The 144,179-nt window shown below is 33.3% G+C and overlaps 2 protein-coding genes and 1 long non-coding RNA gene across 7 annotated transcripts; 2 read left to right on the forward strand and 1 right to left on the reverse strand.

Moving 5' to 3' along the window:
* Positions 1-5,219: 5,219 nt before the first annotated feature.
* LOC143232632 (methyltransferase-like protein 25B) lies at positions 5,220-39,607 on the reverse strand. 5 transcript variants are annotated; one of them, XR_013017635.1, is made up of 12 exons: positions 39,265-39,607; positions 37,784-37,929; positions 33,970-34,035; positions 31,372-31,608; positions 26,158-26,260; positions 19,950-20,077; positions 19,074-19,221; positions 17,860-18,087; positions 15,294-15,367; positions 14,023-14,124; positions 10,302-10,387; positions 5,220-6,203 (listed from the first exon to the last, which is right to left on the reverse strand). XR_013017635.1 is itself a non-coding variant. In XM_076468291.1 (12 exons), the coding sequence occupies exons 3-12, from the start codon at positions 37,919-37,921 to the stop codon at positions 6,042-6,044; spliced, it is 1,401 nt and encodes a 466-aa protein (XP_076324406.1). In that variant the 5' UTR covers positions 37,922-37,929; positions 38,521-38,594; positions 39,265-39,558; the 3' UTR covers positions 5,220-6,041. The 5 variants fall into 5 exon arrangements, 3 of the variants coding, with proteins under 3 accessions (XP_076324406.1, XP_076324407.1, XP_076324405.1); XR_013017634.1 differs by having other exon boundaries at positions 14,023-14,127; XM_076468291.1 differs by lacking the exon at positions 15,294-15,367 and adding an exon at positions 38,521-38,594 and having other exon boundaries at positions 14,023-14,127; positions 39,265-39,558.
* LOC143232634 (uncharacterized) lies at positions 38,260-52,085 on the forward strand. The gene is made up of 2 exons (XR_013017636.1): positions 38,260-38,585; positions 51,829-52,085. It is a non-coding gene; the product is annotated as an uncharacterized LOC143232634 (long non-coding RNA).
* A 2,962-nt stretch (positions 52,086-55,047) lies between these two features.
* LOC143232633 (retinal guanylyl cyclase 2-like) lies at positions 55,048-63,051 on the forward strand. Its single transcript, XM_076468293.1, has 5 exons — positions 55,048-55,194; positions 56,371-56,462; positions 58,172-58,254; positions 61,836-61,853; positions 62,520-63,051. The coding sequence occupies exons 2-5, from the start codon at positions 56,379-56,381 to the stop codon at positions 62,716-62,718; spliced, it is 384 nt and encodes a 127-aa protein (XP_076324408.1). The 5' UTR covers positions 55,048-55,194; positions 56,371-56,378; the 3' UTR covers positions 62,719-63,051.
* Positions 63,052-144,179: the final 81,128 nt, after the last annotated feature.

Consider the following 144,179-nt stretch of genomic DNA (forward strand, 5'->3'; position numbering starts at 1 on the left):
AGAGTTAGGAATTGGGTTTTGATACTCATGGTGGGCAAAGCATGGGTAGCCCATTGTGCGTATCTGCAATCAAACAAATAAAATATTTTAGTACAAATTGTCCCTAAAACACACACATGCACTTAAATTATTTTGCAGTACTTAAGTCACCCAAGCTTCATCCTAGTTGTGATTCAACTGAACTTTTTTTTTTTTTTTTTTACATTATCAGTTGAATTGTAATGTTATTAAAAGCATAATCAGTTCTGTAGAAGTGGAGTAAGACTGATCTCCAGATGTCAGTTGTGAATAAATATGTATCAGTTAAACTGTAACATTTTATACAGATATTTCTCTTATCCTTTTTTTTCACATTGTAGTTGGAAAATTACTAATTTATGAAGAAAACTTTGGTTGTTTGCAAAAATGAATTGTACATTTTATCAGTTGTACTGAATATATAGTACAATAAAAAGACTAAATGTAAACTGTTTCTATAAATGTAAAAATTAAGTAAGCCACTGACACAATATCCGTAATACATAGAACTCTGGTCTGGTGTGAATTTGTCATTACATTTTTGTTGTTTAATATCACAGCCACTTAGTTTGAAATCATGTGTTCTGTATTAAAAAGAATTAAATTTGATGTAGTGATAGTATCTAACCTATTGCCCATTTGTAGCTGCGATGCCAACGGTTATTTTTCATGATTGGCTGCCAAAATGATTTTCAGAATGTGTAACTGTGTTGCTACAACTTCGTTTAGAATACATTAGGAAAGTGTACAAGTATTAGTTTCGTTTGTTTTCAGTGACGATGTTATATTAGCTGAGATGAAGGCATGTTGTTATGATAAAAAATTAATAATTTTTGCTAAAATCTATTATATGATTATATATATATATATATATATATATATATGAGCGATACATATAAAGAATTCTGTTGATATTACAACTTCTTGTAAGGGACCAACTAAACCAATTGTAATGAAATTTAGTACATAATTTCAGGTGAGCTCTTTAAAGTTTGGGTTTATATGAATAAGAAATTGGATGTAAACTTTGAGTTTGGCAAACATTTCAATTTCACTGCTATAGGTGATGTTTCAATTGAATGAGGAATCTCAGTAAATGAAGCCAACACTAATCAAAAGTAATTTTTAATTCTATGTATAGAAGAAGTACTTTTGAAGTAAGTGGATGGCAAGTCTGGCATATTGTAAGGTGCCTTTACTGGTAAGTTATAAAGGCTTACTGGTATTAACAAATATATTCTGTCAGAAGCAGGGGTAGACTTCTGCTTGTAATGAGTGCTGTAACCTATTTTTTAGGGCAGTATTTAATCAAGCTGCTTTGTTGTTTTTTATGTTTATACAGTTTTTTTTCTTTTTCAAAAATTTTCACCCAGCTGAGTACCTCTACGTTTTTTTCTTGATAATTTCAACCCTGGTCAGAAGAGAATCTTAAATAAATTTAGTCTAATAAGAGTTATGTCTCAGCTTACTTATAGTTTAACTACTGTATGCATCCATGAAGAAGCTACAAAATTTTGTCACAATGAAAAATTTAACTGTTTACTGGCAATCTGTTGGACCCTGAGACGTGTGGATTAATAAACAAGTAACAAACCATACAGTTTGGAACTCTTAGTTTCATTTGATAGGTTGTTAGCTCTATCTTCACTTATTTTAAATGCCTTGTTTCATGCTAAAAGTATTATTTCCATAAAAACGTTGTGGTGAACAATGAATTATGACCTGTATTTCATAATGAACGAAGGATTCTTTTTTCAACATTCTGTTGCAGACTTGGTGATTCTGAAGGAGATGTGGTGGTTCTTGAGCATGGTGAGTTTAAAGAAGAAATGTTTGAATCAGTCTGAAGTATGCAGTAGCACTTTTTCTAAAATACAATAAGAACTTTCATACAGAATCAGTTAATTCTTTGTGTGACTCTGCTTCAGCAAACCAAGAATGGCCTATTAAGCTGGACATTTTAGTTAACAAGATTAGCTTCAACTCTTGAACTCCCATTTCCATATACATGGGATTGAATGAAAGCAATTGGCTAATAATATCAGCAGTATTATATCATCTCAAGAACCAGGTGAAGGATGTTGAAAATATCTTTGGCAGAAATATGAGGATGTGCACTTTACAGTTGGGGCAATGATTGTATGGTGGAGAAGCAAATTCATTACTGAATTATTTGGAAGTAATTTACATTATTTATAAATGATTTTTTAAAAGTTCTGATTTTGAGATGTGGTAAACAAAGAACAAAACATCCATGGCCGTACTAATGTATATATAATTTAAACAATTAAAATAATTGGATTTTGTAGCTACAGGTATCTTGAAAGAAAAAAACACAAAGCCCTTTCTGTGTTGACTGTGGGAGATGAACTGTGTTGTCATCTATGATTTTACCAAAGATGGAAAAATACCAGTCCTTATGCAAATTTAAAGGTTTTATTAATGTTGATAGACACTTAAAACAATTTAGGAAGTACTAAAATTTTGCAATTTCTTAAGAAAGTAATGTATAAATATTCATCAGAACCTGAAAGAAAAGTAATTTTGTTCTATCAATTCACTTTTGAACTTCAGTCATGGAAGGATTCAAAACTGTGTTTTAAAATTAGCTAATTACACACTTGTACAAATTAATTGAAACAAGACAGAAAATTATGATTTTTCAATTTTTTGCATTTTATTTCTGAGAATCCAAAATTACTCACAAATTAATACATGATATGACTGCCTTTATTTTTCAGAAGATCATTAATCCGCTTTGGCATCGAGTCCACGAGTTGATTGCAATCTTTACTAATTTTTGGATCACGGTACCTCAATTAGCTTGTCTTTCATAGTACAGTCATTTCCCCGAAGTCTTTCTTCACAAATTGCTCAAAGATTTTCAATAGGATTTAAGTTTGGAGAGTTTCCAGGCCAGTCCAGAACCTTTATTTGCATTGTAGTCATAAAATTCTTCACAAGTTTTGATGTGTGGCATGGAGCCAGATCTTGCTGAAAAATGCCAGATCCATCTGGAAATCTCTTGTAATTCTGGAACGACTTTTCTCTGCAAAACTTCAATGTACTGTGGTCCTTGCATCATACCTTTTAGGATATGTAAGCCTCCGACGCCATAGTAGCTGAAAAAGCCCCAAAACATCTTCAAGGGATGTTTTACGAACTGATTGATGTGAGATTCTTGAAGTTTTTCACCTGGAGATCTGTGAACGTGCAGACCTCTTTGACCCTGTACGAAGAAATGAGTCTTGTCACTAAATAACACCTTCCTCCATTGTTCTTTCATCCAGTTCTTGTATTTCAGACCTTATTGATACCGTTTTTACTTCATTGAGTTGGTAAGAAGTTGTTTTTTGACTGGTCTTCTTGCCTTTCTAATGCAATTTCAAATGACGTAATATTCCTCAAAAGTTCGTCATGTATACCAAAAATAGGTCAACCATACTGCAAAACACAGCTAATGATGCCGTCTGTATGAAAAAATGACTATTAAAGGAAATCAGCAGGTCCAGGGAGCCTACACTGGCTGCCATGCTGAAAGTATTGTAAAATGACCATTTGTTTCAATTAATTTGGACAAGGATGTATATAAATAATATCAGTTAATTCCAAATCAAACTGTTCTATAGTCAATCAAATAATTATTAAGTAACTGATAGATCTCTAACTACCTTTGATTTTAAATTCTTACCTTTAGTACAAAAAAATTGAAAACGATTTGGCAGACAATAATGTATTTCTTTCACTTGACATCTATGCTTTGTGTTTTTAGGAGCCAAGGATAAATTTGTTGTATAATATTTCGTATGATACAGTTTCAGATAATACTTCTGTTCCTGAAAACTGTTAAATGCAGTAGTCTAACATATTTTTGGATACTTGCACAATTTTTTTTCTCCAGTATTTTATAGCCATTGGAAGAAAAAAAACATTTGACAGTTTTGTGCCTCTTTGAGGGCCATCCATAATCTTTTTGAAAGTTGAAAAGATCCTTGCTTTTTTTTTTTGTGGCATCTTTTGGAGAATGTTCCAGAATATAATTTGTAGGGAGCTTGGCCAATCACTTGACCTGTTTACTTTACAAATGCAAATAAATATAGTGTTTAAGAATTTTCATAAAATCAATAGTGTAGAATAATCAAGATAATGCATGATGATATAGTACAGAGCATCTTTACAATCATCTATAGAGAAGCTAGGTTAAAACTATAACTATTTTCTCAATGTCTCCATCCTTTATCATTCAAATGCTCATAGAACTGTAAGAGTTATTGAAAACATAAATAGGAATAACTGTACAAACTAATTCAAATTATTGAAATATTTCAAAAGCCTTGACACTTTCACATCAATGCTCTTTTTCTCTGCTATGTTTTTCATTACATGATAATTGGTAAAATACTTTTGCTTAGGAAAATAGGCTTTTTTCTTTTTCTTTTTAAATCCAGAATCTATGTTCTGTGAATAAACTTGGTGGTACAGAGACTATCACCATCTGTTTCATCACATTTTTTCACAATTCAGTCATATTATCAAGTGCAGATTTTCTTTCAGTTTTAGTGTAATTAGAATTAGAAGTGTCAAGGTCACAAAATATATGTGGCTGAATGCTGCAATTAAGTATATATGGTTCTTGAATAATTCATCATTTTGGGCTTTACAGACTAATACATCCATTTTATTTAGAAGCTTTGAGAAAAGAATTATTTTGTGCAGTTGTTTCACCTAAATTTCTTCACCCTTGCTTTTTGTCATTCCATTAATTGTTTTTAGTTATATGCTGCCAATATTTATTCATCTTATTATGCTTGAAAGGCTAATATTTTTGACTGATGTGGATAGTTACCTTAAAACTGTACTATTATTTTGATTTAACATGATTTATGCCAGAACTATTTAACAAGTTTTAAATATTCAGTCCTAAAGTTTTTGGTGACCTCACAGTAACAAATCCTTGTGCACATGAAATAAACATCCAGAACTAACTTAAACTGTCAATAAGGACTGCTGTCAATCTTACATGAAATCTGTCTATTCAGAACTTATGATGGAATCAAAAACATAACTACAGCTTCTTACAGAAACCTTCAGTTCAAGATAAGTATTTTATTTAGTCCTCTCTAAGTTCTCTTGTGTTATACACGTAAACACATGATGCATTGGTGTAGGCTGCACTAAATAATTAATTATCATTACAGATTTTAATGATTACTTATATTTATTCCATTTTCCTTACATTGTATAGATAAAATAAATTAAACTATTTGGTCATTCCTTTAAAAAAAGTTTTATTGTCCCATTTTAATAATCTTTTGGCTTCCTTTATTCTCTAGTTTGTACTATGTGGTTGTCTTGATGTATATTTCATGTAGGAAGTGTTTCAACTCAACTTTGCACTAGTGGCTTTGTCTTTCCCTCATATCAAACTCCTGCCACTTGTGTTGTAGTGGGTTTTGATCAGATGGTTGAGCAAGTCATTGAACTCTTCCAACAATCTTCTGAAATATCAATTCACAACCATAGAGTCAACACATGGAATTATTTGCTTTACTAAAATTACCCAACAAAATCACTGAACCACAATGTCATCTGCAAAATATGACTGACCAATGCTGGCCTCATAAGCACTTAGCCAAATTTTACCATCTCTATATTTTATGTTTGAGATAGTTGGTGGATGCAATACAATGCTTTTTTTTTTTTTTTGTCCGGCTTTTGAAAAACACAGATTATACCATCTGGGTAGCTGAAGCTCACTTCTGTCTCATCAATGAATAAATATTTTTGGCAATAGATAGCAGACTTATTAACATACAATTCTGCAAACTGACCATTTCTTCTTAATTCTTTGTGAGGTGAACAGCTTCTTCCTTGCAACACACCAATGTAATCCTTCCACATCCTTCTCTCGACACTCTGTGGATCATGTATGGTGAGTTTGGTAATTTCAGTGGCTGTAACATGCCTGCCTTTCACATTGCTCATAATTGTAGTCATTTTGGGTCTTCCATTGAGTTCACACTTCATGACACTTTCTTTTTTGCTATAATAGCTAAATTGCGAGGAGATATTGCTTCATCAAATACTGGTTGTACAAAAACTGCTACACCACTTTCTTCCAAAAAACAGACTCTATCATGAACCACCAGCCATTCCCATAAAGGTTGAAAGAGAACTTGAAACATCTGGAAATAAAATTTTGTTAGGAATATATATAATGGGGAAAAGTATTGTTAAACATTATAACACTGCTGCAAATTTGCATATACTTTGTTAAAGAAACTAGCCGCTGGTTAGATATATAGCAAGTACTTATAATTGTTGCCTAATTCCCTCTTGTAATAATAAAAAAAAAAAACCCAACAAAATGACATTTTGCCACTGTTCATGTGGAATCTTCAATTTCATTTTTAACTTTTTGTAGTGTGAGGAACACCTTAAATATTCATAAAGCAGATACTAAATTTTTAGAAGTAAAAATAAAACAACAACTAAAATGGCACAGAAAGAAATACATAATTTAAAAACAATGTTTTGCCACCTCATCAGGTTCTTGGCATAACTAAACACAACAATAAAATACATATGACTGCTGATCTTACAACCTTGTGCTCAGAATAAGTATAAACCTACTCCTTGCACTTTATTTATTAAAGGTTTGTATTCTTTTATTAAAATAACTAAAATAAAATTTATTTATTAAAATATTAAAATAAACCAAATAATCTGAATAGATTTTTTTCTCTGCCAACCTGTAATTCTGTAACTACTGTTTAACCACACTAACGGAAAGATTATTCCTCTTCACCAGTACAATTTCCAGATAATATATTTCCTTATCCACCTCTTCTTTTGAATTGTAATTAGTTTTTGCAGCAGCCAATAAAGTTGTATACTTATTTGTTTTGATTTGTGACGAGCTGCTGACCAATTCAAGTACAGATTAGTTTGTGTTTCCTTTCTAAATATCTTCATTTTAAAAGCATTGTTAACCATACTATCCATGGCAGTGGGAAAAGCTAACTCAACCTCATTCTCATGGCTAAATTTAATATTAGGGTGTAATGAATTTAAAAATACTAAACTGTTCAACCAGTTTGTTCGGATATAAAGCTATCAAATATGTCATCAACATATCTGACAAAAACCAACAACGTAATTCTAGAATAACCATATTTTTAACTGTAATCAAACACGTTAGATAAAATGTTAGCTATGACAGGCTCTAATTGACCATCTAAACTTATTACATCAGTCTGATTATAAAATTTCACATAAAATACAGTTTATGTTATTGTAAAGACTAACATTCATTTGAAAACTCCTGAAGAGAGTTGTGTTCTTGTATAAAGCAAGTAAGAGCACAATCAATAGATTCATTGATTGGTACTTGTGTTAATAATGAAACAACATCAGAACATTATTTAAAAAGCTAAAAGGATTGAGTGTACCCAATGATTTAGTAAAATGTTCTGTATTTTAATGTTATTTTTAGAGTTGTACTGAAAAGTTCAGAATAAAAACAACAACTTAAAACTGGTAATATGCAGAAAGAAACGTGAAACAATACACGTGTTTTAAGACTGACGCTTTGTTTATTTTGTTTTTGTTGTATTTACTGAAATACATTCTTGTGTTCCATAACACTACGACAGTAATGTTTCAGCTTTAATCTCTTAGGTGAAATTATCTTAAGAACATTTCCAACTCCTTATTAAAAATAAATGCTATGTTGATATGTTTTTTTTAAATGTTTTAGAATTTTCAGAAATGATTTAAGGTTTCATATAAATTCAGTGTACAATGAGAAACTGATGTTGATAATAGCATTTAAGTAACTACTCATTTTAGTTGTTTTTGTTATTTAGTGTGTTGTAAGGGGATTAATCTAACATGCTTAAAATTAAAACTATACAAAACTTGCTTTGATCTTGTCTATACTAAAGAATTATTTGAAGTTTTTATGCACAGACATCATATATATGGTACAAATCCGTAAGGACTGGTCTGTGATTAAGAGTTGGTCAGATATGGTCCTCCCATATTGTTTACCGCATAAAAATAAAACATACAGTTGTAACAACAAATATCAATAAGTCGTACAAGTGAGCAAAATACCACCTACCATTCCAGTGATAAAATATAACAAGGACACTAGCGTTGAAATAATCAAAATATAAAACTACTCCTGAAAATGATGAACTGACTTTTTGTAACACTGTGTCTATATATTTTTTACATTTAATTATTAGTGGTTCTGAAAACTAAAAAATACTTCTCTTTAAGTCAGTGCTTCAATAGGCTGACAACTTATAAAGGTACAAACCTTCTGCAGTTAGACATATACTTTCAGTGAAATTGGGATTGCAATTACCAGAGGGATCATAAAAAAATGTAAATTTATTCATGTCATACCTGACACCAATAATATAACAGACACAAAACTAATTATATTCAAACTAAAACTTAACACAACTGCATTGTATCAAACTGTTTATAACATTTTTTAATACTTAAAGCTTGCAATATTCAAAAAGTAAAAACACCCTCCTTTTTAATGTAAACAAAAGGCTGTTTTGAATTTTAAAAAACTTCTATTTTTAGTTAGTATTTGCTTGTAGTATTACTCTGTTCTAAGACTTTTATATTTGGAATTAATCACAGTAATTTCATTGAACTTTATAAATTTGTATTTTCGTCCTTAGGTGAGAAGGAACATGTTAAGTACCTTAACATAACACAGTAGTAAGAATATAAAAAATTACATGTTACTAGAAAATTTAAAATGATTGAACGTGCTTTGCGACTAAACTGACAGTATATTAAAGTAATTTTTTGTACTATATACCGTATGTACAGTTCATCTGTTTCTTTATGACTGGGAAGAATATTATCTAGTATTAACACTTGATGTTCTATTTAAGTAAAATGGGTCGTGCACAGTAATTATGCTAAACTTGTTTGTATTTATTTTTAAAATATGAATACTTTAAAATTCTTTCAAATTGCTTTTTCATTTGGAGATTATTTTTTTAACCTAAGAAACATACGAATGAATATAATGTATCTTGATTGAATAATTCTTTGCTGATATTTTACATAACATAATATTAAAGCACAACAAAGAACCTTTTGGTTTTTCTGGAACAAAGGCATTTTGGGCTATCTGCTGTGTCCACAACAGGAAATCAGACCAAAAACTTTAACGTTGTAAATCAATAAAATTACTGCTGTCACACCTGGAGATTGAACCTTTTCATCCACCAGGGCTCTCCTATCTTAAACCTTAAAAATAATTCAAACCCACTCCTTATTTTTCAAATATTTATCAAGTTTTCTTTTAATTAAGTACTCTTAACTAACTGCATCCACAATATCTGAATGCAATCCATTCTAAAAGTCAACCACCCTCTTGGGAAAATGAAGCTGTATTAGTTGAGAAATGACTCATACTCTGAATATCTACACTTGTGTTCCTTACAATTAAATGTGAAGAAAGATGATGTACCAGTGCTATCAATTCCTTAAACAAATTTAAGCACATCAATCAGATGTTTGTTGTTGGCTAAGCACAAAATTGAACAATGGTCTGTCTGTGTTCTTACCACCCAATTTTTAACATCATGAGCTCTCAAGACTTAGTAGCAAGCAACCAAGAGTATTAAAAAGTATAAAAACATATTTTGTTGATTTGACATAATAAGATGAACAATAAAGTTTTATATTTGGTAAGTAATTAAAAAAAGAGAAAAGAAAAATCTGGTTCACCCCATAAACTCTTTCAGGATCACATTGGTTAGTGGGATAGTAACAGCATAAGTTCCTTAACATTTTCTTTTGTTATGACAATGCTTTGTTGCACTAAACATTACCTATCGACAGCTAAGCTGAACATTGGACACACAGTGATATGGATTATTTACAAGAAGACACAAACCCATAAAAGTATATCCCTAAATGAAAGTGTATTATTAATTATTTCCATCTGTGGTTCCAGAGCTCCCTTCAGGTGGTTTGTTAAATAAAAAAATTACATTATTTCAGAAAGGAAGTGGCAGCATGCTGTATGAATCTCATTTTGGACCACTGAAAGGAAAAGATTTGGGTATTCCATAAACAGCAAATGACAGGTAAAGATACTGGACAGTTCAGAAAAACATGTTGAATTACTTGCCATCTGAATGTATACAGAATCTCAGCAAAATTGCTATTAAGTATTTTTCAAAATGCTTCTCACTTGTAGTAAGGATTGAAATAAAAACATAATAATTATGAATACTTACTGTGAAAGCTTCAACCAAAGGGAATTTAGAACTATATAAATCATATGAAAGTACTAACTTCTCCACTAGAAGTTGTCTTTCTTGGTCTGAAAAAGAAAACAAATTTATCATTATTGTCATAAGAACATTTCCTGTGTGATATCAGTGTTTAGTAATGTCACTTACAGAAACTTTCCTCTTCTGAAGTTGTGATGACATTTTATTCTGATAACGATCATATGCCTTGTGGTAAGTTATTTGAAATGGTGAAATGTTCTTCATCTCATACACAGGATACTATTTGAATCTTATGCAACTTATTTATAGAAACTCATTTTCCCTTAATTTTTTCTGCATAACCTTGGTCCCTAAGACTGACCTCATAACCATTTTGTAATTGTTATAGCTTTCATACTATAACTGTCAAATTAGTAAGTGTAGGATTATGAAATTAGGAAAATTATCAGTAAACACTGCATGGCTTTCACACACAGAATATCGGATTTTCTAATTAAATTTTAATAGTTTTTAAGCAAAGTTTTTCTCATGCTTCTTTTAGTTTCACAAGTTAACTATCAAATATGCAAAGTAATTTTCATTTTAAGGTTGAAAATACTTTTATGTATCAGAAAATTTCAAATTTTAGATGTGAAATCTTTATAACCTTCAGGTAATTATCAAACTTTTTTAAACAAAACATTACATTTTATTCTGTTATTTCCCTATAAAATCTCTGTATAGGTTCAGTAGATTTAACCAACCTCATAACCATCATACAAAATTAGGAAATTAATATAAATTATGCTTTTTTTTTGTTGTTTTAGAATGACGATCAAAACACAAATGGTAAGTCTAAATAGTTTAACTCTCGTTATTATTATTCATATTATTTTTATTATGCTGACCTTTCAACCACGCCTAGCTAACATTACAAAAGTTACAATGATGCAGCACAGATGTACTCATGTTACTTTATCAAAGAATATAAAACTGACCTTTACAATGTGACCTGTCATGGCTGTACTTTAGTTCACTATTATTTTGTAAAATACAGTCACATATCAGATGTAATACATTACATATACACACATTATTTTTAATCTACAAAAAGTTCTTAAACTTATTTTTTTCAAAACATAGAACATTAAATAAAGAATTATTTATAGGGTTACAGGTATGATCTGTTTTTAACCAGATGATACATGCACATTTCTTTTTCTTTCTATAGGTTTCACATGGGAGGAGTAGAATGCATCTTTTTTTTACCTCAATCCAGATACTTTAGGTTGTTTTATTTACTTTTGAAAACAAATAAAATATTTCCATGATAAAACTATTTTTAACTTTCTTCAGAATAGGCCAACGAGTTATTATAATGGTAGCCAGGTTTTTTAAAACATTATTAATAAAAGGGGTGATTTATTAATAAGAAATAAAAAATACAAATTCAAGTTCTTTCTTAGAACCAGCACAGACAAACAACACAAAAAAGTGGTGTTCTAATATTAACTAAAGATCTTCTTAACAAGCAACTTTATAATTTCTTTGGTTCATTACTTTCTCATGATTTCCTTGACTGACTGGTTGTATTGAATAGCCATTTGCATGCCACTGTCTTGTGTTCACAACACATTGTAACTGTTTTAGGCACTAGTGATTTAAAATCTTTAAAAACAATTACTTATTAATATACATTTGAATACTTTTCAAATAGAATGTTTCATATTTTTATACTCGTATTACCAAAAGAACTTTAGCCACATATACTCTTCAAAACAAGAAACACAAAAGGGATATTTTTTTTATTTTAAAGAGAAATATATGTATTAACGTTTCAAGCTCAGAGTATGTGATGTTACATGTGTTAAGGCACTGATTGTCAGACCAAAATGACAATAAAAGTTGTGCACTTTGAAAAAGGAGGAAAACATTAGATTTTTTGCCAAAACACATTCGTGTCCAATAAATTTGTTTGAGAGATCTGCATGTTCTGCACGTGCAACATGTGCAAAATCCCTATAAAAGTGATGGGTTCTCAGTTTCCATAGCTCAGTGTTAAGCCACCGACATGCAATACAGTTACGCCAAGACTGACAAAAGCACAATGCAACAACGCCATTGGTCGCTTGGAAGCAGGCGAATCTCGATCAGATGTTGCCAGAGCTGTGAATGTCCACCCAAGCACCATCACAAGGCTATGGAATCATCACCAACAACATGGATCAACTCGTGACTGTCCACGATCTGGCAGACCTCGTGTGACCACGCCCGCACAAGATCGCTACATCCAGTTACGTCATCTTTGGGATAGGACCACCACTGCGACGTCTACTGCTTCAACCGTACCAGGGCTGCGTAGGATTTCCGATCAGACCGTAGATACGACCACCACTGCGACGTCTACTGCCTCAACCGTACCAGGGCTGCGTAGGATTTCCGATCAGACCGTACGCAACCGTCTACGAGATTTTTAGGCCCCATGTGCAACCCATCATGGTGAACGTCAACGATGTTTTTCAACATGACAACGCCCGTCCTCACACAGCCCGACTCACCACTGTCTTCTTGAGACACCACAACATCAACATTCTTCTCTGGCCCTCCAATCACCAGATTTAAACCTCATCGAACATCTTTGGGACGAGTTGGACCAACGTCTGTGACGGCGACAACCTCAACCGCAGACTCTACCTCAGCTTGCAGCAGCTTTGCAGGCTGAGTGGACAGCCATTCCACAGGATGTGATTCGTCATCTCATCGCTTCCATGGGCAGGAGATGCCAAGCAGTTATTGATGCTCACGGGGGCATACTTGTTATTGATGTTGAGTGACGTTAAACTTCACCTAGTGAGCGTGGACTTCGCCTTTGCAGACTTTGGATGTTCAGCAGTAAATGTGCAAAGTTTCACACGTCATACAGAACTACCCGAAATAAACTTGTTAACAATTTGTCTCAAATTTTGCCTTTTTTTTTTTGAAGAGTTTATCATGGAACTTTTAATAAAATGTTAACTATACCAGCAGAAGAGAAGTATATTTCATTCTGTTTAATAATTGTATATATATTATGAACATTATTCTTCTTGTTAAGTGTTACATACAAAACTTCAAAATAATGCAGAACACTATATGCTAATAGCTCATTAAGTACTACACGAAATGCTAATTACACATTAAAGTAAAGAAGCATTTTTCTAGTTTTATTTTCTGATCACTATTTAAAATAATGTGTAAAATAAAATGGCACAGAAAGTAGTAGAGTTAAGGTGTAATTTAAACAAATTTATACCTTTTGGGTCTATTATTCTAACTCAATTCTAATCCAATATCAGAATAAAACTGTGATGGTGTTATTAAGCATTTTTTTTTATTTGATTTGTTTTAACTACACTTCCAATCAGTTTGTCTCATGTACATCATTAACATCTTTAGATTATTAAGTTTCCAAAATTATCCCTGGGTATTACTACCAAAGATGTTTGTATGCTTAATCTACTTGCCATGGTATATTTTTAATTTGATTTTAACTAATTAAGCACCTATATGTTATACAATAACTAATCAAATAATGTGGATTGTTTTTAAAACTCCATATTTTGCTCAGTTTTAATTTGTTCTAATTTGAACTCAAAAACAAAATGCATTTTAATGTTTAATATATTTAAAAAAAAACAAAATTATTATAAATAACCAAGATAAGATCCTAATGAAATATAATCATATTAATATTTGTTATACTTACCTGAACAAGAAAAGCCATCAGCTATAGCAAAGGCATAATCTCTAAAAGTTGAAAATTGGTTTTTTCTTGCCACACGTCTTCTTTTCTTTTTCCACACAATACCTTCTTTAGAGCAGACGTTGAAATAAGTGAGAATACAAAAACCACATAAATACACTGCAATATTAAAACCTAAAAGTGGAATATAGTTTATATTATTATATATAATGACTTACAATTTGTTAAACTTGTGAAGAGACAAAATTGCTTGTAGCTTTTGAGAATGATGAGAGCTTTAATAAACTGTAGTATGTTTTTTCCCAATATCTCATTCACAGTTATTTTCTCATGAAAAATGCTCAAAACTTATCAATAAAATTATTAAGTACTTCTAACTACACATTATCAGAAATATAGTACATCCTTGTTATGTGAGAATGATGTTTTTCTGTTTACAGTTTATTTAAGGTTTATTTTTGATATGAATTGTAATGATTTGATAACTATAATTATTGGTGCTTAAAGTGTTGACACTAGTAACCAAGTTTACACACTGATAAAATACAGTTTATTATATACAATTCTTGTAGCTGTTATGTATATAATCATATCAATGGTCTACTATACTGTTGTAAGCATGGTAATTTGGTACATTACATATAAATGTAACTGTTAAGTTTATAGCATGGTCTTTGATACCAGTTTTATGTAAGGTAATTTTGTATATTTTACTTAAGTGAAGGTTTAGTTCTTTACTGATAGAATTACTCTCTGTAAGAGAAATTATTCTAACAGCTTTTCGAAAAAAGTGTAATTTAAATAAAATGTGTCATAATGAACAAGCATTGGATAAAGAAGCAATGGTTATGCAGTGTCAGCCTGATAATAGGATAAAAAAACATTGAACGTGAAAAGCTTGGTTGACGAAGAGAAAGTCCACTTCACCCTAAAACTGGGCTTGATGAAGCAGTTTGTAAAGGCTTCAGTCAAATATGGCAACTGTTTCAAGTATCTGTGTGGGTAATTCGCAGCTCTTTTAGAAGTGAAACTTAGAGGGGAATGAGAAAAGTTGAAAAAGAAGTGTGGATTGCCTTTAACTCTTTCAATCTGGGTATTCTTTACTATGCATGATATAGTTTTAGTGTGTAATATTTTATTAAACTAATTTTTGTGTTATATCAATTGGTGTAGCATAAAATATCAGCTAACAACCCATATTTTAATATTATACAAGTTTTATGTTCCTAATTCTGCAATGGAATACTAAAAAACAACAACAACAGAAAAAACACCTGAATTTCCCTTAGTGTGACATGTGACATATTTTCTGTGGGAATCTTTTCTTCTGTATCTTTTCCCACCACCCCTTAAAGAAGTAAGAAATTAAATGTAAATTACTCGCTATAAAGTTCTTATTGCTAAGACAAACCATAATTTACAGAGTTATCAATATAAAATCAGACCCTACCTGCCACACCCACCTATCACATCCTCTCTTATGTTTAATTATGTATTACATATAACCAATAGAAAATCAAGGGTTTCACCTATCAAATGATGCACTTCATAACTCTGTATTCTGAACATATAATAGCAATTTCACTCAGAGTACAAGGAATGTTTTAGTGAGCAAGTTGAAAGATAATTTCTCACACTAACATTCTGACTATTTCCTGAAAATCTTGGTGCTGTCAGTGAAGAACAAGAGAAAAGGTTTCATCAAAATATCAGGGGTGGTGAAACATCAGCATGATGACTGATCAGTGCTAGTCGGATGTGATACATAAAACAAAAACCACAAGATGTAGTTTTCAGACTAAGAGACACAGATTTCACAAAAAAAACCAGGATGAACTGGGAATGCATATTTATTTGATATCAATGTTCTTCCCTTTTCTTCAGTTTGTTTGTATTTTTTATTAACTAACATAATAATAAAAAATGTTATTGTGGTAAACAAAATAATAAGTTCATCTAAATAAGAGTTTTTCTTCCCAATTTGTAAAAGATCCATATACAATAGAGAAAAATGAATATTATGTTCAAAAGCTGCAGAGCTGAACCTTGGAAAATCCATTATGAAAACCACAACAACTTTTATGAAGTTTAAATTCACAGGCATGTGTAACTGTCTTGCCAATCAGAAGACAGAAAGAAAAAATATATTTTAAATTATTTTCATTGTTATTAAATCAACTAGATAACATTCAAACATTTGTCAAGAAAAAGTGATAATATTATCTGAATGAGATGCTTATATACAGTACCAGATAAAGAATGTACTGACACAGGTGGAGAGTATCACAAAATAATTATCTCTTAGGGCAGTTGAGTAGGGTATAAAAGATTGAAGCAAGCAAGAAAAAAAAGCACTATTGCTTATATAGGCAAAGAAGAAACCCTAGCAGTCAAGTAACAGTTGTAAGTGGAAGTGGAGGTTCTTAACCTGAAGATGACCTAGGAAGGTCGAAACGTTGTTCTCTCCTTATCAATAAAAGTATTAATACCCATACCAGCCATTCTGAGATACATTTTTAGTAGAGGTACGTTTCGAAGCATATCTTAAATGGATGATCATAAAAACATACTTGATTACAATGAAAATGAATACAACATTTCACAAAATATAACATTAATAGCAAAAAAAGTAGGTGATGGTTTACAATAACCATATACAGTGCTGACAAAAAGTCTTCCAGAGTTATGCAAGAAAAAACATAATACCAAAAGCCACATTAATTTCATAACAGCAGTTACACCTTGTTAGTGTTAGGTAAAATCCATAGTTCATAATAATTAATACAAATTATTTACACTAACTGATTTCTAAAAATGCTATAGTACAACATTAAACTGACAAGATGACCACATCACCTTCCAGAGGAACATAATCTCATATAACTTCATACCCTCTCCTTTAATCAGTGCAAAATGTGAGCTTTTTAGGTTTCATAATGTCTCTGCAACCATGGGCATTAGTTTAAATTACTTGCTGGTCAAAATACGTAATACATGAGCAAATCTTAGTCATACACAGTCATATGTACAACTAAAGTACCAGAAAATACTGAAACCACAGTTGGAAGCAATTTAAAGAAAAAGTATCACACTAAATCTAAAAAAGATGTCCATAAGGCAAAAGTTAAAGAATACCACAGTTTTTTTTTGTTCATCTGTTATTCCATGTTTATTGTGCAGTACTAACTTGATGCACCTCTTAGACATTAAGTTTAAGCTTTCTTATACACATGAACAATTAACCATTGTTTTTCAACTTGAAGTACAAGGATAGGTTTTTGCAACACTGGAAAATACTCTTTAGCCTCAAACCTAGTATCTGAAAGCTATATATTTGCTTTCTTTATGAATGTAGTTGTGACAGCTCCTACCTGTTTAGTATATTTAAAAAATACCAGAGCTATTATAAAATAAGCAATGAATGAACCAATATTTAAAATAAGTGGATTTTGCTACTACAACCTGACATACAGTTGACAAACATATAGAAAATGTCTTTATTTTCTTTTATTTACCCTCTATATTCATAATGTTGAATGTTGTAATGACATCACAGCCTGTACTGATACCATTAACCTGGTTATGTTCTATTTAAGTATTTGTGAAAAACAGAAATGTAGCCAGTCACTTGCCTGAAAGGAACCAAGTGAATGTGCAAAAGTGCACAATGTAAAAATGGGCAAGTTGTGTTGATTAATAACTTATTTCTGTTCTAAAAGTTCTGGAAGTCAGCCCACTGATGTAAATAGTTAAATATAAAAAACCTGCCACACACACACATATATACAACTTTGATGTTACCTTACTTTCCATTATTTAGATGTGGACATAACAACTAACCATTCTCAATGAAAGCTTCAAGAATAGCTCTATAAGCCAGGTGTTTGGTATGTCCATGATGATCTTCTTCTGTTTCATTGAACCACCGAGCACGTGTTTCTTGGGCTCCTAACCTCAGTCCGTATTGTGAAGGTTCCCAGTCAGGATGATGTTTTTTGGCAATCTGAAAAATCTTCTTATATTTCTGACTTAAGGGAAAATTCTTAAAGCAACTCTTACCACTGCTTTCTGTCACAAGAAATAATGAGAGTGAAAATTTAACTGCAACTTGGCAGAGGCTTCTACATTACTAATTACCCTATTTTAAACTTGAAGAACATTATTATTAATTATAGATGTCAGTTTTCAAAAACTTCTGTTGTTTACAGTTTTAAATGGAGTAGTTTTGAAATCAGATGGTTTACTTTACAAACTTTAATGTAATTAAACAAAAGCAGTATTATATACTTATTAAAAAATATGTTAAATTTCATATTTCCTGAAGGGCTGATGAATAATTTAGGGAAGAGCAAAGACTTTTGAGAAAAAAATGTCACAATTCTCATACTAGAGGAGACTAAGAATTTTTTAAAAATATTTCCTTATAAAATTAATAACTTAAAACTTATTAAATATTAATAACTAGTTTAGTAGCTATGTTCTGACATCAAGTTTATTTGTGCACAATGATAATAAAATAGTTTAATTAAATTCTGAATTTAACTCAGTAAAACCTGATGATACACACAGAAACGGGTTCTTCACACGGAAAGAGTTAATGCATTCAGAATAAACATGATGGTATTTGATAGCAAAATGGTCAGCCTAACATTATATATATAAAAACAAACTAACCTATCTCTACCCAAGCTTTCTTGAGAATTTCACAAAAACAGAGAAAATAAGAGGTCAAAATAAAAAGTATGGCTTTTGCTTGAAATACACTAAAAAGTATATAAACCACATTACCAGACAGATTGCATTGATAAAAAGTGTAATAGATACCAAAATAAAATATGTTATATCATAATGGTAAAAGCTTCACTGTACATCAGAAGTTCAAATTTCTGCATAACTTTGCAACAGGTACTAAAAGCATATATATAAATTATGCTTCACATTTAGCAGATTAACCAAGTAAATGTAACATTTATATTACAAAAAATTACAAGTGTTCACTAACTTAGATATAGTCTTAAAAGTACCCTACAGATATTACTATTACAAGTACTCACCATCTGAGGACATCAAATGGTAACAGCAGCCTACACATATTACTGCAATGATTTGGCGATGCTGAAGAAATTCTTTCATAAGATTAGGCCCCAAATCACCACAGCAGTGTAAACCACAAAGCACCACCCCATTACTGTCATCTGAAAGCTGTACATAACATTTACTTGAAATTGTTCAATATAAAATTAGGCACTCATCTGAAAAATTTCAATGAAAACATTATGTTTATTGTGGTTTTCTCTTAAAAGTCATTATAATGCCACCAACAACAAAAAACAGAATAAAACAAACTTTGAGGTTCACCTCAAATAAAGAAACAGGTAACAACTGGATCACCTTATTTGTTTTTTGACTTGTATTTTATCTTCTTTCTATTTCAATCTTCACCTGTATCTAAATTTCATTTAATTACCTTTCATTCATCAAGTTATTATTTTGTAAAGTGATAAGTATTCCAAACAGTAAAGATACAAAAACAAAATCTGCACACAGGCAATAGCCACAAATTTTTTCTAAAAAAAAAATAGTAAAATTAACTCTGAAACCTTCAAAGGAATTGTTGTTTTGGTTTTCAACAATCACCTCAAAATTTAAGCTTCTGTAGAAGTTGGTGAAATTCAATTCTACCAAGTAAAATATCTTATCACATCTTAATTTTTTCTAAGAATATTGAAAACTTACCAAATCCTATCAGTACATAAAGTAGTCCACATACCTTCAAATACTACTCTTCACAGATACACACGTATAAGGTTATGAATGTGTTTACACTCTCCTATCAAGTACATGTTAGACCTATTTTGAAACTTAAGAGATGTATCATAATGAACTGACAGTGATCTGTAGCACAATTACTGAAATGCTGAGTTTCTCACCTTGCTGAATGATTTTCTCCTACACTCACAATCAACTTGAGGCGGTAAGTTTCCTAATAACTTTCCAAACTCTTCTTTGTTGTCTGTTAATTTCATTGTTATGTGATGCATGTTGGAACTGCACTCACCTAATGATCAGGTATGTGTATGTATAAATATAGATCTATAAAAAAACAAACTGAATTGGTATACTACATAAAAAATGTAATTTGTACAACTGGCACATCATATTTTTATGCAAAATCCTCTAAACTTTAAATATGGTCAGACTAAATGACAACAATGCAAGTTATCACAAAAAGATAATGTTTTCATACACATAATATCAACTATGTCATTTATGCATCAGAAAGAGGAGACCTTAAGAAATGCACACTTCTGATTTAAAAAATACAGTTCCATACATAAAAATGAGGTAAACACAGCAGAGTTAATAGAAAATTGTTTTTTATTCCATTTATTATAACTTATTTTTTAACCAGTTTCTGAAAAAGCTCATATAAATTATTCAAGCAGTAAGAGATAAGGTTACTTTGTTATTTATGCTTACAGATTTCATAGAAACACAAAAATGTTCAACTTTCACAGAAGTTATATTTTTCCTATGCTGAAAATGCATTTCCAATAGACATTTACCTTCTCTAACAAGATTAGCTATTCTCATTCAATTCTGCCTCCTATACAAGAACTTTTTCTTCATGCATACCACAAGCCTGTGACAAATTGCAAAATTCCAACAAGTCTTTCATGCAAACCATCAAGAGGAGCATGACATGCTCACATGTCTCCCTCTACATTCCTCTACCAAAGAATCACTTCAAAGTTTAACAGAAGAGAGCAGCATGGAAGAAGTGTGAGGAGGAAGAGTGGGAAGTGTGAAAGGAGAGAAGTACTTATAAGATACACAATTTCAGTTTAAAAAAGTATAACTTCCAATATGGTACTTCCCTACTCTCACAAGAATCTGATTAGAATTCCACACTGAAAAGGAGGAGGGACTGGTGCAAGAGAAAAGCATACGTACCCCTCCAAAGTATCCTAAGGATATTCCTAGAAATGAGAAATTCAGATTCAAAGAAGGGGAAAACACCACCACTCCTGAGCTATGTATACTCTTTGCCCAACTGTGGAATGAGTAAGATATAAGGGTGGAAATGAGAAGAGTTCACCTGAGTGGGAGAGAATGTGGCAAGAAAGTAATCATTACCTTACAAATATATTGTAACTCATTCTTACAACAAGGAAGGTGGGTAAATAAAGAATGTATCTCTAGCTGTAGAGTAGCTAGGGCATGGTGGACTGTACTTGGTAAGTCAGCTACCTCCAAAACCTGCCTGCAGGGTACCAACAATGATGTGAGGGTAGGATGAAGATCATACTGTCTTCATCTCAAACTGAATAACCAGAGAATTGACAACCATTCTAATTCTGAAATACAACAGGAAATTTGCCCTGAGCTATCAATCTGGGAACTTGACATCCAGTATCAAAAAGATGTTTATCTCATGCAGTGAACTTCCCCAACTATGCAGCAGGCCAGAACCATTCATATGGCAATGACATCCCCATAAAAATAGAGGATAAGGAATAGCAATGAACAAAACAGGAACAATTCCACACACCACTGCTGTGACCCAAAACATAGGCAAAAGAAATCGAGAGAAGAAAGTAGACAACCCAAAACTGTGTGAAGATGTATGTTAACCTGCCTGTGGGGTACTGACATCCATGTGATGGTAGGAAAAGGGCTCCAAACTGAAAAGTTAAAGTGCATTCTGATGTTTCAATCCATTTTCATTAGTTATTGCAAATAGGAGGCTATCATATCACCTCCACCCACAGGTCATCACTGCTCTACTCTTAACTGTATGGTTATTGTGTAGAGCTTCTTCAGCAGAGTGCTTTCATGGCCAATCACCCCAGTGACTTGGAAATGGAAAGTGGTGAGGACTCCTGCACTCTACTTGAAAAAGAGAAGGTGACAATGAGGTGGACAGCCCAGAGGAACGTTATCACCTAATACAGGTAACTACAAAACCTATTTTATAAAGCAGATCATACTGAGTTCTTCACTCCAGACATGGCAGGGATGAGTAGCAATCCCCTTCTGCTTTACCCATGCAGTTCATGAGTGGTACTGTCTGAGACAGTTGTGTTATGGAACAAAATATCACAAAGTCATGAACCTACAAGGAATCTTGTGGAACACCCAATCTCAACGATGAGGGTATGAAGCCATAGAAAAGAAAGTGTGGGTTACCATGGCTGGAAAGTGCAGATTTCGAGTTGAAGAATACATAACCAGGTATCACTTGCCACAGAGGGGGATAAAAAATCCACAGAAAGGTCCCTGAAAAGAAAGTATGAATTAAAACCTTCTTGTTGAAGTTGCACCAAAGCCTGAAAAATGGTCACAGATGGTAGACAAAACTACAATGAAAAGAAAAGCGGGATATAAAGGAAATAATGGGAGATGAACATACTAAGTGTGGTCCACATGCCAGATTGCAGAATCTCCCCCATTGAATAACAAAGATGAGAAGCAAGGGAAAAAGAAAGGTGTTGAATCTGATGGAAGGACACTTGTTAGAAATTCCAGGAGGAAGAAGAAACTGAAGAACAAGTTAATTGAACCAAAAAACAGAACCAACTGGTCAAGCTAGAAGGTAAAAATTCATGAAGGGAGGATGACTGCTAGGAAATAAAATATTGGGAATGTGTACCCTGTGAGGAAGCAGTTCAAACAATATAATGATAAAAAGCCTTGACCAGACAGAGAGGCCTGTCCAAATCTGGTCAAGGGTAAAGATGGGAAATAGAAGGAAACAAAACAGGAGAAAAGAAGCTGTTGAGGTCTTTGGGAAAAAGAAACGATCTGGATGAAGGAGAAGATAGGTAGAGTGATAGACGGTAGATGAAATGTAAATGGCAAATACATCTGACTATCAAAATTCACAGGGCAATAAAAGAAAATATGTTTTAAGTGAAAGATGAAACATGGAACACAAGGAAAGCAGTTCAGATGGCGATAAAGTAAGGGAATGGAAGACCAAGTTAACATCCCAATCTGGAAGTGTAGGTCACCTGTGAGGGCAACGTATCCAAAAAGAATGTATGAGCATGGTAAGGACAGGGGAAGTTAAAATAAAAATAAAAGGTATGGGATAAGGCCACTAAATATCTCAAAAGCAAGGAAACTGAAGACCCATGGTTGAAGAGCCAGGTGAGAAATTCTGATACACAAGCCACAGTAGCCCAGTCAGCAGGAAAACCCTAACTGTAGACTAATGATGGAATACCTTCCAACTGCACTGTTACAACTACATGGAACCAGCTAACAAGGAACTGACTCACCACATGAAACTGGAGGTTGTTCCATGTAACATTTGATCTCCTAGCATATAAAAGCACATAAATCCACTGTTGGGTTGATCACACCTGAGGTCTCAGAAAAAATGCTAGTTGCTGGTTTATCCCCTATGAAGTGGTAACATCAATTTTGAAATTCATTGCACAGTGGGGTTTACTAAATTTGAGTGCAGAAAATACGGTGACTAGAAATAACTGATACTAACAGAGGAAAGGAAATTAATTTAAAAACAACCTCTTTGTGAGAAAAAGTCAAACATGAAGCATTAAACAAACAAAACAGTACATCTAAATCCAACCACTGAATCCAAACGAGAAGTGATAGTTTAGTAGAGAAGTGAGTATACTATGCTCCTACTGGTGAGGAGGTAACACATGATTATTTTCATGAGATGCATGTTGGAATCTTGCAATTCCAATAGGGGGGAATGGAAGGCTTGTGGCATGTATAAAAGAAAGTGTTTGCATACAGAAGACAGAACTGAATGAGAATACCTAATCTTGTGAGAGAGATAAGTACTGCATCTGAACTTTTAACCCTTTCCATATGGATGAGGGGTCAAAGATGAAATAATCAAGTTTGTCAACTTGCATTAAAAATTTTATTGAACCACTATTTTATGAATTTATGACATTAATTTTGCTATCAAATTGTATATTATAATTCAAATCTCCACATTATACATTACTCAGTTTTAAATTTTAAAGCAAATATTAAAAAAAAACCCACTGAAACATTGATTTTTGTGTGTTTCATGGTATGTTGAATGCAGTACTGGTTCAAATTAGATGTTTTGATGTCAAAATACAAAGTCTGTACTTTTGTTCTAGCTATGAACTCAAATTACCAATACTGAAAAGCTAGAATATAAAATAATAACCTGTTATATTTTTCTATTTGCTGAGATATCACTCATGTACTGAATCAAACTCAGTGGACTTACTCAAATCTTTCTATTTTTGAAAATAGTTCTTTATACACACTTAATTCTATATATGACATTTGAATAACCAACTGAAAGTTCAGAATATCCACCAAGTGTTTTCTCAATCATTTTCCAAGATAACAGTTGTGTCTCTTTCTTTCAAGACCAGTAAGTTGTGTCTTTAGCCTGTTCAAAATTTCATATTTTTTTTTTTAGACACAAATACAGTTTAGTTACTAAATTTGATAACTTATAATGGAATTTTAAGGTAACGATATAGTGATTTATTCATTTTTTCTGTTATTCAAATCTATATATATATAACCTAAAAATAATTTTGTTTCTCATCCTTCACATGCAAAATTTCTTAAGGCTTAGCAACCAAGTACAAAGGTCATAACTAAAAGAGAAAAATGTTTGCTTTAATTCTTTACTTACCATTCTTTATTTTAAGAAAAGTAAATTTAAAAAAAATTTGTTTGTAAATAGCAATAATGTACGTACATATATAATTTATTATAACTGAAATGTGACTTTACAAAATACTTATACACTAAAACACAGTCAAAACAGGTCACTTTCTAACGGTCAGTTTTATATTATCAGATACAGTAATATGAATGCACATGTGCCACATGTTAGCCAGTGTTGGTCAGTGTAATAAAAACAATAAATATACATAAGTTTATAATGTTATGGCATTTAAACTATTTAGACTAAACACTTGTGTTTGAGTTGTAATTTGTAGTCATCCTAGAAAGAAAAAGGCATAATTTATATTTGTTTCCTAATTTTTTACGGTGGTTATGAGATTGGTCAAATCTATTGAACATATACAGGTACTCTAATTCAATTGTGAAAATAACAGATAAATGTTGTAGATAGCAGCATCAGTTGATGATGGCTGCCATTTAAGGACTAAAACATGTTTGATAATTAACTGGAGGTTAAAAAGATTTCACATTTTCTCATGTATAAAAGTATTTTAATCTTAAATCTCTGCAAGTTAAACAGTCAACATTCTAAAGAAAAAAGATTTATGATAAAACCTTAATTAAAATATCTTAATACATAATTCAAAAACCTCATAATTTTTGTACAAAAGCCTTGTAATGTTTACTAACAACCCAAAAAAATCATGGTATGGTTACTCTCATGGATACTTTTGTAGTTACAAGCTGGTTGGATTCCACCCAACCTGTAATGAAAGGGTTAAATATATTTCTTTATTTGCATTTGTTTTTGAATTTCACACAAAACCATATGAGGGCTATCTGTGCTAGCCATCCCTAATTTAGTGTAAGACTAGAGGGAAGGCAGCTAGTCATCACCACCTGCTGCCAACTCTTGGGCTACTCTTTTATCAATGAATAGTGGGGTTGACCATCACATTGTAACACGCCTATGAATGAAAGGGCGAGCATGTTTGGTGTGATGTGGATTCAAACCTACAACCCTCAGATTATGAATTGAGCACTTTAACCACCTGGCCACGTTGGGTCCACGTTAAACATGTAAGGTTTTGAAACACAGGCTTGCTATCAGAAGGTTGCAAGTATGTAATAAAAGGAAATTTACAGAATATTATTAATTTATCATTAAAACATAACTAACAGTAAAGTGCAAGACTTTATTAGTCAGCAATATATTTCCCTTACTCTTAGCTTGAATACAATGCTATACACACACACATTATATATATATGAGAGAGAGGGAATGTGTTATAAAAATCTGGCTCCAGGGAGAATGAGAAAATATGTTAGAAGTGAAGGGTTAAAAACAACTTCAATATTCCTTTATAAATCTTGCTACATTCATAATTTATTGAAACAGATAGCTCAAAATTTATTATGGTGAAAGAACAAATAGGCAATGTGCATTGTATAATACAATGTCTTGAAAGTTTGCTTTACCTTTCAAAGATCTTTCTTTGGCTGAAAGACACAGAGCTTTCTCACGCTCTATACCAATAACCTGAATACCAAAGTTGTTATGAAGAACTTGGCCTAGATAGCCCTGAAATATATAGAAATATTTATATTTAACACCAGAAATATATTTTTAAATAAATTCAAAATCAATAAATGATCCATTTTTATTCAAATATTTGAGACAATAAACTGTCATTTAGAAAAACCTTTATATCAAAATATTAATACTCTGAAATTTTACCTAACAAATGTTTTAAATTAAAACTGTCTTCCGACTTTGGTATTGCTAAATTATTAAAAAAAAATCTTCATCAATACACAGGATCTAATCAAAGTACTGTCACAAATTAGATGTATAAAATGCATTAAAACTCAGTGTGAGAGAGTAAGGTCTCTTTTTTTTTTAAGCACACAAATTTTTAGAGTGACCTCTTATCAAGTATGTTTAACATACATAACATTTATCAAACAGATGGCCTCATATGTTTGGCTTATTGTTAGTCAATAATTTTGCATGTTCTTTTCTGCAAGTTTTAAGCCATCTAGTGATTGAAGTTACATACCTAGAATTACATAAAAGACGTTTAAACTAATCTTTTTAAACATGAAATTTATCTTTATATCTGAAAATAATGTTTGAATCTATTCTGAGGTTTAAAAACTATTCTTAAAAAAATAAGTTTGTGGATAAGTTATATAAAAGAGTAAGCCATGGGGATGAACTGTACTACATGGACAGAACACCTTCTTTTACTAAATGGAACCAGTCATGCTCAAGAGGCAGCCTCAACAGCTGGAAACTGGTAAGTGGCAATTATTCCCCATGCTCCACTAGAAGAAAAAGGGGTGGGAAAGTGCACTGCATTACCATAAAACTTTGTAATGGGTAGCCATAAAAACCTTAATTTTTGAAGCAGGTTAGTGCTATATTCTAAACTAGGTATGGAGGATACCTAGATATCCCATGAGTGGATACAATCTGAATCAGGCCTTATTTAAGAGAATGAGCATAATGAGGATACCTCAAGCAGTCCAGTGGAATATCCTGTCTGATGAGTGAGTGCTATATCAGGCCTTGATAGTCCTCCACTGTGTAGATTTCTGAAAAGCAAGTCTTGTTAAGCACCATTTGCTACAGACTGGGATCCTGTGAGGTATGAGAGGGTCCATCAAAAGTAAGAATGGCAACCAGAGGTAGTATATAGCTTGTTGAAGCTAAAGCCACATGACAGACAAAGTGTGTGACAAAAGATGAAGGACTACGCACCTGCAAGCCCAAAAAACCTCCTTCAACAGTTAATGGAAGGGAGCAGCCAAAGATTGTGTACTGTGAGGATGCATCGACAAGCATCCCTATCCAAAGAAGAATTTACTAAATGGATGAGGTGATGAAGTTGTTCAGTAAGAGTAAGAGGAGAAAGGTCATGGGTAGAAGAAGGATTCCAAGAAATAGAGATGAGATCAGGAACCATGAAAGGGAGCAGTGCAGGTCAAATAACCATGGGCCAGACAGATGGGACAAGGCAGGTGTTCAAAATCTGGAGAAAATAAAAATAGATGGAAGAGACATAGTAGGGGTGAATGTGCTGCAGAAGTTTTAGAGAGAAAAGCATGATCAGAATAGAGAAGAGCACATGAGTGATGAAAAAAAATGCAGGAAGAATCAAGAGTATACATATCAAAATGATGATAAATACAGGTGAAAAGGAGAAGGAAACAGGTTTTAAGGAAAAGATGATACAGGAAGTACCAGGAACGAATAACTCAATGGTAATGGAAAAATAGTAGAAAGAGCTATATACAATATCAGTAATCCGTGGTCAAAAAACCATATGAAGAATTCAGATATGGGGGAACAAAAGGATGACAAGGGTAGAAAGAACAACATAGTGACTTTGAAGTAAAGTATACCAATTTTACCGGTAAACAAAAAATGAGGATTGTTGAACAGAATGGGAAAGAAGGTAGTCAACATATGCAGAGAGTATGAAACATATAACAAGGTACTGGACAAATCTGATGCATGAGGTCTGAATTACCATACATCTGGATAGAAAAGAGAAGAAGAAGGTTGAAGAAGAGAAGAGTGGGAGAGAAGGAGAGGACTGCAGAAGCTGTAATAGAGGAAATCATGTTTGAACTGTCCAACAGAGTGTCACAAGAAGGACTATGAGGGGTAGCCAAATGAGAGGGAGGACATGAGGTGAGAGACAAATAGGAAGTAAACACATAGAAGCGATGGACCAGTCCTGACTGAAATGTATTCACTGCCAAAGCCTTTAGATGCCAAACATGAGACCAGAAAAGGGAAAGTTTGTTATTGTTGTCAGTGGCAAAAGCATCTTTGAGAGGGGTGCCCAGACAAAAGCACAGCCATTTGAGAACCCAAGAATTAAAGAACCATAAAATAGGGAAAATCTAGCTGGACCTCACAACAAAATTCAGAATACCCAAAACATGACAAGTCACAAGTTAGATTTGTAGGAAATGGGCTCAAGAAATAAGGTTGAGTGTTTTGAGACAGAGTGAGGGAAATTGATTATTCCCTTGTAACTGATATAGGAAACTGTAGTTCAGTTGCCCATGTGGTTCACAACCAAACTAGAAAATGATCCACAGCTCAGTGAACCCCTAAGAGTCCTAAGAGATTGAAATGAAGATTCAATTCTTCTGGGGACCATCAACCTGAAATTTCCAAAGAGTTGAAACAAGTGCCCCACTCCATGAGAGAACTTTTAAAAAGAGATCCTTAGAGAGGTTCCATTTATTATGCAGTCCACTTCATGTGAGCATGACTAAAGGGGCTAAGAGATTCCATGGAAGCCCAAGTCCCTAAAAGTGAGAGAACTACCCATACAGAAAAGAATAAGCAGATAGAGCAGTAGAAATCAATTGCTCTGTGTCCTTCAAATGAAACAGAGAAGGTCAGGTCCAGCTGAGATACAAATTACAGAACATACACAAATTAACCATATATTAAGTGAGTGTAAGATGACACTCCTCCACTTTGACCAACCAACCACCCAAACAAGAGGGGCTTGCTTTCTGAAGTAGGAGAAGAATAGAATTATTGGAAGCCTGTTGGAACAGAGCTTAAATGATGTCATTCATCCATTTCATTCATGAATTTCATGAGCAAAATAAAATGTATGGTGCCAGTGCATGACCAAAAGGGGAGAGGGTTGAACTGATAAACCTAACCCCCATGAACACACCAAAGCTAGAATCTGGATGCAGGGAAGATGGGAATATGAAAATAAGCATATAAGCTGCTCATCTCGATTATCCAAAGTTACAGAACAAATAACCATTGCAGGGTGAGAAAACTCTCCAAGAAACCAATTAAAATGTGAAAGATCTATGATGATATTCCAACCTTCAATTTTCTTGGGAATGAAAAACAGGTGGGAATAAAATCCTGGAAAAGGATGAGAAGTTCATTCAATAGCTTCCTTAGCCAACAAGTTTAAGATTGCCTCTAACATATGCTGTCAAGAAACAGGATATCCTGGAGAAGAGAAGGAAAGGGAACAGGAGATAAAAGAGGAGTGTAAAATGAAGAGTCAATCTCTCTGACAAAACATCTAGCATCTAACAGTCAGCCATAAATGGAAGCCAAGAATCCTCAAGCTGAGCTAAATGGACCCCTATTGTCCCTGTGCCAAGAGGATATTCACCACAGAGACTGATGACACCAAAGTCTGTGAACAGAAAAATGGATAGAAGTAGCAATTTGGTAACAAAGGAGCTTGAGAGAAATGGGAAAGAAATGAGGATAAGGAAAACTATTGGCACATGGCCTCAACAAGTGGATCAGGAACTCCATCAAAAATACATTCCCAGAGGAAAGGGGCCAGATGAAGATTTCTGAGATAAGAGAAAAGTAAACAAACATGAGCAAGAAGAGCATCCCTCTCCAACAGATCCAAGCAACAGGGCAAACAAATAACAAGTGAAAAAAGAAAGGAAGATGATATCTCTAAAGTAAAGAAAATAAGGGAAACCCTTAAGAGAACTGTAGGTTGCCTCAGAATGAAGGTGAATCCTGAAAACAAAGCATAAGATGGTAGTAAGGGTAAGTACAAGGCAATAAAATTAGGCCTGAGAAAGGAAAATAGAGGATCTGAGCCTCAAGCCTGAAGAAAGAATTTCAGATTGTGGGTGATAAAGAAAGCTAAGGCACATGTATCAATCAGGCAAGGAATATAATACATGCTAGTATCAGAAAAAGCTGTTGGGGTAAAAAGAGTTTAGCACGAACCTGAATATTTGCAGGAGAAGGAAGAACACAATAGTGAGAAGAGGAGATCAAGTGTGAAAGGAAAAAGAAGAACCATATGCCACAGGAGAAAAAGAAAGTATATAAAAAACTTTAGAAATAATATCCAAGAAAGAAGAAAGCCTGTACACATCACTGACAGTAGTAGTTGAATTATTGACAGAGGCAGGACATGGGACAAAGCTGCCAAAATCCTCATTTTCATGAACTAGATTCACAAGTAGAGGAGTATCTGTTTTAGGCCTAGAAGAATATTTAGACCACATGAAGAACTTAATCTCCCATTGAAAAATAGCTATCATGTCCTTGACTTATAAAGAGGAACCAGACTTCATTGTTGTTATTTATTCAGAATAACTAATTGTCCTGTACTATGGCAAAGTGGAAGTGACAAAAAGTTATAAATTCATAATTCAGAAAGAAAAAGGCTCCCAAAAAGCTGAACATACATAATTATTTGAAAATTAAATTGTAAAATTAAAGTTGTAAAATAAACATCCCATAAGAATGGTTTTGATTTGAGTAGATAATATTACAAGAAAAAATACCATTTTCAGTTAAAACTCACAAACTGTATTATTGTAAGAATCTAAATATTGGAATCACAGTTATAAAAGAACCACTATGTGGTTTTACTGAGATGGATATATGGATCTGTCTATCTATATTTTATATATATATATTAGTAATTACACAATTAATTAAGATTTAATGAAAACTTAAAATTAAGATAAAGTATCTTCAGCATTTAAGTATGTAAAAACAACATTTTTTCTAAAAACTTTTACATCTAAAATTAATGGTGTTTGTTAAGTATTACATCCTGTGATTGACATTTAGCCTAATTTTTATTAGAAAAAACAACACATGCATACCCACAATGATCAATGATTGATGGATATTTTCAATTTCCTTACCAGGCCTGAGCCAACATCCACAACTCTGTTGCAACACACCTCCTTACAAATTATGCCTAACAACTCTGCCAGTTGGTTTACTTCATGTATTTTTTTGGGAGCCATTCCTCGTTGGATGGATGGTGGTATTGTGACATTTACACTGGGATTGATGTTGACCCTATGAGTCATAAATCTTGCCTCTGCCATAGTGAGACAAGTCTTAACAAACGACTGCAAACTCTGTGGCCAATCACTCTAGAAATGAAAAATTAACTCACCATAAAAGTGCAAGCGTATACAGTATGCAAGAAATAGACAAGCATGTAATTTTTTTGTCAGCTGATTTGTCATTTTAATAATTTATGTGCTTTTTTTTAACATTATTTATTAAAAGAAAAAGTAAATAAAGCTTAAAAACATGTGTAGTTAAAAACTAAATATCAACAGACAAGCTATAAGTTAAGTCTGAAACAACTCTATGTACAGGAAACATTATTATGCATACCTTTATAATTAACAAGTCAGCACTCCCTGGGTTTTGAGAAAAAAAAAACAACAAAAAAACTATGTTGTTTCCCCATTCCATATTTTGATAGGAACTTAATTCAAGATTCCTTTTGGCTTTGATGCCCAACTTGCTGAGCTGATAAAGGATATGGTTACAAAGAGAGGGATACCATTGGAAGGCATCCCTGGCATGTTTCTAAGCCTTCCATACCTCCCAGCAAGCAGAACTCCACCATGGGTGAGGAAAGTGTGTTGAGGTCTTAGGAATAGATTGAGCAAGTATCTCAACAACACATTCAGTCCCTGTTCCCATGCAGACAGATGACAGCAGGATCAAGTTCTAAAAGAGCACTGAAAGAGGATCAGTTGGCCTGGTCCAGCTTCCATCAAGGCAAATGTATCAGGTGGCACTGACCACTGACAATTTCCCTCATAATGATAGATATATTGTCACTGGCCTGTGGGTTACTGTCAACTCTCCAAGTAAAGTGAGAGAAAAATGAAAAAGCAGATATAAATCAATGGCAGTAAAAGGCTGACTAGATGCAGGAAAATAAGGAAAATATGTATAAGACCCAGGAAGGTTGTGATTTGAGAGCACATGCTCTGTGGAACAACCCTTCCCATCAATATTAGTACCACCCCAATTATTACAATCAGTACTAATGGCTTTAAATATGATGCATTATGTCAACAACACTTAAAAGTAATTTCAACAACAATAACAGAAGAAGGAAGGCTTTTCAAACTTTCATAAAGTATTTGTAATGATCATTCTTTTGTAACTATTCTAAAACCATTTTCATTTATTTTGCTAAGTGCTTGTTATTACAATGTTACACAGGTTTATGTAATTTTGCATTTAATAAAAAACAAAAGGAGCTTTTATACCAAAATAAAATAGCTTACATTTCAGATACAGTAAGATGGCCATGTAAATACAACACATGCATGACAATTGTTTAATTTTACTGTAAAACCACAAATGAGAATCTCTGACAAAACTGATAATTTGACTCAAAAAGTAGTAGTTACCGATTTGCCAAACAACAACAGAAATCAAACCTCCCTGAGCAAATATTGACAAAGTCTTAAACATTTCATTGGGATTTTATGGCTAATGAAGCTCTTAAAACTGATGACATATCTATGGTTTCAGTTTGCCATCTGACACTGCGAGTACTGACAGCCATTAGAACTAGGATCCTCGTAACAAATATCTACAAAAACCTATAGCTAATACAATGGCTGACCACTTAGCATGAAGTTAGCTGCATACATTCCAATTCGATAGATGTGAATGCATGTTAAGTTTCACTATGACAGCTGTTCAGATGTTTTAATTTTACATTAAAATGTCTACAGAAGGATAAATATAGCAGCAAGATTACTTTTCTTTCTTTATGATCCTAGGACCAATTGCAGTATAAAGTTTTTTCACTTTTCACAAATTTGATTTTTATTATATTGAAGAACACTTAACACCAGTAATTTTGAGTTAAAATCAGAAGTGCTCAGAAAATGATGTTCTATTCTACCCTTGTTAAATTAATATATTTATTTCCTTCTTAAAAACAAATTAATGTACATAGGTAGTATTACACCATATTAACCATGTTCACTATAGTGTTGTGTTCTAACAAAGCTAAACTCCATGGTAACAAACTTCATATCAAATTAACATAAAAAACATCATATACAGTATATACATATCTTTAATAAACCCAAAGGTTTAATGTTATAGACTAAACATTCTCAAGTTGTTATATATGTGCAGAATGTTTTATAATTTTCCCATCATGCAACCTTTTGGTTATACATTTCCAAGACCTTATACATTGGTTTATATGAAAAAATGTGCAAATTTATCATTTATACACTGATGACAAGTTCACTGGCAATTTCATTAATTACATCAAATCTGATAAGAAAACAAATTGACAGATTTTTTAAAAATGCAAACCAACATAGACTGAAAGTAATTTATCTTATATTAAACATATACTGTACTACCTGAATCACTGGAACAATAGGCTTCTTTGGCATAACAGTGTGTGTTTAAGTACAAATTATGTAGTTTATGTATATATGCTTACACAAAAGCCTTACCTTAATAAAACCAAATGGAACTTTGTTCATTTCTTCAAACCTGAGATCCTGAAGATGAGCCTTCCACTATATTAAGAAAGAGAATATATAAAACACAATAAAATACTGAATACATTGTGTAGTTCTGTTGAATACAATACAAAATATAGTTTTATTACTCTATTACCCTTTAATCATCAAATGCTGATGTTCATGTGAGGGTGTCACACTTGTCTTAGTCACTTTTATAATCATTAGTATTACTTTTGCTCCTCACAAGGCCACTTCATGTCCTTCATGAAAGAACAGAGAATTATTATCATTATTTTTTTACAATAACTTGAATTCACCTTCATGCTTGTTAACCCTGTACACCCAGGTTAATATTCTGGTAACTTAATATATATATTAAACTCTATATCTGTTTAACAAGTTTTTTTCATTATGTGACTTTTACGTGTTATACAGAAGTTTCACACATACAAAGTACATTTTAAGCTTCTGTGATAAGCTTATCTTGGTGATCAGTAAAGTCCTTTATATGATAAGAAAACCTTTTTGAACATGTTTCAGCTGTTGTTTAAACAAAAGAAAATATTCTAAGACTTTTCTATTACCTAAAGAATTAAAATGCATGTACAACTTCTGCAAGTTCCATTCTATTAAGTGTTACCAAAAAAGAAAATATATCAGATATTATCTTTTGTTCATTATTCCAAATTCCAATCAGTTAAAAAACAAACAAACATCAAATTTATATTTTGTTATTTAAAAGCCATTGGTAACAGCATCACTTGCTTATTGAATTTTTTTACATACAGAAGTATTAAATCATTTTCTTAGGAATGAATCTAAAATTCTGCTTGATAATTACACAGGGTAGTTCAAAATTATCTCTCGTATTGTAAAATTTAATAATTAACTGACAAAAGAAGTACAAACACACAATTTTCAACATCTTGTAGCCCAATTCAAGCACGTTTTATTGTCATATTTTTTTGTTTTTTACTTCAGTGAGCAATGTTACCCTATAAAATGGCTATTATGCAAGAAAAGGCTTAATAACACATCTGGATTGCAGACACAAAGTCAGTGACTGTGGTGCAACATAATTACAAATATCAATACAGAATATAACTGCTATTGAAACCAACCACAAGGGAATGGGGAAAAAAGTTTTTAGAGGCAGGCAGTGTGTTACATTAACTAGAGAATAAAAAGTCCTCTCTTAGTAATGAACTTATTGAACAGATAGACAAATTATTTAAGCACAGCTCACAAAAACTGTTTTGGTCAGCTTCACAAGAACTTAACATGACAAACACATCTATGTTCCACATCATCCATAAGCAACATCCACATGCCTCCAAACTTAAATTGGTACAGACACTGCAACTGTCTTGCACTCCAATTGCAGTGAACCTTCTTGATCACAGGTATGAAGACAACACATTTCCAGTTTATTTATTATTTAGTGATGAGGTTATGTTCCATACCTTGGATAAAGTGATTCATCATAATGTCCATATCTGGGGCTCACAAAACTCTCGTAACACCATCAGAATTGCACATGATAGCCCAAAGGCATGTGTGGTATTTTGTAATGTATGACAGGATTGCTGGTCCTCTCTTTTTTTACTGAGAGTACAGTTACCAGAAGCATGTATCTTGACACGCTGGAACAATTTTTAGTCACAAAAAAACAGGAAACGTAACTATGGATAATCTTTCAACAGAATAGTGCTCCACTTCACTGGAGTTTGTTAGTCAGATGCTTCCTAGATCAGATATTTAAAGTGATGGATTAGTCAGGATATGCTAATTCTGTGGTCTCCACATTCCCAGACTTCTTTCTTTGGGGATATGTTAAGGATATCATGTATCACATGCCTATAACAAATATCACGTAGCTAAAGAAGAAGATAATGAATGCCATCACTAGTGTAACTGTGGGTATGTTGCAGTGAACGTAAACCGAAGTATAATATTGGTTAGTGTTTGAGTTGGGTTGCATGATGTTAAAAGATGCATTATTGTAGTTTTCATTTAATATTTAAAAGGAAAGATAAATCTGTACCAAACTATATTTTTGGTAAAGCTTAAAAAGTTTATTACAACTACTGCAGTGGTAAAATAGTTTTTGCTGAAAATGCTATCTTTAATGTCACATCTCTCTACAATCTTAATTTACACTGACTGAAAATACAAGAAATTATTGTATGTTACATTTACTTTACACACTGCTGTTACAATTTTCTGTGCATTCTATATGCCTTGAACAAAACCCTTATCACTATGTTATTGAAAAGTGCACCAGTCTAAGATGTAACCATCATTAAACTATAGCCTTTCATATCCTCAAGCTCAGTAACTCTTGTGGGCACTAGCATTTCAACAAAGGATCATTCACGACAAAGCAAGCTGAGTTCATCAGACATAAGGAAGAGAGATGGGATGTTGTGTAAAGTGAGTATCTAAATGAAATACTTTTTCAGGTAAGGAAAATGGTAATTTCAGAAATGCTATTAACATCTCTGTATAACAAACAACTAGAATTCCACAATGAAAATCATGGAGAAGCCAGAGCAAATAAAAAAAATTACAGAGAAACTTCTTTCTGAAAACATAGTCAAAGAGAAAATCCATGAAGCACAACATTCACTAGTGGGGCAGTGCTTAGTGCAAGATCACATCCATGCTAAGCCTGGGAAACTCTTCACTCAGCAGAGGTGGTAGAGAAAACATTATTCTTAAATGAATCTTTTGTTTGGTGCTAAAGTGTCACTAAAGTGGGCAGAGTGCAAGTCTGCTCAACCAGCAATCACCCTATAAGCTGTCCGTTGTACATAAAGGTGTACCACTGAATAAATCCTTTAATAATGCTCGAGTCTTTTCATTAATAGCATAAACTATGCTACATACCTTTAACTTAAAGACAAAACAAGTATCTACACTTCTGTTAGGTGTAAATAAAAAGAAAGAATTATTTCTAAAATTATTACAGAGAAAAATAACTGAGTAAACTAAAAAAGTAATTACTTCATAACAAAGTATTGTATGCATATTTTAAGAACTGAGAGAAATAAATTTTAAATTTAACCTTCTATTATTTTCCATCATACTGCATATTTCTCTGTTCTTAAAATATGCAGTATGATGGAAAATAATACAAGGTTAAATTTAAAATTACCTGAATCTGCAAAACCTATTAATGTAGTTTACAATGAGTGTTGTAACACATAAAAAACATAAAAAAGTATATTTGGACACCACTGTTAGTGAATGGTATAAAAACAAGTAAGTAATTTGGGGATTAATAGCAATGTAAAATGAGAAATACATTGTAGTTTATATATCTGTACATATAAACAAACAAAATATTCACTTATTATACAAGTTATAGCTGAAATGCTTTTGAGTTTAAATCTGCAGTGCACATAGAAGAAGTATGGAAGAAAACACATCTGAAACTTATATTATTTTCATAATGCTTTAAACCTGTTGTTCAACAAGTTGTTAATGAAATATGTTGTGGAAGAGTCATAAGTGGTCTTACCTATTGGGCAATTATCTAGGATGCCAGTGCTAGATTTTTTAATCTAATTTTGAGCTTTCTTACCATTATTGAATCCCATTTACTGATTTCTGCCTAAGGCTCCAGAATGATTAAGGCCACCCCTAAAAGGTGTAAATTACAAATTGAGGAAGTATTTCTTCTTTTATTTAGGAGATACACTTTGAAATATTTTACGTTTCTTCAAGGTTTTTAAATAAATACCTAGAAGTAAACTAACTGTAAACAGTACATCAATAAATTTCAGTTTTATGTTCCTACCTCATATGGAATGTTTTCAAGAACATTTGAAGTAAATATTTTTGTTACACAGAAGTTATAAACCCATGAATATTCTGCTAAGAGTCTGACAGTTTCGTAGATTTTCAAGTCATCTGAAATAACTTCATCTTGAGCCATCCTGTTTCCTGAAACAAATACAACATAAAGTTCCTCTCAAACATAATTGTGAAGTGTACAAACCATTTTGAACTCAACATAAAACACAGAAACCATGACATAATTTGTAAGTCACTATAAATTATACATTCTTTGATGTGCAACAATCCCATTTTAACTGCAAATCACTTTGGTTGAAATAAAATCCCATAAAAAGTTTATGTGACTCTGTCACACAAAAACTATATGAGTACCCCCTTTAACTGCCACTTCCCAAAGTGTTCAAAGAAAGGCCCATAAACATCAACAGAACAGTTAGCACAGGAACATGTAATTATCCCTGTGGAGTGACATGGGATAAAACCTGAACGTAAAGCTGGCTGCATCACTTCCCAAGGGCCATTAAAGGAGCATGACAGGTGTGGCTGAAACTGATAAAAAGTGGAGATTCTATTGTCAGTTCTAGTTGTCACTTTAAAGTCAAAGCAGAAAATGCCTGTGGTAACAGCTACCAAATGCATTGGGGATGCCCCATCTATTAGACAAAAACCAAACACTTATGTTAAGCTGACAAGTAAACATAGAAAATCAATTACAGGCATGGAACTGACCACTTATACCTTCAACATCTCATATGCTACTGCCCTCAACTGTCTGCAGCTAGTTGTGGGAAGGTGCCCAAAAGGTAAGAGATCTGAAATGATATTGTTGTAAGTTGTTCTTTCATTGAGTAGAGTTCTTTTTAAATGACCTGGTGAAAATAACTCAATGTTCAATCCACATAATAATAACAGATTAATTTTATTTTCTTCTTAAAAGCTTTTTAAACTGTAGGGTTGTAGACTTTGAAAGGCCTATGTTTACAGCAACATGATATAAAATAAGCATCAACAAGATTTTGTCAGTTCTACAGGGTGGCCCTAAGTCCCTACCCATCCATATGTTGTTTTGTTATATTCAATTACGCATGTATTACAAATTTGTTTATTTTTTCACAGACATATGGCCGATGTTGAGGAAAATGTCTCACAGAACATGGCGTCGCATAATATTATGCAGCGAGAATGAGGGGCAGCACACAGATACATAAGATATATGGATGGGTGGGGGCTTACGGGCCACCCTGTAGTTATAACCTTAAAATCATAGCAGATAATGCCTGTGATAACAGTTCCTGAATGCACTGGGAATATCCTAACTATATATACACCCAACTGCTTATAATTATACTATAATCAATAGTATTACTGTTATACAGATGTAATAATCAACTTCTTGTACATAGTAACTCAATTCGCAGTCAGTATGCGCGATAATTAACACATATCCATAAACTGTAAACACAACGATTTATTCACTTTTACCTCATAGACAACTCTAACCCTACGCTTCCCTACAAGTTTCTTTAACCCGTGGACTAACTCATCGGTATTTCTAATCCTATCATTGTTCCCAATTTTTCATATATATCCCCACACACTCTACAACCAACTTGACTTTAACGTGATACGTTCTTTAACGAACATTAAATAACAACATTACAAAATATTGTGTATAACAATATTTTCACCCATACTATATTTGAAACACATAAATACATAATTAGGAAAATTATACAAGAAAAAACAACAAAAAGAAACAATCGGTGTTAAGCGCAATAATAATATAATGTTGCTAACTTTCCCAATCCCCTCTATAAAAGTGAATGTTGTTAAATTTAAAATATGATTTATCAATTACATACATATAGTAAATTTTTATGTGATTTAAATTTGTCAAAAGCTACAGTCTAATTAAAAATTTGGCCCGGTATGGCCAGGTGGGTTAAAACGTTCGACTCGTAATCTGAGGGTCGCGGGTTCGCGCCCGAGTCGCGCCAAACATGCTCGCCCTCCCAGCCGTGGGGGCGTTATAACGTGACGGTCAATCCCACTATTCGTTGGTAAAAGAGTAGCCCAAGAGTTGGCGGTGGGTGGTGATGACAAGCTGTCTTCCCTCTAGTCTTACACTGCAAAATTAGGGACGGCTAGCACAGATAGCCCTCGAGTAGCTTTGTGCGAAATTCCAAAACCAAAAACTTTGAAATTTTATGAAAATTTAAGTCTGTAAATCTCTGTGAAAAATCTATTGTCCCAAATTCAGAATTTGGTATTAATTTGGATTTAAAATATTTGACCCTAAATTCTTAGTTTAGTTTCAAACGCAACTTGGGGCACTCTAAAATATATTTTCTTCATCCCAGTCGTGGTGACAAATTGTTTGAAATAGCTATGTGAGAAAAAAAGTACTGATAAGTTTGAAGAACAGAGCGACAAGGAGATGATTTCAAGCAAAAATCGGCGAGAAAACCTCGGACGTCACATTTTATAAGTAAACATAAATCAAAAGCCGATGTCGGACTTATGGTCCTTCAGGAGACTAGGACCTATAGGCTTGATGCCAAGATTTAAATGCGTGTCTGTGTGTGTGTGTGTGGGGGGGGGATAAACCCGATTTTCACTGGCTAGCGTCGAGATAATTATCAGGCCATTTCTCACTTAAGAATGAATAGTATTAAAACCCACTGATGAAGAAGAAGGAAGAAATCCCTCTTGTCAAACAAGCAACTGAAGGCGGTGTGTTGTTTTCGAGATGGCCTGTCGTGAGGTGAATATTTGTCTTCACTGGCCGATATGTGGCGGAAAAAAGACTGGGTGCAGAATTCATCTCGTTTTGTGGTAATGATTGAGAGTTGGCGGTAGTATTTATCAGAAACATGTTTGAAGGGTTGGATGATGGGAATTCGGGCTAGAAAAGAGAGGGAAGGCAATGTTGTTGTACGTTTTTGTGGAGGGTTGGGGTGGGATGGGGGTTAAATAGTCGGGAACGTCTATGTGACTTTCTTCCACTTGTATGGTTTGGGCAAACCGAATGGCTGTATTAATGCTATCTGTCATGGTTTGAGGCATTTCGTGTATTATCGAAGGTCATTGATTATCCTGATCGATGATTAGAGCTGTACTCTAGATTTTAGTCAACTGGTGAACGAGGCAGGGGGTGGTGTGTGGTGAAGGACATTGGGAAGGATCATCTATTGAGTGATGAAATTGTTTTAAATGTAGAGGCGTTTGTGTGTAAGCTATATAGCTCTGAAACTGATCAACCGCTTCATTAATCAGAATGTCTAAGCAAAGTCTTGAAAATTTGTCACTAAGAAGAGATGCTTTCATATTTCACATTAGGTAGTGGGTCACTTTATCAGGTCTTTATTTTGTATAATCCCCTCATAGCACAAACATATCTCCTAGACCTTCTTACGACAAGTTAGCAAAATGTCAACGGCGTGATGCAACTTATTCTCATGGAAATCACTCGTCCCAGCTGCAGCTAGTCACACATGTTTGCAGTAGTACAAACAATGCATGAGCTCAGAGAACCTTCTGAAGTGCACTGTAGCTTGTTCCTGTTCTAGCAACTGGCACAAAAAACATATATATTTGTATAACCCGAGTAGCCCTCCTCTGACAATTTCCAATACTTCAGTGTCCTTCTTAAGCTAACAAACCCAAGATTGAATACAGAATACTCACTTCTTACTTTGATCGTAACCTTACAATTTTGGTAGGTAAGACACTTTTGCAACCAATGACCGTCAATTAATTAACAACATGAAACAGTTTGGAAGGATATTATGAGATAGTGTTGAAAGTGGGTAGTAAAAATACCTCTTCCTAGAAAGTCACCCTGATCATCGCACAGTATATACCACGTTTTAAGTATATACATAGTGAATTCTAAAACCTTATATAAAATTGTAGGTAAGGTAATAACAAATACTGTAATAATATCTTATGTTGTAAATAAATTGTGTGAAAATTTGGACTTTTGTGTTATCATAGTATCTCCTCCACGTTTTTAAGTTATTAACCTGAACAAATAATTTTGTATTTTTGTTTGTTTGTTTTGAAATTCGCACAAAGCTACTCGAGGGCTATCTGTGCTATCCGTCCCTAATTTAGTAGTATAAGACTAGAGGGAAGGCAGCTAGTCATCACCACCCACCGCCAACTCTTGGGCTACTCTTTTACCAACAAAAAGTGGGACTGACCGTCACCTTATAAGGCCCCCACGGCTGAAAGGGCGAGCATATTTGGCGCGACGGGGATGCGAACTCGCGACCCTCGGATTACAAGTCGCACGCCTTAACACGCTTGGCCATGCCGGGCCTGAATCCTTGTAAAAATGTTTATATTTAAATTTTTTACATTTAACAGTGTCTTCAAATAATCCAGCTGTCCAATTCATAACAGATAATTCTTGTCGCATTTTTTTCAGATTTGTATTTGAAATTTGTAACCAGAATCTTATTATTCATAATACCTACATGCAGTAAAACATCGAGTCTCATAGAGTAATGATTACTCGTACCCAGATATTCTCCATTTCCTACCATATCAACTATTTCTATATCAGAAGTTAACAATAGATCTAAAATAGCATTGTTTCTAGAAGTTCCCTGACGAATTAACAGAAAAACCCATCTTGAACAGTTTCCAAAAACATTTCTCCTACATGGTTTGACTTTATCATTTCCCAGTCTACAGTCATGTGAAAAAGTTAGGACACTGTATGAAAGCCTGTATATTTTTGTAACATTTTTGGATATATAGATATTTAATCTCAATTTTAACAATACTGAGAGATTATAGGAATATAACTAAACAATTGAAACTGAAGAAACGACTTTTCAAGATCTTCTGTAAATGTAATGCTACAAAAATGCATATTCGAACTAAGGAAAAAGTTAGGACACCCTATCCCCTAATAGCTAGTGTTACCCCCTTTGGCTGAAATAACTGCAGTGAGACGCTTCTTGTAACCATCTACCAGTCTCTGACATCGGTCTGAAGAAAGTTTGCCCTACTCCTCAATGCAGAATTCTGTCAATTGTGAGATGTTTGAGGGTTTTCTTGCATGTACAGTCCGCTTCAAGTCACCCCACAGCATCTCAATGGGATTAAGATCTGGGCTTTGACTCGGCCATTCCAGGACTCTCCATTTCTTAGTTTTCAGCCAGTCCTTGGTGGGTTTACTGGTATATTTTGGGTCTTTGTCATGTTGCAGGGTCCAGTTCTGATTCAGCTTTAATTTTCTTACAGGTGGATTCACATGTTCTTCAAGCACCCTCTGATACACAGTTGAATGCATGGTGGATTCTATGATTGTGAGCTGTTCAGGTCCTGCTGCAGCAAAACACCCCCAAACCATGACACTTCCACCTTCTTGCTTCACGGTTGGTATGAGGTTCTTTTCCTGGAATGTCCTCTGTTCTGGTGTCCAAATAATTCAGTTTTGGACTAATCTGTTCAAAGAACACTATTCCAGAAGTCCTGGTCTTTGTCTACATTCTCTCTGGCAAACTTCAATCTGGCCTTCATGTTTCTCTTAGAGAGCAAAGGTTTCCTCCTTGCATATCTCCCATGCAAGTTAAACTTGTGCAGTCTCTTTCTATTGTAGAGGCATGCACTTTCACATCAATAATAGCCAGAGCTTGTTGTAGGTCCCGTGATGACAAGTTAGGGTGTTTGGAGACCACTTTTAGCGTCTTGCGGACTGCTCTCGGGGTGAACTTGCTTGGACAACCAGACCTGGGCATGTTGGCAGTTGTTTTGAAAGCCCTCCACTTGTTGAGTATTTTCCGGACAGTGGAATGGTTGATTTCAAAATCTTTTTAAATCCCTTACCAGATTCATAAGCTGCTACAATTTTCTTTCAAAAGACCTCAGACAGCTCTTTTGCTCTCACCATGGTGCTCACTCTCACTTCAACAGTCAGGAGCACACCAAACTAAATGTCTAAGGTTTAAATAGGGCAAGCCTCATTCAAAATGCTGAGTAACGATCTTCTAATCATGTGCACCTGGTGTGATACATCTCTGCGTTAGTTGAGCCATTTCAAGTGAGAATAAATGTGAGGGTGTCCTAACTTTTTCCTCAGTTAGAATATGCATTTTTGTAGCATTACATTTACAGAAGATCTTGAAAAGTCGTTTCTTCAGTTTTAATTGTTTAGTTATATTCCTATAATCTCCCAGTATTGTTGAAATTGAGATTAAATATCTATATATCCAAAAATGTTACAAAAATAAATACACAGGCTTTCATAGGGTGTCCTACCTTTCTCACATGACTGTATATGCCTGAAATTAAAAGAACTCATAATTATAACCTCAGTATCAGCTGAAATCTTAATATCATTGTGAAGTTTCTTTCTCATTGATTTCCTCAGTGCCATCTGGCGGTGTATAAAAATTCCCACTAAAAGCCTTCTCTTTATATCCGATAATAAAATCCGAAATGGGTTCAATATTCTTGCTTTATTTTTAATATTCTAAACTTCAACAGGATGTAGCTTATATTTGACATATAAAGACACTCCTCCCCTTCTCTTTTGGACTCTATCTCTACAAAACAACCTATATGAGCGTATTTCAAATAAATTTCTGCCATCAAAATCATCTACATTTAATCATGTTACAGTTTTTCCCATTATATCAAAATCCTCCATTGCTACCACCAGTATAAAGCCATCAGTTTTATTTATCACGTTTCTCACATTTCCTGCGTTACAACAACAAGTAAGGCTACCTTTAAAACGTCTATACTCACTTCCTATGCCGAACTTTTTTCTGCATCTTAATTTTTTTTTTTTTTTTTGCATTTAGTTTATCCTGGACCTCACCATTGTTGGTGTTAACAGCCTTTGGAAACAAGCCCCTACCATATATAAATGTAAACCATCGGTTTCAAAAATCTCCTTTTCCCAACTAAGCTGATCCCACAAATCTAGCCAACCAAGTTGCTCATTCTAACATATTAATTTAAACCTATCATTCAGCCCTAGTGACCGACTGATAATTTCTTACTCACAACTAATTAACGGCAGTATACGTGACACGACTTAGATGCGGCCTTTATCAGTATCTTGTACTTATCAATCAACTCCTCTGACTTTCCTTTACCTACTTCATTAGTTCTTATGTGCACAACAAAAACTGCATCATTGATATTTACTACAACTCTTGCTCTTTCAATTATATCCTTTACTGGTGCCTTTGGGTAGCATATGTTGGCTCTTACTTTACCCAACAGACTAACTTATCTACTTGCTTTGTCTAAGAATCACTTGTAACTATAATTTGTAGTTTATCATTCACTGCCTTCTCTGCCCCTGTTGTTTTCCTTCCTTTCAAAAGTTCCTCGTCCCCAAAAAAAGCTGAAATTTATTGCTCAACAGAATATGCTTATTACAACTAGATCCACTACTTATAGCACTAATCGTACTATTTCTAATTTCATAAGTTATTGCTAGCTGATGCATCCCTTGCATGTAAAAGCTTAAGTTTCTATTATTAGTACTACATCATAATGCTACTGTAAACCAATAAATATATTCATTTTAGTTTGACCTTAAACATTTATTAATTGAATGGTCACTATTTTTACAAAACAATACACACTCGCAAAAATCTGGTTTACTATCTCTCCATTTGTTGTGGTGTCAACGCTGTTTACAAGCTAGTAAAACATGAGACATTATGTTAGGCTTATTATATTTTTAACACCACATTCGTAATTTAGTCCTTTGGAGAGTTTCAAAAATTATAAGCGTATAATAATAGTATTTCAACAGCAATCACAAGTATTGACAACGACACGTTTCACTTTATCGAGTCCTTCTCAGGCCAGCTCTGGCACAATTAACACAATAGTATAAGCCAACAATACAAAATACACGGATTTCTTTATAAGGTGTTTCAAGGTCGTTGCTAGAATGACGCTAAATATTTTGGCGAGTAAACAAAGCAGATTCTCTTTATTCATTCCACCTCTAACTACTACTACATAAGTCACCAGGCGGTTAAATGCTATTAATACGCACACTTCTCATTCGTCAAATTCTCTAAGGGCCCAAATCAACCAGATAGTTTTAAAAAATACATGGTTTGCTCAATATCTTTATTTACTTTCCTAGAAAAAAGCTTCATGTTTGTAGAAGTTGAAAAATCTTTATTTTATCATATTTTTTATTGTATGGAGTAAATCTTAAAGTATTCAACCTTAAACCAAGAAAATTTAAGCATAGAGCTTGTCTTGTTAAAAGTATGTATTGTGTAAGACGAAATTCATATACTTTGATAGATTATTATAAATTTCAATGGATGATTTATGGCAGTCACATAATTAAACAAAATATACACAAAACCCTTCACTCACAACAAATTTATTACTTATAGAAGGCGATCAAATTTACAAATTATATGTGTGTTGGAAACTGAATGACGTAAAAAGTCTGATATTTTACAGAAAACATTTTCAAATCGCGAATCAATCTGTATTAAACAATGTGTCATAAAACACTATTAACCATGTACACTTTCAATAATGTAAATTTGCTAGAGGCTAACTACTGTTTTGAAAAAAAGGCTTAAGTTTTGCTTACTTTTTAATTTGCACATGAATTATAAAATGCATGCATATTCCAATCTTCCATTCAGTAAAATATATTTAATAGCAAAAAGGCTGTAGCAAAAGTTAATGTAGACTGGTCATTGGAAAAACCAAACAAAAACATAAATAAATAAAAACATAAATAAAAAAAGGTTTTTAATAAGCAAACTGCCTTAAAAGCTCTTTATTAAAAACAGACAAGTGAATTTTTAGAATTCATCACCCATTATTTAATTAATTCTAGTATATAGTCCTCTAGTGAGAAAATTTTATAAATTTGAAGCTAGTGCATCAATATAAAAAACAAGACAACATTATCTGATGCTCTACTATAACAAAAAAGTAAAATTATTGTACTATTACTTTTTTAAAGTTTCAACACTGCTTTGCTGTATAAACTTTACAGATGTTTTAAGTTTCAGTACCATAATGACAATGATTAATAATATTTTTCTCACACTTTCTTTTTGCAAAGTTTACATAATTCACCACAACAGCTACGAAGCATTCCTTTCAACATAATTGCAAATAATTCAGTCATAACTACAAACACATATACAGAACACACAAACACAAGTGGGGAATTTTAAATATTGCTGAGAATTAAATTTTTTCCAATAAATTACCAGATTTCAATATGATATCTGTGCATATCATGTACATAACTATTAAAGCCAGGAGTAATGTTTTTAAATAAACCAGTTATTAATCTTTGTTAAAGTCCCCAAAACCACTTACACTTTATTAACTAAACAACAAAATAAAATATTGTTTATTCATTACTAGGATTTCAAAGTTTTCAAGTCTTTCTGAAATGCAACTAGTTTTAGCTTTGCTTTTAATTTTAAATAGAGTAAAGTTTGTTTTCATGATTTTTTATCTTAGTTTTTCAAAACAGAAACCAACAATGAACTGTAAAAATAATTGCAAACATGCAAATTTTTAAGTCTTTGTTGCAAGTGATTTCCAATAAACAATGAAATCTAAATTCTTAACAATTCATAATACATTAATATGTTATAACTAAGGAGTCTCTACCCAATACTTATCTTTAAGAACTTCAAGCTAAAACATTAAAACATAATAAGAAAATAAAACAAATGAGAATTAAAAACCAACATTTCTTAATTACAAATAATAAACATGTTGAAAAATGAATTGTCAAAAAAAGATAAACTTTGAACTTCACAAAATGCTTCCAAGACATATAATTAAAAACATTTTGGATCAGTTTATCACTCACACAGCCAAAATAATTTAAAAATCAAACACGTAAACTAGCAGTTCAATTCTTATATTAATCACCAAACATTCCTCAATATCTATGTGTTAATAACATAAACAGAAAAATAACCATTTCAATAATGAGATCTTGGTGATAGTTATTAAGCCTAGCAATATTATCCACACAAAGAGTAACAACAACAAAGTGGCAACACAATGAAAATAACAAATTGTCTTAAACACTCACTACTACTCAAATCATGTCTTTTGTTTTCCTTGTAGCACCAACTATAATAAATACTATATTATATTTAACCAGTACAAATATTAGAGTAAAAACAATAATAATCTATAATAATGAAACACTAATCTATCTATGATGAAGGAATGATGAATTAAAAATAGCATACAAATGATGAATTTTCCAATAAATGCATGTTATGTTGTTGTAAAGTTCTGCTAATAATACTAAAAACACACTATAATATAATACAATAATGTTACACTGTTTATGTTCTCACATATTATATGAATCAAACAAATATGTAATGAAAGGTTGATGTCATAATCTTATTTACACAATGTCATCTTTACCTTATTTAAAAAAAACAACAACATGAAAATGAAAACTCCCAGGTGTTTTTGTTTGAATCACAGTTTTAACTTTAATTTGATATCACTGATGGTGTTAATTAATCAACATATTATGATAAAGGCACAAGTATACAGTGTGTGCTTATAATGATGAAAACAAAGACGACTAAGGAAAATTGGAGCTTATTCAATGCAGAGGAGACATCTTGTTTTAAACAAAAATTATTTCATGTGTAAGACAGTCATAAGAAAATTAGTTGTTTATTCACAAGCTGAAATGACTTAGCTCCTCTTTGAATTCACTATAAGGTTCATATTAAACATGCTGTTGAGAAAACGTAGAGGTTGGTTAGCAGTATCAGTGACTCAGACTAGAGTATTCCTTAGTAGTACATGAAGGGGTAGAGGTACTAAGGGTGAGATACTGGTGGAAGTTGGTTATGTCAGTGAATGTGACAGGAGTGCACCTTAATGACATACATATAAATAAAATGATTATCTACTACTTGAATTATGTAGATAGAAGTGACACAGTTATATATTTGGTTGAAGGTATATATGTATAGTTGAAGGGATATGTTACAAACCTTTGAGAAATAATAGGCTTATAACAAAATCAGCAAATGACATTTTGGACAACAGAAAGTTAAATGCTCTCTATTAAGTAAGATAAACTAAAACATAAGAGTATTTAGAACAGTCGTGGTTTCCAAAATCATACCCCAAACAATTTGAAGCAACAACCTTATCTGCAAAGTGAAGACCAACAAATCCACTGGAATGAAGAGAGTCATATGTGCTGGTACCATTAACAAGATAATAAACAATGATTTTAAGCTGACAAGCCAAATCAATGGCTGTTTTCAAGAGAAAGACTGTTAAAAAATTAGAACAGCAATCCTATTCAATCACATATCCACTCACAAGTAAAGACCCTTGATATGCTTAAATAAGTTCTTGGAAATCAACATTCATGTAGAGATGATGGTGTTGAAATGTGTGGTTTAAGACTGACTATCCCATTCTTTAAAGCTTGTTACAATGGAAATGTTTAGCAACAAGCCATCAGACTGAGTATGATTATGTTACTCTTATAATATAAATTTAAATTATTCCCAGTATTAGTCAATAAGGTAAAAGTGTACCCAATGACATATAATACCTAAAAAAGGGATATTTATTACAAGTAGGGATATAAGCCACCACTATAGAATGGATGTGTGTGTACGGGGAGGGTATTTTCCAAAAACAATGTGATTCTTTTTTTTTTTTTTTCTACACAAAGAATTTTAGTGATTTACCTTAGTTCAAACAAAATTCATAAAATTCATGAAAATATTCAAAAGTTAAAATAATGAAAACAAAGAGGAACTTGGTTTACCTCACAGTAATGAGCTGATGGGTTATAACTGTTTTAGGTAAGCCTTTTCAAATAAAAAAATAATCAGAAAATAGTGCACCTTTTACAACACTGGGGTAGTTATTCAACTCATTTTACTACATCCACAGTTGATGGTTATTTTAAAGAATGAAATAGTATAGATAGATGCAATAAAAACAAATAGGGCTATGTACTACTAGCAGGACAGATGCAGGAGGAAATTGGATATAGGAAAGCCACATCAAGCTATCCACTCTGTCCACTAAGGGAAACCAAACCCTTGATTATAGCATTGCAAATCCATAGAACTACTGCTTTCTTACCAGGGAATAGAATGCATAAGTGAGAGAAATTATAGTGGAGTGTATCTTAGTTAAATAAACATACATGAGAGTAACTGTCTACTAGTAAGAGGTCAGTTGTATCAGAGAATGAGACAGGTGTGCACCATATCACACAAGTATGTGGTGTATTCATACTTTGTTATTTTTACATTGCTGCAAAGTATGAAAATTAATATATATATATACACAAAATTTATACAGATAACAACAGCAAATTAAATGTTAAAATCTTGACTTCATTCTGTGACCCTTTTTTTGAAATAATATACCTTTACATACTAATTGCAATTCTACATTTCATCAAAAATGTAAAAAATGACCATATTCAGTTTGTGAATGCTTCCAATGCAACTGAGAAACTAAAATTAAACGTAAAAATTAGTTATACCAACTTGATTTCTTTAGGGTTCAAAAATTCTTTGCACTAGCTGAAGATTGATCAACCAATATTTTAAAAGTCTGAATCATTTTCCTGCATGTATTCCATCAGTGCATTTCTCTCCAAGTCACGAATACTTACCTCCTCACTGTCTAATTGCTTTAAAAGAGGACTACCACTTTCAGATACACAAGTACTTCCAAGTCCAATTAGACCCAAATCCCTATCATCATAATTTCTTCTTAAAAAATTATGAAGTTTAAATTTTGTCCAAGGAAAACATTTTTCATCCTCTGACTTTTCTGGTTCATCACTTGCTGATTCTAAATGAGGTTTTTTTTATTTTTTCAAATTCATATCCTTTTCATCAAAATGACATTTAACTGTCTGTTAGCTGGATTCACAATGTAATTCTAAATCAGTGTTGTTGGCTGAATTAACTGAAACTACAGGAATCTTTAACTGTGTGTTGTCATCAAATCCTAAATTATCATCACAATCACTAATACTGAACACAGAAGTTAATAGATGTATATCAGAAGAAGACAATGTAATGCTTTCTAATTTCATCTTCATTAACAAACTAAAATTACCTGGTTTGGAAGTTACTGAATCAGGATTTTCACTAAATGTTACATAATGTTTTCTAAACAACTCATCTGTTTTCTGATTACCATCACATAAATCTTCAATCTCAGAAGTATTTGATTTGTATAACACACCACCTTTTTTACACCATGAGGCTTTTGACAACAAATTAAAGGCACATCTTGTTTTTTATGGCCTTCAAATTTGTTTTGCACGTTATATTTAAGTATTGAGAAATTTGTTTTAAACTGTAATTTTGTTTCTCTAGACACTGGTTTAGGTTGAATTTTTTTATACTTCAATGCACTCAACTTTTCAGAAAGCTCAGCAGGATACTGTGACTGAACCTGAAAATAATGTCAAAGTGTAGAAGGCACAATAAATATACTGGGCATTGCTTGAGTTATAGAAACATTTTGTCTTGTTAATTTGTCTTGAATATTCATTTGGACAATGCATACTCCCAAAGCAATCTCTACTAGAATTTACAAATATGCTTTTGGGTTGTTCCTCACCAGAATTTTCAGAAGTTCCTGCAACAGACAATGCTCCTTCCCATGCCATACCACTGGCACTAGTAGATTTAGTGCATGGTTCCAACTTGTGTCTTTCTCGCTTTTTATCATTTGCATTGTAAACGTATTCAGGACTTGATGCTTTTAACTGTTCTGTCTTTAAGTTTCTAGAATCCAAAACATCATCAGTAAATGTATTTAGTATGCAGTGTTTCTCTAAAATGTTTGAAAGTAACTTGGATTTTAACTTTGTGTTAATTTCTGGTGTTTTCTTGCCTAATAAGTTCTTCAAAAATTGTGTTTTGAAAATAACAGCCTGTTGCTTATCAAGTTTTCTTTTCTGTTCTTTAATCACTTTTTTTTTGTGCAGCTTCCTCTGAAGATGCATTTGTATTTCTTTTTTATGACTTTCAGGCACATGTTTCAGTATCCCAATTTGACCTATGAGAAGAAAATGAAAAGGGATGAAGAGACAGAGAATGTTTCCAAGTTTAACAGTTCAAAGCTCAAATTTTACTTCTTATATTATTTTGCACTCATTCTGAAATAAGTGGAATTACTGAATATTTTTCTTCTTGTACAGTATATTATGCATTGTACCTTGTACTTTCCTTATTTTTCAATTAGATCATCCATTTATACATACACATTACATTAAAGTAATTCTGAGTTTAAACACATTTTCATGAAAAAACAAATAAAACAAGTTTTACTATCTATTACTTTGTCAATCATGCTACTAGATATATTTAGATGAACATATTTATCAGCTATTTAATATTAAAAACAACTCCAGGTAATAACTTTTTTTTATCTTAATTTCTTATCATCTGTAATATGAAATCAATGGGATTGCATTAATGTTGTTAGAATAATACCCTCACCTTGCCATTTAGCTTTTATATTTTTACAATATTGGAATTAAGTCAAATACGTTATGCCCATTACAAAATAACCAAATAGAAGATATTTACTTACAGCTAAGAAAGATCACCAAAACACTAGAAGATGATTAAGAGTACTACATCAGATATGAAAGTTTAGAAGATTAAAAAACAAAAACAAATAGTCAAAAACAACAAATTAGAAATGAAAACATTTACCTTTCTCAGAGTCAATTTCAAAGCCTGAAGACAGAATGGTAAATGCTGCAACTCACTGGTTCTCTACATACATATTTTCCACAAGAAAGTAAGCCAATTCTTTAAGAGACGTGAATTTTCTGTTTAATAGATTTTCTGCCCATTCAAAAAGGAGATGACATTCTGCCATACTACAGTGATCATTCTCACTGTTAATGTTAAGAATCTACCAGAAGATAAAAAAAAAAAAAATCCTTCAATATTTGTTGTTTGGTTGAGATACTTAAACCAAACACAGATATAAAGGAAAAACTCATGTAAATTAACAAGACTTGATCATGTCTTATCCTTTGTTCTATCCAATATGCACACCATTATTATCCATTTCTTTAAAATTAGAAATATGTACCTAGGAAAACTTGATAATAAATCATACAAGTAAAATTTTGTACAAAGAAAACTATTTTTTTTTTTTCAATTACTAAGAGGTTTGGAAGATAGATTTTGATATTGAAAACTGTTAATTTCTTAATCATTGTATCTACATGGTAACAACTGGCCACTTGTCCAGAGTAATAGCCTAAAAGTATGGTACAATAAACTCCAGCTTTGAATATACTGAGAGAACAGCAACATTGTTATATGGCAAAATGATTACCTTGATTGTTAGATTTCATTGTAATACTAACAAAATCATATTAATAAAGAAACTCAAAACACTATGGTAAATTACAACACAAATGATTTGTAAAAATTTATTCTATTCATGTACAAGAAAATTGAATGTTCTGAACCCAGATTTTTTGGTTGCTTCTAAGTGAAGCTATCACCTATTTTGTTACTACGATTACTAACAGTCACAAGAAATTGCTTTTAAAGGTTCTAATAACTTTAAATTAACAGAATCTAATTAATGATAATGAAAGGTAGTTCAATCTTCAAACACAACTGAAAACTTTTGATTTCTGTTAAAGAGAAACAATGAGCACTCTTGATACATATATAGTTATCTGACAAGTTTTCAACATTTCAATAATCTGTTAATATGTCAGTGCTTCAAACATTGTTTAATCTTTAATTTTATGAGCAAGAAAAATAGTTTTATCAACTACATCTCACAGTAAAGGTCCATCTGCATTTGATGTGAGCAACGTCAACAAATTGGAAACATTCCAAAACACAGGAAACAAATACATTACCCAGCTCATTCATTCCTTTTGGACAAACTTTGAATGGCCTGTCCCTTTACAAAACAAGTTATGCTTTGATAACAGTTATCTCTGTAATAGTAGCAGATTTTAAACGGTATTTTCAAAAAATTCAAACCAAAATAACAATATAGTTACACATATTCAACTGAGTGAAATTTCAAGTGTTGTAAAAATTCCTTCTTTGCTACTTTTTTGTTTATTGTCATTTTAAAGTATTTTAAAATGTAACAGTATTATTACCATTGAAAAAAAAATCTCAGAATGACATTGCTCATTGTTGGTTTCAATACACCCACTTGACTGCTTTACTTCAGCGTGGATGAACCAAAAGTATTTTGTAGCAACATGCTTTTGTTTTAAAATAAAAGTAAATCTTTGTTTTTATGTTTGAAATTTCATGCTCATACAGTGAAAAACTATAATCTTGATAGTTCAATAACCATTTCTATTAAAATATATACGAATTCAATTTCTAACATTTGTTAGATATAAATACTATTTCAAGAGCAGATTTTGTGGTATAAATCTTTACTTGCTGTGAATACCACCAGGGGCTTTGATATCACATTCAGAACCAAATATAAAAATTAAACTTTAACTTAAAAATCTAAATATTTCATGTATTTAGCTTTGTTGGACCTCACTAGACTATTTTTACAGTAATAATTGAGGCATGGGTAATGATTTGAAATAAGTACAAGTTAGAATAGGTCCTTATTTTTGATTTTCTATATTACATCATTTGCTGAAATATCAGTTGAGGTAAAAACACACGTACTATTTTTGCTTTTAATGCACTGCATTTCATACTAGCAGAATACCTCTTGTCAAAAGCTCCCACCTCCAAAATAGTAGTAGACTATACCAGAACAGACATTTAAAAATAACTAAAACTGAATTACCTTTACTGATTTACGTATATCTAAACAACTTATTGCAAACACAGTTGTGTTTCTCTACTAATTAATTCTTTAATCCTTTTTATTAACTTTTTTAAAGTATTTTAAAGAATATCATTAATAATAATATTTTTATCTTGTTTTTGTTAAATGATACCCAATTGCAAATTTTATAATTATTATAGTCCACATTATTTTGATTGGTCAGTTTCCTTTATGTTGTGCAACAAGAACAAAAAAAGATTCTATTTTAGCAAATTGGTATTTCACTTTTGAAAGTTAAAATTTTCCTAAACTTAAAATGTATTGCTGATAAATACCTCCTCTCACAAAAAGATTTTCTCAACTTATACTGCCGTATTTCAGTGAACATTTTTCTCACCAGTAACCTTGATACTCCCACTTACCCACATATTTTGTCAACATGAGATACTAACATGTAGCAACCACCCATAAAGAGGAGTGCAATACCACCTTCTATTGTGACTAACACTCTCTAAACTTGCAGCTGTGAACCACTTTCTGAGTGGTCAGATCAAAATAAATGACACTAGAAGTGGGGAGAATGGGTGGAAAATGTGAGAGGAGGTAAGTATATATTGAAAATACCTTTTCAGTTTAAGAAAACATTAATCTCCAATGTGATTTTTACTTGAATATTTTGTAATTGTTAGTTGGTTTGTTTGGGATATGAAACATAAACGTTAGTTGAACAATACTTTTGTTTGTTGGTAAGGGCGAGCTACATTATGAGTAAACTTTCTTGCTGTGCCCACCACATGTATCGAAACTCGATTTTAAGCATTATAAATCCTTCAACTCACCGCCAAGCCACAAGAGACGTTTAGCAATGGGCCACGGAAAACTCCATATGCTTGATAAATATAAGTCGATTTATTGTAAAAATTAAATGGTCTCGAAAAAGTTGGTTTTGTTTGTTTTTTTGGAATTTCGCACAAAGCTACACGAGGACTTTCATCGCTAGCCGTCCCTATTTTAGCAGTGTAAGACAAGAGGGAAGGCAGCTAGTTATCACCACTCACCGCCAACTCTTGGGCTACTCTTTTATTGACGAATAATGTGATTGGCCGTCACATTATAACGCCCCATGGCTGTAATGGCAAGCACGTTTGGTGTGACGGAGATTCGAATCCGCGACCCTTTGATTACGAGTCGAGTGTCTCAACTACCTGGCCATGCCGGGCCTTGCAATTGTGAGTTTATTTGTTTGTTGCGTGAGTCACAACAGAACTTGTACTTCAGAAATATGTTGGGCCTGGCATAGCCAAGCGCGTAAGGCGTACGACTCGTAATTCGCGGGTTCGCGCCCGCGTCGCGCTAAACATGCTCGCCCTTCCAGCCGTGGGGGCGTATAATGTGACGATCAATCCCACTATTCGTTGGTAAAAGAGTAGCCCAAGAGTTGGCGGTGGGTGGTGATGACTAGCTGCCTTCCCTCTAGTCTTACACTGCAAAATTAGGGACTGCTAGCACAGATAGCCCTCGAGTAGCTTTGTGCGAAATTCCAAAAACAAAACAAGAAATATGTTTATTTGTTTTATGCATAAGTCACACAATAGGAGTGGGTTATACAAAAGCTTGCGACTTTAGAAATACTAAATGATTTGTCAAGATACACAAAAATATGTATATTGCAGCATTATCAGTCGATTTTTATTTATTTTTGGTCTCGATTTTGATTAGCTGTTGTGTGTTCACAATTTGGAATACATTCAGACTATTAATAAATTTGTCTTTCTTCAGCTTATCGTATGCACATTAGCAAAACGACAGAGAAGAAGCTGCGCCGAGCGGGAGGTTATTTTATACAACACAGAGGAGAAATCATCTTGAAGGTAAAGAAAGCTCTTATTTTGAAAAATGTTAACAAAGGAGGAAGGCATATTCTTCTTGTCAGCACAGTAAGCAACCTTGCAGTATTCTGAGTAATCCTTTAATATGCAAGAACATTATTTTAGTAGCTAGATTTCTAACAAAATTAATACAGCAGGCTTACGAAACTCATCACTTTATGACACAAATGTCATATATTATCAAATAAAAGTTGTAATAGTGAAGTAACAACAAAACCATCTAACTGATCTTGTTTTTTAATCTGGATTTAAATTTTCCAATCTTAAAAATATCGAAATTTGTTTCAAATTTAGAGTAAAGATGCACAAGGAATTCCTGCGCATAGTCCTATCTAGTTTTGAACTAATAGTTTAAAAGGAAAACAGCTACACAACAGCAGTAATTGCCAATTCGACAGTTTGAGGTGTTGGTCAAATCCCACTATTCGGTTCCACAAGAGTAGCGCAAAATTTGGCTGTTGTACTGCTGTTTAGTTGTCTTCCTTCTGGTCAATCATTCAAAATCAAGAAGACTTTGAGCAAATATCAGTTTGGGTTATTTTACGCCTGACGACTGTAGGTTTAAAAATGTCGCCAGTAATAAATATATAATTCAAAACTGTCTTCTTTTAGGATCTTTAATCTTAGATATGTTTTTTATTAATATATTCCTACAAAATGGTAATAGGTCTTTTAGTTCTACACTTTGAACTCAATTTGTAATTTTGCCGAAACTAGAAAAAAACACACAACAACACGTGTAATTTGTCCATGAGTAATTTTCCTGTTTACTCTGAATAAATGTTTATCGAAGTTACGAATAGGATTATCGTCGATCGAAAGATACTTTTAATGACGGGACACATTTATTAAGCTTATAACTATAAGAGTGGCAATATCTGAATTCGGATTATTTCGATTCAGAACTTTATCGAACGTAGAAAGTTTATAAAGTTGAAACTCACTTTTGGTGTGAAAAAATATATTACTTTCTCAATAGTGTATCCAAAGAGCCTATTATATATTCGTGATATAAATTCAAAAAAAAAGAAAGAGAGAGAGTATAGAAAGCAAACTCACTCGTCTTCTTCTCCCAGCAGCTAGTCATCACCACCTGAAGCACCAATTTAGTAGAGAAATTTGCAACTCTTGCTGTCGTGTATTTCTTATGCTACTATTTTACCAAATTAAAAAAAGAAGAATAGTGGGATTGACCGTAACATTATAACTTGTTTGTTTTTTTTGAATTTCCCCACGGCTGAAAGGCGAGCATGTTCGGTGCGACCGGGATTCGAACCCGCGTCCCTCAGATTACGAGTCGAACACCTTAACTCTCCTGGCCATGTCGTGCCTATTTACGTAGAATGTTAAGCTTAAGAAAATTTTGAAATGAATAATTTACTGAGATAACAACGTTACATGCAGCAGAGTAGGAAATTACGTGGAGAAATACAGGAGTAATACGTATGTAGAATACTTATTACATTATTGTTTTCATTGTAAAAACTAAGTTGAACTTTGAATTTTTGAAAGAATTAGTACGATCAAAGTTACCATTTCGTATAAATGTGAGTTGTTTCATTTTTCCGTACATAAATACCTCCGCGGATAGCAGTCGTAGCATAAACTGTATTTTAATATTGTTGTAAAAACGAATTTGATCAAAATATGTAAAGTTTGATTTGTCTTTGTTTTTGTAATGGTCATTTCAGGGCAAAGGAAAACAGCCCACGTATTGGTTGTGTGGAAAGACAGGATTTAATAAAGACCTACCACCACCTCCACAAGATGATGGGTTAGTTACCATATTATTTCTTCATATGCAATGATTAATTTAATGTCAAACTCATCTTGGTGAAAAAAGAAATGGAACTGTAGGTCATTGAACATTATTCTGTTCATCCTAAAATTATGTTTGTGATCTTTAATTATTTTGACCCCACGGTTACTCAGCAGGAAGTCATAAAAGCCAATAAGGCTGAGAATAGGTTTTTAATACCGCAGCGAGCATAGAACCTTGTTCAGCTTTTCGGTTTAACAGTAAATAAATAATTTAATTATTTCAAAGGAAAAAGAAAAGTAAAATCATTTCATTATTTATACATGAAAGTTATTTAAGCTAATGAACAATAATGATTGTAAAAACGTTATTAATTAAACTTGTGGTTAAATTTTTTTGTTTTTAATTTTCATTGATTGTTATTTGAATTGTTGATAAATAGGTGTCAAAGTGTGATTGTCTAAAAGTAAGATTTTATCAGATCTGATTTTCTATGATTTCCAAATTTTATAAATTATATAAAAAAGCAATGTATTTGCAATTAATTATTAATTCATTAAATAACGATGATTATATTCGAGACTGAAGTAAAAATATTAAAATTACTATGCGTTAACAGAAGTATTTTACTGAAAATTAAGGTTCATCCAAGTTAAAAATCATAAAACAGTTCCCCGCTAGTATAGTGGTGAGTTTACGGATTTACAAGGCTAAAATCAGGGACTCGATTCAGCAGATTCTCCCATGTGGCTTTGCGATAAGAAAAACACACACATCATAAAACAGTTGCACATAAGTGGTAGGTGGCGAGGGGTTTAGAATGAAGCTGTATTTCAAAGTTTAAATGATATTGTATTTTAAAGGATTTTAATTGGCAGTGTTTACATAAATTAAATTACTTGTTTTTATTTGTAGCACAGTGTTTTTATTTGATTTCTAAGGCATTTTAAAAAAAATTAATTGAATGACAATCTATTAATACCTTGTTATTGTTTTTCATTCGTCTGTTTCTTTGTTTCTTTTTGAATTTCGCACAAAGCTACTCGAGGGCTATCTGGGCTAGCCCCTCCATTTCACCATAAAACATTTAAAGTGTTCCCTTAAAGTTTAGCAGTGTAATACTAGAAGGAACTCGAGGGCTATCTGGCAGCTAGACATCACCACCCACCACCAACTCTTGGGCTACTCTTTTACCAACGAATAGTGGGATTGACCGTAATATTATAATGCTCCCACGGCTGATAGGGCGAGCATGTTTGGCGTGATGGAGATGCGAACTCGCGACCCTCGGATTACGAATGGCTCTACTGAAGCCACCTGACCATGTTAGTTTTGTCGTAAAATTAAAGATAAATATATACGTAATCTATTTCCTCTTTGTTGAAATTAAAACTAAAATTGTGGATAAAAATGAAAGTTTAGTAACGACTATTTTTATAGTTAAAATTTGTGTAATTTAGATTATTTAAACTTATCTACTATATTTAACTTTTATAATGGTGATTACTAGTTGCTGAGGTTTCTTTTATAGGAGTAGTGTTACTTTTTTGAGTTTCTCTTCTGATTCGTCTCTACACTGCACAAATGAAACGAGTTTATCTGGTAATTCATCAAAGGTTTTACTTTTAGTCGTAATAGAAAATGTAATCTGTTTTTTTTTCTTTCTCCTTGTTGCAGCTAATTGCCATCCAAGTAATTTCCAATAGAATTCTTACTGGAATCAGTGTATTCTTACTCAGCTTATAACTGCCAATAGTTATTTTTGTTACGTGTGTTTATTGTAATTTTAGTTCTGTGAAAACGTGTTTGTTTTACTTGGCCAGATGACGGAAATTATTTCGCACATGTGAAAAAAGATGCGTTGTGCCGAGGATTCGGGTTTTTACTCCTTAAAACCGTTAGTAGGAAGTTTAAAAGAAGCCTTAAAATGCAAAGTTATAATATTTCTTTGTTTATAAAGCTAAGCACAAAGCTACATCATGGGCCACCTGTGCTTTGCACACTACGGGTATCGAAAACCGGTTTCTAGCATTGTAAGTCTACAGAAGTACCATTATGCTATTCGGGTTGGATGCACGATGTTTATTTGTTTGTATGTTTTGTAAACAAGCACATTGGCTGAGGCCACCGAGCAGAGACAAGTATTTAATACATTGTAAAAATGAAAAAAAAAAAAAAATAGTTTGTTAAATATGAAATTCTAAAAACAGAATAGAACATTTTTTCTAGAAGGCTGTTTCAGCTAGGAACTAAATCCTAAGAATATAATTTGAATGTTTAATACTTTTATTAAAGAACCAGCAAGAAAAACCTTATTACATAAAAGAGAACATTTTTAATAAACTTGTTAATTTCTTTAAGTGTTCATTAAGTTGTTGGTACAAGCACATTAAAGGGAATTATTGAAGTAAAAACTACATTTGATGAATCAGCACTTAATGTTTTTAGTTGAAGCCAGAAAAAAGTTTTAAAATGAAGAGGTCTAGTTCTAGTATATGAAACCAATTTTTATTTTGATAAAGATAACACTGAGTATACTTGAAATATGGTAAATAAAATTACAACACATGAGCTACAAAAAATATATCATGTAAAGCAATTTGGATTTCAGAATTACAAAAACACAAGAAAAATACGATGGCTTTTTTTGTTTATGAAATAATGAACAAAGAAATAAGAACTGATGTATGTATTACAGGAAGAAAAACGTATTTTATTTTGCATTATAGAATATTTTTATTTTACCTGCACTAAATATTGCCTATTCACATTAGTCAAATCTTGAGTTCGAATTTTTCAGATCATTTCATCCTAATTAAAAAAAAAAACAACGAAAAACGAACATTGTCGATTTAGTGTAAAAAATCTTATTTTGTTGTTTTAACGGTTACATTTGATTTACATAAGTAGAATATATAACAATGAACTTTGCTGCACTAAACAGTTTAGTACGCGTGTACTATGAAAGCCTTGAGAAAGTCAAACATCTGACTTAACTATTGGGTCACTCAGTAAAGTGCATACCTCTGATACATAGCGTTGGTCATATTCAGCTCCCAAAAAATACGAAAATATGTTCGTATGTTCGTCGTTGTCAAGGGACACGATCTATTTTTGGCAGGACAATGAAGAATAATGTTCTACATATGCCCACCATGTAAATAGATAGGGATTGTTTGAATATCCATGTCCTTGCTGTCACCTTGATCCCCCAAAAAATAATAAACTTCAAAGTTGGGTCCTAACCCAAATGTTTACCAATATTTTTCCAAATCCATTCACCCATTTTCGAGAAATTTTGCTAACAAATATACACAGAGAGAGCATACATAAACTCCATCTGTCTTCGATGACTGATGTTATTTAATAATCTGATACGTCATTTGATGCATAACTGAATGTGTTACATTGTTAACATTGTTACATTATTAAATGTTATTTAATAATCTGATACGTCATTTGATGCATAACTGAATGTGTTGAATCAGCACACATTGATTTTACTCATATTTTACTATAATAACGTGGATATACTTCTAAAATTCTAATAGTTATTTAAAGAGTAATTAACTATAATCCTTTCTTTACGATTGCAGCAATGAGGACAACCATGGGTAAGTTATTTCTTACTTTAATTTATTGAAATAAGGAAATAAAGTAAAACATAATTAAAACACACCAAAAAGTTTTACATTTTTAAAGTGTTGACTGTCGACATATAATTTTATTCTTTTATTCTCTCGAAAACAATGATATACGTAAATATAACCTTTAGCTGCACAGTGTTTGATTTTAATGTATGGGAGAGTGCATCTCTTTGTCAGCCATGTCCTGAAATAGCTAGACACTGGAATTTTTGATTGAAAAAATTAATATTTAGATAACATACAAACACTCAATGTTGTACAGTTCATATAATTTTCGTATCCATGGCAATATATCCTCAGGCAACTTAGGAAAATAAATTGTTGCATAGGAAAACACCATTCCAATGCCGAATAATCTATTTTTTAGTAATTGTCAAAAGACATTAACCAACTATTTTACATTATTTTAATGATTTAATTACAAGAATTAGTGTTATAAAATGGCGATGTGGTACTTCATATCTGAAACTTTCAGTTTGTCACTTGAGAAAGGTTTTTTTTTTTCAATTCTATTACTTGCACGGTTACAAAGTATAACGATAAACACATTCTCGAAAGACGATAAATGTCATGATGTTGATTTGAAGCATAAATAGTCTTCACAAAAGCAGTAATTACTTTCTGATTTTATAGATTTAAAAGCGAAAATATTTTTAAGGCCATGGGTAGAAAGAAGGTAGATGGAACTGAAACTGACAATACTCGGAACCAGGGAAGTGGCACCTGTATCTCTTCCTACACCTCATCAGCAGAGATTAACATTGATGCCGAGCCTCATAACGATTCTAAACATTTCCTTTCACCAACACAGACCTCTATCCACAATCATTAAATGAATAAATAAAACGAAAATTGGGACGTTTTCTTTCGCCTGAAAACGATCAAAAGACGTAATAAAAACATGAGAAAAATTAAAGATGGCGAACTGAATGTACAGTCTTCGAATTTTAGTAGCAGTAGTATATTCAACATGACAAGCATTGTGGGTAATAATTCTAAGTTTTAAAACACTTGTCACTTTGTTGACATTATGTAACTAAACAATGTTAATCATATCAGTAGCACTCAGTTTGAAAACGCCAGTCACTTTCTCAATGTTATGAAACAAAACAGTGTCGGTTATGGCTAAACGTTCTCGGTTTGAAAATTATAGTCACTTTCTAGATGTTATCCAACAAAGTTTTGTCAATCTCTCGAATAAAGAAGATGGAGGCTTCAAGGAAAAGTTAAAAATAGTTTATATTTGATTTGAAGGTTACAAAACTTATATAAAAAAGTGAATTATTTGAATGGCACTCAATCATATGCCTAGACTTAGGTTCTGTATTAAGCAAAACAACTTCCAATTTTGTTAAATTTCATATATATCAACCGTTTGTCTGCACTTTTAACATTATTCACACAATATTTTTTATCTGTAAATCAAACATTTTAGGATACACGGGTATTTTACGTGTAAGCACTTTCGTTTATATGAATTATGATTCTAAGTAATTGGTGAATCAGAGGTATGTTTTCTGACTTACAAAGCAAAAATCCGAGGTACGATTTCCTCGGGTGCAAATAGACCATTGTGTAACTTTGCACTAGGAAACACAACAAAGTCCATTTGGGTAATGTTCAGAAAGTATTCATTACTTAACATACTCCACACAGAACATATACTATCTGAAATAATCGAAAAGGAAAACACAAATATAATACAAATACTAAGTTAAACTACATAGAGCAAACGTCAATGCAATCTTCACTGAGCAGACGCTTTTGCAACCCACGTACAGAGCAAACACCTGACATGACCCGCACATGTAAACACTAACATAATCCATAGACAGCAAAACACTAGCTGATACTACCAACACAGAACAAATACTAACAGTACTCATCATGAACAAAATACTGACACTATTCATCCAGAGGAAAGCACATTTAATAAAATTCAGTGAAAAGAAAGACAGCGTACTTTAACAACATAAACACAGAAAAAATGTTACGAAATGTATACAATATATTTCAAATAACCAGAAATTTGAATCTAGAAGTTCATTTGTTTTTGAATTTCGCACAAAGCTACATGAAAGCTATCTGCGCTAGCCGACCCTAATTTTGCAGTGTAACTCTAGAGAGAAGGCAGCTAGTCATCACCACCAACCGCCAACTCTTGGGCTACTCTTCTACCAACGAATAGTGGGTTTGACTGTCACATTACAACATCCTCACGGGTGAAAGAGCAAGCATTTTTGGTGTGACTGGGATTCGAACCTACGACTCTTAGATTGGGAGTCAAGCACCTAAATCACCTGACCGAACAAACATTGTAAAGCATAGTTCAACATAAAACCATCAATAACAAAATTTTAGCATACAATATTGCTCTCACAGTCTAGTCATTATGCTACATTCTCAACAAAAAATAACTATAACCCATTTTAAACATAAAAGTCATGGAGTTTACGATTTCATCATGAAAATCAGATGATAAATGATGCTGTAAGAGCGAGACATATTCCTAGGAGGAGGCTTCGTGAACGATGAAAATTTGTTGTTCTGCTCAATGTCTCCGCAATTATCGTTCACCTTTCTGTTCATAGGTTGAAATATGGAAGTAATACCACCAAGTCTTGACTAAAGGAGAGTGACCTATGACGTACATATTCCAATAATGCCAGTTACTAATTGTAAGATGTACGGTACCGAACATATTCGGTAATCATATGGCTTAATACTCTGAATCAATAAATAAAAAGTTACGACAATTAAAGTATATTACCTTTGATTATAACAGTGCACAATAAAAGATTTATTGTAGTCAAAACACTGTAATAATTTCAATGTCATGGATAGCATGACTATAAATTTTGGCAACTACTTGTAGAGTAATTTTCATGGTTCAGCTTTCAAGTCCAATAACAACACAGATGACTAGTGTAACACAGAAATACTGGATATGATTTTTACATTCTACTCTGCTCTATTCCATATTAACAATGAAAAACGTTTTTCACAGAAGACAGTAAAATAAATGATAAAACAAATAAAAGAAACACAATTTCTTTATATAGATGTAATTTTTATTGGAAAAAAAAGGCCAATACCATGTTTGTCAAATTAATACTGACACTCTAGTCTGGGACACAATAAACATGAGGATGGACCATGTTATATACCATTTGAAGTGGTGGTTTAAAGAGCCAATACAATTTTTATGTCAATACCTCCCTACAATTATTCAAAACAAGTAAATTCTAAAGTGTAGATATTTACAGATAACTGTCTGCCTCCATGCCAAAACTTAATAACTAACAATATGTTATAAAAATGTCCACTATAAATTACACTACAAAATATTCTTCATTTCGTAAACTTTTCAGCTGAAAGAAATCATGTTTCCTGTTTGTTAAATTGTACAAAACTCACCTTCAAATACATTTAGTAAAATTATACATTTTTTCAGAAACTATGAATAACAGTACTGTTCTTGGAATAAATATAAAACTGTAACTGTGTTGACAGGGTAAGTTAGATTACCTAATGTAAACAGGTTCATATTAACTACTAGTTATACATTTACTAGAAATACAGACTAGTTTGAAAAACTAATTCCTTTTGCCACCATTTTTTGTGTCTGTTGAACATTATACTTGTATAAAATGTTTCTTTCTATATTTATCTTAAAAAAACAAAGTCATTAAATTATCATTATAATTTTTTCCATTTATCTGAAACAAGATAGCTGTCACCTAGTGTACATTAATAAATACAATGGATTCTTATTAGGTCTCTTCCGTTAATTTTGAAATTGATGTATTTTAAATATTCAGAAAGATGTGGTAATTCTGATGATAGCTGTAAATGAGTAAAAATAATCTGTGGAAAATATTAAAGCTCAACTTAAATTCATGAGAAAAAAAACAACACTTAAAACTACAAAGGTAGACACCTTAAACCATGATATAACTACACCTCCTGTGACACCTTAAGCCATGATATAACTACTCCTCCTATGACACCTTAAGCCATGATATAACTACTCCTCCTATTCAGTTATCTTTCAAATTTTCTATGTAGAACTACAGAAATTTCAAATGTATTGTTTCTGCTTTATTAGAAGTAGAAATACCACATTAAAATATCTTAAAGTTCTTTCCAAGATTTTACAGAAGAATAATGTTACACAAGATATGAAGCAGAAATTGAAATTAACACTTCCATAACTGGTTTGTGTATTTAACATGAACTTGTAACCACCATGCACCATAACAGTAACTGTTGGCATACAATACACAAGTCATTTGTAGACAAAAAGAATCAGAATTTTCAATTAAGTATTCTTATTATAATTTTTCCATAAATATATGGAGTAAGAGGGTTGACTAGTCCAAAGTCAATGTGGTTTTCATGTTAAAATAAAAAATGTATTTTTATAACTGAAATGTTATAATGTTAAAAATTATTATAATTTTTCCATAAATATATGGAGTAAGACAGTTGACTGGTCCAAAGTCAATGTGGTTTTCATGTTAAAATAAAAAATCTTTTCTTTATCTGAAACTTTTCAAACTTCATTTGCATAATCTCTGAAAGTTTCTAAATAAATATGAAATGTTTTGTTTTCAGACACATTTTGTATCGTTTTTGTTGTTTTCTCTACCATAACACTATACTGGGTTGGTAGACCTATATGACCTTGTTACCATCATATAATGTTGAGAAATAAACCTAAATTACCCTTTTTCTTTCTATAATGATATAAAGTTGTAACAAGGTACTACAACTGTTTTTTTCAAATGCCTTGCAGCTTGTAACAGTACAGAGATACTTATACTAAATTTTATTGTATATTATTGTCCCTTGAATGGAATCTAACTAATAATACTGCCACTCAACTTGTAACTCACTTAACAAATACACAACTAACATTAACATATCAGTTATATAATCCATGAGCTGCTCACAAGCATACCCTATTAAAGAATTTTTTTTGTTCATTACTTTACTTTTATCTGATAAGTTTTTATTTTCGACATTTTACTCACTGATATAAATAATAAATAAAACACGCACATAAAAAACAATAATTTTCACTTGGGCCTTCTCTTTTTTTCCTGTCAATTATTATGAAATTTAACATCACTTTTTTATGTACTAAACATATTGATAAAGTTAATAGTGTTTTTATGTAATTAAATAATACAACTAAGAACACAGAATACTAACACACAGAAAACACTGACCTATAAATATGATAATTTTCTCTCTTTCTTTATCAATAAATTATGTCTGATAGAGAGCCACGATAATGTAATGGTAAATAATGCTGTAAATTTCTCTTCAGTTTTGTTTCCATCTGAATTATTTTACATATAAAAACAGAATCCAATAAAGAAAGCTAGTATCTGACATGTGACAATGGAGAAAAGGCTGTACAAGTAATTATTTGATACGTAACAAAGGAAATGAGGCCATACAAGTTGGTTTCTTACACTTGACAATTAAATGTAATTACAAACAGATGTTTAACGTTTAGAGCTTTAAATTATTTAGTGTAAGCAAGTGTGGTTTACTGCTATAATTTAAAGTTATTATAGAAAGAAAACAGACGGATAATTTTTATTTATTCTGTATGGTGGTTACGTGGGTGGTGAGACTTATTGATTTCACATAAAATTAGGGTAGTTAATGAAGCAGATAATAGATGAAACTTTCTCGATAAAAGTTAGAAATTTATTTCAGATGTTTTACGGATTTACGCAAAAAAGAAATTTAATTTTCGAATGTAGAAAAGTACTTTAAATCTTAGTTTGAAAAATCACTTTACACTCGGAGCAGTGACTACTTTGACTACATATATTAAAACATTAATGTTTAGAACAAATATTTTATCAGAAATTGTAATGTTTTATGTACATAAGACTAATAATGTTTACTGAAAGTTTGCCAAGTTCGTGAAGATACATAAATCGTATCGATGTGTCGACGTAGTCGTATTACGGCTTCACCATACAATACTCGCCACATCCCCAGTAAATTCCACCGTTGTCAAAGTCATTTATAAAATGTTAAATTCAAATATGATTTAGCAAAATAATTAACAACTCTAGACTGAAATGCTTCTAGAACAATGCAATATATAATTCAACGTAAGAGATATATTTTGTTTGTTCTTGGACAACTATGCTCTACGAATTAGGTATTTAATATACAATACCACGTAACTGTATTATTTTATCATCCTCACAGCTAAGATTTCTGAATACAATGTTGTTGCACAGTTTTAAACTTTATATTAACCGTTGATTATTCTTAGCCTGCCAACACGATCGACACGATGTTGATGTTAGGGCTTAAGGTTTTTATTTATTTCACTTTATTATTCTGCCCCGTGATAAAAAAATAAAATAAATGTAACTGCTACAAAGGCACCTGTAGATATTATTTATAATATTCTCTTATTTTTAAGTGTAACTGCACCTCCCACCTTAGATCTAAAAATTATTGATATTTTAATGATTATTTCCATCCAAATATTCACATATTTCAAAACTAGTAAAATATTAGAACATTATTATTTTTTTGTGCAGAAGCAACTCGTATTCTCTGTAATTAGCTATTATTTATGGTACTTAAATATATCATTCGCGAGAACTACTCTATCTGTTCTCTAAATGGGTGGAAGTTCAAGCGTAAGAATTCTGCGTATGTTTATAAACTTCATTTTATAAAAAGCAATTCTTAAGCCTTATACTGCTTCAGTGAAACTTTAAATTCTATATTTAAAAAAAATTAACTGGCTATAGAAATAGCAGTGCGTAGGAAGAAAACCTGATTGGTGGTGCAAGTTAAATATTTCTAAATAAAAGTTATACTTGTTTTTGATAGTCGAAGATCATTACGAACCTCTCACAGATTTAAAATAACATTTCGACCACTTACTAAAGTTTGCTATCTAGCAGCAACATATTAAAATGACTATTTTTATTTTAAATAAACCAAAATCAGATATTTTATAATTTATTTTTATTATTGTAAAATTTATGACCTTACGAAATGCTCCTATGTTTTAAAATTTGAGACAATTTTTCAAAGTATAGTCAAATTTATTGTTCCTTATTAGTAACAATAAACATATATAAACTATTAGTAATGGAAATATACAATTTTGTCATATAAATATCAAGTATAAGGTTCTTGTTTAGTTTTTATAACCTAAGTATAGTAGTACACATTTTCTTGACAGAATAAATCATTTCCTAGGTAGCCCTTCAAACAGCGGCAGTAACCGTTACCTGTTTTTGATTGGATGATGTACATTGCATTGTTATAACACACAAGATCGTTAGTGCACCTACTGATCATACGACCTTTATTAGATAACGAGAATGTTGACCTTCGTTGGTAACTAGAATGGATAGAAAACAAATCGCCTCTTAATTTTTTCTTGGATAAAGAAGTGAATCGTTTTCCATTGTATTTATTTAAAGCCTTAACTACTTGATCATTTGGAAATAATGTGACATAAGGAGATTTGCGTCTTAATCCATCTGCAGCATTGAAAAGATTTCTGGCGAACTTATGATGTAGAAAAAAAAATCCAGTTTTTAGAGTAGTGACGCCACGTTTCACTCATATATTCTTAAATAGATTATCACCATCAGCAGAGAGGTGTCGGGTAAATGTTGCTATATTACACTGGTCAACAAAGTTTTTGTTGCATTTATATCAAACACTTGGTATTACATAATTTCTTGCCCTGATTTCAGATCTGAAGTTAGTTTTTTCTTCAGTGCTCTACTTTTTTTGCAATCAAGGTATTTGAAAATCTCAAAATTTCGTCATCATCACATTGACGTCGTAGTCTATCATGAAAAATATGTGATAAAATATGTTATAAAACTCTTTAATATAGCTGGGTAATAAAAAAGAAAATGCAAGATAGTATAAATGTATTCAAGTTATTTATATAAATTCAATTTTATATAAAGTTATAATTCAATTTATTTATATAAAACTGATTAGTAGATAAGACATTTGCTACTATGAGGAGGCAAAGCTCAATTGCAGTCTACTCAGGCATGAATTTCCGCTTGTAGCTCTTGCGTTTGTGGACTGTCTCAGGGCATTCTCGTTTAATGCTCCAGCAGTAATCTGCCATCATATGTTTGTCCCATCTCCCTTGGTGACGCTCTTCCATGGTCTTGAGGTCCTGATGGAACCGCTCGCCTTGCTCGTCACTTACAGCTCCTGGGTTCTCAGGGAATCTATCAAGATGACTGTACAGGTAATGGAGTTTGACACTCATGTTACATCCAAGATCGCGAAAAGCTGACAACATATTCGCTACAAGGGTTTCATAGTTGTCAGCTTTTTTTATTACCGAGAAAGTTTGCCATCACCGCCACAAATGAAAGCCATGCAGTCCTTTCCTTGTCGTTCATCTTTCTGGCAAATTCTTGATCATGCACAAGTGCACGAATCTGTGGTCCATCAAAACACCTGCCTTGATCTTCTCGAAGGACAAACCAGGGAGCACAGAAAATATGTGTTGGAAGCATTCACCGTCAGTATTCAACGCCTTCATAAACTGTTTCATCAAGCCCAGCTTGATATGGAGAGGAGGAAATATGATCTTTTCTCGACTGACAATTGGATCGTTGACAATATTTGGCATACCTGCCTTCAGAGTCTCACGTATGGGCCACTCCTTCTGGTTCCAGTGCTTTTCTCGAGCTCGGCTGTCCCACATGCAAAGATAGCAGGGATACTTTGTAAATCCTCTTTGTTGACCTAAGAGGAAAGTAACCATTTTGAGGTCCACACAAATTGTCCAGTTGTGCTCGTGGTATTTTAGTAGGTCAATCACAGTCTTAATGTCATTATATTCCTCTCGTAAATACACAGAGTGTCCAATTGGAACAGCTGCATAGACATTGCCATTATGAAGTAGAACACACTTCAAACTTTGCTTAGAACAATCTAGAAATAATCGCCAGTCATTTGGATGGTATTCTGGCATCCCTAATTCCTGGAGAAGACCTGAGATATTATGACAATAAACAAACATATTCTCCTCTGTAAAAAATGGCACAAAAGTCTGCTCCCGATTTCGGAAGTATGACACTTTAGTTGTATGGCTCATCTGATTCTTTTCTTGCATCCTGGAAGCTAACACTTCAGCTGCATTTTTGGAGAGACCCAAATCACGTACAAGGTCATTCAACTCTGGCTGGCTAAACTGTTGAGGAGTTAATGACTGTGGGGTCTCATAAGAAGGATCGCCAGATTCTGAAAGTATTTCTTGAGTTTCATCAGCAGTCTCTTGCTCTTGGTCACTACCCACATCTTCAGATGGAAGAAATCCTTTAAAACTGGGATTGGGAGCTCATCAGAGTGCAGAGTAGATCGGATTGCTGAGGGATACTAGGATATGAGATTTTGTGTCTGTTTTCTTGCCAATGCCCTTTGTATTGACCAGACAAAAATAGCAGTCAGTTGTGTGGTCCATCGGTTCTCGCCAGGTCATGGAAATCCCGAAAGGTAAACCCTTACGTTTCCCTTTTGTCCAGTCACGCAGCATTTTCTCGCAGTTATGACACACAATATGTGGGCCCATTTCTTGTCTTGGTCACCAAGAGCAAGTCCAAAGTACGCTTTATAAGCACGCCTCAGAAACGATGTTATATTACGCCTTTGACGTATAAGCGTGAAGCATCCACAAATATAACAGAAAGCGTCCGGCTTGTTCTCACATTGACGTCTCCTTGTAGCCATGATCAGATCTGAAACAAAATCTAAACAATTTTAATATCTCTGTTGATAACATAAACGTGTAAGTAATTAACACGTTTCCTGCGATGGGACCCACCGGTGTCCCACTATTGTCTTACCTTTAACTAAGTTGCAGGCTAGAGACAAGTGTAACGACAACCTCACGTTATCATAGCTCATGCAGCACTGAAGCTGTCAGATGTACAAGAGCATCGCAGCAGTTGCCGGTTTGCCAATATAGGCATTGCAGGAAACGTGTTAATTTGACCACAAAAAGGCTAGAATGAAAAACTTAAAATTGCATTAAAACTAGAGCATGTAGAGCTGAACCGTTTTCATATTTGAATTTAGCAGGTCACAAAGGGTAAGAATGAGTAAAAAAATCTTATGCAACTGAGATTTCGAAAAAATTTGTTGACCTGTGTTATCAGTAGATGCTTTTTTATCGACTGGATATGATGAAATCAGCGCCGTTTTTCTTGAAGGAACGAACTTTCACCAGGAATATTCGTATAAAGTCAGTTACAGTTTCTCTTCGTTGTCGGTAGTTTCAGTAAAAGTGTGTTCTTAAACTATATCAATATATAGATAGATATATATATGTTGAGACGTGCAATATTAAACGAGTATATTCTTATAAAGACAGTTCCTTGTTTTAAGGTACTTTAAATGATTTAGTATGTTTTGTTTACACTTTCACTGAAGAGATAAATACACTAAGTATATTAATGAAATAATGAATTTTCTAGATGTACCTAATCCGCTATTATTATTACAATTAGTATAAACACGAAATAACAATATTTAAAAACACGATGGCGCTGTGGTAGATAAATATATGATTCTTTCAAACAAAAATGCAGTTAATTGTTTTATTGTTGTTTTTTTTTCTGTTGAAGATTTTACTCAAATTGAATTATCCTAAACCAAAATTAACATAATAATTCAATAAAATTCGCCATGTTTTTTGCAAATAGACGTTTTCAATATAATGATATTTAAAATGTATTCTGATCGTTCTGTCTAGGCCTGGCATGGCCAAGCGCGTAAGGCGTGCGACTCGTAATCCGAGGGTTGCGGGTTTGCGCCCGCGTCGCGCCAAATATGCTCGCCCTCCCAGCCGTGGGGGCGTTATAATGTTACGGTCAATCTCACTATTCGTTGGTAAAAAAGTAGCCCAAGAGGTGGTGGTGGGTGGTGATGACTAGCTGTTTTCCCTCTAGTCTTACACTGCTAAATTAGGGACGGCTAGCACAGATAGCCCTTGAGTAGCTTTATGCGAAATTCCAAAACAAACAAACATCGTTCTGTCTAAACAGTTGGTCCGATAACGGCAACCTACTGGGCACTTTGTTGGCAGGATATTCTTGTATTTATTAAACATCAAGAAGTGAAAAACTAAAAAATGACGATTTTTCCACTTTTCTTAATAAAATGTAATAGCACAAATATATACTGTAAAACACTATTAGCTTCCTAGTGAGAAAGTATGTTTGTTTTTTTAATTTCGCGCAAAGATACTCAAGGGCTATCTGCGCTAGCCGCCCCTAATTTAGCAGTGCAAGACTAGATAGAAGGCAGCTAGTCATCACCACCCACCGCCAACTCTTGGGCTACTATTTTACTAACGAATAGTGGGATTCACCGTCACTTTATAACGCCCCCACTGAAAATGCGAGCATGTTTGGTGCTACGGGGATTCAAACTCGCGACCCGCAGACTACGAGTCGAACGCCTTAACCCACCTTGCCATGCCGGACTAAACTTTGATGTAACAAAAGATTATAAATCTTGAAATGTTAGAAGTATGTTTCCACAACAGATATAAAGAAGTAAGCGAGTGAGTTGCAAATCAATATTGTTTCAGAATCAGATTAATATTATTTTTGTTTGTTTACTTTAAGCGCAAAACTACGCAATGGGTTTTACACACCATGGGAGCGTAGATTGCCCTCGTGCAGCTTTGCGCGAAATTCAAACCAAACCAAACCAAACAAACCACGGGTATTGAAACTGCTTTTAGGGTTTAAGCTCTTTTCTGCTTAGCTACTTGAGGGGAGGTGGGGTGAAAGAACTTTAAAAATATCAAATTTTGGGGGCAGCAATGCCATGCTTCTAAAGTTTGAAAAATAACTAGTAATCTAGAATCTAAAAATCTAAGGCACTCGACTCTTAATCTGAGGGTCACGGGTTCGAGTCTCATTTATACCAAACATGCTTACCCTTTCAGCCGTGGAGTCATTATAAAGTGACGGTCAATCCCTCTCGTCCTACACTGCTAAATTAGGGACGGCTAGCGCAAATAACCCTCGAGTAGCTTTGCGCAAAATTAAAAACATAACACCCATTCTTTGCATTGTTCAAAGTCTTCAATGAGTTAATTTTCGTCATGTTGTCTCTTCATTTTGATTTGACCCTCGCTAGTACAGCGGTATGTCCAGATTTACAACGCTAAAATCAGGGGTTCGGTTCCCCTCGATGGGTTCAGCAGATAGCTTGATGTAGCTTTGCAATAAGAAAATACACTCTTTTGACTTACGATAAGTGAAGGACGACCACTATTCTGAAATGGTTAACATTGTGGTCTTGATAGTTGAAAAGTTTCGCTACAGGTCTGTGTGGATCACAAATTCAAATTTTATGAATGTATTCACATATTTGTTATGACACCATTCAACCTATTTCTGTATATGATTGTACATAATATATTTATATACAAAATGATGCAATAAATTATGCGTTTGAAAGTGGAGGTAAACCAGTGCTTGTATCTAAGTAATGCTGTTTGTGTAAAGACATACAAGTAATTTCTTCTGGTGTTTTCAATGGTGCATGAATCAACATATCTCGAGGTTGTTTTTTGTTGATACCAAGTCAATGGTTTATCCTTAAATTTCTTTAAATACTTTGAAATATCTGTTTTTTAAACATTGTTTTTCATTTTGATGCACTTTATATTAACTACCATAGAATGATTTATTTATTTCTCTTTTTAGCTATCTGTATCCCCTCGCGTAAGACTTTAAAAAATCAGTCTTTATTGCATTGCCGAAAAAGTCTGGAACAACTGACTGTTAACAGCACAGGATAATTAGTCTAATGAGTCATCTTACCAAGGTTCTTTTAAGAGTACTCATGTCTAGAATGAGGAATAAGATAAGACCAGAGATTTCTGATACTCAGTTTGGATTTATAGCCGATAAAGGCAGTAGAAATGCAATTTTCGCTCTAAACATGCTCATGGAAAGATCACTGGAAGTACAAAAGGATTTATATCTATGTTTTATCGATTATTCTAAAGCCTTTGACAAAGTGAGACATAATAACCTATTCAACATGTTGTCAGACCTGAACATCGATGCTAAAGATCTAAGAATCCTTAGAAACCTTTACTGGTAGCAAATGGCAGCTATCAAAATTGAAAATGAATTGAGTGAATATAGACCAATTGAAAGAGGGGTGAGGCAGAGATGTGTATTTTCACCAGGTCTTTTTAACTTATACAGCGAAATAATCTTACGAAACATCAATGAACATCAGGGAGTCAAAGTAGGCGGATGCAATATCAACAACTTCCGCTACGCTGATGATACAGTCCCCATTGCGGACTCTGAACGAAATCTACAGGCTCTCCTCACAACAACAGTAGACGAGAGTGAAGAAAAAGGCTTGCAGTTAAATGCAAAGAAAACAGAGTGCATGGTTATCTCAAAACAATCAATTACACTCACATGCAGCATAACCGGCAAGGACGTGAGAATAAAACAAGTCGAAAGCTTCAAATATCTTGGATATACTATAACATCAAATGCAAAGAGTGACACAGAAATAAAGAAAAGATTTGCAATGTCCAAGGATACTTTCAATAAAATTAAGTCCATATTCACAACCAGAAACATAACAAATGTCACTAAAATTAACACCTTAAAATCATATGTATGGTCTGTTCTCTTATATGGCTGTTAGAGCTGGACACTGAACAAAGATACAGAGAAGAGATTAGAAGCTGCTGAAATGTGGTTCTTTAGAAGGATGCTAAACATATCATGGACTGAAAGAAAAACAAATGTGGAAGTCATGGAACTGGCAGGATACAAAAGGTCCCTCATGAAAACTATAAGAAAGAGACAAATGGAATTTCTAGGACACATCTGTAGGAAGAATGGGACAGAGAAACAGATGCTATGTGGAAAAATAGAAGGGAGGAAAAGCAGAGGGTGTCAAAGAACTAAATATATCGACAGCCTCAATAACTATGTCACCAAGAACTCAATGAGCAACATCGAGTTGATAAGGAGGATTGACAACAGAGAAGTCTGGCATGCCATGGTCGTCGATGTCTGCCGCAGATTTGACACATGAAGAAGAAAAAGATCCCCTAGCGTGTCTTTGTATCTATCAGTAACAAACACATATTGTTTGTAACTTTCCAAGACCTTAGCTTCATACAACAGAAAAAGAAAATCAGAAAAAAACAATATCATAAATGGATAAATACATCGTGTAGGTATTAAGAAAAGAGTTATTCCATGTCAAATATTCCAGATTTTGGAAAACTTTCCAGGTTACCCCCTCAGAATGCCTTGAAAAAATTCACATGTGTTCATCTACCCATATAATGAAAAACTGCCAAAGATTAGATTAATATCTCTAATAGTTTCTGATTTACAGCCATGTAAAATTTAATTAATTTTTTTTTTATTTTTGGCGAATTCATTTTCGGGCAACTTTGGCTGCTTAAAGCTGCAAGAATAATGGTGGTAAAAGGCTGACATTTGCTACACTGACTGAATTAATCTCACAGAATTCAAAATTGGTCTCAAACCAAGTTTATCACTCTTAAGATTTGCATCGTGAGACTGTAAAATCACCTGAAAACCCAAAATCGTAAAAAAACATTGGTTTATTTAATAAGCCACAGTTCTAAGACTTAATACGATACAAAGCTGATTTTTTTTTCAAATTTCCTATAACATATCAGTTGATAAATCAGCAATTGTTGTAATTAAAAGTCTATTAGATCTCCTGTAAAAAATTTAGTTGTCAGCAACGTTTTATGATTTCGCTAAAAATAGCCCTACTTCAGGCCACAGTTTGACCATTTCACCAGTTATTAAGCCTTTTCAGATTTTTACCATATATTCTTACGTCTCTGAATATGATCTACAACAAAAATAAAGATGGTGTTCAACCTACTTTTTAAGTTATAATTTTTTAAATTATCCTCTGACCATACGTTTTTTACTTGAAAAAACAAACAAACTTCAATTCAGGTGTGTTACTGTGTACAAATATGTCCATACAATTTTGAAAAAAATTATGAATCCCATTGAAAAATTCTAATCAGCCTTTACCATATATTCTTACATCTCTGACTATGATCTTCATAAAAATCAAGATTGTGAAAAATAATGTTTTAACAGACAGCCTAAGTAAAATAATTTAGTTATTTGAATTACATATTTGTAAAAAAAAATTGGTTGTTTGGGAATGTTGAGATCTTATTTCTGGAGTCAGTGTAGGAAACTATGGTCCTATTAATTGCTTCAGTATTACTCAATTAATGTTTTACACAAATATTCACTTCTGGTAAAAACTTTCACTTCAACTAAATATATAAATGCAATAAAGCTCAATGGGGAAAAGTACCAAAAGTATTTGTCTATTCCTCAGCAAGCTGATATTAGTTTAACTTCAGATAAACAATACATCTGCAATATTTATTTAATTAATTATCATGTACTGTATGACCAGTGACTTTTTTCCTTACATCATCCTGAAACATTAGAAATCTGTCCAACACGTTTGGTTACATTGCACAAGAATGACTAGATTCTTTTAATAATTGAAGAAATTTTGATGATGACATAATCCTAATTTATTTGCAATAATGGATCAGTATAAAAGCCAGTAACGCAATCTCAGGGGTCATAATCCGCTTTTAGCGATTTAAACTCAGTAGATTTCGACACACAACACCAACACCATGTCAACAACTACATAAATGCAAACCAAGCTTCATTCTCACCAGGATTTCCCGGAGAGACACTAGAAGCATACTCAAATTCAATCAATAGAAAAATAACCATAACCGAACTAAAGATTAATATCAAAAACTTGAAGAACACTTCCCCCGGACATGACCAAATACCAAATATTATTCTCAAAAAAAGTTCCACTCTCCTACTACAACACCTCACAAACATCATGAACATTTCATTAGCGACAGGGTATTACCTGACACGTGGAAAAAAGCCATCATAACAACGATCCCCAAGAAACAAACTAACAGAACAAATCCAGATAATTTCCGCCCCATCAGTCTGTTAAGCTGCCTTGGCAAACTGATGGAGAGAATTATCTCCAACCGTCTCCTCCATTTTTGCGAATCAAACAACATCCTTCCAGAATCTCAAAATGCCTCCAGAAAAATAGACAAACAACAGATCACCTCACACGACTCACCGAATCAATATACAAAGCTTACAACAACAATCAAGTAACCATCGGGGTATTCCTAGATGTCAAAAAGCATTCGACAGCGTTTGGCACAATGCCATCATATACAAACTAAACCACCTACAAATAAATCCTACGATAGTCAAATGGATTTCAAATTTTTTAACCAATAGAACAGCACAAGTAAAGTCAATAAAACCATATCCAAATTGTTTAATATAACGGCAGGAGTGCCCCAAGGATCAGTCCTCTCCACTTCTTTACATAATTTTCGTCAGTGACATTCCTTTTCCAAATCTAACATACACACACAATTCACAATACGCAGATGACATCGCAATCTGGAGCACCTCCAGAAACCCAGTAATGGCCATGTCTCGCGTACAAGAATCACTAAACAACGTCTCAACATGGAGCAACAAGTGGAGGGTCGTGTTAAATCCGACAAAAACACAAGCAATCACCTTCTATAGAAAACTAAAGAAGCAAAGAAAAATCTAGAAAAAATAAATCTATCACTTGGAAACACAACCATCAACATGAGCAAAAACATCACATTCCTTGGCGTCACTTTCGACACAAAACTAACATGGAAAAACACATAAACAATATACACTCATCAATAAGAAAAAGGATTTCATATCTAAAGACTATAACTGGTAAACAATCAAAATGCGCACCGAACACCATTATACAAATATACAAGGCTTACATCCGTCCACTAATAGAGTACGGATGTCAAGTAACATACAACATGTCAAACAACACACTCCAAAATCCAAGTGCAACAAAACAAAATATTAAAATCCGCATTCAGTTTACCATCTTTTACACCAACAAATTATCTACACCAAATTAGTAATTTACCAACTATAAGAGATAGAATAACAGAACTTTCTATGAAATATTATCGAAAAGCAGAAAACAGAAACAAACTAACGGCATCACTACACAAACTATCAAGTGCACCAACAAAATACATATCACCATACAACATATTTCAAGAATCACAATCCACTCAACAAAGAGTTTAAATACATAAAAACTATGTTATTAACATGAATTCCTTTTTTTTCAGGTACAGGGCACGACAGGCAAAACTTTCGGCGCCTGTCGTGTGAAAGTGGGTTTTCTCGGGGTACTCCCGTTTCTCCCCACATCAAAGTCTTCAGGCATTGGATTTCTAGATCCCAGCCCAGGCAACCTTTTTGCCAGACCCAGAATCGGGCCGTTTGATTTGATCTGAACTTGAATGAATTATATTCATGTTCACATCTACTCAAACTTTTTCTTTTCGAGACAGGTCCCGACCTTTCCTTCTTTCCACTGCTACCTTTGCCTCCACCCAAAAGACCATTTAGTGAGACATTCCCCACCCAAAAAGTCAAGAATAATAACGATAATTAATTTATTAAAATAATAATAAAAAAAAAATCACCACTTAATCCTAATAACAATCCACGAAAGGGGACGAAGAGGAACTACAAAGTTCCTGAACACCCCAGTTGGAGAGAGAACTCTTCGGATTTCTCTCTCTCTAAACTGAACCCCTGCCACGTTAGTTTAGTTTAGTTTAGTCAGGGGTCATCAGACCATTAAGACCACTGAGATGGAGGGTGTGCATGATTTACCTGAGTGCAGTATAGGAACTCATTTAGCTGATCCATGTCACTTAAAGACGTATTACCATAAAACTAAACTAAAAAGACTGGATTCATTTTCCACTGAAGAAATAACACTTTTAACCTAGAGATCAGATGTTCAACAGAATAATATTGATTTAGTGTGTTTTCATCATGAGAAGATGGTCCTCACTTACTATGTAAATGAGCAAAGAATTTGTGCTGACCCTCAGCTCATCCATGCAAAACAAATATCAAGTAAGTAAATTGTAATATTTCTATATGTGTAAGCTGCAAATGCCCGGCATGGCCGAGCGCGTTAGGCATGCGACTCGTAATCCGAGGGTCACGGGTTCGTATCCCAGTTGTGCTAAACATGCTCGCCCTTTCAGCCATTGGGGCGTTCTAATGTGACAGTCAATCCCACTATTCGTTGATACAAGAGTAGCCCAAGAGTCGGCGGTGGGTGGTGATGACTAGCTGCCTTCCCTCTAGTCTTACACTGCAAGCGATTGCGGCCCTATGTTCCTTCATGAAATCGAGTGGTAATAATAAATAAGGTGGAAATATAATTTTTTGAAGTCAGATTATTGAGTCCCAGTTTTATGAATTGAGCATTTATTCTTTCTGTTATATTATTCAATTGTATGTGTCAAAATTTTATTTAGGCTGCTTGTTAATTTATTATTTTTCACAATAAATTAATTCTGAATTTTTGCTTGCTGCAGGATCCATTTGCATAGTGGATCAGGACACTGCCAAAATGAGTAGTAAAACCAGGACAAAAGCTGTGCATCAGCCGTCGAAAGCATTTGGCACAACATCCACTAGAGGATGAACCAGGTTCTTCCGAAATGGAAACAGCTGAATCTGACTCAGAGACATTTACACCTAAGGAAAATTTTCGTGAAGAGCTAAACACTGGTGCCATTACTCTTGTATGGATATATTTGCACACAGTAACACACCTGAACTGAATTTTTTTTTAAATAAAAAACGTATGGTCAGAAGATACTTTAAAAAATTATAACTCAAAAAGTAGGTGAAATACCATCTTGATTTGTTTTGTAGATAATATTCAGAGATGTAAGAATATATGGTAAAAATCTGAAAAGGCTAAATAACTGGTGACATGGTCAAACTGTGGCCTGAAGTACGGCTATATTTAGCTAAATCATAAAAAGTTGCAGACAACTAAATTTTTTCACAGGAAATCTAATAGACTTTTAATTACAACAATTGCTGATTTATCAACTGATATGTTACAGGAAATTAGAATAAAATCAGCTTTATATCATATTAAGTCTTAGAGCTATGGCTTATTACATAAATCAATGTTTTATACGATTTTGGGTTTTCAGGTGATTTTACAGCCTCACTATGCAAATCTTAAGAGTGATAAACTTGGTTTGAGACCATTTTTGAATTATGTGGGATTAATTCAGTCAGTGAGCAAATTGCAGCCTTCTACCACCATTATTCTTGCAGCGTTAGGCAGCCAAAGTTGTTCAAAAATGAATTCGCCAAAAATGAAAAAAAACAAATTAATTAAATTTTACAGGGCTGTAAATCAGAAACTAAAAGATATTGATCTAATCTTTGGCAATTTTTCATGATATTAGATGAGCACATGTGAATTTTTTCAAGGCATTCTGTGGGGGTCACTTGCAGCCCCCTGGATGATTTGACATGGAACAACTCTATAGAAGTGGCATTATTAGATAACTTAGATTCAGGGAAACACAAGTAACATTGGTAGATATTTAAATCTAGCAATATACAAGTAAAATTATACTATGTAACACAAATTTTGTTCATGATTAATATGTGTTATTTTTTAATTGCTTATGTTGTAAAAGTACATTAAATGGCCATTATTCCCTTCAAACTTTGCTTTTGTGACCTGGATAATGAAATTTAGAAATTAATTTATTTTCTATGTAAAAACGGGCAAATTTACACATTTTCATTTATATAAGGTCTGAATAAAACAACATATAAATCAAGATTTACATGAATATGTAAAAACACTCAGTTACACAACCCCCTTCAAACATGTGGTCAGCTATCGGTCATTTACCTCTTTCTTTCTTTGTGAACCTGACGATGACTGAAAAAGGTCAAAACGTTGTTTGCTCCTCAACATAAAAAAGTTTCTCAACTCAAACCAGCCGTTTTTACGTATATATTTTTCTCTACAAGTGAGTTTTCTCATCGTCACTGAAGATTTACATGTATTTATACTAAAGTTACACAAAAATGTTTAGAAGTGAGTAGTTTTTCGAGATTTGCGACTGTAATGTAAGTCAATTTCACGTATCAGCCTCCAAATATAGTCTTCCATCATGTTTTCGTTACAGTAGCGGCGTTCAAAATCCAGTATATCTTGGTAGAAGCGCTCGCCTTGCTCCTCTAAGTATGCTCCCATGTTCTTCTCGAATTTATCAAGATGAGAGTCAAGAATATGGAATTTTGGAGGGATCTTGCAGCCCATTTTGCCGTAGTTCTATACCAGAGCCTCAACCAGTTTTTGGCCTTGTGATTGCCCAAGAAGCCCCGAACCACTGCAACAAAGCTGCCCCAAGCTTTTTATCTCTATTCCTATGGAGCTTCTTGGGGAATTCTGTGCACTCCAAGATCTTTTTTCATTTGTGGTCCAACGAAGACACCAGCTTTGACCTTTGTCTCAGACAGCTTAAGGAAGAAATTTCAAAGGTACATGAAAGCTGCAGACTCCTTATCAAGAGTTGTGACAAATTGCTTCATAAGACCCAATTTTATGTGCAATGGTGGGAACAGCATCTTCTGGAGGTCCACTAGTGGCTCACACTTGACATTATGCTTCCCCACAGAGAACTCGGTCCATTGTGGCCAGTGCTTCCTGTTGTAGTGCACTGCAGTATACCTGCTGTCCCAGAGGCAGAGATAACAGGGAAACTTGGTAAAGTATCCTTGGAGACCCATCAGGAATGCTACCATTTTGAAGTCTCCAACAATCTTCCAGCCATACTCCTCATACTTCAAGACAGATGTCACAGAGTACTGTTTTGCTCTTGTTTTGATAAATTGGTCACATACATAGCAATATGCATCTGGAGAATGACTGCAACTTCTTGATGCCATCTCTGATAAAACCAGTTAAGTCTATGTGTTCACTTAGACAGCTAGAACTAAACTAAAGTGGTGAGCCCCTGCATATATATTACTATGGAAAGTTCTAGAAAATTCTCATAAGTTCTACAACATTCTAGAAAGTTCTTGAAAAATCTTGTAAGTTCGAGAAAATTCTCTATGAGCAACTCAGCACTAAATCTACCTGGAATGTTTTGAAAAATGGGTAAATTTGAAAATTTTATTACCCATGTCACAAAAGCAAAGTTTGAAAAAAAAAAAGGTCTTTTCCATCTACCTCAGACATAAGCAATTGGGAGTAACACTTTCTGCCCAGGAACAAGAAAGAGTAAAACTTTTGCTACATAGTGTTATTAGATACTTATTTGTTTGGTTTTATTTAATGCTAAGCTACACAAAGTATATCCATCCCTAATTTAGCAGTGTAAGGCAAGAAGGAGGTTAACTTTTAATTAATTAAATATTAACTTTTAATCTCAGTAAGAATCTGTTTGAAAGAAGCGTGTTGTTAAGACGTGAAAAATGCAACAACAGTTTTTAACATGACTTTTGGACAATCGACATTTTCTAATTTAAAAATACATTTTATAGTAAACTTTAAATTGTATGGAGTTTGTAGATCGTATAGGTTCGTGGGACTTCTAGTGATTTTTATGTTTTTTACAATCATTTGCGTTGCATGACAATAATTAAATGTCTTAAGTTTTCAATCTGTATTCATTTAAAAGAGAAGCAACAATCTCTACTTTAACTACATTTTTTCTCCCACGTGACGTATCAAACCACACTCCAGTCACAATAATAATGAGGATGCTGACATAAATAACCAACCTATCCTTGATTACACGTGTGGTCGACTGACTGATCTTCAACAGATGGAGCACAGGTTGTGGAGGTGATAAAACCTCTTTACAAACCATATTGATTGTTTATAGCTAAGTGGAGGATGAGAAACAGCAAAGGTAAGCAGCTTGTTGTTTGTATCAGAACAGTGCTTCTTTTATTATTATTATTACCGTAAAAGAGAACCAAGGTCGCCTGTTTTAACCATTTACACCACTATACAGTTGTGTGTTCTCTGTCTAACAGTTACTTAGTAGATACTAAAATGATGTCACATAAGAGATACTTGACATTACAATTTGCATATGTCATGAATCACGAGAATAATTATACAATCTGTAGGATACAACACAGCATGGCATATGAACTTGAAAAGCAAGAAATAAAAATATTTGTTGCTATCTGTTCTTGAAACAAAACACGTTAGAGGATCCTTCACCAAACATTTAGTTTATTAATATATTTCGTGAGTGCAAATCTAACCAAAGATGGAAGTATTATATGTTCAATTTATTATTTTCAGGTTAATTCATTACAGGAAAAACAAAGTTATCGTGGCTATTTTCATAGCATAATCCTGCAGAAAATAAGGTAACTGTTAATTTTAAATTACAATAACTAAAATTTTGAACTGATGATGATGCCATACCAAAGGTCGCAACAATGTAATTATTAAAAGTCAGAATTTACCTAGTGTAGAAGTTGTTGTTATTGTGTTTTGAATTTAATTATTTAGTCTAGTAGATTTCTTACTAGATGTTAAGGTAAAGCAAGTTCAGACGCTATTTAATCTTGTAAAAATCAGCATTTTTATTATATTTTATTTTAGGGGAAAGTAAGAATTACCTAAATAATTGATTTATTTTGAAATCATATATAGAATAAAAGTTTTCCATAGTAACTGAAACAATTTTATCTTAACGTTTTTAAATTTCACTTTATTAGTTTTACACTTTTGAGGTTTGAAAAAAAAACTTTATATAATAGTTATGGTGGCCATAATGCTGACAAACGTTTATGAAGACTAAACACACAGGCACACACATAGAGATTTACACCAAATTGTCGTAACAGACTGATTAATTTATGTTTAGCATATATTTTCATCAAAGCTACGAATAGGATATCTGCGCATAGTGGCTTCAGATTTTAAACTGATAAACTATGTGGAAGTTAGTTACTGAATATCAACCACCAACAACTAACTGTTTCCTGAAAGAGTAAGTAGGATTTGACTGTCACTCTTAAAGCGTAACTGGACTGGGAAATCCTCACTTATAGAAAATGATAAAGAGTATTAAGAAAAATAATCAGTTCAACCAACCGTAACTGTTGAATCATTAACGAGGATAAGATAATTTGATGGAAGAAGGATTTTAATTTGTTAATGCGATCTAAATCTTCAAGCATTTTGTTCCCTCATATAGACAATATTTTTTTCAAGCTGTTTCGTATTCCTGTGTAACCTCACTAACATCGTCAAACAAACCAAGTTAGATATTCTTAGATAACTGTTAATCGGGTAGATAGACGCACTAACAAAGAAACATCACTACAAATATCTTACAACTAATGTATATGTATTATTTTGATAGTTTCAGGAGTGTTCGTAACACGGATACAAGGTTATCAAACATTAATTTCACTCATTGAGATAACTGATCTAGGTGATGAAAGTTCACAGATAGATGAAGCCAGTGTCAAAGAAAAACATCATGGAAATAAACAAAATAATAAAAAAGAATAAAATACGCTTGACAACTCTACTTCGTTTCAATTCGAAAGGTACGTGAAAATATACATAAGAACGCTTGATGACAAGAAACTCAACTGAAATAAAAATGTATATCAGAACGACTGTTATGGTTATTGACATTTTATTGATAAACAGAGAATAACGTTTCGACCTTCCTAGGTCATCTTCAAGTTAATAAAGAGAGTTTTCAACTGGCCGTTGCCGTGCAAATATCTTCGGGACGACAGTATAAATGGGTACGGGATTGATACACATCTCCAGCAACCAATTAGCAACCCCTATAGAATTCACTACCACTAAAACTAACTTTATGTTCAATAATCAAAACTACCTACAAATAAATAGCCTAAATATGGGGAATCCCGTGTCACCAGCTCTAGCCTACATTTTTGTAACACAGACTGAATCTCAAGCGATCATTTCAGCCTTACACCCCACATAATACTGGTACAAGTATGTATGTTGATGATACAAATGCTGGATTAACATCCATAAATCAGACACTAAGTTTCTCAATTACGTTAACTCGATACACCACAACATTAAGTTCACTTGTGAACAGGAAAAACTAATCAAATAGCATTTCTTAACCTCAAGATCACTAGAACTGATGCAGAATTCAAAACAGAAATTCACAGAAAAATCACCCATACTGGATTATACATATCCTGAGACTCAGCACATGAAACAAAACAAAAACTCAACGTATTAAGAAACCAAATAAAAACAACCACAAAACTATGTTCACCCGATAAAATTAACGATGAAATCAACAAAACAAAACAACACTTCATCAACATCAACAAATTTCCTCAAAAAACGGTGGAAAAAATTATACACACACACCTAGACCAACAACAAACTACAAAATCCTTATACTACTGAATGCCATAATGTTGTCGACATCAGCGAAAAAATAACCAACATTTGGAAAAAAAGTTATAACAAAATACAACATTCCAGTAAACACCAAATTTATTCAAAAACCAGGTACAAATCTAAAGTCCATAATAAGTAAAAACTACAATGACAAACATAACACTTACATCATTTATAAAACACAATGCAACAACTGCCATGACTTCTATATTGGAGAAACAAGCAGAAAAGTAGAAACTAGAGATTCAAAGAAAAAACAACACGCCTTCACACGTTTTTGAACACTGCAAATCAAATACACACAACATAACCATAGAAAACACCCAGATATTAAGAAGGGAAACAAATATAAACAAACGCAAAATCAAAGAAGCCCTTCTTATATGGCAACTAAAACCAAAATTAAACCAGTATAAAGGAACACCTTTATACATATACTAATTAATAACCTAACATCCACCTGCAACCCATCCTACAATCCTATACCTGTTTATACTCTCGTCCCTAAGACATGTCCGGCAACGGTCACTTGCAGATCCTCTTTCTTAAACCTGAAGATGACCCAGGAAAGTCAAAACGTTGTTCTCTCTTTATCAATAAAAGTGTTAATACCCACACCAGTCGTTCTCAGACACAAAGTATATTATTCAACAGAATGTCACCGTATTATAGATCATATTTTTTGTTTTACTTTATTTTGTTTAGTTTCTTACAATGATAAATTAGACAGAAGTAAAAAAACTAACGTTTTTATGTTGTTTATAACTTACAATGATGACACAGAAGCACATCATTTGAAATAGTTCACGTTGTCATTCAACAGGAGGACCACAAGCAACATGTTACTCCTTGGAAAGATTAAAACAACCATAAACACTACTACATCATGATCTTCATAACGCTGTTAAAGGTAGTCCTCTCTAAATGTGTGTTTTGATTTGTTCTAAAACGAGTCATTAATAAGTTCACGTTGTTCCAAAGAATAACTAAAGAGATTTATTTAGTATTTTATATCGAATATCGGTGTTAGAGATTGTTTGTGTAGTGAATTGTTTTATATCATGAAAGGCATCATTTAATGACATTCAGAAACGTGTGTTTTGACTTAGTTTGGTTTGTTTAGAATTTCGTTATACAAAATAGTTATACAAGTGATCGCGAGGAACAGTCCTTCATTTATAATCTAGGTATAATATGTTAACTAGCTTTAAAGGAGAAACTTTTTCATAACTCAACTTTGAACATCTTCTGTCTTTCTCCACTACTATCCTTCACTTATCTGTTTTTTATTTCTCTCTTCATTCTCTTTTTCTTTCGGTTCTCCGCTGATATAAGGGAGAGACTACGGATTTATAATGCTAAAATCAGGGGTTCCATTCCCCTCTGTGGACTCAACAGACGGTTTGGTGCGGCTTTGCACACACGTTTTATTTCAGTTACGTCACATATTTACACCAGTTGATTGACGAGTATTGTTACGCTTTTAACCAATACAAACATTTAAATATGACAATAAAATGGAACCATAATATTATTGAATATTTGCATATAGTAACTAAGGTGATAAGATATTAAAGTAGGAGCCGAACTGTGCGAAGAAAGAACAAAATTTTACAGTCGAAAGTTTCTCATCTTGTATTTCACGGGTAGTTCGGCCAGTGCAATTTGTAGGTATAAAGTTTGTATAAATATTTTAGTTTTATATTCACGTGAGGTCTTTCATAAATGCGAATTAAACTCTTGAAATAAAAAACAAAAGTTAGACAATTAGTAAGCAACATTCACATTACTCAACAACTTGTGAGAGGCTTAGTAATTAGGGTTAGCAAACACTGGGCTGTTTTAGATAGCGTCGTACTGAAAGATTTAGGAAAAGAGAACATTTTCTTACAAAAAAAGATTCTTTGTATGGTATCTACTGCAGGGGAAAAGTGTTCGGATTGTGCTAATAAAAACAGTCATTTCTTATCTATTAAATGTGCTACCGTTTATTGAATAAACAAGTTTTTTTTATTCCATTTCTTAAAATTACATTTATAAATTATATCAGTAAAGATATAACCAAACCTTCAGGTTTAGTCCTAGTAAAAGTCGGGTTTTGATACAAGAAGAGTTCTTAAAATTCTGTTCTATGATAAACCAATGTTTGTTGTACGTATTGTAGTATTTTTTGATAATTGTCTGAATCTAGAATACCAAAGTGAGACTTTTGTTTAAAGTTAAAACAAATTGATGACAAAGACCATTATGAAGTAATCTATATAGTTTCTTAAAGTTAGAAGAAATTGATGACAAAGAGTGTCATTAAGACCATCTCTATTGTCTCTTTAAAGTTAGCCCCCCAGTGACTCAGCGGTATGTCTGCGGACTTACAACGCTAAAAACCGGGTTTCGATATTCGTGGTGGGCCGAGCACAGATAGCCCATTGTGTAGCTTTGTGTTTAATTCAAAAACAACTTTAAAGTTAAAACAAATCGACGAGAGATGAGCGTTTGTTTGATTTATATTTCGCGCAAAGCTACTCAAGGGCTATCTGCGATAGCCGTCCCTAATTTAGCAGTGTAAGACTAGAGGGAAAACAGCTAGTCATCACCACCCACCACCACCTCTTGGGCTACTTTTTTACCAACGAATAGCGGGATTGACCGTAACATTATAACGCCCCCACTGCTGAAGTGGCGAGCATGTTTGATGCGACTCGGATTTGAACCCGTGAATCACGAGTCGAAAGCCTTAACCCACCTGGTCATGCCGGGCAAGGAGATGAGTGTTTGTAACATCCCTATTATCTCTCTAAATCATAATTGCAGTTAACGACACACATCTTTTATCAGTAAACTTCTGCTTCTAATCTTTACTTTGCCCACAGATTTATTTGATAATACTGCTACCCTAATCTGAAAGTAAAGGAAGTAAAGTAATTGTCGCCACCACCAACCGTGTTCATAAAACATCCTTTGTATTGGATATTTTTTATGATTGTAAAGCAATTTTAATTCAGAGAAAGTAACAAGAAACTACAGCGTGAGTTATCACTTTTAAAACACCAGAATAAAAGAAACAACTCATTCATCAAAAGTATATCAAATAAATTATTACCACAGGCCAGTCTTTCAAAACGACATTAACTGGTAGAAAATCAGGTGATTTAAGTTAATTACTACTGACCATAATAAAGATAAAAACATCATTTCTCTAATCCCTCCATATGTTCTTTAATGCTACTAAATGTATTAAAATCTTGAATAGCGTAGATAGAAACGTGATGAACATTAAACACAAACACAGATAAATAAAGTGTTCCTTTCTTTTCAACAGACCTCAACATTAAACATGAAGAACAAAAATAAATTATTCGCTTCTTGTCAGCAGATCCCAACATTACAAGCAAATATGTTTTATCTATTCAGTAGTTTTTAATAACAAAAATGTCATAATCGTATAAATGTAACTGTTTTTATCTTTTAAACTTATGTTAACAATAAAACGACGTAGATTTAATTAAGAGACATTAAAAAGTCTTAATTAATAGGTTTTACATAGTGATGAAACACTAGAAAACAATTATATATTTTAATAAGGTTTTTAAATATAAGTTCTTTGTTCAGGATAAAATAATGAACTGAAATGTTTGGTTTAGTATTTGATAAACATGAATCATTTTACTTGAACTATGTGTATATTCATATGTAAGTGTAGGAACAGAAACTTCTTTTATTGGAATAACCTATGTTCTTTTACTTTAATAACTGTACTTTAATGACGGGCCTGGCGTGGCCAAGCGCGTAAGGCGTGCGACTTGTAATCCGAGGGTCGCGGGTTCGCGACCGCGTTGCGCTAAACATGCTCGCCCTCCCAGCCGTGGGGGCGTATAATGTGACTTATTATAATACTTACATTTTAAGTAAATATAACACCTAACACAACATTTAAGTGTTACCTAATGGTTATGTTGGTCATGTAAGTTCAAATATTACGTAACGGTATTTCTGGTCATACAAATTATTTACTGTATTTGAAATTTTTATGAACTGCACCTTCCTGGAGTTTAGGTTTATATGAGATTTTATTCATATATTCCAAACGTGTCGTAAAAATTTGGTAAAACGGAGACAGTGCCCAAAGGCTAGTATGTTTGGTGTTCCACAGATAACGTGTCTACTATAGTTTCTTCACTGGTACTCTCGTTAACGATATTGGCTAATATATGTAATTATATTAATTTTTAAATATTTATTTATCAGTAAATTTTGGTTATGGATTTTATTTTGCATTACCAATTAATATATGTATTTAGGACTAATCTAAATCTCATAAGCTGGTCTAGCCTTGTGAAATGTTATTGGGATTAAGGCCGAAAATCCTAATGCTTATAAAAAAGAACGTTAGAAAAATATATTTAATTATCTATACTTATTAAAAGTTTTTTTTTTTTTAGATTCACTCTAAGTAGGTAGCTTGCTTTGACCTTAAATTAATATTAATGTAATTTGTACAATCAAGCTATATTATATGTATCGATTACATATTATATGTAATCGATTATATTACATTTATATGTATCGATTAATAACTTCGCTTCTGTGTACCCTTGATGTACTTTTTAAAGTTAAATTTCATGTGCGACATATTATTGCTTCGTTTAATTAATCCCTTACGTCTAGACTATTTAAGTGGTTTAATTGCTCGTGTGTAACTTATTTACAATGATTTTGTGTAATTTATAATAATTTAATCACTTACGTGTACCTTACAAGTTGAAGAACAGAGATCTGGATGTCAAGTGATCAGTAAGACAATAAAAAAAAGAGAGAGATTTTCTTGATAACAAGTAATTGGTGAGACAACGAAGAATAGAGATCTGGACGTCATGTGGTCTGTAAAATAATGAAGAATAGACATATGGATGTCAAATAGTTAGAAAGAAGGTAAAGAATAACGATCTGGATGTCAAATAGAAAGACGATGATGAATAGAGATATTGGGCTGAAGTGGTCGGTAAGACAATGAAGAATAGAGATCCGGATTACAAGTGGTCGGCAAGACAATAAAGAGTAAAAATCTGGCTGTCAAGTGGTCGGTAAGATAATGATGAATAGAGATCTGGATGTCACGTGGTTGGTAAGACAATGCAAAATAAAGATCTGGGTCTCACGTGATGGGTAATACAATGAAGAAGAGAGATTTGGTGTTAAGTAGTCAGAAAGATGGTGAAGAATGGAGATTTGGATGTTAGATAGTTGGCAAGACGATAAAGAATAGAGATCTGAGTGTCAAATAGTTAGTAATACAATGAAGAATAGACATCTGGGTGTCAAGTAGTCGGTAAAACAATGAAGAATAGAGATATGGATGATAAATAATCAGCAAGAAGATGAAGAATAGAGATCTGGGTGTCAAGTGGTCGGTAACACAATGAAAAAGAGAGATCTAGATAACAAGTGGTCGTTGATACAAGGAAAAATATAGATGTCTGGATGTTATGTGGTCGGTAAGACAAAGAAGAATAGAAAGATCTGGATGTCATATAGTTATCAAGAAGATGAAGATTAGATATCTGGGTGTAAATAGTGAGAAAAAGTGAGGACTAAGGATCTGGATGTGAAATACTTATATAGAAGATGAAGAATAGAGATATGGGTGTCAAATAGTTAGCAAGACGATGAACAATTTCAATCTGGATGTGAAGTGGTCGTAAGACAATAAAGAATAAGGATCTGGATAACAAGTGGTCGGTAATACAATGAAGACAGAGATCTGGATGTCAAATAATGAGCAAGAAGATGAACAATAGAAATTTATGTATTACGTGGTCGGAAATACAATAAAGAATTAAGAGTTGGGTGCTAAATACTTAGAAAGAAGGTAAAAAATAGAGATTTGGATGTCAAATAGCTAGCAAGACGATAATAGAATAGAGATGTGGATGTTAAACAGTTAAAATTAGATGAAAAATAAGGAAATAGAAGCCAGATAATTATAAAATTTGAAAAATAGATATATGAATTTAAAAAGCAAGACAAAGAAGAATAGAGATTTTGGTGCTAAATAGATAGAAGAACAAGAATAGAGATTTCAGTATCAAATAGTTAGCAAGACGATGAAGAATAGACACCTGGATTTCAAGCAGCCAGTAAGATAATGCAAAATGGAGTTCTGAGGGTTAAATACTTAGAAAAAAGGTGATGAACAGAGATTTGGATGTCAAATAGTTAGCAAGACGATGCAGAATACAGATATGCATATCAAATAGTTAAAAGGTAGGTGAAGAATAAAGATACGGAAGTAAGATAGTTATAAAATTATGAAGAATAGATGTATGAAGTTCATATTGCAAGATAACGAAAATAGACTTCCTTATGGAAAGTTCTCGGTAAGAATTTGAAGAATACAAATCTGGATGACAAGTTCTCGGAAATACGTGGATGAATAGATATTTGGGTGTTAAATAGAAAGAAGGACAAGAAAATATATTTGGATGTCAAACAGTTTGCAAGACGATGAAGAAGAGAGACCTGGACGACAAGCAGATGTTAAGATAACGCAAAATAGAGGGCTATATACATAGAAGAAAGGTGATCAACAGAGATTTGGATGTGAAATAGTTAGCAAGACGATGAAGAATAGAGATGTGGATGTGAAACAGTAAAAAAGTAGGTGAAAAATAAAGATATGGAAGCCAGATAGTTATAAAAATATGAAGAATAAAAAAAATGAATTTCAAATAGCAAGAGGAAGAAGAATAGAGATCTGGGTGAGAAGTGGTAGGTAACACAACGAAGAAGAGAGATTTGGGTGTTAAGTAGATAGAACGACAAGAATAGAGGTTTGAGTGTCAAATAGTTAGCAAGGAGACGGAGAATTGAGATATGCATATCAAGTAGTTAAAACGTAGGTGAAGAATAAAGATATAGTAGTAGACAGATGGTTATAAAAATATAAATAATATATAAATGAAGTTCAAATAGCAAGACGATCAAGAATAGAAAACTGGGTAGCAAGTGGTCGGTAATACAATGAAGAATACATACCTGCATAATAAGTGGTCGAAAATACAATGATGTTGTTTTTTTTTTGTTTTTGAATTTCGCACAAAGCAACTCGAGGGCTATCTGTGCTAGCCGTCCCTAATTTAGCAGTGTAAGACTAGAGGGAAAGCAGCTAGTCATCACCACCCACCGCCAACTCTTGGGCTACTCTTTTACCAACGAATAGTGGGATTGACCGTCACATTATAACGCCCCCACGGCTGGGAGGGTGAGCATGTTTGGCGTGACTCGGGCGCGAACCCGCGACCCTCGGATTACGAAGCACACGCCTTAACGCGCTTGGCCATGCCGGGCCAAAATACAATGAAAAATAGACATTTTGGTGTTAAATAGAAAGAAGGACAAAATAGATATTTGGATATCGAACAGTTAGGAAGACGATGAAGAATAGAGAACTGGGTGGGAAGAGGTCATCAATAAAAGGAAGAATAGATATTTGGGTGTTAAGTTAATAGATATATGAAGTTCAAATAGAAAGACGAAGAAGAACACAGATCTGGGTGGGAAGTGGTCGGTATGACAATAAAGAATAGATATCCGAATAATAAGTGGTTGGGAATATAATGAAGAATAGAGATTAGGGTATTAAATATAAAGAAGGACAAGAATAGATATTTGGATGTCAAATAGCAATACGATGAAGAATAGAGATCTGGGTGTCAAATAGTTAGCAAGAAGATGAATAATAGGCATTTTAGTGTTAAATAGATTGCAAAGAGATGAAGAATAGAGATGTGGGTGTTGAATACTTAGTAAAAAGTGAAGAATAAAATATTAGATGTCAAATAGCAAGACGATGAAGAATAGAGAGCTGTGTGAAAAGTGGTGTGTAAGACAATATAGAATAAGGACCTGGAAAACAAGTGGTCAGTAAAACAATAAATAATACAGAACTGGATAAGCAGTGGTCGGTAAGACAATGAAGAATAGCAGTCTGGTGTCACTTGATGGGTAGTACAATGAATAATAGTGATTTGGTGTTAAGTCGTTTGAAAGACGGTGAAGAATAGATATTTACATATCAAATGGTTGGCAAGAGGATGAACAATAGAAATATGAGTTTTAAACAATGAAGAATAGAGATCTGAGTGTCAAATAATCAGCAAGAAGATGAAGAATTGACATTGGGTGTCACGTGGACGGTAATACTATGAAGAATAGAGATATAGATAACTAGTGGACAGTAAGACAATGTTGAATAAAAATCAATAAAACAAGTGGTCGGTAAAACAATCAAGAATACATATCTGGATAACAAGTGGTCGTTAAGACAATGAAGAATAGAGATCTGGTTGTCACTTTATGAGCAATACAATAAAGAATAGAGATTTGGGTGTTAATTCGTTAGAAAGAAGGTGAATAGTAGAGATCTGGGTGTGAGATATTTAGCAAGACAACGAAGAATAGTCAGATAGTTAGGAAGAGGATGAATAATAGAGATTTGGATGTGAAGTGGTTGGGAGGACAATGAAGAATAGAGATCTTTATGTCAAATAATCGACAAGAAGATGAAAAATAGAGATTTATGTTCCATGTGGTTAGTCATACAATAGAAAATAAAGATTTGAGTGTTAAATAATTAGGAAGAAGGTAAAGAATAGAGATCTGGATGTCAAATAGTTGTCAAGGCGATGAAGAATAGAGATACGGGTGTCAAGTACCAAGTAGATAAAAAATATAGATGTCATTGTCAAATAGTTAGCAAGAAGATGAAGAATAGAGATCTGGGTGCCAGGTGGTCGGTAATACAATGAAGAAGAGGGATCTTGGCAACAAGTATTTGGTTAAACAACGAAGAATAGAAATCTGGATTTCAAGTGGTCGGTAAGACAATGAAGGATAGACATCTGTATATCAGAGAGATAGAAAGAAGGAGAAGAATTACGATATGTATGTGAAATAGTTGGAAAGAAAGTGACAAATAAGGTTATGGATTTCAAAGAGTTATTTAGAAGATGACGAATAGAGATCTGGGTGTCAAATAGAAAGAAAATGAAGAATAAAGATATGGATGTCAAATAATTAGGAAGAATATGAAGTATAGAAATTTGTTTGTCAAATAGTTAGAAAGATGATGAAGAACACAGATCTGGATTACAAGTTGTCTGTAAAACAATGAACAATAGAGATCTGGATAACAAGTGGTCAGTAAAACAATGAATAATAGAGATATGGGTTTCACGTAATTGATAATACAATGAAGAATATGTATATGAATGTTAAATAGTTAACAAGATAATGAAGAAAAGAGATTTGGGTGTTAAATAGAAATAAGGACAAGAATAATGATCTAGGTGTCAAACAGGTAGCTAAAAGATAACAAGATGTTAGGGTCAAATAGTTAGCAAGAAGATGAAGAATAGAGATCTGGGTGCCAGGTGGTCGGTAATACAATGAAGAAGAGGGATCTTGGCAACAAGTGGTCGGTGAGACAATGAAAAATAGAGATCTCTCATTTCAAGTGGTCGGTATGGCAATGAAAAACAGAGATATGAATGTGAAAGAGTTGGAAAGAAAGTAAAGAATTACGATCTGGATGTCAAATAGTTAGCAAGATGATAAAGAATAGAGATGTGGGTGTTAAATAGTTATCAAGAACATAAAGAATATAGATATCAGTGTTAGAGAGTCAGCAAGATGATGAAGAATTGAGATTTGGGTTTCAAATGGTCGGTAATACAACGAAGAAGAGAGATCTTGATAACAAGTGGTCGGTGAGACAACGAATAAGAGACAACTGGATATCAAGTGGTCGGTAAGACAGTGAAGAATAGAGATCAAGAAACGAAGCGTTCAGAAAAACAATCAAGAATACAGATGCAGATTACAAGTTGTCAGTAAGGCAATGAAGAATACAGATCTTGGTGTCACTTGATGGGTAATACAATGAAGTACAGAGATTTGGGTGTTAAGTAGTTAGAAAGAAGATGAAAAATAGAGATATGCATGTCAAATAGTTGGCAAGTATAGCGATCTGGGTGTGAGATATTTCGCATATGGTCGGTATTACAATGAAGAAGAGAGATCTTAATAACAGACAACGGTGAGGAACGAAGAATAGACATATGGATATCAAGTGGTGGGTAAGACAATGAAGAATAATGATCTGGATGTCAAATAGTTAGAAAGAAGGTGAAGTATAATGTTCTGGATTTCAAAGAGTTATTTAAAAGATGGAGAATAGGGTTGTGGGTGTGAAATAGTTAGAAAGAAAGTGAAGAATAAGGTACTCGATGTCAAATAGCAAGAAGATGAAGAACAGAGATCTGCGTGAAAAGTGATAGGTAAGACACTGAAGAATAGAGATCTGGATATCAAGTGGACGTTAAGGTAATGATGAACAAAAAGACCTGGATGTCAAATAATTAGCAAGAAGATTAAGAATAGAGATCTGGGTGTCAAATAATTAGTAGAAAAGTGAAGAATATAGATTTGGACATCAAATAGCAAGACAATGAAGAACAGAGAACTGGAAGTGAAATTGTTAGCAAGACAATGAGGAATAGAGATGTCAAATAGTAATCAAGAAGATGAATAATAGAGACCTCAATGTCAAATATATAGAAAGACGATGAAGAGTATGGATCTTGGGGTGAAGTGGTCGGTAAGACAATAAAGAATAGAGATTTGGATTACAAGAAGTCGGTACGAAAATGAAGAGTAGAAATCTTGATGGCAAGTGATTGGTAAGATAATGATGAATAGAGATCTGGATGTCAGGTGGTAGGTAAGACAATGTAGATTATAGATCTGTGTGTCACATGATGGGTACTACAATGAATATTAGAGATTTGTGTTTTAAATAGTTAGAAAGAAGGTGAAGAATGGAGATTTGGACGTGAAATGGTTGTTGGGACGACGATGAAGAATAAAGATCTGGGTATGAAATATTTCGCAAAACGCTTACCAATAGAGATCTGAGTGTCAAATAGTTAGTTAGCAAGACAATGAAGAATACAGATTTGGGTGTTAAGAGGTCGGTAAGACAATGAATAATAGAGATCTGGATAACGAATGGTTGTTAAGAAAATGAAGAATAGATGTCTAAATGTCAAGTGATTGTTAATACAATGAAAAATAGAGCTTGGATATCACATTATCTGCAAGAAAATGAAGAATAGAGATCTGGGTGTCTCATGGTTGGTAATATAATGAAGAATAGACATCTGGGTGTCAAATAGGTAGCAAGAGAATGAAGAATAGACATCTGGGTGTCAAATAGGTAGCAAGAGAATGAAGAATAGATATTTATGGTGTTAAGAGGTAGGTAAAACAATGAAGAATAAAGAACCCTAGATACAATGTGTTCGGTAAGACAATGAAGAACAGAGATCTGGATGTCAAATTCTCGGTAAAACAGTGGTGAATTGAGATCTGGATGTCAAATAATCAACAAGAAAATGAGGAAAAGACATGTGGGAACCACGTGATGGGTAAAACAATGGAAATTAGACACTTGGCAATCAAATTGTTAGCAAGACGAAGAAGATAAATGTGTATGCCAAAGAGTTATTAAGAAGATAAAGAACAGAAATCTTGGTGTCAAATAGTTTGCAAGAAGATGAATAATTGAGATCTGGGTGTTAAAAAGTTAGCAAGACGATGAAGAATTGAGATCTGGGTGTCAAGAGGTCGGTAAATCAATGAAGAATAGAGATCTGGATGTTACATAATTAGCAAGAAGATGAAGAATAGAGATCTGGATGTTACATAATTAGCAAGAAGATGAAGAATGGAGACTTGGATGTCAAGTGGATTTATTAAAGAAGGTGCTATGAAGAAAACAAACAAAACACACATCCAAGACATCTCTCAGGTGAAACACATGAGTTCAATTTATTTTTATTTTGCTCTCTACTGAGTCAGCATTAAGTTTGTGAGGGTACTGTGCTAAAACATAAGGTTTGATTCCTGTGGTGGACATTATAACGTCCCCAAGATTGAAAGAGTAAACATGTGTTGGTGTGACGAGGATTCGAACCCGCGACCGTAAAATTGCAAGTTAAGCGCCCTTACCACGTGGCTAATGCATAAAACTACGCAACCCTATTTGCTCTATTTGTTCTTGTTTTTCAAGTGACAGACTAGAGGAAAGGCAGTTCTTAGTCAACAACATCCTCATGGATACATACTCTTATCTATCAGTTAGATGTGACTGTCATTATTATAATTCACCCACGGCTCTAAAGTGCAGTGTAACATTTATTTTTTTTAGAGGTAACAAAAAATTAATCTTTTGGTCTGAACAGTAAGGAATTTGACAGTCAGTTATTTATGTCTTTCTGTCCTTGTATTTTGTATTTTCAGGAATTAATTATCAGTGTATGATATTTTAAATGCAAGCCAGATAGTTTGTTGCTTTTCAACTTCAAGCAGTATTCACATATTATCTAGACTTTCATACATTTTCAATGAATTAATTGTCTAAATCTTTATATATCGTACAGCCAGTTTAAAAACTTTAGATTTTCGTTCGGTCAGCTTTCTAGAATGAAAGCTTAAAAAGCTGGTTTACCAAATACCTCCTTGATCTGATAGATGTTCTAATTTTTTCAATTCACACAGAGTAAATCAACATATAAACTACCCAATAGTTTTCTACTAGATCAGTAGAGTATATAGTTGACAATATTTAAGTCAGGTTAGGAACAACTGTCCTAATATTTTGATTCTTTCTTCCCAAGGCTGTAACAGAATTTTGTTGTTTTGACAAGAAAATTCACAATTCTTCAACTCATTGCTTTCACATTATTATAATTTTTAATGTGGAACTAAATGTATTTGATAAAAACTGGCAAACAATGATTTATACGTATAATAAAGTGATTTAGTTTGTGAGCAACATACTATATGCTGTCATACAACACTGATCTTTCTTCTTCAGATATTACACATGTAGTACGACTTCACCAAAAGTAATAATTTTATTACGCTCATAAATCGTTATTTGCCAAATTATTATTATATTATCATAATGTGCTTTCTTACTTAAGTTTAGAACTTTGAAAGATAAGTGAAATGAAACAGATATGGAACTCACATAAATGTCTGTTTTTCTCAGAAAAAGTAACTCATATTCATTAAAAGTGTACTTGATTGTAATCATTAGATATAACACTAATTATCTAGCTTAAAACACGGAAGTTGTTTTTGTTCAGGTACTGTTCAGTTGAAAAATATACCATTGAGTCTAGTAGTTAGATTATAAGATGTTACCCAGTTAATGTTATAAGTTTCTAAATTTAGATACAAGTTTTTCACAAAACTTTTACACAACTGTCTGTCATAAATACCAAACTTACTGACATCTTAAAAAAAAAGATTGGAACTTCCAGAGAGCATCATCAGCTTACAACACAGCTAGATCAAGTTCTTCATAAAACTTCTGTGGAATATTCAGAATTATTTTATCTTATTAATGACACTTTTCTACTGAATGAATTAAACAAACATCTAAACTAACAAAAGAATAAAATGTTTGAATCAGCTTTTTAAAAACCTTTCTTATATCAAAATTTGAAACAAATTAATGTTTTGATGATACATATTAAAGAAGGCAGTTTGTATGTTCTTCATACAGTTATATCCCTTCTTCTCTCAAGTACAATAGTGTATTGTAATAACAATTAAAGGTAAATATGACCTTTTTCAAATTTATCACCAGATCATTTGACACAGAAGTTAGTATGTATGTTAAATTTTGATGATGACACAAAGTATGTGATTTACACTTAAAGATATAACAGTTGATACTTTAAATATAATTTTAGGATCGTTACGTACAGTTAACATAAAAATGACAAAGATTTTCAGACTCTTCTTTACTCTATTTCTAAGAAAGTGGTTTACAGACTAATGAAGGTTTAGGTAAGAGTCAAAAGCTTGCAAAAATACTAAAAAACAAGAAATGTTTGAAAACCATTTAATTCTTAAGCTACTACTTTAGTTAAGAAAGTGAAAAGTATAAAGTGTTTATTATGTATTAATAAATATTGATTCATAAAGATACTGATATCTGTACTGTGTATTGTTTAATACAACAGTGTCTAGCTAGTGGGTAGTGTTATGTAAAGTATTTGTATGTACTCACTTCCACAGATGCTAATATCTGTACTGTGTATTGTTTAATACTACGGTGTCCAACTAGTGGGTAGTGTTATGTGAAGTACTGGTATATACTGACTCATACAGCTGCTAATATCTGTTCTATGTATTGTTTAATACTACAATGTCCAGCTAGGGGATAGTGTTATGTAAAGTATTTGTATGTACTCACTCCCACAGATGCTAATATCTGTTCTATGTATTGTTTAATACTACAGTGCCCAGCTAGGGGATAGTGTTATGTAAAGTATTTGTATGTACTCACTCCCACAGATGCTAATATCTGTTCTGTGTATTGTTTAATACTATAGTGTCCAGCTATGGAATAGTGTTATGTAAAGTATTTGTATGTACTGACTCCCACAGATGCTAATATCTGTTCTGTGTATTGTTTAATACTACAGTGTCCAGCTATGGAATAGTGTTATGTAAAGTATTTGTATGTACTGACTCCCACAGATGCTAATATCTGTTCTGTGTATTGTTTAATACTACAGTGTCCAGCTGGGCGTAGTGTTATGTAAAGTATTTGTATGTTCTGACTCATCCAGCCACTAATATCTGTTCTGTGTATTGTTTAATACTACAGTGTCTGGCTAGTGAATAATGTTGTTTGAAGTATTAGTAAATACTGATTTCTACAGCTGCTGATACCTGCTTTTTGAAAACAGTTTACATTGCCATATATATGATTAGAGGTTTACTTACTCTAACATAGCTGAGTTGAATCAATTTTGTAGGTTTCACAGATACTCCCTAATGTTCCGTTTACTGAGTCTTTTCCTTGAGATCAAGAACTGGGCTACAGCCTTGGCTGTTGGTTGTAATAAATTGATTTGTATAAGGTAAAAAATCCCGGTTACTGTTTCTGTATTGAACTGGTTCAATCCCACTTTGTATTGTAGTTCTTCTGAAGATCTGACACCTGTGTGTGCAGAAAAACTGGCCATTACTTTACTAGTTAAGGTACAGTTAAGAACTACAAAACATATCGCAAATGAGACAATTTTTTTCAGTAGTTGTGAACAGCTGAACAAAAAGTACAAAAATATTCTGATTTTACGTTCATTACATTTTAATAAGAAAGGACAGTAATAAGATACTCTAGTTGAAAGAAGAAAAACTACATTTAAGCAATTCTACTATTTGCATTAAAATTGTTTTAAAACTACCTTCTTGATTAACTGCCCTTTTTAAGTGATAATGCAACAGACCCAAATACAATTTAATTTTTAAATTTTGAATTAAATAATTTTCAGTTTAAACATCTGAATACACACAATGAACTGTTTAATAAAGGTTGTCCTCATTGTTTTCTGAGATGTTACTCAAACATTTATCATGTACATGTTCACCAGGTGTCATCGGTTTAACAACTACGAGAGCTTTTCTCCTCCGTATTGGAGAAGCTTCCACACCTTTCTTAATGGATTGTTTGGTACTTTAATATACTTCTGTATTATCGTTCAGTGCTGGAGATGGGTTATAACCAAGACTTGGCTTTGCTGAGTTGTAGTTGATAGACGATAACTGGCTCGATCTTTCAGTGAGGCTTCGATAAAGTTGCTTTCCGCTTGTCATGGAATCAGCGAGCTCTTGACACCAATAATTCATACAGTATTTTAGAAATGCTCGCTGAATAGATAAGGCTGTTCTTCAGGCACAAACACAAATCCTTTCCAACATTTCTACTTGTTTATCCTGAAGTCTTGTGAAAGTTCATACATGAGAGGAGAAGTTTGAAATTTGACAGATTTGTCAAGGTTTCAACAACATATGTGCTGATACACAAATACACATAAAAACATGTATTACATTATACAAAACCATGACACTTAACAATACAGCAGTCAAAAACTTAATTATAACCATAAACAATTGCATTCGTTATTTGTCCTTTAGCTGACTGTGTTAGGCTTTCCTCATGCGAAAACAAATCTTGATAGAACTATCAAGTTATAAACACGATGTTACAATCGAACTATTACTGATGTGAAACATTAAATAGTAACTCAATCATAATTTGATAATGTCATACACACGTACGTGTCACAGTTGTACAAAATGTTGCTTGTCACAGAAATAACGAGAAAAGATAAATTTCTATAAGACAGTATCCCGCTACTAATAGATAGATACTCTTTGTAATTACTTGTTTTGAAAGTGATTTATTACACCATTTTATGTGCGCTAACATTTGATATTATTCTTATAACCAACAGCTACATTTTTTAATGTTGTTTACAAAACCTCCTGTGCAACCTGATAACTATCGTAACTTTCTTCTAATTGGTGGATTCAATCTTATTTAAGTGATTTTGAAAGTTCGAAAACTAAAAAGTGGAAACACAAGCATCAATAACTCTTTATGTTAAAGATCAAAAGTCACCATTCATAGCCAGGGCTGGATTAAGGGCAACTGATGCCCTAAGCACAGCCCAACAATGGTGCTCCCTCGAATCCTTCATTGCTTAACTGACAAGACATTACGACTCAATAAGTAGTGAAAGTGAAATAAAAGTTTGAAAATTTATAACCGTTCTTCAGTTTTCTTTCAGGTCAGAACTCACGACTATATAAAATAAAAACTTGTTTATTTATTTAACACATTGGACATAGGTCAAAGTCAAACAATGGCTGAGACCTTTTATTTAGAAATGATGAGGGAAATCACTTCTCTGATTAATGTTGATTATAAAGAACTATTTTTACTGTATATTTGTTTCACTCTGAGCTAACAATTTCTCACTTTGAACTTAAAACCTTGTAAGCAAATTATCTACTTATACCTTAAAATTTATTAAAATTTTTAAAGTTTTCTTCTATATTTTTTAATTCCAAAGTCTTTGATCAAGTTCTTAAAACTAATTTGGCGTAACAAATCTGCTTCTATACTTAGCAGAGACAAGGAAGACATTTAGCCTGTTTTGTCGCATAGTTATTCTGTTGGGATTTTTAATATGCTTGACTTGAGAAAATGAATACTCAGCTGTGCGATTTGTGACCATTAATGTTAAAAATATACGTAATGCAATGTCTACATTTGGAAACGAACACTCAATTTTCTCTTCCGAAATTATTTTATAAAGTTCAGCATGACTGAATATTGTTTTTACAGTTTTTGTTGTACTGAACTTATGGCGAACATATGAGTGAAACTGCTGAAGCTTGGCAGAGAGATTAGTGTCCAAGTCCTCTGGGTAAGCATCAATTAGATTTTGGGAATACTGAGAGTACCTTTCAGTGTCAGCAGAGAAGTGACATCATTTGGCACATCACTTAGGAAAGAAAATCTGCTTGCTATTTCTTTGTACACCTCTCCTCTTCTTCTCATCTGGGTTTCTAGTTGGTCAACAATTGTGTAGAAGGAAGTGATACGAAATTTATCTCTGGCATTCAGATCTACTTCTTGTGCATCTCCGTCATTGAGTACCTTCTTTCTGACATGTTTGTGAGTTTGAGCTGCATTGTAATCAACATATGGTAATATTTCCTTTACAACTGCTTCAAATCTTTCAAAGTAATCCCTTAAAGTGCGTAGCAGGTCAGCTAATGATCCGTACAGATCAACACGTATTTTTAAGTTCAAATCCTCATTTTGCAGAACTTGACTTGCTTTATGAAACTTTTACAAAATCTCATCCCACATGATCAACATAAATACAAATTATAGCTCTTGCATCTTATTTGTAATATTGTGTGCTTCTCTTCTAGTGTCTCCCTTTTGTGACTGGTCTTCAACTAGACATTCTAAAGCTTGCAAAATCTTAAAGAAAGACTTCAAAATTGCTGTTGTTCCCATGACTGTGCCTCCCATCTGGTATCAGATAGGGATTTTAACACACATTCCAAGACAAGTTTTAAGAATTTTCCACCGGCTGGGTGAGGCTGAAAGAAATGTATTGCAGAGAACAAACTAACTGCCACTTGACAGCAGTCAACAGCACTTCGGCCTACCAGATTTAGTGAATGGGCTACACAGAGCACAAATATGGTAAACTTATTTTCTTCTAAAATATTTTGCTGCATCCCCTTATAATGCCCAGACATGTTAACAGCATTGTCGTAAGACTGATCCCTACATTTTGAAAAATTAAGTTTCCAAACTTCATGTAAGTACTGCAATACCTGTTTTGTCAATTCCTCACTGGTGTGGCTTTTCAGTTCCAGAAAGGTTAAAAAGCATTCAATAAGCTGCCCATTTTTTAAGTATCGAAGTACAACACTTAACTGATCTATATGTGATGGACCTGGCGTCGAGTCAAATGACAAGCTAAAATAACCAGAAGAATTTACTTCATCAACAATGAATGCATGGATCTTCTGAGCCATTGGTTCAATGAGTTCTTCACAGGTGGTTTTGGACAAGTAAGAGGGATTTCTTTTACCAGAATTTCCATATTTCAAAATATGCTCTACTAAAATGGTCCAAACTGACTTACGAGATCAAGCAGCCCCAAATAATTCCCATTTTGCAGTGAACCAAATTTTTCATCTGTTCCTCAAAAAGCCAGGCCACATTCAGCTAATGTACGAATAACAGCTATTACACGCTCTAAGACATGCTCCCAGTAATTGCACTCTTCTTTAATTTGTTTTTCCAACTCTTCTCGCAAGCCTAAACATTGTCTGCGAGTTAATATGTTAGCATAGTCTGGGTGAGTAGTACTTCCTTCATAACGATCAATTACAGTAGTATTTCGCCAGTCTGTTTCAACAAAACGAAAGGAAAATTTAGGGGCAAAAAGATTACAAACAAAGCTGTAAATTTACCTGCTGATGGTGAATACAATAACCACTCTCTTGTGTTTCTCACCATTGGCTTTTACCACAAAGAAATGTTTTTGCGAACAGCATCAATTTGGTTTGCCGCTATTGAACGTCTGGCAAGATTTGCCAAATGGCCCATTGTGGTGTTGACAATCAGTGGCTCCACAAACAATCCAATAAGCCGCATCATCAGCAGAGAAATCGAGCCACAACCCTGGATATTTTGCTTCAGTTTCTTCATCTTTTGTAGACTGAAGCATTTTACCATAGTCAGTAGATTTTCATTTTCAGAAATTAATTCAACTTCAGACTATCTTGTAGAGCAACTTGCATCAACATTAACACTAGAGATATCAGGAGAATTTACAGGCAAAGTGAGATCATTTGTAAGACTTGTGCCAGTTGAGCCAACCTGTGACATCTCAACGTCATCATTATGTTCTGATCTTGAAGTGAACAAAGTGGTACTTGAAGGTGTGAAGCTTGGTTCAACTTCAATCTTGTTAGAGACAGATGCAATATAAGTGACTTCTGATGGCAGAGATAAGTTTTGATTTAGAAAATCATGTTGTGTAAGTAGTGTGAAAAAAAGTAGTCAGCTTTTCAATCTTGATTACTAAAACCAAAGCCTTTTGTTAGTTCTTTTTTGCAAATTTTCTCTTTTGTGCGCCACTTAATTGAATACGTTTCATCTTGCAGTATGAAAAATACAGAAACAAAAATAAAAATGTATATGTAAAAACGGCTCGCTTGGGTTGAGAAATTTTTTTTTATGTAAAGAAGCAAACAAAGTTTCGACCTTCTTCGGTCATCGTCAGGTTCATAAAGAAAGAAAGAGCTAACTGAAACAAAAAGTAAAAAATAAAACACAAAAGCATATGGATCATATATAGTTATAATGTTTAAAAAACACTGAAATTCATAAAGTTATTCTAGAACCTAGGTTTTCTCTCTCTCTCTCTCTAGGTATTTGGGTATATATATTTGTATACCCAGGAGGGTCAGGTACACTAGACCTCTTCCTCCTTTCATTACTTAGTTGGAATGGACTGATTAATACATTTAGTGTAAATACAATATGGCTGAATTAATAACATAACTTTAAATATGGTCCTTTTCAGAGCAATATCCATTTATATTTTTCTTTTATTGTCCTAGGTCCATCAGTACAGAAACATGAATTCATAAATACTTCTATTGATTTGCTGCATTCTGATTGGTTGAAAACCGTTCAAGATCAGTCTCGAATCAATACAAGTCTGGCTTCAATCCATTTTAAGAGAATTAGTTTTCAATCATTGCAAAAGTTTCATTAAAGTTGTTGCTATGGTAACTGTATGCAAGAAGCAATGTTAATGGTGATATGCAAATCCGTTGTGAGCCAAAAAAGTATTCAAAAACAATTTGTGATCAACAACACATACTGTAGTTACCTATATACACGGCGATCATTCTGTAATGGTACACATGCATTACATATAATCAATTGTAAACTGTACTGCATATTGAACTACTAAATACTGGGTTAAGCCTAGGCTATAGTACCTTAATCCTAATCAAATATCTAAAGAATGAGTTGTAACCTCAACTCTGAGCTCAGTTTTGACCTGGGGACGTTAGATGAGTCAACAAACCATACACCAACAAAACAGGCATATTTCTGAAACTTTATCTGCATGCCTAGAAACGATGACCTCAAATTGGGAATAGTCCAATTCATTATTCCAGGCTACAGTGGCGTTTCCAGTGTACTTAACCAAAGTAATTACAGTATTTAGGCCCAACATTATTGTCACTCGGTTCTCACATTACAAAACTAACGTTAGGCTTAATACTAATACATTGCAACTGAGGCCACTAACGTTAAGCCTAGTACTCAGTACTAACCTTGCTCACATGAACTTGTTCAATTCATACACTTTTTCAGACAATCCTAAACTGATTGTGTTAATTTGTCGGTTCTTTATAGTGTCTTTGTATTACCGCGGTACCACAGTACTGTACTACTAGTAGTGGTATAGTGTATACATAAGTTACATAACAACGTTAAGAATCATGTTGTCGTACACTTCTAACTCTTACGCAATTTGACCTAAAAGGTCGAATTCTCGCCTTTTGACTGCTCCGATCAGTCAATTGTTTTCCCAGCTTTTCAGAAATGTAACAGAACGAGTGCTGATCTGGATATATATATAGTCGCAAAATAGTTGAATTACACCTAAAACTTTGTGGTCCTTGTCCCTATGTTTCTGTCTCGGATTGTTCGTTCATCTCATAAAAAACATATCACCGGAGGACCGGGCCGGCTCTGGTCATTATGACGTCAGGATAAGATTGGGTTTAAAAATGGCATATTTGAAAAACTGTTTGTGGCTATTTATTAATGGGGTTAATCTCAGCTTCAGATCTGTTTATACTATTACATAATCACAATACATACATTTGGGAATACATACATGCCCAAACACTTTTATAGTTTACATTTATGGGCCCGGCATGGCCAGGTGGATTAAGGCGTTCGACTCGTAATCTGAGGGTCGCGGGTACGAACCCCCGTCGCATCAAACATGCTCGCCCTCCCAGCCGTGGGGGCGTTATAATTTACCGCAATCCCACTATTCGTTGGTAAAAGAGTAGCCCAAGAGTTGGCGGTGGGTGGTGATGAATAGCTGCCTTCCTTCTAGTCTTACACTGCTAAATTACGGACGGCTAGCACAGATAGCCCTCGAGTAGCTTTGTGCGAAATTCAAAACAAAACTTACTTCAGATACAGAGTTTAGTATTTTATCGAAACTTTTGTTACTCACAGAGCCAAAGGAAACGTTTTTTTTAACAATGCAGAATAAAGTCGAACACGGTAGATAAGGACAATTACGACAAAATCGACGAAAGTTGAGTGTGGCAATGAAAGAGTTAAGGGCATAACAGCTAGGGGAAAAACTCTGTGGTGTCCCTCTTCCCTCGGTGCCCTGATCACGTGCTTATTTTGCTTAATGGTTAATCCAGGGCTGTTTATAGTCGAGAACACGGATAAAGGATTATTGAAGTCCCAGAAATAAAAACCTTATTCTGTAGAGGCTGGTTTTGCAATTCAAATGATGTGGTTGGGTTACTTCCCGGACAATATGCACCAAAAAATAGTTTTATTCTTATTTTTGTTTTGTGTTATTACAGTTAGTTTCTAAGAAGAACACGAGTTTTTATTTTGTGTTACTACATTTAGTTTCTAAGATTTTGTTTGTTAGTCACAAAGCTCATTGGGAGTATCTATGTTCTGCCCACTGCAGACATTAAAACCCGATTTTTAACAGTGTAAATTCGTAGACATTCTCCTGTATCACTAGAGGGCTAGTCTCTGAGAGAAAGAAGTGTTTTTGTTTTCTGTTACTGCAGTTAGTTTCTTTGAGGGATAAGTGTTTTTGTTTTTTATTACTACAGCTAGTTTCCAAAAGGACAAGTTTTTCTTTTGTGTCATTACAATTAGTTTCTGCGAAGGACGAGTGTTTTTATTTTATTTTACTACAGTAAGTTTTTAAGAAGTGCAAGTGTTTTTGTTTTATGTTACTACAGTTAGTTTCTATGCAAGTAAGAAAATTATTTGTTCAGAAATGTGATATGCAATCTCAGAAGTGTATGAAAATGGTTGCATAATGAGTGAAAGTTTTATATTTGTGAAAAATAAAAACATTCTAATGTATTATCACAATAATTAAATTAGTAACTGTTGATTTCTCTGAAAACTAGTTAATTTTATTATATCTGTTTGGAATAGTTTTGTAGTTGAACTGCATCTAAAGATATTATGTTCGTATATAATTGATCAAGGATTGCATTAATGCATATGTGTGTACAAGAAGGTTATAAAAACAGGTATGATACATATATGTCAATAACCATATTTACATTATTACCTGAACTGCTTATAAGTTTCGCTTTAAGACTTTGTGCGAATGTAATAATAATGAAATAAAGATGTCAAAAGGGCAATGTTCGGACATTTCAGGTCAATCATTACATACATATGTTAGAGATTTTTCTTCCAATTATAAACAAAAAGATAAAAATAAAAATATGATGATAACTTAAGTAGATGGTGGAAACGTATTTTAGAAACAATGACATGTGATGGTTTTTGTTACTTTTCTGATTACAATATTTCTAATCATTTTATAAAGCTGCATTTCCCTGCCAGATTATCAGTAGACAATATATTGATTCATAGATATGTTCAAAATGCATTATTATCTTTCTGTTCACTAAAAAATTCTAACTTCAAACCAAAGAAAGTGGATTTAGATATAGATTACGGCAACTTGCAAAACTAGAAATTGTTATATCCAAGTCCTTTAATTTTAAACTGTAGTGTTACAGCTTACAATCAATGTCTAAAACGCCTGTTGGTTGGACTCAGGTGAAAACATCGACATAAAAGTCATCTCACGACAAAGTTCAACACGAGTAAGACTGATTTTAAGAACATCGTTATCTGGTTATACTTTGTACATTTAGCATGTTTAATTTTTAGATGTAAGAATGGAAACAACTTGTTATGAGCATTTATAAAATACGAAAATAATGAAAATTTTAAAGTTACTGACATCAAAAAATATATTGATGTTTATAATTTAATTTTTAACTTTAGTAATGTTTCTTTAACCGAATCCTGCAAAATTGCCGTTGGTAAAAGTCTTAGTTTCTCTGTTTCCTCAAGTGTAAGTTTTGCTTATTACATGTGTTCTTTAGAAATTGCATATAAAAACATAACAAATTTGCCTATTAGTATTCCTACTACTCAAAATTGATTTTAAAACCCTCGTGTTTTCATCTATCCATACTCGGTTTTTCTCACCACTCTTCCTCCCTTAAAAATGAAGAATTTTCAGATTTAAAAGAGCTTTCACACAATCCAAACATAATCGTAATGCGCTTGGACAAAGGAAATGGAGTTGTATTATTAGATAAGATTATCTTGAGAAAAATGAACACCATTTTGTGAGACAATACAAAGTTCATGCCACTTAAATCAAATATGCTCTCGCTAAGCATACAATGGGAAGAAAATATACAACGCTTCCGTAGGGAGTTTCTGCCATTAACATTTAATGAATTTATTTTCCTGGGACCGTTTTCATTTGTTAAATAAAGTTAAAGATCTACATCCTTATAATGAATGTTTTATGTCTAGTTGTTATATCGGGTCTTTATTCACAAACATTATATGAATTAGACCATTTGTATTTGTTTGGAAAAAACTCTTCCAAGAGGAGTCTCTTGTTCAATGCTTAATTAAATAACAACTTACATCTTTAATTAATCATTCTTTAAATAACAACTATTTTGTATTTGATGGAAAATTAAAATATTTGTCGATGTTGTGGGAAGATTGCGATGATGTTATATTACATTAATTTATTAACTTAGTTGTTTTAGGCCTTTTAATTTGAATCCAAGTCAGCAACTGCTTACAAAATCTAAGGCGTATTTCTACCGATTTATTTATTCTATAACATTTTGTAAAATTTAAATTAAGTTGTTTTATCTTGTTTAGTTTGTGTTGCGAATTCTGAAGCAGATTTGTTTGTTTTGTATTTACTTCCAGTAAATTAATATTGATATTTTTTGCACTAACACTTTTGAAGATATATTTGCATACTTTTTTCACGATTAGAATTATTATACTTTCTTCGATTTTTCCGTTAGGTTGCTATGATATTTGCCTATTAGTATTCCTACTACTCAAAATTGATTTTAAAACCCTCGTGTTTTCATCTATCCATACTCGGTTTTTCTCACCACTCTTCCTTCCTTAAAAATGAAGAATTTTCAGATTTAAAAGAGCTTTCACACAATCCAAACATAATCGTAATGCGCTTGGACAAAGGAAATGGAGTTGTATTATTAGATAAGATTATCTTGAGAAAAATGAACACCATTTTGAGAGACACTACAAAGTTCATGCCACTTAAATCAAATATGCTCTCGCTAAGCATACAGTGGGAAGAAAATATACAACGCTTCCGTAGGGAGTTTCTTACAGTAGTTTTTGAATCATCATTTGTTGCACGTTGCACTTGCGGTGGTTGTTAAACAATATGTATATACGTGTATGTATTTATTAACCAATGGTTCAGCTTTTGTAAACATTTCACCGTACCTTCGTTTATTACCTTAAGATGTTATACTAATTATTTTCATTGCTATGTGAAGCTTGTTTAATATATTTAATAATTTTAATTACTTTTTCAGTCACTTCATAACATTGTTAAATCTCGTTGCTATATTTACGTCACATTCTATTTTCAAATATTCTTTCATTTCGGAACGTTTCCTAGGTTTGGCGTTAACTGATAGGCTTGTTTCTGGCTTGAAAAAGAACGTTTCCTTGGAACATCGCCAATAGAATAAAATAATACCATAGTTTACATATTATGTATAGAGATTCTTCTTCTATTTTCATCAAAGGGAAAATTAAAATGAGAACATACCAAGTAGTAGCCTAATGTTTCACTTATTTGGTCGTACCCACTGCCATGGGCTGACTAATCAAATAAACGCAGTTAGGCCTCTTTTAATGGTAATTTGCATACAACGTCAATTTAGGTTTTAAGCACTTTTCGATGTCCATAAAGTAACCTAAAATAGTTTTTTTTTCTAAATTTTGTTAGAAATCATTCTAACATTATTTGGAAATTCCTTATTGTTTAATACTCTCGTTCGTTCACCTTTCATCTTTATGAACTTTATGTTTAGAAACTGTCACGGGCCAATCAATCGATATCTAATGCCATCCATATGGTTAAACAGTTTTTAAAGGTAGTTAAGTAAATGCATGATATATTTACAACTTACATTGTACCTGTATATGTACAGATTTTTATCGGAAGAGCAAAATCAGAAGTTCATCGAACCAGGTACTGTGAAAGAATACTGGACCAAATAGTTTAGTTGTTTTTGATCTAGGCTCTGATTTGATAATTCGCTGTTTAGAAAGATAAGCTTGTAAAATTTGTACTTAGGTTGTTTGCAATAATTCATTTTTTCTCCTTCTTACGATCTAAGATTCACACTTTTTTTAGATAAATTAAGACAAAACTGTGGAAAGAAACATCACAGTTAAAAACAGTATGGCATGGTATTATGTTTGAAACTTAACAGTTATGGGTGTTTTGTTGGCCTGTGTTTATTTTTTTCAAAACAGAATATATAATGTGACTTACAATGGTTGTAAGCTTGTTCCTTTGTTCGTTTTACTGTAGTATTTGTTGGCAAACTTAGTAAGTCTATTAGGTAAAGTTTGTTTGTTTGTTTTGGAATTTCGCACAAAGCTACTCGAGGGCTATCTGTGCTAGTCGTCCCTAATTTAGCAGTGTAAGACTAGAGGGAAGGCAGCTAGTCATCACCACCCACCGCCAACTCTTGGGCTACTCTTTTACCAACGAATAGTGGGATTGGCCGTCACATTATAACGCCCCCACGGCTGGGAGGGCGAGCATGTTTGGCGCGACGTGGGCGCGAACCCGCGACCCTCGGATTACGAGTCGCACGCCTTACATTAGGTAAAGAGAGAGGTTGATAATTTTATGGGAGTGATTTAGGGCTAATTTGATTGCCCTGTTTTATTGTAGTTTTTGATGATATTTTCTAACATGTTGAATGTTGTTTAACAATCGTTATTACATGGCAGGGCGTATGAATGTTTTACATCTTTTTATCAATGTTCTGGTGTTCAACTTTGGTGTTTACCGACAGTTTGTTGGATATAATTGATACATTTACTTATTGAGACGTGCAATTTTGTTTGTTTCCTGTTAGAGGTGTATAAAATACGATACCGAGTTATTTAATATTATTGTTGATTTTTGTTATCTTCTTACTTTAATTTTCTTCACAGTTTATATGAATAGTAAAAGTCTGTCGGATATTATTTTTCCAAGACAGCTTGACAAACTTATGGGGTGTAAGTTATGAGGATTAGATCTGCTGTTTTGTTACATGGATATTGCGGTAGTTAATGCTTTTTCCAGTTAAAAGTGATGAATTCATGAGGTGGGTGAAAAGTAGGCCTGAAGCATTTTTAAGAACACTTTCTTATTCCACTGTAACATTCACTTTTTGGCAGTAAGACCTCGAAGAGGCCAGAAAGACAACAGGGGCGTCAGAAACTTGTTTCTCTTCTTTCCATGCGCGGAATTGAGGATTATTCATTAAGTGAATTGGTGAGCTTTATGCTCGTAGCCGAATCTAAGTAGTTTAGTTACGTTTAACTGACGAAGTGTGGCCATCGTTAGCAGACGGTGAGATTATTAGCAGACATGGGTGTTATATGCAGGGATAATAGCGAATTCCAGGTTTAAGTACATTCAGATAAGAACTGCATTAGTTGTTTGTTCACAAGAAAAAAGAATAGGAAAGCAGATGTAGAAATTAATACGTAATGGTTGAAAGTTGATGTTTGATCTTTAGCTGTCGAGTGTGTTTTTATGGAACATTACGTAGCCAAACATTATTGTTTTGTTGTTACGAGAATGAAATAATTCAGAATTAAAGACAGAGTAAGTGACACAGGAGTGATTTGTGATTTATTTGTTAACTAGCTGAGCTGTGGGTCTAAGGTTCGAGTTTTGATGCAGCGAAATATATTCCACACTATTAACTGTAGGTGTGTTATAAAAGCGGTAGTTGACTGCGTTTTTCAGTTAAAAGAACCGGAGAGAGTCCCTGTGCTGGCAGGTACTAACGGCTGGTTGGCTAGCCTGTGGTCAGTAATACAAAATTATAAACGACTCTATCTCAGTTCTCAGGGAATTTTAACTGTCCGTTTAGCCCACGAGCACGTAAGATGATGTTCAAGTTGAAAATTCCAATTTCATAAAGTTTCTGTACTTTTAATGAGATGAAAAACCAACAACAAAAACTTAATCAAACTTGTAGATGTTATATTTCAGATATTTCTTAGTGGATTCTCTCAAAATTTGGTTCTGAAGTACGACTACAGAAAGTATATGTTAATTTGGACTGACACAATTTTAGATGGTGGAATATCGCTAAACTTTCGCTTCTCTTCGTAAGACAATGTTGCAGGGATTGTCCTTTATTTTTACACAAGAAACACTACCGTGTGTATTGATTGATAAAACTTGCTTCATATGTCGAGAGTTTACTTAAAGTCTTTCTTACAATGCGATTTGAAATATAAAAAACACTATATATTCATATAACATGATTTTAGTACTTGGCCTTCTTGATCACAAATGATCATAAAATCACGTTGATAGCGCCCGGCACTCGACTGGTAATCTGAGGGTCGCGGGTTCGAATTACCATCGCACAAAACATGCTCGCCTTTTCAACCGTGGGGGTGTTATAATGTGATGATCAATCCACTATTCGTTGGTAAAAGAGTAGTCCAAGAGTTGGCGGTGGGTGGTGATAACTAGCTGCCTTCCCTCTCGTCTTACACTGCTAAATTAGTGACGGGTAGGGCAGATAGCCCTCTTGTAGCCCTCCAACCCACGTCGATAGAACAGCAGAACTAGTTATCATAAAATGGTTAATAAAGAGAAATTATTGGTAATTAAGAGCTTAAAATCATCGATACAGTTGGAATTTCAAAGGTATTAAAGATATACCGCTGATATATTTTCAAAGTAGCCGATGGGGGGACAATTTTCCAAAACTGATATTTCTCAAATACAATTGACGAATTAACCGATAAATTAGACTAGATATTTATTTTTAGTATTTTAAACGACTTATCTACTGAATAATTAAGAAAGATAAATCAGTAGCGGAAATACTAAATTTTTAAAATCTTGTATGAATATAGGTTGTACCGTAGCGAGTACAAGACAACTAAAATACGATTTATAGATACATAACATTGGGGAGGAAGCTGTCCAATGACTTTGCACTTAGTTATCGAATGTCAAGTACGTTAGCTCAGCAGGTTAACCACCCGACCGTTGTACGGGGTATCCAGGGTTAAATACTAACCTCAGTAGTAAGTGATGTAGGGGTGGAGTTTGTAGAGCACTTGCATAACGTACGACAGATAATATGACATAAAAGTCAAATTACCACACCAAGAAGCTCTATTCCAATTAGAGGACGAGACTTTATTTTAGTACTACATACTAAAACATATAAAATCTTAAATTCATTTGAAAAATGAAACTTCAATAAAATTCTCTACTTCTTCAAACAGAACAGTGTAAAAATAATACATATAGTATCTTCTTCACAGAGAATAATAGGATAATCAAGTATGTGTTGATAAACCGGGGAGCTACTCAGGGAAAGAAAAGACAGCAATAAACTACTTCTAATTGTACTACAGTTGGTCTGCTACAGAAATAATACACGAAAAGCAGTGTTTCTAATATAGTATTTTTATATTGCACTGATTTCTCATTTGAGTGGCAATGAAGATATGGTGAATAATTGGAAATTTTAATTTTATATTATTGGACTAAGAGGGAAAGAGAAACCGCTATAAATAAAGAGAGCCCATACCATCATAATAAACAAATTTTATCACGAGCCACAGTAGTGTTTCATAAAATGGATCACAACAAAACCGTATAGAATGTGACGACTAAAAACAACTTAAATAGTAAATATTCAATTCAGTTCAAACAACACTTTAAAAGCATTGCTGTTGATTGCTAAAGCTATACCTATATAAAAATACATGAAAAATAAAAGCAGTTCAAAACGACCCATTTAAAAATCTTAAGTTTAAGGTGAAAAAAGAATTATCAGCCCAGAACAGATAAATATATTTATATGATTGTAACATGTAGATACTAAATGCTTTCTACATTATACACTCGGTCATTCCTAGTGGTACAGCGGTGTATCTACGAATTTATAACGCTAGAAATAGAGTTTCGATACCCGTGGTACCCATGTAATTTTATGCTTAATTCCAAACAAACAGTTGGTGTTTCTAAGGAGCCAGCCTCTATATTATATATCAAGAGAAGGTTTGTTTGTTTGTTTTGGAATTTCGCACAAAGCTATTCGAGGGCTATCTGTGCTAGCCGTCCCTAATTTAGCAGTGTAAGACTAGAGGGAAGACAGCTAGTCATCACCACCCACCGCCAACTCTTGGGCTACTCTTTTACCAACGAATAGTGGGATTGACCGTCACATTATAACGCCCCCACGGCTGGGAGGGCGAGCATGTTTGGCGCGACGAGGATGCGAACCTGCGACCCTCAGATTACGAGTCGCACGCCTTAACGCGCTTGGCCATGCCGGGCCAGGAAGAGAAGGAGTAAATAAATCAATACACATAATATCAAATTTTATTACACACATCGTAGAATAATTACTTTAAAAGACACGAAGAATTATTGATAGTGACGTTTTAGTCCTATACGTTTTATTTGAAAGACTGCTATTGTACTTGTAAAATGTTATACTCGCGTAGTGGAGGTTGTGTCTCAGTCTTGTATATATTTTTACTTCACTATACATGCATACAGAAACTGTCATTACACAGCAGCTATACATGCTCACTATATTCTCAAACAAATCTCCATCTGCAGTTTAACATTTTATATTTCAAACAAATACAATCAAATAGTCAATAGTACAGTAAATCATCACGAACCGTATCAACTAGGTATTAGTTATGTTTATTATTATTACAGTGTATAAAGTTTGCTACCTTACCCAGTAATTCTTATTGTCTTAATAAGTACAGCAAAAAATATAGTTTATTTGCCACAAAAGACAGTCATTTTTACTGGAAGGTTCTGTTTGAAGTTCTTGTGAATGTTTAACAGAAGGTCACCAGTAAGATTGGCTGTATTGAGATACTCTTCAGACTCAGTTTGTTATTATTGTGTTCCAGACAGTAAATGTCACGTTGATAATGTAAAACTTGTCCAGAGTGACTGTCAAATAAAAATCTTATGTTTGGTTAAGTAAAGCGTAATAAAAACTGAATCATGTTCTGTTAGGAGCTTGTTATCATTCGTGTGGAAGTGCTAATACAGATAAAACATTATTCTTTAACAAACGATATTCCAATTTATGGTTGTTTAGAACCAAATTCAAATTCGTTAATGTTGAGGAGGTTTTAATATTTCAATAAAACATGTCTAGCATTCCTTCAAATTGTATACGAAAAATTTCTATAAAACTATCTAACAAATATTATGTAAAACCTAATCATATGCCACAGAAGACAAAGAAATTTCCTATTGTCGAGAACAAACAAAAAGAGAAAAAGGTCACAAGGATTTGTGGAGAAAACTGGAAGAGATGTTTCATTTTACAATATTTCATTTAAAGGTGAGGACAGTATTGTAGTTAAAATAATTTCTTTGTTAGTCATTGAATTTGAATGTTATTTGAGCAAAACAAATGGCTTTCTAGGGTTTTGCAAAAGGGAGTTACACGTAACATCTGAAATTAAAATATATTAATAAGCTTTACCTCTTGCAAAAGTGTAAAAATGAGATTGAATAGTTTGAAATAACGACAACTCTCTTAAACATGGACTTCATTTTAAAATAAAATGTATTAGTAAGAATTTAATTTGTTGTTTTAGGCCAATCTGACTTTTCTGTTACTAGAGGTTTTGTACTTTCCAAAAAGCGACGTTTCTTCAGTTACAAAATAAAAGTTTATTTAGTACTTGTAGAAGAAAGTTCGTTAATTCTAAACTAGTTTTATAGACACATATAAAATAATATCACACTGTCTTAACAAAAAGTATAGCACATAAATGGAGAAAGATAAGGCTGATTATGTTATTCCTACAAGTGAATACTACACTCTTTGTTCCTCGATGGTTTAAATAAAAGTTTACGGACCTACATTGTCAAAGACTGCGGTTCGTTACTTCGCGAGAAATACATGTGATAGCCTAATGTGGCTCTGCGCTAAATTAAATAAACTATTTTATATTAACTTTACAGGGAGACAAAAATAAAAGGAATGCAGTTTCTGACAAACCTGGTAAGGTAAAGTAGTCAATCTCTAATAACTGAGCTTCCTGCGGTGTTTCAAGCCTTACTGGAAGAAGCTCAAAACTCAAGAACAGCAGTATCACTTAGTACCATACACATCCTGGGAGAAATGTTATGTACTTTGACAAAATATACAAAGAATGTAAGAAAATATATACGAGGTCTGATCAAAAAGTTCTAAGACTTTTTCTGTGTACAGAGGCAGTGAGCTTAACTGAAGTGTGTGCAAAGTACAAATAGTACCCCACGAACAAGCCATTTCTCCAGACCCTAAACCCGTGTTGCTAAAAACGTGTTTAAAGACAGACGTATCCCTTGCTCTTATCGTAATAAAAATGGACAGGAAATAAAAGCAACGTGTTTCCATCGAGTTTTGTGTGAAGGAGGATAAAGGAGGAACAGAAATCCTCAAAATGTTAAGAACTGCTTTTGGTGATGACTGTCGTTTATCAGTAGATGAAACACTTCCAAAATGGCCGCGAATCGGTCAAAGATGGTCCACGTTCCAGGTGACCGTCGACATCGCTCACTGATAAAACGGTCGCTAAGGTGGAAGAAAAAATTCGAAGTGGCCAGGCAGTTAACCAGGTCTTTTATAAAGAAGTCTTAATTCGCTTAAGGAAGAAAGTTATAAGAAACCGCCGCGAGCTGTGGGAGAATTGCCACTGGTTTCCTCATTATGACAACGAGCTTTCACAAACTGCTGTGTCTGTTCAAGAATTTTTAGCAGCAAAAACATTCCTGTGATACCACACCTTCTGTATTCTCCCGATCCCTGTGTGATTCTTTTCTTGTTCCCAAAATTCAAAATTACGTTGAAAGGAAAAAGATTTGATGACATTCCAACCATTCATAATAATGTGAAAGCATAACTTAGTTACATAACAGTTGAAGCCTTCCAGCATTGCTTCTGAAAATGGGAGGAACGTTGGAACAAGTGCGTATCAGCTGGGGGGAAATTACATTGAATTGGATAACATATAATACTGATGTATGTACATTATTCTTCGGAATAAAAGTGAAGTCTTAGAACTTTTTGATCACACCTCGTATATATACACAAAATCATGATATACATGATTCAACTTTTATGTGATGAAACTCTCATAATACGATAATGCAATATAATATATGGTGAGTAAAAGTCCAAATGTTTCTTATTGTTATGAAGTAGCTGTAGAATATTGGAAATATTCTGACATAGGGAATTTCTGTCTATTTGGATCCACTTACTAAATGACGTGATTCATATTAATTATTCATATGAAATGAATGTTATCGAAATACATATATTATCAAAACCTTATAGTTCACCATGTATTAAAGCAAAATATTTTTAATTAAAAACTTATGCAAATTTGTACAAAACCCATAGGAAACCACCGTTTCTTGGATAATGTCGCTGTGTGCTGCAACGTTTGTATTGACACAGTTTACTTCTGACTTATAGTTTCTGGCTCGGCATGGCCAGGTGTTTAAGGCACTCAATTGGTAATCCGAGGGTCGCGGGGTCGAATGCCCGTCACGCCAAATTTGCTCGCTCTTTCAGCCGTGGGGTCGTTATTATGTTACGGCCAATCCCACTATTCGTTGGTAAGAGAGTATCCCAAGAGTTGGCAGTAGGTGGTGATGACTAGCTGCCTTCGCTCTAGTCTTACAATGCTAAATTAGAAGCGGCTAGCGCAGATAGCCCTCGTGTACCTTTGCGCGAAATTCAAAACAAACCAAACCACGTCAGTTTAACAGTACTTTGTCTGCAACTGTATTTTTCCATATTCAGCGAAATATATCGAAACAGTTTAATTGTTTATTCTCTAACAGAGGAAGTTGTTAAAGAATATAAAGAACTAGATAAAACAAACATGGGAATACCTCATGATATCTTCTGTAGTTTGTGATTTGGTTTTATTTATCTCTCCCGTTTTTGTTTCTTTTTCATATTTGGTTGGATTTATACAAAGGCAGCTAGTCATCACCACCCACCGCCAACTCTTGGGCTACTCTTTTACCAACGAATAATGGGATTGACCGTCACATTATAACGCCCCCACGGCTGGGAGGGCAAGCATGTTTGATGCGACGGGGATTCGTACCCGCGACCCTCAGATTACGAGTCGAACCCCTTAATCCACCTGGCCATGCCGGGCCCATAAATGTAACCTATAGGAGTGTTTGGGCATGTATGTATTCCTTTGTGATTATGTAATAGTATAAACAGATCTGAAGCTGAGATTAACCCCATTAATAAATAACCACAAAAAAATTTTCAAATATGCCATTTTTAAACCCAATCTTATCCTGACGTCATAATGCCCAGAGCCGGCCCGGCCCTCCGATGATATTTTTTTTTATGAGACGAACGAACAATCCGAGACAGAAACATAGGGACAAGGACCACAAAGTTTCAGGTGTAATTCAACTATTTTGCGACTATATATATATATTCAGATCAGCACTCGTTCTGTTACATTTTTGAAAAGCTGGGAAAACAATTGACTGATCGGAGCAGTCAAAAGGCGAGAATTCGACCTTTTAGGTCAAATTGCGTAAGAGTTCGAAGTGTACGACAACATGATTTTTAACGTTGTTATGTAACTTATGTATACACTATACCACTACTAGTAGTACAGTACTGTGGTACCGCGGTAATACAAAGACACTATAAAGAACCGACAAATTAACACAATCAGTTTAGGATTGTCTGAAAAAGTGTATGAATTGAACAAGTTCATGTGAGCAAGGTTAGTACTGAGTAGTAGGCTTAACGTTAGTGGCCTCAGTTGCAATGTATTAGTATTAAGCCTAACGTTAGTTTTGTAATGTGAGAACCGAGTGACAATAACGTTGGGCCTAAATACTGTAATTACTTTGGTTAAGTACACTGGAAACGCCACTGTAGCCTGGAATAATGAATTGGACTATTCCCAATTTGAGGCCATCGTTTCTAGGCATGCAGATAAAGTTTCAGAAATATGCCTGTTTTGTTGGTGTATGGTTTGTTGACTCATCTAACGTCCCCAGGTCAAAACTGAGCTTAGAGTTGAGGTTACAACTCATTCTTTAGATATTTGATTAGTATTAAGGTACTATAGCCTAGGCCTAACCCAGTATTTAGTAGTTCAATATGCAGTACAGTTTACAATTGATTATATGTAATGTATGTGTACCATTACAGAATGATCGCCGTGTATATAGGTTACTACAGTATGTGTTGTTGATCACATATTGTTTTTGAATACTTTTTGGCTCACAACGGATTTGCATATCACCATTAACATTGCTTCTTGCATACAGTTACCATAGCAACAACTTTAATGAAACTTTTGCAATGATTGAAAACTAATTCTCTTAAAATGGATTGAAGCCAGACTTGTATTGATTCGAGACTGGTCTTGAACGGTTTTCAACCAATCAGAATGCAGCAAATCAATAGAAGTATTTATGAATTCATGTTTATGTGCTGATGGACCTAGGTCAATAAAAGAAAAATATAAATGGATATTGTTCTGAAAAGGACCAGATTTAAAGTTATGTTATTAATTCAGCCATATTGTATTTACACTAAATGTATTAATCAGTCCATTCCAACTAAGTAATGGAAGGAGGAATGTGCGATGTTATAGTTTGAGTTTAGTGGTGTGAGTCCTTAGACATACCGCTGTACTGCTGGGGTCTCACTGACTGGTTAATACATCAGAAACCTTTTGACGTATCAACTATATTGCTAGTGTTTGACGAGAGGCCTCTTCAACGCCTGAAATGACATATGTAATGTGACTAACGTATAACATATTCTCCTTTGCTTTCAGTTATGCGTTTTCATAACTACCATAACATGAAAACTATCTAAATGTTAAAATACTCACTGGAAATAATCAGTCTCAGGATATAAGACATTCTATGAACTGATTTCAGTTTTGTTAAACTGAAATAAGTTTTCCAGAACTTAAAATTTATTACTTTAACTTGCTATTTTCATTTTTCATGTAAAATTGTGTTCTATTGTTACTATGTCCACTACTATATAAACAATAATGTCTAGAGATAAAGGTTGTCAAACACCATGTTGACAAGTATTTGTGTGTACATGTTTATTATATATTTGTATATCAGTTCCAGGAAAACACTATTTTAGTTTCACAAAAGTTAACATTTTACAAAACTATCATAATTGTCTGCCATTTTAAAACAAAATGTATAAGCTATTAAACTTTCTATATAAAACCTTATAAATATTTTAATTTCACTAAACGTTTATTTTGTCGTGTTTTCAGCTTCAAGGTAACAGGATATCTGTTCCCATAAAGATGACACAAGTTGAAATATCCTGTAGTAACATAAAATTAATTACTAAACCAATCGCGGTTCTCAACTGTTTGTGATTTGTATGATTGGTCAGTAACAATAAGGTTAAACAAACAATGCATTTTATTGGCTGATTCACTGTGATAGTTTCCTGCCCCTAATATTATTATATATGTATTTTTACCATTCAACAAAATTGAAACCAAACAATACATGAAGTAAGTTTACACTTATGTAATTTTTAACCTAATTATCTCTTTAACATGCATTTCTTTAAAATAATCAAAACTTTGAATATTATGGTATGAACCACGCAATTTTCTATCGCATATCAAACGGAAGTTAAACCAAACGTAGTGTAAAAATATGAAAACAGAATAAACAAATATATTTCTTTACCAATCATGTTGCCTATAAAACAAAATTATCATAGAACTCAAGTTACCAGTAAAAATCGCTGCATCAGAGAAACCATTCCATCAGTTGATAACAGATATAAGAATAGAATAATCTATTTATTAGACCAGGGTGTCCAACAGATTTCACATGCGATTTAAAAGTACTTCTTAAAAACAACAACAAACAATATTCACAAGTTTCTTAGTCCACAATCAGTATTACATATCAAGACATAAATGCTTAAGTTCAGTTTTTAATAAAAAAAAATGTTATATTGTTGAGTATTATGTATTATAAACGTAAACACTTTGTTTCCTTTTCTGTAAACCATAAGTTAATGCTTCTACAGGCCTTTCTTTCTTTTTTCGTTTGCTTGATAAAATTTCCTGTCACTTAATATACTGTCATCCAGTTATCGATGGCCCAGGTCTTGCTGTTTAGTTTTTTTAGTTAAGTTTACACACAAGGACTTAACAAAACTTGAACGCTAGCCCTTAATATTTAAATATTTATAAAGTCATTGTTTAAATTCTTTAAGTTTACTGCTTCCACTTCATTTCAAGACAAACCAATCCAAAGACTAACTGACCTCTTAGAAAAACAAAATTGTATTGATTGAATATCACTCTGAGTCTACTGTAAGCTTATATGGTATCCACTAGTTTTATTATTAAGTAAAACAAGATCAAGAATATCCACCCCTAACAGTCTTGAACAACTAAACCAAATTGTCTTCAACAATTCTTTTTTCCGAGAGAAAAACACTTGCACAGAGTATAGCGTGTAATTATAGGACAACTTTTACATCTCAAGAACAATTCTAGTAGTCTTTCTATGAAATGTTTCCGTCAGCTCAATGTCATTACTAAGGTAAGTCGTCAAAGACCGAACACAATACTCCAAATGTGGACTAACCACTGACCTATACAATGAAATTTTAGCCTTTCAAGACTTATATTCAATATTTCTGTAGATATAACCTAAAATCCTATTTGCCCAACCACTAGAAACAGCAAACTACTTGAATGGCTTTAGAGACTGATCGACAATTACACTAAGATCCTTTTCTTTCGTGACCCTGGAAAGGTTATTGAAATTATCTTGCATTTATTAAAATTAAAACCCATTTGTAACTTATTTGCCTAACTCACTAAATGATCTAAATCCTTTTGTAAAGCAGCAGCAACACCGAAGATCTTGATATCATCATCACATTTAAGTAACTTTTTACCATTCTTTAATCTGTGTCATTAATGTAAATCAAGAAGTACAATGGTCCTAGGACTGAGCCCTGAGGTACACCACTTTCAATATTAATTGAAGTTGAATGATCTCCACGTATAAGAACCCTCTGATTAATTCCATCATTCTGCTGTAAAGACCACATGTTTACAGCTTTTCTCTTGCCAGTGCAAGCGATCCAATGGTTGTTTTGTCCTTTTGGTGTTGTGTCCTCTTCCAAGTTCACTGAGATTGGTTACTTCGTAGTAATGTGTATCTTACTGTTTTATGGAAACAATTAAACCTTTACTTTCATCAATGTCCACGACAAGATATTTACTCTTCTATTGACTCAATGTAAAGAATATAGTCTAAGAAACTTAAGACGTCTTTTGTACATCAACCACTTCTGTTGTTAACAGTGTCAGTTTATAAGTGTCTACCATACGACCCTATTGGATCATAAAAGGTTGGACTAGCCTATCACATTGAATAACTTTCAATGACCACAACTTTAATTTTTACACGTTTAGTATTTGTGATATCTCTTCTGGAGCTACACTACTACTGGAAATAGTAAGGTTGTCTGTAAACACAGCTTGATATGGTGAGTGAAACCATTCACATTGGTAAACAATCAACATGAGACTGACATGAATACACATCCTTCTAGATGCTTCAGACATGTTAAAGAAAGACAGATAACACAAAATAACATTAAGTCTTTCTAATAGGATTCTTTAGACTTATAAAAGACGCGAGACTCCAAGACGTACAGTTAACTCTGAGATGGTCATCACTGTTAACAAGATAAAGTGATTAGATAATTTTGAAATAAAATATAACAAAGAGGAAGAACTGTAAACATCTTTATTTGGTTATAAATCGACATATTTAACTGTTTTATTTCATGAAGAATATCACCCTGTACTATTAGAAACAACACTGTTAACTTTACATCGTTACTAAAGTACACCAGAAACGTACAACCGATAGTAGGAAAATAAAACAAAATTATATTATATAACAGATTGTTTTCATATACCAGTTGAGGTGTTACTTTTACCATATTTCTCTTCAGAAGTTCTAGATGTGGCTAATAAATAATAAGTTTCTAAACATTTGAACACAGTGATAAGTTAATCGAAATACATTACATTGTACTTGTTTCTCTAACTAATCCGTCTAATTGTATGGTTTGATTGTAATATTAGTGTAATAACTAATGTATTTATACAAGTCTCTGTTTGTTTTCCTTCATTTATCAATCAAATTTTATGACATAAAATGTTCAGCTGAAAGGTTTTCTTGTATTCAAAACTCCACGTTTTTTACTGGAAATGTTTAGTTGTTAGTGACGCCTGACATGACCTAGTGATAAAGGTGCTTGTTTCATAACCTAAAGATGACTGGATCGAAACCCATCTTCAAACATGTTTACCCCTTCTACTGTGACAGCCAATCTCACTCTAGTCTGTCGCTTCAAGAATTAGGGACGAATAAAGGAAACATTTGTGGAAGAAATTCAGTAAACAAACAACCTGTTAATAACTCATGATATATTCATGGATGAAAATTAGAAAGTTTCTAGTTATACTTTGCTTTATATGATGGATTTAAAGCAAAACAACAACAAATGTTTAAAAAAAATGATTCATTGGTAAAATATTATTTAAGAATCAATAAGCATGTGTTTAATATTATTTTTAACGTAAGCAATTCAAAATTAATAAAACTATAACAGTAATCCCAACTACGTTTTAACACATTGTAACACACTGTAATTTAATTTTTGTACATGCATCAATAGCTTTTGTTTTTTCAATGTCTTAGAACACACACTGGATATTGCTCAGATGTTAATCATGAGAAACTTTCTTCTTTGTGTTTATTGAAAATCATTTTGATCTTAAAATGCGTTTTACTTTCATTTTATGAAAAACTAATGTAAGGGGTACCTCACTTCAAGAGGTAGGAACAAGGTGTTTGCACTTGTTAGATCCTTTTTTTAATAATGATGACTGCAACCTTTGGTAGGTTCCGATTGGATTTTAAACTTAACTCCACCCCCTATTTATATTAAATTTAAAACTGGAACAAAAGATTCTTATTAAAACATTACAAACGAAACAAGTTTTTGTGTTAAGCTTTAAATTTGGAGTTATTTCGATAAAATTTGTTAAACAATATGCAGGAATTTCTGGAATTTTAGTAATATCTTTGCTATTGTTTTCCTTCATTGTATTTGGGTTGGTTTTATTTCTTGTAATAAGCATAGAAACTATAAATTATGGCCAGGTGGTTAAGGCACTCGACTCATAATCCGAGGGTCGCAGGTTCGCATCCTCGTCGCGCCAAACATGCTTGCCCTCCCAGCCGTGGGGGCGTTATAAAGTTATGGTCAATCGCACTATTCGTTGATAAAAGAGTAACCCAAGAGTTGGCGGTGTGTGGTGATGACTAGCTGCCTTCTCTCCAGTCTTACACTGCTAAATTAGGGACGGTTAGCGCTGATGGCCCTCGTGCAGCTTGGCGCGAAATTCAAAAACAAACAAACTATGAATTACTGGATTCACAATATTTAATCTATCTCTACATTCTGGATACATCCCAGTTTCTTGGAAGCAAGCAAATATCTTAATGTTCCACAAAGAAGGAAAACCAGCCAATAAACCAAACAGTTATCGACTGACCAGCTGTGTAGGCAAAATTCTCGAAAGAATAATAAGCAATAGCCTCTCCACATTTTTTGAGAATAATGCAAAATTACCGGAAGAACAAAACGGAATTAAAAAATATAGGCAAACAACAGATCACTTAATTAGGTCAACTGAAACAATAATAAACAGCTTTAACAATAAAGAATGCACTGTTGCCTGCTTCCTCGATATCGAAAAAGCATTCGACACTGTATGGCACAATGGTCTTCGGTTCCGTATGCATGAAATGGGACTACCGCGAGGAATTATTCGCTGATTATCAAACTTTTTTGGAAAATAGAAAATGTAGAGTAAATGAAGAGAGTTCTTCACTCCAGAAGCTGGAGTCCCTCAAGGAGGGGTGGTTAGCCCTATTCTCTTCATCATGTATGTAAGTAATATGCCACTAAAACACCCAAATCATGAATACGCGTCTCAGTTCGCTGATGATGTAGCAATTTGGAAAAGTGCCCCTACACCAGAAATAGCAGCCGCTAACATACAACCACAACTAAATAGCTTATGTGAATATTGTGAAAAATATAGAATCAAAATAAATACAGCAAAGACGCAACAAGTAATATTTTCAAAATCTACGAAATATCAAAAAGTTCAACCCCAAATTTATATGAATGGGGAACACCTCCAGACTGCTACATCTGCAAAATTTTTAGGATTAACATATGATTCGAAGCTTACATGGATGAAGGATGTAAATAACATAAAAACTAATATTTCGCGAAGAATAAACTATGCTAGGAGTCTAACTGGTAAAAACTACAGAACAACACCAGAAAACATCATTAAAATATACAAGACATACATTAGAACTGTAATAGACTATGCAGCTCCTGCATGGATCAATGTAAGTGGAAATTAAATTCAAACCAAACTTCAAACATTAGAGAATACACTAATTACATCAGCATACAGAGTATCTAAAACCACTTCATCAAAGTTCATGCATAATTACTCAAACACACAAACAATACCAGATAGACTTCTACAGAGTACAATAAAATATTTTGATAAAAATTGGCGAAAAAATGAGTTGCTATGTGAACTAGACAGATATTGGATATAGGATGAAGAGCGACCTGAACACCTTTCCCCATTAAATCTATACATTAGATCATTAAGACAAAAATCATTTAAAATAATAATAATAGTAATAGTATTAGAATATAGATAAAATAAAACAGGCCACCTACGTTCTAAACTTATTAAATAATAATAATAGTAACAAAATCAAGAACAATATAAATGGACATTGTCCTGAAAAGGACCAGACTAAATTTATGATATCACTCGAGCCATTCTGTATTTATTTCGAAATATACATTAATCTGGCCACTCCAACAAAGTTATGGAAGGAGGAAGAGGTCGAGTGTACCTGACCCTCCCGGGTATACACATAAATATACCCAAACACCAGAGAGACTAGAGACCAGATTCACATGACAAAACAACTTGCACTAACCTAGAAAAAGCAGAAATATTTAAAGACCACCTCAAAAACACGTTCAAAACAAACCATGAACTAGACGTGTACAGATACTTTTATAATAAAGTCAATAGCTTCATTTAACATAACAAAACCAAAATTACCAGTAAACACATTAATAAAACTAGAGAAAACAATAGGCTGGAGCACTCATCAACTAATAAAAGATATAACAGTAACGGAAGTACAAACAGCTATCACAAATACAAAAAACAAAGCTCCTGGAGAAGCTATCCTTCGATAACATGGTATTCAGAAATTATATGAACACCTATCAGCCTTATTTAACTTATCATTATTAGCCGGATATATCCCTGTTTCTTGGTAAGATGCAGTAATATTAATGTTCCAGAAAGAAGGGAAGCCAGCAAAGAAACCAAACAATTACCACCCAATTAGCCTAACCAGTTGTATCGACAAAATTTTAGAAAGAATAATTAGTAACCGACTATCTATATATTCGGAAGTAAATTCAAAACTACCCGAAATTCAAAACGGATTTACAAAATACAGCCAACTTAATCAGATTAACAGAAACAATTACAGATAGCTTTAACAAAAACGAATGCACTGTAGCTTGCTTTCGCGACATTGATAAAACATTTGACACGGTGTGGCGAAATGGATGACGCCACAGGTTAACAGAAATAGATTTACCCTAGGGAATTATTCGCTGGCTATTTAACTTTATGGACAATATAACGTGTAAAGTAGATGTGAATGGGGCCCATTCAGAATTCTTTTCACCTGAGGCAGGAGTCCCACAGGGAGGGGTAGTTAGCCCTATCCTATTTATCATGTATGTGAGTAATATTCCACTGTCGGACCTAAATTTAGGTTTTGCATCACAATTTGCTGACGATGTAGCGGTTTGGAAAAGTGCCCCCACTCCTTCAATAGCAGCAACAAATCTCCAACCAGTCCTGAATAATTTAGAAGAATACTATATATGTAAAAACGGCTCCTTTGGGTTGAGAAAATCTTTTTACGTGGAGGAGCGAACAACGTTTCGACCTTCTTCGGTCATCGTCGGGTTCGCTCCTCTACGAAAAATATTTTCTCAACCAAAACGAACCGTTTTTACATATATATTTTTCTCTACAAGTGGGTTTTCTCGACATCACTGATTAGGAGAATACTGCCAGAAATATAAAATAAAAATAAATATTCCGAAAAACCAAGTAATATTATTCAGCGGATTAAATAAACTGAAAAAAAAATCCACCAAAGTTGTACATGAATGGATCACTTTTACAGACTACTACTTCTGCTAAATTTTTAGGATTAACTTATGATACCAAATTAACGTGGATACAGCAAACAAACAATATTCTGATTAGAATCTGGAAAAGAGCAAATTATGAAAGAAGTCTTTCAGGTAAAATTCAAGGTGCATCACCTGATAATATAATAAAAAATGTACAAAACATTCATTAGACCTGTAATGGAATACGCATTTCCTTCCTGGATAAACATAGCACAAAAACAATTATATAAACTACAAAACATACACAATTCAATCTTAACTTCAGCCTATAAAGTACCATGTAGTACTTCATCCACATTCATGCACAGGTATACAAACATAGAGACAATATCTGTAAGACTCTTGCATAATGCACTAAATTATTTTAATAAGAATTGGCATAAAAATGACTTAATGTGTTATCTTGACAGATATCACGTACATGATGAACATAGTCCTAAGTACCTCTCTACTATAAATATATATTTAAGCAACATAAATCTATCTGGCCACCATGCATTAGACGTTTAAAACTAGCTTTCTTTCTTTTTTGTTTGTTTTATTTTTTCCCTTTCTTTTTATTATTATTTTATTTTGCCGATAAATATATATGGAAAAAGGAAATATGTATATACACACACAGACGAATAAAAGTAAAAATAAATATAAACAAATTAAAAATAGAATAAAATAAAAAAGGAAAAAAAAAGGGGGCAAATCAAGACAGTACATGGACATTACCCTGAAAAGGGCTGGAGTACTGTGAGATTATCTGGCTCAAAAGCACTACTACAACAACAAATTCTTAATAGTAGCCGACATGGAAAGCTAGGGATGGAGGAAGATGTCTTGTGCACCTGACCCTTCTAAATATTTAGAAATTAAACATACCCAAATACCCACAACGAAGAAGCGAAGCGTAGATGGATTCACAGGCCAGGTACACAAACCACTCAACTTGCTAGTCCTCAATGTGATATTCATTCGTAACAATGTCAAATTATTGATTATAAAAAGCAAGACGAGTACTTATAATTTTTCACAAATTGAATTTAAAGAAGTCAGTGAAGTTATTCGTAAGTATATTAATTTGCTGATGCGGTATTCAGATATATATATTGTACAGAAAATTGTATTTATCTGTGAAAACATAGGTTCTTGAAATGTTTAAATGATGAACCCAAACAGTAAAATAAAGCAATTTAGATTAACAAATAAAGCAAAAACTATTAATAATAGTGTTTATGAGTTGATTTTTTTTTTACAAAGTGGTTAGTTTATAGATTCAAAGCACAGAGTCGTATAAAAGTATTCATTCCTACCAATAATGTCAAATTTTGATGAAATACAAATAATGTAAACATTGTTTTTAGTAAACCTGTTTTCGTTCATAATTCCAATGATCATATTTAACGTTGTTATGCGTGAAGGAGGTATAATGTTAGTAACACCTACGCTGAATATATATATATAAGTGGCCCAACATGGCCAAGCGTGTGACTCGTAATCTGAGGGTCGCGGGTTCGCATCCCCTTCGCGCCAAACATGCTCGCCCTTTCAGTCGTGGGGGCGTTATTATGTGACGGTCAATCCCACTATTTGTTGGTAAAAGAGTAGCCCAAGAGTTGGCGGTGAGTGGTGATGACTAGCTGCCTTCCCTCTAGTCTTACACTGCTAAATTAGGGACGACTAGCACAGATAGTCCTCGAGTAGCTTTGTGCGAAATTCAAAAAACTGTAACAATATGTATATAAATTGAAATTTGCTGATTGTATATGTATTTAGCTCCCTGAGTTAGTACTTGGTGAACGAACCACTGGCAACAATTACTTCTACGAGTCTGTTTGGATAAGTCTCTGCCAGCTTTGCTCAATGAAATGGTGTAATTTTTGCCCATTTGTCCTGGCAAAATTGTTTCAATTTTGACAGTTTCATTGGGGAAACATTGATGGAATGCAATCTTCATGTCTCACCATTTATTTTTCCCTCGGCTCGACATACTCAGGTGGTTAAGGTATTTGACTCGTAATCTGAGAATTGCGGGTTCGAATCCTTGTCACACCAAACATGCTCGCTCTTTTATTTATGGAAGCATTATAATGTGACGATCAATCCGACTATACGTTGGTAAAAGAGTTGCCCGAGAGTTGGCGGTTGGTGATGATGACTAGCTGTCTTCCCTGAAGCCTTACACTGTAAAACTAGGAACGGCTAGCGCAGATAGCTTTCGTGTAGCTTTGCGCGAAATTCAAAACATATCAAACCATTTCTCTCTCCCCCATCCTCAGTAACACAGCTGTATGTCTGCGGACTTGCACCATTAGAAACCGGGTTGTGATACCCGTGTGGTGGGTAGAGCAGAGATGGCCCATTGTATTTTTGTGATCAACTGAAAACAAAGAAACAAACAAATTTTTCCCTACTGATGAGAAACATTCCCATTACGTGATACTGCTATCACCATGCTTGGCAGGTGTGATGGTGTTGAGCGGGGGATGCGTTGTGTTGTGCTTGCTCCAGACGTAGTGCTTTTAATTTAGATAAAAAAAAACTTAATTTGCGTCTTGTCTAACAAAAATAAAGTCTGCCACATGTCTGAAGTACCATTTACATGTTTTGTTGCAAACTCTGTACCAGATTTCAGATGGTTCTTTTCAGTAATGGCTTCTTTCTTACCACTTCCCCATCAGGCCAGCTTTGTGTAGGGACTGAGATATCGTCGATGTATGAACACTGAATATCGTCTCATACGTGGAATTTTACACATCTTTCAAATTCACTGTTGGCTTCATAGTGCATCTTAGTTTAAAATGGCGGTGTGATCTCGGTAGTGATTGGGTGGTCTGAAGAACATTCCACTTTGTTAATGATGGACTTTTGCCGTACTCGAAAAAATAATTAGCAACTTTGAAATTTTCTTGTAACCTTCTTCTGATCAATGTTTCTTAACCACTTTATCCCTGACTTGTTTACAAAGTTTCTTGATCTTCACAATGTGAGTTGTAGCTTGAACAGATGATGCTTTTATTCTGATGTCCTCGCGTAGCTTTGCGCAAAATTAAAAAAAACAAAGTAGAATGTGCTTCAGACCACTTAATAACTACAGAGATCATACGGCCATTTTAAACTAAGATGCAACTATGAAGCTAACAGTGAATTTGAAAGATGTGCAAAATTCCATTTATGAGACGAGATTTAGTGTTCATACATCGACAATATCCCGGTTCTTACACAAACTGGCCTGATGGGCAAGTGGCAAGAAAGAAGCTGTTACTGAAAAGAACCATTTGAAATCTAGTACTGAGTTTGCAGCAAAGCATGTAAATGATATTGAAAACATGTCACGGGTTTTGCTTTTTTTTTTCTTTGGTCAGGCAAGACACAATTTTTTTTATTTAATTTAAAAGCATTACGTCTAGAGCAAGCACAACATAGCACATCGTCCTTTCAACACCATCCCAACTGTCAAGCATGGTGGCAGCAGAATGTAATGAAGGGGATGCAGGAACTGAAAAGTTTGTCAGGATTGAGAGAAATATTTGTTTGGTCAAGTTAATCATAAAGATATACAATAGGCTATCTGTTCTCTGCCCACCACTCAGGTATCACAACCCGGTTTCTAGTGGTGTAAGTTTCCAGACTTACCTCTGTGCTACTGAGGGGGTAAGAAATAAATGATGCAATGTACAGAAAAATTCTAGAATAAAAACCTGCTTGAGTCAGCAAAGAATCTCAAACTAGGTCAAAAATTTACATTTCAGGACAATGACCTGAAGCACAAGATAAAAGCCACACTGGAGCGGTTTCAAAAGAAGAATGTGAATGTTCTGGAATAATCCAGTTAAAAATTTGACTTCAATCCAATAGAAGATGTTCGGTGAGACTTAAATATTGCTTTTCATCAATATTTCCCAACGAAACTGTCAAAACATCTTGTATTGCAAAGCTGGCAGAGGATTATCCAGAAATGCTCACACCAGTAATTGTTGTTAATGGTTCTTCCACTAAGTACTAACTAAAGGGGCTTAATACTTATGCAAACAGCAAATTTCAGTTTATATATATTCAATGTAGGTGCTGCTGACATTATACCTCCTTCCTGTAGCAGTGTAAAATTAGAGGGAAGGCAGTTAGCCATCACCACACACCGTCAACTCTTCAGCTACTCTTTCACCAACGAATAGTGGAATTAACCGTCACATTATAACGCCCCCACAGCTGAAAAGGCGAGCATGTTTGATGCGACGGGGATTTAAACCCGCGACCTTTAGATTATAAGTCGAGCGCCCTAACCACCTGGCCATGCTAGGAAAGTCTTACTATTGATAATGTTACTTGAGGCGGTCAGTGTTACAAAGGACAATATTTCTATTGTTTTGTAGGATTTTAATGCACCTTCTCTTTCTATTTTACAAGTAAAACATTATAAAACTATGTTCATAACTTTCTGTAGGAAACTTAACAGATTATGTTTCTTGCTGATTGAAAAGTATTTGCATCTAGGCTAAAAGCTTGATGAACCCTGATTGTCAAAAATGATTATATACAACTTTACATAAGTAACACTTACCATTGTTTTCTGTTATATGTTTGTCATCAAACGATTTTGAGACCAAATAACCAGTTTCACACACACAAATAGTGTGGGCTATTTCAACATATTACCGAAGCATATCAGCTGAAGGCAAGTTTAGATAGCTTTGGCCCATGTATTCGCCTTAGGGTAAAGCAAGTAAATTCACAGAAAAACCAGAAGTTATATTTCTGTATCTTTCAAAATTTCACTATGTGTACAATATATTATTTAACCTTATTAGTCTTCTAAAGTATAAAACACGTATTTTTCAAATAAACATATCCGAAAACAGTTGACAATCATGACTGTAAAAGGGTTTTTAGTTATAAATCAAGTGGTTATTATTCAACTATTTCAAAATAGATATTTCCTTGCCTAGAATTTGAAATTGTTGCAGTTGCATGAATTATCTTTTCACTTAAGAATTATATAAATGACATTGTGAAATTCGTTTGTGTCATTTTGAGTTTAATTTTTATGTTAGATTATCGCAGAGAAGCTTGTCTGTTAATTTTGTAGAATAATTGGAATAAAAAGATCCAAGAAACTACAGTAGGTGGACAACACTTCATATGAGAAAATGTAACTAAAATAATAAAAATTCGGGTATTTACAAAAGCCGGTGTTAAAAGTAATATTTGAGATCATATTTGAACAAGTCTCGTCGAATGCGTGCTAAAAACATATAGTTTTACACATTTTTCTGTTATGAAATAAAATATATAACAAGTTAACAACATTTTCGGAGGAGAAGGGGCATGTTTTTGTCCCTCGCACTTCACTCATGCATGGATATCATTAAACTGATTTCTGGATTCCAGTAATTTGGTCAATGTGAATCTCCCCAAGATTTGACAGACATCACTCGCTATCCACCTGACAGAATATTGTGATACCAACACCATCTTGCTTTATTTGCTTAAAATTGTTTTTGTTTTATAGATTCATTTTACCAGCTTAATGATTTCCTATGCAGTGTTAAAAACAACTTTTATAATAACAGCTTGCTAAAGATGTCCTTACAGGCAAGGTTTGCTCCCCGCTAGTACAGAGATAAGTTTACGGATTTACAACGCTAAAATCAGGAGTTCGATTCACCTCGGTGGGCTCAGCAGATATCCTGATGTGGCTTTGCTATAAGAAAAACACACACACACAGGCAAGCTTTAACACATGACCATAACAATAAGTATAAATTGCCCTCCTCCCAACTTTATTAACCTGTGCTGCCATACCATCGAAGCCTTTTCATCATAACAATGACTTCGGAATGAAGGAACAGATGTATCATTCCTGTAAAATACATATCCAAGTGTTTGTAGTATTGTCTTTGATAACGTATGAGGTATTATATAAAAGTTCAAAAATGCTTCTAGGGCTCGAAAAGTGACGTCGACATATCTAACAGTGTCTATTGTTTCATCAATTATGATTCAGAGTTTACCAGATGATTTTTAATATCTTAGATGGATGACGTCACAAATAATCTGATGAACCATGACTTTTAGCAGTTAATTTCGAATACGGCCCGGCATGGCCAGGTGGGGTAAGGCGTTTGACTCGTAATCTGAGGGTCGCAGAATCGAATCCCCATCGCACCAAACATGCTCGCCCTTTCAGCCGTGGGGGCGTTATAGTGTTACGGTCAGTCCAACTATTCGTTGGTAAAAGAGTAGCCAAAGAGTTGGCGGTGGGTGGTGATAACTAGCTGCTTTCTCTCTAGTCTTACACTGCAGAATTAGAGACGGCTAGCGCAGATAGCTCTTGTGTAGCTTTGAGCGAAATTCAAACAAACAAACATTTCGAATATCAGGTCTTGTATGCTTTTCGTGTTTTTTTTCTTCTTTTACAGTTCTTAAAACACTGGGTCCCTATTGCTACATATTATAATTTATTTCCGACAAGTATCCGATTTATTATGTTACGTACGTTACATATTACTATTTCAAATAACCTGTCATTTTAATTTTAATTTAGTAGTTAATTAAATGTTCATATGCATTAAATTTATGTTACTTTTCAACAAGATTGATACACACAGTTTTCTTTCTCAATACAAATATATTTTAATATACAAGTAATAATACAATTTATAATAACTGTTATTACAAATAATGATTTATATACAAATGTTTTACAAAGTTTCAAACAATATTGAGGCTTCTATCTGGTGTGGAACTGAATATTTCATCGACAGTTTACGATGAACAGATTAATTTCGAGTTGGTGTCGGTACAGTTCACTTAACGAGGAACCAGCTAGCTCTTCACTAATCACACCAAAGTTATATAATGTCTTCGTAGAAATATTAACGTCCGATGGTATTCCTCTGAAGTTAAACGGCTTGTGAATTTCGAAATATATAAATTTCCTGGTCAAATATCTGTAGTTTTCCGATTAATAAGCGTTAATCACAGTTACAGCTTCCTAGGTTTATAGTATACCAGTTGTAGCAAACTAAGATTATATACTTTCTCTTCGCGTATTGCGTTGACTATCTTTTATAAGCTTGAGAGGAGAATTGCTAGAAACTTTAGCTAAAATAACGATGCTGGCGATCACTATTATTTTACATATTCACGTAATACATTGTTGATTCTTACACTCAAGAACCTTCTACAAATTTAATGAATAGGCGGAATTTTGCAATATAAATTTAACAGTATAAGTTTTATGCGTTTTTAAATATATATTTAACTGAAAAAACATCGATATTAAAATAAATATTCAACAGTTAATCCGTCATAGTGTTGTTTGTTTCTTAATTTCGCGCAAAGCTACACGAGGGCTATCTACGCTAACCGTTTCTAATTTAGCAGTGTAAGACTAGAGAGAAGACAGTTAGAGAAGACCATCCACCGCCAACTTTTGGGCTACTCTTTTTACCAATTAATAGTGGGATTAATCGTCATATTATAACGCCTCCACGGCTGAAAGGACGAGCACATTTGGTGTGACGAGGATTCATATTGCTAGGAAACCGGGTTTTTATACCCGTTGTAGGTAGAGTACAGCTAGCCAATTGTGTGGCTTAGTGCTTAATTCCAATAAATAATATCAATTTTCTTTTATTATATGTATCTCCCCCCACTAGAAGCATAAAATTGCTATTCAGGCTATAAATAAAGAGCACTAAGCAGTGGGGTAGGTAACCTATTTTTTCAATAGCTTTTCTGTCTAAACAAGTAACTTGTGTATAAATACAACTGCTCATAGACATTGCTAGAAATACAGAATAGAATACGAGTTGAATAATTATGTAGTTTGTAAGTTATTGATTTGTCATACCTATTGTTGCTAAATTGTAATCTCTCCTCTTCTTGATTGTTCTCTGTAAGTTTCATTATTTTTGTAACTCTGAATTGTTAATAAACAATGTTTCTGGTCTTATGTTTTTTCTAGGCCTTAAAGTTTCTATTCACTTCAACATAAGGAAGATGAAACATTTCTGGTCTGGCTTATCGGCTTCTCTTCTCGCTTGTTCTCGGGAACCCAGTAAAGGAAATAAAGAACACGAAAAACATAGTAATGTATCCTGAGTTTTATTTATTGCATAATCCAATGAAGAAGCGAAGAGAAACTTCAATTAAATTCTGACTACATACCAGGATTTGATTTGATTGGATGTTTAGCCGCAGTTTTCTGTAACGAGAACAGATGGAAATGTTTACACGTTCCTCCTGGAGGGATGTTGGTCCGTCTGTTAACTGTCAAACAAATTTTACATTTTGATAGACTGAAGCACATTTAGGGCAAAACTTCTTGATTAAGAACACAATGACTTGTCATTAGAGGCAGGGAGACTTTGAAATTGCATCTTTTCGATTATCCAAAACAGTAACCATTAAACAATGACACCCTTGAAAAGTACGATAAAAAATAAAAATAAATTCAATAAGAAGACCTGTTTTCACCCTTAGGCCTTAAATCCTTTTCTTTTATATATGAAAAATTAATTGCATTTTATTTGAAGGTCTTATTTAAATGTTAACGCAATCTTGTTTCTCCAAATATATGAGAAGTGGCGCCACGAGTGGTTGATTTCAAATGACTTTCAAAAAAAATTTACAGAAACAGTTTAACGATTGCATACGTTTATAGGAAAAGTGGCTGATGAAACTGGAATTCTATATAACCACACACCTATCTAGTTTTCTGAAGCAGTTGCCTTTGATCTTACAGCCCATCTATCTTCCTCAGATTTTTACTTTAACTATTGTTACCATATGTATGACTGGATTCAGAAGTTTATATCACTACGGTCGATAGCTCTCATACCTAATCGTTAATACCTTACCACCAAAAAGTACAGCCAAGTAAATATTTAATGGTTAGATTATCTACAAAAGCCCAGTGAAGTAAATATACCACATGTTCATAACTGTGAAGAGAAACAAATCTTGAATTATAGACTAGAATGTTTCTGCATGGAATAAAATATGATACACGAGTTTTGCGGGTGCCACTAACATGGCTGTAATAAATGTTATGACATTGATACAAATAATGTTGTTCTAAATGGACCCATATGGTTTATTTGAAATAGTATATTTGATAAATATAAACTATGGAAAACTTTAGGATAAGAGATCATTACAATATTGGAGATAATGTTTAAGAAAATTAAGTCTAATTATACAGATTTAATGAATTTCTTTCGGGACGAGGCAGTCCTTTCATGCCCTGATCTACCAAGTGCCTTTTATGGAGAGAGAGACAACGTGACAAGAGCTTTATGAAATATTTGATGCAACAGAAAACAATTTTAAGATCAAGAAATCGATATAAGATATGACGAATACACGGGACGATATACACTTTGATCTTACAGCCCATCTATCTTCCTCAGATTTTTACTTTAACTTGGTGAAACATGGAAATTTACAAATTGAAATATTATAAATGATCTAAGATATGCAGAATTTCATTTAATTTTAGAAGTCTGTATGTCTAGAAACATTGTATCCGATATGTAAAAGCTGTGAAATTAGAAATATATTTCATACTCACACAAGATTCATGTACATAAAAAAGTTTGAGGGCATATATTTACCAGTGATTACCAACCTGACCATGCAGAAAAACAGTTATAATCGTCAACCTGGATCCGAGCCATAAATCCAGTAGTCACTACTGGGTTTATGTTTACTTTCGATGAAATAAAAAAATAGAGTATTTTAACCCATCAGGATAACCTCCATATAATATAAAAATCTTCGTGAAGAAGAACTGCGAAAGGTGAACTTACAACCAAGACATACTGTAGTTCTCAGAGTATTGACAATATTGTATATACTATGTTTATTATCGTGGTCGACGCGTTGAAACAGAAACCACTGTCTAAATTTGGATCCCACAGATATAATAACGATATATTTGTTCATGATTTTCTTGTGAAACGTTGTCATGTGAATACGTCCTTAATAGTTGGTTTTTAAACATTAGTGTTAACAATAGACTACGGGTATTTGGTACTGAATATTTATTGTCAGACCATAATTATAAATACAGTGGTTCAGACCATTGTAGGAGTTAAGTATTCACAGCTGTTACATGTATTGAGTACAATATGTGTGTTTTATTTTGGAACTTGAGACTATCATATACTTCAAGACAACTAGTGATGAACATGTGCAAGTTATATGTAGCGTTTCTAGGTTGGAGGAGAAATTAGAGGCCATCTTAATAAAGTTAAGGCAATAGATAAAGAGAAATGACAGCAGGATTTGAGGAGGAGCTTAAGTTTTGCATGCAAGGGATAAATCAACTAACAGTAACTTTCAGGAAGGTAAAACGAACAGTATCAGAGTAAAACGTAATGAAGTTAGTTACAATATGCCAATTATGTTAAATCTGAAGATGAGGAACTATTGGATGGAAGAAAAACTAGAGGAGGATATAGTTATAGATTATTCTTTGAATAGACATGTGTGTACAATAACCAGTATGTTAAGGAAGGAGAAGAGAGTAAGATTATGCTACCCAGTGACACACATGGAGGATATAAGTGACAGATCAGACAATGTAATAAAGAGAGCCTGCAGAGATACAGTTAGCTATAGAATCATTTAACGAAAAATGCCATAAGTTAGTTTTATCATAGATACTGCCAAAAATTAATTGTAGTGATGAAGCTATAAATATGTCACTAGGGTTAAGTGCTAGGTTTAAGAATAAGCACATATTTCAGTTGACTTATGGGATCAGTTCAGCGGATACAGGGAGATTTATTGTAATGGATGATTTACATTTACATAGGGTAGGGGCAGGCTTGCTTGCTAAGATTATTAACTCAGCTGTAAGAGAAGATTTTAATTAGGTCTAAACAATATTAAGGATCAGAAAAAGTAAATGCAAAACAAATAAGAGGCAAATAAATGTTTTAGATATGTAATAGAATAGAAGGAGTTATAAGGATAAGTTTAATCGTTATTATTGTAATACTAGACGTATAAGAAATGAAAAAGATAACTTAGCGTACTGGTAGGAATGGACGATTTTTATATAATGAAAATATTCGAAACACGACTAACCCTAGATGATTTTGATATAAAAGTTGTCTTGAAGTAGAGGGTTTTTGGCTATTTATTAGGGATGGAGTATTAAAGAGGTAGGAGAAGAGTGACTGTATATGCACAATGTAGGTTACATCCTGTTGTAATTGAAAATACTAAAGGTAATAGTATGAAGATTAAATCCATTACGGTCTGTATCAGTGGATAAAAAGTGAAAAGCTATTTAGTGGGAATTTCTTAGAGATCACCAAATGATGCTGTTGTAATAATTGAGAATCTCTACAATGCGATTAAGATTTAAATTGTTAATGAAGTAATAATTTTGGACGATTCTAATTTTAGGCATATATATTGGGAACTGCTGGGGTCAAAACATGAAGACAAATGTTTTGGAATCTTTTCAGGATTACTTTATTTACCAAATAGTCAAGGAACCTATCAGAAACAATGCTATTTTACATTTATTGTTAATTTCAAATATGAAAATGATCAAGAGTGTTGGAGCTAGAGAACATCTCGATGCAAATGATAATTGGTTTATTAGGTTCAATGTTTTGGTACAAATGGAGATAAATGATAAAGATATTTTGGTTACAAGTTTCAAAAAATGATTTGAAAGGATGCAACAAGAATTATCTGTTGTTAATTGGTCATGCAAGTTATGTGGCGACACTGTTCAAATGTGGAATATTTTTAAAGATAATTTTTCAATATTCATGTTAAATATATTCCTCAGAGAAAGAAAGGGGTAGCGGGAGGTAAAAAAAAAAGAACAAGTTGGCTCAGAAAAGGTTTAAGAGATAAACTCGAAGAAAATCACAATAAATTGACTTGTATGACAAGAGTTTCACAGGATTATAGAAGATAAAAAAATCGTGAAACACGAAATTAGAACATCGGAAAGGATGTGTGATAAAATACTGGCTGGAAATTTAAAAATTAACAGTAAAGATTTCTTTACGTACATAAAGAGTAAACAAAATTTAAGAATGCTGTTAGTTCGGGCCCTTCAAGGGTGATATAGAAAGCTTAGTATATCGTGATTATGAGATGACTGGGTTACTAAAATTTGTTTTTCTTCGATTTTTATTAGCGAATATTTAAGCAGTATTCTACGTTTTGAACAATTGATTAATGTAAACGAGTTTGAACTACTTTACTGAATTAATTTTGAACTGGTTAAGAAAAACATTAGAAGATTAAAGAAATGATAAGACTCCTAAGTCAGATAACATTTCCCTAATGGTTTTGAGGGAGGTTAAAGATTGGATAGGTGGGACATTAACTACTATTTTTTATCAGTTCTTAAACAGTTGTCAAAACCAGAGGATTGGAAGTTAGTTAAGGTATATTCTCTTTTCAAGAGAGATAATACAAATTGTCTCAGTGAATGCAGACCCATTAGTTTTACATCAGTTGTGGGAAAAGATTTGTAAATTATATAAAAAGAGAGAATAAACGGGATATGAGTTTTAATTATGGAAAACGAAAAATATTACATGTGAGTATTTATAATTTTATTTTAAGTATAGTTTGAATGGGAACGACCTTATCAATATCATGAAAGAAAAGGAGCGTGGTTTAATGATTGATCAGTCTCTAAAGCCCTCTAAGTAGTGAGATGTTGCTTGTGATAGGGCAAATAAAAATTTAAATTGTAGCTACAGAAATATTGAATATAAGTCTAAAGAGGTTATGATTTCATTGAACTTGTCACAAGTTTGGTAAGATTTGGAATATTGTGTTCAGTCTTGGGATCCTTACCTTAAGAAAGACATTGAATTGTTGGAAATGGTTCACAGAAGCGTTACTAGTACAGTGTCTGAGATGAAGGGGTTGTCATACGAGGAGATATTAAATCTTCTGAAATTGTTTTCTCTTGCTAAAAGAAGAATTATGGTAGATCTGATTGAAATATGGTACACAACTATAAGTTTTGACAGAGTAGAAGTCATATTCAGCTCATACAGTTTCAATCGGTTGTTTCTCAGTATTAATCTGTACATATGTATATATGCTACGACTTAAAGATTAATACTGAGAAACAACGGATGTAAAATAAAATTTTGTAATACGCATATAATACAGTAAAGAATAGCATTTAATAGAATTTAAGTTTATTTTACAAAAGTATGTTTAATAATGAAAACGCTGACGAATCTGCGATGGTCGATGAACTTTTTTCTATATTTCTAGTTGTTATTCCGTTTTGATCGAGGTAATATTTTCAACAATACTTTGTTTTTCTTCATTATTAGGTGGTCTACCTCGTCGATGTCGTTTTCTTTTACATTTATCTTGTCAACCTCTAAAATCTCATCGCCTACGTCGAGAAGGCCAGAGAGAAAAATCGATGATTCACAATCCCTCATCCGGGTTACAAATGTTCCTGAAACCAACAAAACGATACATATATATATATGAATAGTGAAATATTTGTAGTGAATTTGCATTGTTATTGCATTTTACCTGCCCAACTAAAATTCATCCACTAGTATCTAATTTGATTTGTTCGACTATGCTTGTCGAAATACATGAAAAATTAGATTGCGTTTTTTTCTACAGGTAAGGATTTCCCAAACTAACAACTCAATGTTTTTAATATAATATAATATATATCAGTTATACTGAAATTTATTCAACTATTTTTGGCAGAAAAACAAGTAATAACTCATTGTGGCTTAAAGCAACATCAAATAAATTAAAAACGTGCGAAACAGCGAATTACAATTATATAGGCGTAATTATCCCATTTCTTTTAATGAGGTTTTTTGTATAACTGTTAATATTACAACGTGTCCTGGAGCAAATGGGTCATTATTAACCATGCTCAATTTCGCATCCTTTTTCCCTGACTTATATCTCAAATCACAGACATTTTTTCAGGCTTTTAACTACTGAAGAGAGGCAATACACAAGGTCATATCGAATAATTTTATGTTTTTTTCCTGTTGAAAGTGTTACGTGGACAGGGCTTGACCTTAAAGTTAGCAGAAAAGGAAAGTGAACCCGCGTGTATTATAGTTCATGTCTCACCGCCATAAGAAGATACTTCAATCTTTAAGGCTGTGGGTATGCTTTGAGAATGAATGTCAAATCACACTTATTCGGTTGGAAAATAACGTTTTAAGAGTTGGATTGTTTATTTGGATTAAAGCACAGATACACAATGGGTTATATGTGCTCGACCCATCACGAATATCAAAACCCAATTTCTAGCGGTGTGAGTCCACAAGCATACCGATGCCATTCTTGGGTGCAGCAGTTGTTGGTGAGTGTAATTCCGTGAATAACTCCCATCTACGTTATCAGTTATCCCATATGGGACTTTGAGTGAAAAATATGCTAAAACACAAATTAATCAATTTGTTACGACAATTCGATGTTAATCTGTGTGTGTGCGTGTTTTATGCTAACAAGGGACTATCTGCGCTATGTCCACCACAGCTATTTTCCAAACATTAT

The sequence above is a fragment of the Tachypleus tridentatus genome, chromosome 11 (assembly GCF_004210375.1).
Source record: "Tachypleus tridentatus isolate NWPU-2018 chromosome 11, ASM421037v1, whole genome shotgun sequence".
NCBI lineage: Eukaryota > Metazoa > Arthropoda > Merostomata > Xiphosura > Limulidae > Tachypleus > Tachypleus tridentatus.

Bases quoted from the DNA above. Each gene is read 5' to 3' on its own strand.
- LOC143232633 (XM_076468293.1), top strand. From the start codon at position 56,379: ATGCACATTAGCAAAACGACAGAGAAGAAGCTGCGCCGAGCGGGAGGT. The intron at 56,463-58,171 runs GTAAAGAAAGCT...TGGTCATTTCAG, and splicing joins GAGGAGAAATCATCTTGAAG to GGCAAAGGAAAACAGCCCAC.
- LOC143232632 (XM_076468290.1), bottom strand. From the start codon at position 37,921: ATGGCTCAAGATGAAGTTATTTCAGATGACTTGAAAATCTACGAAACT. The intron at 26,261-31,371 runs GTAAGGAAATTG...TATATATTTCAG, and splicing joins TGGATGTTGGCTCAGGCCTG to GGCTATCTAGGCCAAGTTCT. The intron at 20,078-26,157 runs GTAAAGCAAACT...CCTGATCATTAG, and splicing joins CAAAGAAAGATCTTTGAAAG to GTGAGTGCAGTTCCAACATG.